This window comes from Alosa alosa, chromosome 4, assembly GCF_017589495.1.
Source record: "Alosa alosa isolate M-15738 ecotype Scorff River chromosome 4, AALO_Geno_1.1, whole genome shotgun sequence".
NCBI lineage: Eukaryota > Metazoa > Chordata > Actinopteri > Clupeiformes > Clupeidae > Alosa > Alosa alosa.
In genome coordinates this window covers 9,214,832-9,357,199 of record NC_063192.1, presented here as the reverse complement: position 1 = coordinate 9,357,199, position 142,368 = coordinate 9,214,832, and the positions used below count along the sequence as shown (strand labels likewise).

Below are 142,368 nucleotides of genomic sequence, written 5' to 3'. Positions count from 1 at the left end.
TTAATGCTTAACTAATACTTAATGCTAAATTGTGTAGGCCTACCCTTATTGTTAAGTGTTATCAACATGTGGAACAGTAGAACCTGGAAGTTAAAAATCTGTTTGGCTACTCATATATTTTCTTGTGAAATGCTGATGCTTACCATTGTTATTATTCTTGGACAACTTCCTCAGGTTTCCTCCAACACCTTCCAGGTTCAAACCCAAAATACCACAACATTGAGAGGTCAGGCAACAGGCATGGTGAGTCCACTTCCCTGTTGCACTTGAATTAACCTGAATTAACACTGAGACAGTAAGAGTAGAGACTTTCTAATTAGGAGACACAGCACTCAAAAAATCCTCCATAGAAGGAATGGGTCACTGCTGGAGCGAGGTTGGTGTTGTGAAGCCTTGCGCTCGCGCAGTTCTGCCTGAAATAGATGCCTGATAAGTGCCCAAAATACGTTGCAATATGGCCGCTGAGTGGAGGGACTTTGGTAACAGTCAAACGTTTAGATACACCAACACACCAACATTGATGGGTTTTTCTTTAATCTGACTATTTTTACATTCTACAAACCTGGAGGTCATATCCTACAGAATAAAATAACAGATACGGTATTATATAGGAAGCGAGGACGAGGACGAGCAAGTTTACCTGTGCAAGTTCACCGAGCACAGGCGCCGACAAAGGCAAAAATGTGCCATTCCACCATATCTGTTATCACCGGCCATCGCAGAAAACGGCATCATGCCAAAAGGGGCAGAAATCGCATTAACCTCCAGCAACTTAAACAGTCCTCACCTACAGAAACCTCCTTCTCCATGGGCTTGTGGAACTGTCAATCCGCACTCAACAAAACGGACTTCATAGCTGGCTATGCCAACCACCTTTCTTTGGAACTCCATGCTCTCACTGAGACTTGGATCAAACCTGAGAACACTGCCACCCCGGCTGCACTCTCCACTAACCTTACACTATCCCACACCCCTCGCCCATCTGGACAAGGAGGTGGGACGGGCCTGCTGATCTCCAACAAATGGAAATTCACCCCGCTTACTGCCTTCAAACAAATATGTCTCATTCAATTCCATGCCATCACAGTGATCGCCCCAGCAAAACTCTCTACGTGCTGGTCATCTACCCGCCCTACAGGCCAACTAGGTGACTTTATGGACGAACTTGACACTCTGCTGTCCTCCATCCCTGAGCATGACTGCCCGCTTCTTGTTCTTGGCGATATGAACATCCACTTAGATGCCCCAGGCTCAGCGGACTTTTGGCCCTGATCCTCCTTTGACCTCAAACTGGTTCAAAGCCCACCCACTCACAAAGCTGGCAAAGAGCTTGACTTGATCTTCACTGAACTGCAGCACAGACACCCTCAAGATGACGCCTCCATCTTTTCTGACCACTTCTTCATCCAGTTCAACGCCAGCCTGACAGAACAGCCTCCGCCTCCTCAGCCGATGGTCACGCTCACCGCAACATCCGAACCTGTCTCCAACGACTTTTCCTCTGTGGTTGCCTCCGGTCTACCTCCACTCAACACCTTCTCCTCTCTGGAGGTTAATGAGGCCACAGACTCGCTTCTGCTCCACACTGAGCTTAGGTTCAGACGAGCTGTGCCCTCTTACCACAAGGCCAGCTCGATCCAAACACTCTCATCCATGGCTAAATTATACCCTCCAATCGCAGCGCACCAAGCTCAGAGCCGCAGAGAGGAAATGGCACAAATCCAAACTAACTGATGACCTCAAAAAACTACCAGACACTCCTGACCTCCTTCTCAGCCAGCATCACTGCTGCTAAGACGACTTTCTACAATAACAAAATCAACAGTGCTACAGACACTCGAAAACTCTTCTCAACCTTCAAATCGCTACTCAACCCTCAGCTGCCTCCTCCTCCATCCTGCCTTACTGCAGATACCCTCGCCTCATTTTTTACAAACAAAGTGGCGCAATCAGCAGTCAATTCTCTACATGCCCACTCAACGATCTGACTCAGATACCGTGACTCCTACAACCTCTAGGGACTGCTGGAACATCTTTTTCAGCATTCACGCCTCTCTCCGAGAGTGAAGTATCTAGACTCCTGACATGCAGCCGTCCTACCACATGCTCGCTGGACCCTATACCTACGAGCCTACTTCAGTCCATCAGCCCGACCATTGCACCGGCTATCACACATGTGATCAATGCCTCGCTAACCTCCGCACATTTCCAACAGCGTTCAAAATGGCCCGTGTAATCACCGTATATTTAAGAAAGCTTCTCTCAATCCTGCTCGAGAACTACCGCCCTGTCTCACTCCCTGCCTTTCCTATCCAAAGGCATTGAACGAGCAGTCTCCAAACAGGTCTCTGACTTCCTTTCACAGAACAACCTTCTGGATCCAAATCAGTCTGGGTTCAAAAGCCGCCACTCTAATTCTAAACGGCTCTGCTGTCTGTAACAGAAGCCTTAAAGAAGCCAGGACGACCGCCGGTCATCAGTACTCATTCTGCTTGACCTATCGGCTGCCTTTGACACGTTAATCACCGCGATCCTTCTCGCCTATACTTGCTAACATGGGAATCTCCGGTTCTGCTCTCTCCTGGTTTGAATCCTACCTCACAGGACGCGTTTAACGATGATGGCTTGGTCAGCCATCTGCACCTCACCATCTCACCACAGAGGTCCCCCAGGGCTCAGTGCTGGGCCCCTTCTCTTTGCTATCTACACCACCTCCTTGGGACAGATTATCCGTTCGCATGGCTTCTCATACCACTGCTATGCAGACGACACACAGCTCTATCTGTCCTTTCCACCTGATGACCCCTTGGTTTCAGCACGGATCTCGGATTGCCTCTCAGACATAGCTACATGGATGAAGGCACACCACCTCCAGCTGAACCTCTCAAAGACTGAACTGCTGGTCCTCCCAGCTAAACTTACCATACACCACGACATCAACATCAAATTTGACTCCCTGTCTGTTTCACCTACCAGGACTGCAAGAAATCTAGGAGTTGTTCGCGACAACCAACTAAACTTCTCAGATCATGTTGCCTCAGTCGCCCGGTCATGCCGTTTCGCACTCTACAACATACGGAAAATCAGGACTTACTTGACTCAAGATGCTACCCAACTTCTGGTTCAGGCAATAGTCATTTCACGACTCGACTACTGCAACGCCCTCCTGACAGGGCTCCCAGCCTGCGCAGTGAAACCACTTCAGATGATCCAGAACGCGGCGGCACGCCTGGTCTACAACCAACCCAAAAGGGCACATGTTACCGCGCTGCTCATCCAGCTACACTGGCTACCTGTACCTGGTGGCCCGCATCAAATTCAAGGCTCTAACACTTGCCCACAAAGTAGTCTCTGGTTCTGCTCCCACATACTTGAATGCCCTCATACAGACATACGCTACCTCCAGACCGCCAAGGCTCCTCAGACTAACGACGCCTAGCTCTACCACCAGTACGCTCAGGCTAATCCAAACTTTTCTCATCTGTTGTTCCTCGTTGGTGGAACACACTGCCAGTTCCTACAAGGGCAGGGACATCCCTCTCCATTTTCAAAAAACTCCTGAAGACCCAGCTCTTTAGAGAACATCTCCTCTCATAGCAACACTTACAACAAGTCTTGCTGATCCTAGCACTCACCAGCCGTCTTAAACTGACACGTAACTGTTAAAAACAGCACTCACTGATGCACTTATTTTTACTGTACTGTTTTTTTAAATTGTCCTAAAATTGTTGAGAATTGCTCTAAAACTTAAACTGTTTACCATGTTGTTAGTCGCTTTGGCTAAAAAAGCGTCAGCCAAATGTAATGTAATGTAATGTAATGTAATGTAATGGAAGCAGAAAGTATAAACAAATACAAATAAAAAACAAATATTTGATATTTGTTATAGACACTTCAAAACACTTGGAATGGTTTTACAACAGTCCTGAAAATAGTTGGAGTTACACTCTTTTTGACTGTTACTGTATCTTGAGGATTATCTGTCTCCAGTTGTGACGTGTCCTAAACTATCATGAGTATGGAGGGCTGTGGGTCTGGGGCCCAGTTGAGCCCTCTCGAGGTGTCATGGGTCAAATTTTAAAAAACACCAATAAGGGAGATACCTGCTGGGAAACCCTGGTGAAATGTTTACATAGGCTACTTTGTTGGTGTTTGGTGTATCATGTCAAAGCCTATGATTGGGCATACACACAGCAATGTAGCCTAGCCTAACTTATACAAACAAAGTGGGGGCAGCCTGTCACCCAAACAAAAACGATGTTTCACTGGGAATACTGAACGGAGGGGTGAGCTACTTTTTTTGGTGTGTTTCGTTTGTTCCGTGGTTAAAATATAATGTACGTTTTGGACAAAAGACATAAAAACATGACTTCCTGTCTGGGGGGTACATGGTTTAGTGACAAACCTGGGTAAGTTAACTCAGAGTAAGCGGTAAACCTCTTAATAGAAGTGCTGTATGGCTTCATTCTCCTAACAAAACAATAGGGCTCTTGTTGTAGGGGGTTTGCCACTTACTCTGAGTTAACTTACCCAGGTTTGTCACTAAACCACATACTTGGAATAACTCCTCGCCCCATGCAATTGCTGACTGCACCTTTAAGCTAGCTATTGTTAATTGGCTGCTGTTAAATAATTTGCTCATTTATATATCAGACCTTGTCTTATGAAATATATTTTTAGTCACATTATTGATATATTGAAGATCACATTAGATCACTTTAAACTCCCCAAACCTAAATTTTCTGTTCCCATCCCGTTCTTTTTCTCTTCATCCCTTTGTTGCCATCCTTTTCTCTTTCTCTCGCTCCCTTTCTCTGTTCTGTTCTCCTTCCTCTCTTTCTCTCCTCTACCCTTTCTCTCTGGCAAGCAGCAGTACTCTTCAAGTGGGCTCGGGCAAGCCTCTCTACCCAACAACACTACTTTAAAGCGGGTAAGTGCAAGAAAAGAAAAGTTAGGTTTAACACCCATGAAAGTAATTGAGTATTAGAGGAATAATATTGCAGCTGCACCCATACCATACAATGTGTAACTATCGCAAGTCATGAACATTGTGTGCAAATTGTTGTGATGACTCTGTGATGTCGCAGAGGGTACACATGCCATTTCCCATGTCACAGCAGTATTAAGTTGTCATCTCCCTTCTCATCAGGACAGCTAAGTGTGCTCAGAACAAGTTGAGGTGTTAAGCACAGCTGTAAGAACTTGGTAGCCTTGTGAACACTAGAGACAACTCGTGATACCATTTGGGTACTGATTCACTGTGAAGTACAATGATTGTAAGGATAACTTCCTGTTTACTTCCAGCCTCTCATGTGAATCACTACACCACCCCTTTGAGCTCAGCCTCAAAAAGGCAGTAGATTGCTTGGGCCAATATATGTCACTTTCACAATTCAACTAAGCTCTATAAAATGTAACTAGCCTATTATATATAGTTGCAGTTTCTCTATGGTACTGACTAATCCACCCTGCCCTAGAGGCTTGCTGTTTGTCTCCACCTGTAAAGCAAAGATTCTAGAACAGCTCTGTTCTAGAATCTTTGCTGTAAAGTATGGATACATCCAGCCCAACCTAATCTAATGAGGAGTCTATCCAGTGCTATTGGTTTAACTAGCCAATATCACACCCTCTCTCACACACTTATGATATGCATATGATATGTTATGAATAACACACCCTCTCTCACACACCTATGATTTGGCGTTGGGAATGGGCATGTGTTCAGACTGGAACTGAAATGGAACTGAACGGCAGACAGTCTGATAATTTCCTATATTCTATGTCATCGAGATAAAATCTGTCTCTCACTCCATTCCCCACAACAGTCACAAATCATAGCTGATAATAATGAAATATGCCAACTATATGATAAGAATCAATTTCATAAAAATGTGTGGGTGGCGAGAGGTAATTGTCCTTGGGTGTGGCAGGGCAGGTACAGGCATCTCTTGGGAGGGTACTGTTGTGAGAGTATGGGGGAGGGAAGCAAGGGAAACAAACACGGCTTCTTTAAAGCCAAATCTCAAAGGAATACTGACAGGGCAACTGGTTTTGTCTGAAATGAGAACATGCTCCGGGCAAATATATCAAGAGGTGTGACACCCACACACACACTTACATCTTTCTGTCAGGTTGTTTTTGTTTGAATTACAGCAGGTGTTATGTGTTTTTCCCAGCAGCAAATATGGAACTCCAGCACAATGAACAGGAGCGGCACAATGAGAGTAAGCCATAATGTTGTCCACCACCTAAACAACGCCCTCTATGCTACTAATGGCAGTATAGGCCTACATAGGAATGTCCACTGCCAGACATATGAACTAATGTTTTCTAAATATGTACACAAATACAAAATTTACTGTATATTTTATAATGGTGAAATCTTAATATGGGATATTGTATTAATATGGATTACTGTAATTAATGTGTCTTTCATTTACAGACTGGATTTTACAGATCCATTAGCACCACTGATCGCTACATTGCAGACCACATTGACAGAGTAAGATATTATTACCATCCTTAAATAGGTCCTAATCTATTTGCCAAATATGACATATATTTATAAATATATATACAAATATATGATACAAATTGTTCAAGCTTTCAAGAAGTATTCCTTCTTTAACTATGACTTTGAGAAGGTTTAGGGTTGTTTTTCTGCTGTTTTTGACACCTGGAAGATACCCAGGAAACTGTGGTTAACAGGGGTTAGGTGGGAAACCAGTTCCTTCATGTTATGCTGTTGTGCTGACATGAAAATATTTAAATGCACCACTTGTAAAGAGACTAAAAGCTGAGTAATAATTAAATGCCTGAAGCACACACTTTAAAAAAAATATTGTCTCAGCACTGTAACATTATCTCTACATGGTAAGTTAGTACCAGACCTGACACCAAAGTAACAAAACAGCACTCCCTACAGTTCCAAAGTGACATAGCACCTTTTACGGAGCCCGGGAGAGCTCACTTTAAGTGATATTTTTTCTGGTCGTGATAATTTGTGAGCACGTTTTCCTTTAATTAAGCCCTCGAATTAATAAAACGTGAGCACGTTTTCCTTTAATTGAGCCCTCGAATTAATACAACGTGACCCCGTTGTAGGCCTAAATTGAGCTCTCGAAATATGTATTTCGTGCTCACATTTAGTAATTCCTGACATTTTCTCACTGCTCGCTGTGCTGTGGTGGCAACTTCATGTTACCTTGACATGGACTAGGCCTACAGCTGTCTGTAACAGTTCATATTGGTAATGTGATGATAACCGTAAGCAGCTAATTAAAGACTTTAGGTGGTCATGTTTTATAGCGGACTTCTACTCTTTGTAGCAGGGGCACTGTGGTGTCAACCGCCAGCTATGGAGACCCATAATGGGGAAATTCTACTACAAAGGCTACTCGCGGGCTCTGTTGTAGCCTAATGACCGGTTTCCACTATCTCCTGGATTGTTGACTTAACTGTGAGGTCTAGAAGTCAATCGAAGCACATCACAGCGACAAGCTCCCAAACAATTACAACACGTAGACCTACTGTTGGTACAAATAGGCTACTGCGTATTAGTAGTATCGCCTAATACCCACCCAATACAATAAGGTTCCCTCTAGCGCCCGATGGGTCTCACCATATAACCCACGCGCACACCAATGATGCACACAACGAGGTAAGCTTTGATACGGACTATGAAACGGGAGACATAAACAGTGTCGTTCACGATGCTCAGCTTCTCAGGCTATGTAGCCCAGCTCACACCGTTCGCGATAAACACCACAGCTCTGCATACACTTGACCTCAACAAACACTCAAAACTTCGCCAAACATTCAGCTGGACGATGTTGGCAAGGGGCCTGTACAAACACACACAATCATCTGCTCTCCCACCTACAGCCTACCTAACGGGGCTATAACCAGGTGCACTGCAATCAATGAGATTCCCTCTACGTCACTACAAGCGACACACCTCCCGACGTCATTCCCGGGATACCCCTTGACACCACACCATGTTTTTGTGCACACAATTGAATTTCTTCGAGCCCACGTTTTAATTATTCGTGGGTGCGTTTTAGTAGATCGAGATCTCGAATATACTATAACGTGCTCATGTTTACATGTGTCAAGACAATATTGAGTGCACGTTTTACAAATTGTGGCCACGTTTAAGTAGATCGTGCTCACAATGTTCTATAACCATGTTCACAAATTGTGCTCGTTTTAATAAATCGTGCCCTCGTTTTTAAATAAATCGTTTTTCGTTTTAGTAAATAGTGCACTTTCGTTTAATAAATTGTGCCCTCGTTTTACTATGCTTAAAATGAGAGCTCAATTTAGTAAAATGAGCTCACACTATAGTAAAACGAGAGCACAATATAGTAAATTGTGCACACGATTTAGTAAACCGAAGCACAATTTAGTAAAACGAAATGTCACGATTTAGTAAAACGAGTGCACAATATAGTTAAACGAGGGCACAATTTAGTTAAACAAGAGCACAATTTAGTAAAACGAGCGCACAATGTAGTAAAACGAGCGCACATTCTCTCAACATGCAAAACATTTTGCGATGACCCCTCTAGGGCTCCGTAACCTTTAGTTATTCGTTCTGGAAAAAAAAAATGCTTTCAATGGGGAAGTGGCACTCTACCACCATCTACTGATAAAATTGACACACTGATTTTTCACCTAGTAAGTAGATCAGTTCACCCTGGATAAATAAAGTCTTCCATTTAATCATTTGTTATCTAGAAACATTAATGTATATATTGAATACTGAATAGTATAATGAAACAAGATGTTTAGTGGTAGGCCTACAGTGTATGTATTTTTTGTGTGTGACATATTCACATATAGGCCTACCAGCAGATACAAGTTTTCTGGATGTCATTTTGCTTAAATAACTAGATGTTAGTAGTTAAAGCAACATACCCCCCCCCCCACACACACACACACACACACACACACACACACACACATACAACATACCTGTTAATGTCAATTCTTGATGCTATTTTATATAATAGTATCAACGTTACAAAGCATCTTATTGTTCAGGTGACATGGGATTATTTTGGATACTAGTCTTCTTAAACTTGAGGTTTATGAATTATACACCAATCAAATATCACAAAGCCTTTAAAAAGTGGACATCACTGGCAATGATAGTGACATGACTGTGCTTTCACAACATGGATCAAAGAATAGACTAAGTGTGAGTGAATGACAGCATACTCTTCTATTTTTAATGTTTTTAGAGACTCTACGAGATCGGCGAGGAGCAGGTGGATCACCCAGGATGCTCCCTGCAAGTGTTTGCCTACGAGGGGGATGGGAGCAGGTGCCAGTCGCTGGATGAGCTTTCGTTTGACGAGTGGGAGGAAGGCACAGATTTCCTCCAAAACCTGGGGCCTAGCTTTAAAACCCTTGGTGGGATATGCAAAAAGCACATGCAAGAGAAAAACATGGAACACTGAGAAAGATGGACATTGGAGTTTTCCTTCTTCACCTGAAGGTGGTGATGTGGGGAGGGAATATTCTGGGAGTACAGAAATGGAAAGTCAGAAACCTGCTCTAATTTTTGTTAAGCTTTTTGTACTATGCATTTTGATGCCTGATTCAGGCAACGATGAAGTGGAGACTTTGGATTTGCTGTTGCCGGAATGTTCAACCCCCTGTGGGGGCACAATAGAGACAATACAATAGTCACATAGCTCCACTGGACTGCAACTACACACCTTGGTAACTTGTCCTTGCGAAATTCCGCTGCATAGTTTTCAAAAGTTTTTTGGCTACACCCAAATGTTTTTGCAAGACACACCTCTCTGTAGAGTGACATGTCTGAACAAACACACCTTTCTTTCATCCTTCTAAATGTTGTTTCTTACATGGAAGGTAACTTGTGCTCTCTGACTGCTGGTATGCTTTGCTCATTTAATTCTGTGTATAAAGGTGTAAATGTTTTTGTTACATAAAACATAACATAAAACAAAACACAACACAACACAACACAAAGTAGAAAAAAGAAGAAAAAGAGAAAAATCTTCTAGATTTAACAGCTATGATGTACATTGAATAGTAAATAAGGATACTTTTCAACACTCTTGTATAGTCTCTGAAGCTTGCATCTTTGTTTTCTTACTTGGATAAATGTACATAGAAAATGCAATACATTGACTTAAAGAAAGACACAAGCTGCATATAATAAAGAACAATGCAACAAACCTCCACTATTATGTAAAACTGCAAACTGGAAGCTTTAAAAGTTTTTTCGTTTTACATTTTGAGACAAGCTAAAGAACTTATGAAAGTTGCAGATGACACTCTTTGCCATTATGTCCCTATTCATTCATACAGAACAAAAATAGTGTACAGCATGTTTGGAACTCATTTTCATATCTTTACAGTGTGCTAGCTGGGTGGTAGGGCAGAGGTAGTGGATGATTTATTAAATATTATTTTAAAATGGGTGATTACTCAAAACTGTCATGTTGTTATTACATTTCATCATGAATGTTACAGGGCAATTCCACGTAAAACTGTCCATCTCCATCCTTCCTATGAAAACAATGGGTGCAGTGTGGAAGAACAGGTTTAGCAGTGGAGAGAAAGGGCCGAGGAGTGATTGTTGTTACTGACAACAGAATCGCAAACTGGAATTCAGCAACCCATGAGCTACAGAGGGAGAGAGAGATAGAGAGATCTGTATATAATTTGTTTAATCCATGTCTTAGAAACAACTTAAAAAACGTACAATTTCAGGCTACCCTGAACTGCCATCTTTGATTGTGTACCTTTAATGGGAGAGGCAACACTGCATGAATAACCACATAGATAAAGAGGCCTGCTGGAACCTGGAGAGAGATCAGAGAGAGAGAGAGAAGAGGGCAGGGAGATTTTGAGAAAAAAGACAAGGAAGCAGCTGACAACAAGCAGCAAACTTCAAACTTGGAACTTCTTTAATCAAATCAGTTGAATTAAATTTCAATTTTCAATTAAAAACTACAAACTCTGCTAAAAGGTTACAAAGCACATTGATTCATCATGCCCCTTTTATATCAGTTAACTTAAAGGTATGTCAAAGTCTGTGCACATGGCTGTAAGTGTACAAACATTCATTCCAAATTATACGCCAAATTGTCAATCATAGTCATCAATATTTATTCACATTTCATTGTTTGCTTGTCATGTTGTATGATGTAGGCTTGCTGCAAGGGAGAGCGAAGGAAAAGGGCAAGCTCTCTGCAGTACTGAATGCCTCCATATTTTAATCAAAGGAACATGAGAGATGTCCATTTGTTGGCCGGGAGTTGAACTTCTGCTGCTGATGATGATTAATGCCGTCCCGTAACCAGGACAACCACATGTGCAGCTCATCAGCTCATTCTGTAATGGGATTTACTAGCCAGAAGACATTGAGGAGACCACTCTGGATTTCAGCAAGTGGTTGCTACCACAATGAAGTGAGGTGGATGGAACAGATTTGTTTGGAGCCAAGCTTGTAGTCTTGTATTAACAGTACCCTCAAGTTCCATTTAATTGGAAGTAATTTCCTCCATTTTCTTTTTGTTTTTAGTGTTTCCTCATGTGAACCCTCGCAAGTCTTCACGCCAACATACTCTATTTTCATTCAACCAAGTTATCTGATTTCTGTACTTCTTGAGAAGTCTGATAAGACTGATAAGCACTGCTTAGCAACTTTTAGCAAGTTATGAGAATGCAGAGCAACCGTTTTGAGAGTTTTGTGTTTGTTCAGAGCAGGAATTTGCAGATGATGAGTAAGGATGAGTAAGTTCTAATAGGCAACATCATTTCCTTTTTGTAAGCCACGCAAACAAATTTTATCATGTGACAGAATTTTAAGGGAATCATTCCTTACATGTGGAAAGGTAGCATCTGTAAGATTTTTAAGTTTTAAGTTTAAGTCTTCATAACAGTGTCATGCCACTCTTATGTCGATACTGTAAAGTAAAGTGTAACCAAAAATGTTATAGACCTAAATTCTCAGTTGAATGTTGCCGTTTGTTACTGTTTGTAGAAATTAAATTATCGTTTTAACCCTTTCGTGCCCGTGCCGAACATTCCATTTTTGGTGCTGGATGACCTCCTTACAAAAAAAAAACTTATTTCTTGAGTATAATACATACCATCAATGGGATATACATACCATTGTAATCAGAAGGGTCAGTTCTATCAAATGATGTAAAATACATATGGTAATGTTGATCTAGTAATGAACAGTCTTCGAAAATCCTCTCCAAATGTATACCGAAATTCGTTAAAATTGAATTTCATTCGCATAAAAATGAATTTTCATCATATTTCTATACGAGATAGAGAAAAATATAGAGTGTATGACATGTTCAGCAAGTTGTGGGCTATTTAACAAAAAAGACTGAATTGGAATATCATTAACCTTTCAAAAGTTATGATCAATTAAGTGATAAGTGTAAAAAAATGCAGTAAACGGGATTTAGAATGTTGACAGAATTCACATTCTCTTTCTCACCAAAAACATAAAAGTATGCATAAAAACTAATAATGAAGTCAGACACAATGGTTTAGATTTATTTGGTCCATCAGAATAAACCATTTATTTGTATATAAGCAAATGCTACAGTCAACAATAATGATATATAAAAAGAAAAACATGTACCTTACCAGTAATACAGGAAGTAAGTATACTGTATATTTATTGAAGATCAATTCTGAATAGAGACATAGAATACATTTGATTCAACAACTTCCTTATATAAATTAGTGTAATATGAAAATGATATACATCTATAAAATGTATTACTTATGAAAAGCTAGGAATACAATGAACTTCAACATCACTCAAAAATCAATGTGTCTAAACATTTGAAAGTGGATAACATAGAACAAGCCTGTTGAGAATAAACACATACACACATATACACACAAACTCACACACACACACACACACACAGAGGAGGATAGGGAAAGGTGGGGTGGGGAACCTGAAGGTTAAACACAGAAGACCTATGACTCATAACTAAATGCATCCCCTTCTGTAGAATGCCAAATCTGACAGCAATTTTGTTTACCAAAAAGCAGTCACCTACCGCTAAACCCAGGCCATACAAGCTACTTTAGTGTTATTATGTATTGTTTTTATAACAAAGTCAACAATTTTTTCTTTGGCTCCTGCTGTACAGGAATATGTACTTGATGAAAAGACGACAGAGTAGTAGTTGGAGCAGCTGAAGGGCGAGGCTGAAATTTTGACGGAAATGCCTGCCAGCTGTTGTGATAGATTTTCACCAAAGTCTTTCTGGCTGTAGCTACCAAACCTAGGTTCAACACCAGATTCTGCATTGCCAAACTTGAAATAATAAGAAACTACTGAAACAGCAATGTCAATGGAGAAAAAGTGTACACAATATGTATTTCTCATTTGGTCAACGCTCCCCTGATCCCTTCAGAGACTTGGTTCCCCAGTAGCAATGGATATTAGGGAGGGAAGTGAAGTCCCATGTCAATGATCAATCCCAGAAAACTGTGAAACTCTTCTGGGGTCTCTTAGATCCCATGCCCCTGCACTGTGTGTTTGCATCGACGGCCTACTAAGCACAACCTCCCACCCGTTCGGTTGGTAAAACCACAAATGCCTGGGACAACAACATAAAAATCAACATAACAAGTCTATTTCACAGTGTTTTAGTGGCAGTCTACACCACCCCACGCGCCACCTAAATCTTTACCTTCTTCCTCCATCCTCACATGGTCTTCAACATTGTGAGCGCAAGCTCATCAGCAGTCAGCTACCTCTTCAGGCCTGCAAGGAGGTCTGTGTAGGTCTTGTCATCCTCCATCTGAAACAACAGTAAAATCATACAAATGTAATACATTTATTAATTTAAAAATAAAATCACAAAACTACAGATGTGTGTGTGTGTGTGCACATACATACACAAGAAGAGGTAGCCTAAACTATTGAAGCATTTTGAGTAACTCAAAAAATATTTAGAAAATGAAAAGTCATTTTATTACACATGGGTTTAGCTACCCTAAATCTGATTGCCTGGCTGGCATTAAGATAAAGACAGATTACATTTCACCTAGTAACTAACTGCTTAAATGCAATAATGACATTTCTGACATAATATGTGATTTATCATGTTTTCTATAAAACTACATATTGAGAAGAGTAGAATATCAAGTCATGCCATTTTAGAAAATGTTGAGACAAGCATGTCTGATGTTTGTCATTTAGAAGTTAAGCAAGGTAAAACAGTTCACTACAAACTGCCTGAGGTAACAACCTGAGGAGAGGCAATACGTTAATTAGCACTACATTTCTGACAGAATCCGTGATTTCACATCTTGTTTTCTACAACTACATATTGAGAGGAGTAAAAATATCGCTCAACCTATTTCATGTAAGAGAACATAACTTAGAAACGAAGCCCATTGATTTATTCAGCTTTGGTATGCTATACTGACTTGCCAATATAATGCTTACCCAACAAACAAATTGGTACTAGAAAAAAATTTCCTTACAGGTTATATACTAACAGGTTTTTAAATGAAACTGTCAAATGAAAATAACTGATATCAAAAGCAAACGAGAATACTGCAAGCAGTTCAGAGTATTGCAGCTAGCTAAAGTTACATGAAGATGCACTTAGCCCCCACTATGCCATAATGTTGACGCTGATGAGAAAGCATATTACTGTCAAATAACATGATTTTATGACTACAAATTAAGATTAACCATAACTAGAAACGATGTAAAATATATATTACCTCAGTTTATCCAGCTGTGTGGTTTCCAGTCGAGGTAAACTCCAACTAAGTGCAGGTGGCATCTGGCGGTCCATGTTAAAATGTATGACTGAAGTGAAAAGTTTTTTTCACGACTCATCTTCAAGTATCCAAAACATTTCGCGCCATAAACCCCTTAACCAATCATATCAAATTGAAGCTTATGTTGTCAGCATTACGGGGAAGATTTCAGAAATAAAATCAGTCATTGGACAGCTGAGATATTAGATGATTGGTCATCGTTAAAATTTTAACGAAATTAGAACGGTCGGGCTTGTAAGGGTTAAGAAAATAAAAATGTTTTACCTGAAATCTTTGTTTTGGACCAACTTACCACACACCTAGGCTCATCTTACCCCAGATATGGGGTAAGTTGTACCAGAAGAACAACTTTTTTGCAGAGAGCATATCTCTTTACCCTTATAAGTTATCAAAGAGTTGTTGGTTACAGAAGTTGTATACCACTTTGGATTTTTGTTTGGCGTGAAAGTTACAAAACAAAGTCTCTTTGACACATTAGAATAATGAAGAATGTAAAAAATGGCCCGTTCTCCCCTATAAATTGATAAGCAAGACATTGGGGCAAGGTTATGCAGGAAGTAAGTCTGTGTGCTTGAATACTGTCTTGTCTGAGCATGTACTTCATCCCCAAGTTCCCTGGAAGTAACTTTGACAATAGTGGTAACCACAGGTCTGCTGACGTCTTAATTCTGTTTAAGTGTGAACATTATGTCAGGACCTACAGGGACAAATCCATGAATTTGATTGTGCCTCTTTTTAATAAGGCCATGTAAATTAAATGAATTCACAGGATGCCTGAGAAATGTATACACCTTTTTGTTGCTTTTTATTTTACAGAACTGAAGTGCCAATGTTCATGAAGGATATCCAACTTAAGAATAGTCACTGTGAAATGTGACATTTACAAATGTTTTTATTTTGCTGCAATTAGGATTACTGTCATATTCCAAACAAAATCATTTATATCAATAATCCATAAGGATTAAATAGAGACACTACACCTTTGAACACCCTCACATTGGATTATATGGTTTCACCCTGTTATTACTGAAGTCTAAAACCACATGCAAAGCGTGTCCACCCACACACTGAGGGTATTGTATTTGCATATGCACTCCGGTATCACTGGAGTAGACTGCATGATGTCATTTTTGAGCGAGCCTTACATTAAAATAGGACAACCCACAAGAGTACAGTCCAGTGGCAGGTAGGCTGTCGTGGAGGAAGGAACCTTTAATGCACTTTGTTGCCCCGGTGTGACTTTCCTGGTCTCTATGGCCACAATGGGAGCTTGGACTATTAGCATGCTACTGATTCTGGTAAGTTTACACACACACTTCTATACTGAATGTCAATGTTAGGATCAAAACAGCATGGACCTTCAAAGACACTCTCTATTTTAGATCAAATACCTCTTGCTTTTTCTTTTTTTTTTTTTTAAAACGATATTTTTTATTCAAGAAAGGTAATACTGTACAGGATGCATATAAATAGAATATCTTGAATTGGTTTAACTTTACTTTGTCAATCAAATCCCACCCACAACAACCACTTACTGCCATTAAAATAATTGGAATTAAGGGATAATAATAATAATAATGAAAATAAGTACATAATAATAATAATAATAATAATAATAATAATAATAATAATACCAACAATAACTTTAACAGTATAAAAAAATAAATAAAAAAAAAAAATAAAGGGGCATTCCACACTCTTACATTTTACATGCCTTTAGCTACACATGGTTGAAAAACACATCAGGGCCCTATTGTCTTACGGGAGAGTATTGAGCTTATCAAAATACAAAATCAACGGGTCCCATATTTTGTGAAATTTACTAATTGATCCTCTGGTGAAGTACTTAATTTTTTCTAATTTCAAGAAAAACATTAGTTCACTGAGCCAGACAGACCCTTTAGGTGGATCAGGAGATTTCCACTGTAAAGCTATTCTTCTACGGGCTAACAAAGAGGCAAAAGCAAAAGCATTCTTCTTATCAGTGGGCAACAAGATCTCATTAATCAAGACTCCAAAGATGGCCATGTCTGCAGAGGGTTTCACTTTGGTATCAAAAGCATCGTTCAAAATGTTGCAAACATATGACCAAAAATCTCTTAGTTTAGAACAGGTCCAAACATATGTGACATATCTGCTGGTGTAGAATTGCAGCGCTCACACCTATCTTGAATGTCAGAATAAATTCTGGATAGTTTAGATTTTGTGAAAAACCTTGAACTGTATCAAGCTAAGGCGGGCACAGGATGAAGTGCCATTAACTCTAGCCTGAGCGCAGTCCCAGACTGCATCAGAGATTTCCCTCCCTAGTTCTTCAGCCCATTCGGTTTTAAGCCGCTCTAGTGACGTTTTCTGGAGAGAAGTTATTATATTTGAAATGTTTGAGATCAGTCTCTTGTGCTGAACCGGATTCCGCAAAATTTTCTCAAGTCCTGAGTCTGTTGGTAAAGCAGGAAATGATTAACTCTGGCTTTGAATAAAATGACGGACCTGAAAGTATCTAAATAAGTCTGACCACTGTAAATGAAATTTCTCAGAAAGATCAGTAAAAGTGGCAAAGACACCGTCTATATAAAAGTTGTAGCATATAGTTAGACCATTCCTACATACAGTGTGAAGGTATGGTCCATTCTGGATGCAGGAAATAGATGGTTGTCACAAATTGGGCTATACACAGAGAATTCTTTCAGCTTAAATTTTTTTCTGAATTGTGCCAATATTTTAAGAGTGGAAATTACCACAGGGCTAGATGAGAATTTGGATGGTGAGAATGGTAATTTTGCTGTAATTAAAACAGGGAGTGAAGTAGAAAAGCAAGAGTTTGTCTCAATTTTGCACCAATCCAGGTCTGGGGCCTGATACCAGTATGATACTTTTTGTATATTGGACGCCCAGTAATATTTTTCCATATTGGGAAGTGCTAGGCCACCCTGGTCTCTAGGTCTTTCCAAAAGTTCTCTACGGATTCTAGGATTTTTGCCAGCCCACAAAAATTAGGAGATTAATTTATTCAAAGACTGGAAGAAAGATTTAGACAAAAAGACTGGGAAACATTGAAATAGATACAAAAACCTAGGTAAGACGTTCATCTTTATACAATTAACTCTACCTACAAGAGATAAATAAAGGACAGACCATCGCTTTAAATCTGATTCCAATTTGAGTAAGAGAGGTTTGAAATTAATTTCATAAAGATCAGAGAACACACGGGTGATCTGTATCCCTAAGTATTTAAAGCCAGTCCTTGACATACGGAAAGGGAGCGTATTGTCTGATATATGAAGGGCTAGATTATTGACTGGAAAGCATTCGCTTTTGGAGAGGTTTAATTTGTAACCTGAGAACAGCCCAAAGTCATTTAAGATATTAATAATATTAGGAACGCATGACACTGGGTTTGAAATATAAAGAAGCAGTCATCTGCATATAAAGAAACTCTGTGCTCAGTTTCCAACCTATGAATTCCAAGGATGTTGGGGGCTGTTCTGAACTTAATTGACAGCGGCTCAATAGCTAGTGCAAATAACAAAGGGCTGAGGGGACAACCCTGACGTGTACCCCTTGACAGAGAGAACAGATGGGAAGATAATTTATTTGTAAGTACTGATGCTTTAGGAGCAGTATATAATAAGCGGATCCAAGAAATGAAATTTGAGCCAAAACCAAATTTCCCCAAGACAGCAAATAAATAACACCACTCAACTCTGTCAAATGCTTTTTCAGCATCCAGGGAAACAACAACCTCTGGTGTCTCCCTGGATGCCGGTGAGTGTATAACATTTAGGAGTTTGCGTATATTTGTGAAGGAGTGACGGCCTCTCATGAATCCAGATTGTTCCATTGAGATGATTTGGGATACTACACTATCCAATCTTGAGGAGAGAAGTTTAGCTAGAACCTTGACATCTGAATTTAGCAAGGATATAGGTCGGTAGGACCCACAATCAAGTGGGTCCTTGCCTGGCTTTAAAAGAAGTGAGATGGATGCCTCAGTCAAAGTCTGTGGTAAATGATTCTGATTAAAAGAGTGATTAAACATTTCAAGTAGGATGGGGGCAAGTTGAGAAGAGAACTTTTTGTAAAATTCCACAGGATAGCCGTCAAGTCCCGGTGATTTGCCACTTTGCATTTTCTGAATGGCATCAACAATCTCCTGCAGTTGTATGGGCTTATCAAGATTGTCTTTAGCAGCTGCATCTATGTTTGGTATGTCTATACTATCCAAGAAAGTGGTCATGTTTGAATTATCTTGTGGGGATGTAGACGTATATAGTTCTGAGTAGAATTCTTTAAAAGTATTATTAATTTCTACTGGATCTATGGTCAATGATTGTGAAGTATTGCGAATCTGTGAGATTAAACGAGAAGCGGATCTACATTTCAGATGAGACGGCCTGCATTCTCCCCATGTTCGTAATAATGACCTTTTGACCACAGATGATGTCTCTCAGTCCTTTCTGTTGATAATAAATCATATTCGGTTTTCAGTGCAATCCTCTCTTTATATAACTCTGGAGTAGGGGTGATGGAATATTGCCGGTCTATGCTTCTAATTGACGAAATGAGTTCTTGTTCCTTCTGCTTTCTCTCTTTATTGCGTGAAATAGTGTATGATATAATCTCTCCTCTTACAACTACTTTAAGCGTCTCCCATAAAGTGGATGGAGATATAGAGTCTGACTTATTAAATAGCATAAACTCATCTATTGCCTTAGATATGAGATTGCAAAAGTGACTATCTGTTAGTAGGGCTGTGTTCAATCTCCATGTGCTACGCTGTGTCAGGTTTTGAGCAAACAAAAGATCAAGAGACACTGGAGCATGATCTGACTCAACAATAGCACTGTATTCTGCCTTCTTTACAGCAGGAAGAAGTGTTTTGTCAATTAGGAAAAAGTCTATCCTACTATATGTTGAACGTTTGAAAAATAGGAGAATTCCTTTTTATGTGGATAGAGGAACCTCCACGGATCAACACTACCAGTCTGCTCTGCAAATTCACTAAGAGCTATAGACATCTTAGAGCGTACTAGTCTTTGGGTTGGAGCGATCTATGGCTGGGTCCATGACGGTGTTAAAATCACCTGCAAGAATTCGTTTATGTGAATTCAAATTCGGGATAAGAGAGATACGTTTATTTATGAAGCTGACATCATCCCAATTTGGGGCGTATATGCTTGCTAGTACTACTGGAGTGTTAAAGAGTGACCCTGATACTATTATAAATCGTCCTTGGGGATCTGAGATTGTCTGAGATGGAGTAAATAATATTTTTTTAAGATCGCCGCCCCCCCGTGCTCTAGTGTTAAAGTTAGAATGAAAACTCTGCCCCACCCAGTTCTTCTTAAGCCTGACTTGGTCTACTATTTTCAAATGTGTTTCCTGTAAAAATATTATTTCTGCATTTAATTTCTTTATGTGGGAAAATATTTTTGATCTCTTATTCGGCCCATTCATTCCTTTTACATTCCAAGTAATAAAATGAGTTGATGTTGCACCTACTTCAGCCCTGACATTAGTTATGTCATATGACATGTTCTGTTAAAAAGAAAAAGAAAAGAAGAAAGTGTGCCCCATAATATTTGCCAAAAACCTCCAAAAACATAAGCATCACATAAAACAAAATGAGATACCATTGGGCAGTATACAATCCCCATCCAGTACTAAATATACCATCAATTGCTTTGATGGGCCCCCTCCTAACCCTCAACACTCCTATGTCTGCCGCTAGAACAAGGGCAGACTGCAGGCTTCCTCCTAACTCTTGAACCTTCCGGTACATCCTATCCTACCGTAAACAGTGAAGAGCCTTGACCATTTAGCAATAACATTATGAAACAGAATAGCATAATACAAAGCTCTCAGATTATAACCTTAACCACAAAGTACAAAGTACACCACTATACACACACATGTATAGAGCTACACATATATAGCCGGAGAGGCCATTGCTGTTAGCTTATTAGCAATTGTGTTTCGTGTGGTCACCAAAGCTGTCTGTTTTTGCCTGGTAGAAGCCATTAGTTGCGTGTGGCCATATAACGCAATATAATTCTTATATAACTTCAGTCCTGAGATCTTAAAATTAAATTCGATAAAGTAACATGCAAGTTAGGTCGGAGCTCCTCACATGTGCTGCCTACTCCAACATGACCGAAACCGGAAGTCTACCTCTTGCTTTTTCACATCCTTGAATAAATGAAGTAAATGAAGGAATGAATATTGCTGAACCTATATAAATGTACACCTTGGTGATGGATGGGATTGAGAATGGATCAAATTGATTGTTTCATCAATGAAGTCCTAAGACATAATAACATAACATAAAAAAGGCGCACCTCACTGCAAAAACTGCCTCTTACTGTATCTGATCGCCCCTTAAGGGTGCACAAGTTGTGTGAAAAAGACCAAAGTCAATTTTTTTTTTTTTTTAAAGTGCTTTTTGTCAGTCTCAAAATTGTGTGTGATGGACCATTCAAAATGAAATAATGAAAAACAATACTATACTGATACTGCTGCAGAGGGTCCTTAGTGGCAGCACTGGGCAATTGTCTAGGGTATGTGAACAACAACCCAACATGGTTTAATATCTTTCATGCAGGGGCGGATTTAGCAATTTGGGGGCCCAAGGTGAACACAGCCAAGGGGCCCCTCCATATTCATTCTTTTAGTACAAAAATGCAGGAAGGGCCACCCCTAGTGCATCTGTCAATATATAACCTTGCACCAAATGAAGATGGAGAAGTAAATAAGAAATGAAGTTTCAGTTTAGTGTAGGTGGTCATAACATGGTTTAATATCTTTCATGTGATCTTTGCTCTTACTGACACTAGGCAGTAGTACTTACGGATTCTGCCACGTCAAGGGGTAAGATCCGACAGAAGCGAAACTGGATCATAGACTCCTTTGACATGGAGGAGGAGTACCCAGGTCCTTATCCCTACAAACTGGGGATGGTGAGGATAAGACAACTCTACACACAGACTGATCAGTGGTCCATGAATCTGAAGATTGTACATTATACTGCTTTTTCTTTACATGTGTGTTTGAGTTCAATTGTTTTGTATTTATTTCAGATACAGTTAGATGTTAAATACTTAGTTAACTTACACATCCATGGACAAGGTGTTGACCTAGATCCAAAGGATGTGCTTGAGATAGACCAGAGGGATGGCACCCTGTGGAGTAAACGGAAAGTGAACTTTGAGGAATACAAACTTCTCAAGGTGAATACTCACTATATGCATTTTCTTCACAGTGTGTGGTTGACTGATGCCATGAAGTAGCAGGCCATGTCTCATCAACATAGATCTTGCATTTTGCTGCTAAACTGGATAATTGTAGGCACTTTGTAGCACATCTCATCACTTAACTACTGAGGTGACTGTTCCAAGTTAAGTTCTGAACTAGAAATAAGTTGTGACCCTGATAAGTTAGAGGCAGATAACACTTAGAGGCAGCTGTGATCGATTTGTTGGAGGGTCTTGGACAGCTTCTCTTCTCTTTCCTTATACATCTCAATGTTTGTATTCCTTACATGTCGGAATTAAGCTTAATTTTGAAGCCAAAAACGTGTCAAATGGTGAAGTTGACACACGGCTTGGCATTGAGATACAAATCAAAGATGTGAACGATAATACTCCACAACTAGAAGGGGAATATAAAATCAGCCTGGATGAGTCAACGAAGCAAGGTTTGTTGTTATGGTAGTTTTGCTTTTATTGACCATAGATGATATGTGATTGATTTTCATAGAGTGTACTTGTTAAGACAGTTCTTTATATTATTCATATGAATTCTTAGGTATTTTACAAATATACCATAATATTAAACAGACTGACACATCGACAGGTAAAGACGTTATCACAGTGCGGGCAGATGACCTGGATGATTCAACAACTTCAAATGGAACCTTTGACTTAAGAATTGTGTCTGTTACCCCACAAGATCCTGACATTGATTTTGTCATAGCGCAAGAAGATACCATAGGAAAAATAACTTTCAAGGGATGCCTAAATTATGAGGTGGGTGTGACCAATGCTAAGTCTCTTCTTCTCTTTGCTGTTCAATCTCTTTTGTTGTTCATATTCCATAGCTGACAGAGAATATTACACAATATATTCACTTGGATTTACTGTGGAGAGACAGCTTGCAATAAACATGAGGGGGTTTTTTACTTTTGAGGACCATGTCTTAGCATTTCGTTCTAAACCCTTGTGGGGTGACTGTGAATTATAGATGGCATAGCTTATAGTTCTTGTACAACTCATATATTTGGCTTATGACATTTAGGAAAGGGTTTTTAATTTCATTTCTCCCCCCAGAAATACCAGAAGTATACTATCTTGGTTGAAGCAAAGGACAGGGGAGAAGTAGTTCAACTTTCCAGCACTGGCACTGTAACAGTCAATGTAAACGACCAAAACAACCAACCCCCTATCTTCACCGGTCAAACTGTAAGTTTGGACTAGCACCTATAATTACTTTAGCTCTGAGATGCGCTCACGATGCACCAAAAAATGTAATCTGTCTAAAGTGTAAAAACTTCAGTTACTTCAGTTTCTCACCTCACTGTTTTCAAATAGCTAAAGTAATCTCAGTCTTTGTCTGGTGTGGGCTTTTTGTAGGAAACACATGAATTTTGTTTATCACAGTATGAGTGAGGCTAACAGGATGCAATCTACTTTCTGGTAGAGAAGTGGCCAACATAAACCTTTTGCTTTTGCCGAACCTAAAAGGTTGTTGGCCTTCTCACAGTCAAGTAGCCTACTAGTCTGTGAGAAGTGATATGTTCTGCTGTCTCTTATAGGGCTCTGGCATAGTCAAAGAAGGAGAGAGTGGGATGACCATTCTACGAATTCAAGTCTCCGATGAAGACACTGAAGGCACGCCTGCCTGGAAGGCCAAGTACATGCTCCATGGAGACCCAGGTGGATATTTCAAGATCACGACTGATCCAGAAACGAATGAAGGAGTTTTGACAGTTGTTAAGGTACATATTTAGCTAAGATTAACAGTCAGCATTAGCTTTTTGAGTATGTATTGAGATTTCATGGTACTTGTAGATCTCTAAAACACACACATAGTGAGCACAACTCAGGTGTTGAATTAGAAAGGATATAAAGGTAATCGTGTAACTGGTTATATAAGAAGGGTTCATTTGAAACTATTTAAACTATTAATTAACTATTAAGAATGTAATGTGTATATTCTGTCAATTTGGGCAAAAGTGTCTCCCAAATACCACAAACATAAACATAAAACTAAACAGAAAACTAAACAGAAAATAATTCTAATGATAATAATATTATCATTATAATTAATAATAAATCATTATTTAATTTATATAATTGCAATCCAAAAGTTTTTTTAAGTTTACATGGCACCTTGCATTATGTTTACCTTGTGGAAAGTAAATTATATGGAGTATAAGTATGATGTTAGCCATCACAACATGAATTACTTCCTAGTCATGAATGACATGGAATTGTTGATTCAATAAAATAATAAAAATAAAATTGTAATAACATATCACAAAAAAACTTGCCTAAGGAAGTCTGATCTACTTAAATAGCTTAACGTTCTGTTTGTACTTCAGCCCTTAGACTATGAAGATGGTCAGCTGAGAAAACTGTCGGTCACCGTGGAGAATGAAGAGCCTTACTTTACCTGCCAAGTCAATGGTCGCCCTCAGCAGGGACTGTGGGATGTGGCATGGGTAGGAGGGGACTCTGATAACCTCCCTCCTGTAATCTCTCGGCCAATCACCATTACCGTTGAGGACACCAACGACCCTCCTTTCTTCCTTCCTGATGTCAAAAACATAAGGTTGATGGAGAACTCTCCTGTTGGAACGCCCCTGGAGAAATTTACTGCAGATGATCACGATGGGGTCTATGCCAGTAGTTTTGAGTAAGAGCGGGGAAAAAAGAGGGGGAAATTCAACAAATTATGTGGTATTGAATAAAGGATCAGTAAGCCAAATGTCACATTTTAAATGTAAAATGTAAAGAGTAATCTAGAACATGACAGCATCTAAATGATGAATTCTTTCCGATTCCGCTGTGAGCAACTCATGAATCTATAACATTACATGTCAATGTCAGTACTAACATTACTCTAACATGTCCTCTGTGTTGCTTGGCCTGCTTAACCCTTTAGCTCTAGTTTTGGTTTTTGGATGAATGGTTGTAGTTCAGTTACATCTACATGCCACAAAACTTTTGGCCTTTTAAAAACCCAAGGGTCTCTCTGCCCTAGCTCTCCCCTTCAGTCTGTTTGTCAACCTTTGTCTCTTCCTCAGATATCAAGTTGGGAAAGATCCAGCTGGTTGGGTTAAGGTGGATTCTAAGACAGGCCAAGTCAGCACGACAAAAGTCCTGGACAGAGAGTCACCCTATGTGAATGACAGTCTCTATACTGCAATCATATGGGCAGTGGACCATGGTAAGCATTTAGATGTGTGGCATTTCTGGATTAGTCATAAACCTGGGAATTTTGATTTTAAAGAAGGATACTAACAGAGTTGAGTGATAAACTGTATACCTGTATGCATAAGTACAAGGGAGAATTCCCTGAACATATGCTTCCATTCAAACTAATTTAATGCATTATTAATGTATTCACAGCACACTGGTTGAATGCCACCTTCTTGTAAAGTACATTTCTGTACCTGCATCTTGTTTTTGTACCTGCTGTGGTAGTGTGTGTGGGGGAGGGGGTTAAAAGATTTACATGAGGTGGGTTGTTTGCACAGCAGCTCAGATAGCTATCTACAAATACGGGCATTGCACTGCCCATATGCATTCATGCATGCACTCATCTCCTGTTCCTCCCAGCTTTACTGTTGTGTAATTTTTAACTAGTACATACGCTGCACTTTCTGAGCTGCTGCAACTGTTGACCTTTCATGACAAAATGTTTTAAAAAGACAAGCACATTTAACCATAACTGATTTAAATATAAGGAAATGCCTTTTTCTCTGTCTGTACTTGGCAGGGGAACCCCCTATGACTGGTACTGGAACGCTTAATATTCACCTGATTGATGAGAATGACAATGTGCCCGTCTTGAACGAGAATGCGCTGGCCATGTGTTTGTCCGATGAGCCCATCTCTGCTAGCATCACTGCTCAGGATCTGGACCTACGCCCTTACAGTGACCCCTTCCATTTTGAATTGCTCGGAGATGTCCACGGGAGGTGGAAACTTGACCCTAAATATGGTATGAATCCACATTATCCCAGGCCTTGCCCTATTTTTGTAGATAAGAAAAACAAATTCTAAATATGATTAAGGCAATGCATGAGCATCTGATATTCTCTTAAAAGTCAAAACAAATTTGCTTCACATAGTTGTGTACGGTTTTCTAAATTATTCTGAACAGGAACAAAAGTAAACCTGGTGAAGGACACGGCAGTTTACGCAGGTCACCACGAACTGACTTTGAAGATCTCCGACTCTCAAGGCCAACATTCCCTCCAAAATCTGTCTGTCACAGTGTGTGACTGCACAGAGTCACAGGATTGCATATCGCGGAGCAGATCCACTGAAATGGGTGGGAGTGCCATTGGCATTGTTATCCTCGGTCTGTTGCTCCTACTAGGTGAGGCCATGCAGAATTTTTTTTTTTTTCCCTAACATAGTCATTCTAGGTTTTTCATTCACTGACAGAGGTATTCAAACAGACATAAGTGAACGCACAGAAACTTGTAAGAAAGTAAACACAATACACAGTGTGACTGAAGTTCAGAGGGTTGTACCACAGAAGAGCAAATACATGTTCACTGTGTAGCGGTTAGCTATGCCTGCTTACTTAAACGATAATAATATAATAATTATTAATTATAATAAATAATAATTAATAAACTGGTGGTTTTTGGCATAGACTGATGGCACTTGAGAGGTTCTCTTTGTGTTTTGACGTGACGCGATGACGTGAGTCTGAGGTTAGGCCTGTCATTATATGAATGAAGTCTATGGCGAAGACAGTGTGGGCCGATGGTGGATGAGTTGCGGCGAGAGAGAAGTTGACTGAGAAGTAAAAAGCTGAACCTGGAAAGGTTGTGTGGATTCTATTATCACTCTAGTGGATTATTCTATACCCTGGGAGCGCTTTTGGACCCCGACACCCTTTTCTGAGAATTCAGCAGGAGTAGGAGTACATTGGAGCTATCTACGAACAAACAACACTGAATGCTGGGTTTGATCCAAACTTTTTCTGTTGCTGTGATCGGCTTCCCTAAGCCTGTTTGTAGCCTCCAAAAACCCTTTCACCTGCCCTCCACACCTACCACTTCCCTAATCCCATTTAAATTCTCACGTCTCACTTCTTTCACCTCTCTGACTGTGATAATAAAAGGTTGTAAGTCTCTGAATCGTATTTATCAACACAGAATTCATCTTCAGTGAGAATATGTTTTGATTGTGTCTGTTTGTCTGTCCGACTTTGTGTGTTTACAGCTTTGCTGTTGCTGGCAAGTCTAATCTCCTGTAAGTCAGAAAAAGTCTTCATCCAACCAGAGGAAAGTCCAGGATGGCATCTACTACCCTCCAATATTGAGACACCTGGAACTGATTGCAAGGTACAATAGAATGTGATAAGATCTTGGCATTTCTGCTGAAATGAGCTTCACTGTGATGAGATACATTTGTGTTTGTTCAGGTTCCTTACCCAGTCGACCAGGTTGATATCGGCAAAGCTGTGAATGTCAAATTGATCAACTCCACAAACCCTGTCATCGTAATGCAGGAGTCTGACATGAAGAGTGTAAGTGTGTGGAAGTTGACCAAATAGACACACAAAACATGCAATTCAGGGTTTCACAATAAACATTGACAAAGTACAGGATAGTCTTTCTGTAAACACCAGGGGCTCTAATTTGAAACTGCAATACGTCCCACAAACAGGCTTTTGCATTGCAAGAACCACACAGTGAGAACAAGCGGTGATACCAATTTAGCTCATTTATTGTCACGGTGCAGGGTGCAATCAAGCATACATGAGTTGATAAATAAGTGATAGAAATAAGTTTCACATTGATTATGGGGCTTTGAAAGACTTGGTTTAGAGAGAACACACTCATGTGAGTCTGGAGACACAGAGTGTTGTGCTGACCCATCTGTGTCCATGTAGGGTCGGCTGCATGGTATTAAATTAGCAAATGATTTTTCAGCCATGCCTAGTTAAAACACAATGCTCTGACATGTTTTAATTCCCGTGTCTGACCCTGTTGGTGAAGTACAGTTGGGCAAGCACACTTTTGCAGTTTTACAGAAGTGCAGTCTAGGTACATTAGCCTGCTAAATTAGCTTCATGTGCCAATATTGCCTACTGTGTTGCACGTTATACAAATCAGAGGCCCAGGTCTGAAGAGCCCTTTGCTCCAAGTTATTGAGGCATACATATTAATAAAGAACTTCACATAACTTTGATTTAAACCCATTTAAATCCAGAATGTCCCAGGGTTTTCACAGTATGCGAATGGAGTATCTCTCAATCAGCAGTCAACCCAAGAGATAGTAAGTCCAAACTGTCAATATGAAATTTATCCATTGATCCACTAATATCCACCAATATCCAGTACATCACCTTTTTTCCCCTCTCCAAAACAGGCTTCAAGTAAGAAATCATTCTGGGATATGGGATTTGGATATGAGGAAGTATGTTCACAAATGTTGAATGATATGAATGTGAATGAATGATGAATGAATCGAATGCAGTTTATCACACATATATTTTTTCCTCTCCAAAAACAGGCTTCAACCAGGAAATCATTCCGGGAATTTGGATATGCTGAAGTATGTTCACAAATATTGAATGATATGAATCTGAATGAATGATGAATGAATTGTTTTGCATATTGAATTGGTATGCCTGGATGTCCGTGTGTTGTAATTTAGGTTGTTGTTAAATAAAATGTGAACATTTATTGTAACTGAAAATGTATCATTTACTAATTTGCTAAATCATCAATAAGGGATCCATGATGAACAGAAAGTTTTCCCATCAAGAGTCGTCATCCATAAGACGGGATGTTTTAAATTCTCAACTCATCCAGGTAACAAACTCGCAAATGAACTCACAATCATATTGTTTATGATACATTAATTCCCCAGTATAAACCTCAAGCATTACCTTCTTAACTGAAGAGATCATTTCTGTTCAACTCGCTCATGCTACTTGTAGAATCTCATATTAGGTTTCCTTTTCTATGGACTGTAAATAAGTGAAATATAACTCTTTTTGATAGAAATTGAACAATTATTTTCTTTGACACTGTGTAATTCTATCTTGTTGTACTAACATGTAAACATCTAATGTGCTAAAAGGGGATTTTTTGCTGATATTACAAGATTCATTTTTGAATGTCTCATATTTGAAAAAATACTCTTTCTGATTATTAACTTAAAGGTGCTCTATGTGATGTTACGCGGTTTCTAAACTAAAACATTTTTTTGTCACATACTGCAAACATCACCTCACCATCCGCTAGCTGCCTGTGCCCTGAATACACTTTACACCTGGATCATAAAAGCATAACAAACAGTTCCAGCAAATCACCAACGAGATGGTGAGAGTTTGGAGAGTTTCAATTGCATGGGAGGGAGGTAGCCTGGAGATTCCAGACCCTAATCTGAAAGATTGGAGGGTCAGGCCATGAATAATGTAATGGCCCAACTCGAGAGGCGGCACCAAGCATGCATTTGAAAATCTCATCTCACTGAACGCAATTGGATAATACTATACAACCATTGTTTACTGACTGATTCTAGACTTCAACGCAATTGGATAACACTACGACTGTCATCTGCCTATAGGAGATACACCGATGTGATTGGTGCCCCACAATACAAGGGACATAAGTAATGAGCATCATTACTGATTGCCAGAGTGACTCGCTAAGCAATTTCAAATTGTGGTCCCGCAAGAACTCTGGATTTCCAGGGTAGGAGGGAGGGGGAGAGAGTAGCGAGCTAACATCAATAGAAGTGATGTTACCCAACATCGCTTAGAGCGCCTTTAAAAATTCTCCTCCAAGTCAGTGTTTCCCAAACTTTTTTTCTGGGGACCCACTTTTTAAAAATGACAGACCATCGCGACCTGCATTCACTTCAGAGCAAACAAATCATCCACCAATATTGTTTTAGGCCACAGGTTCTCAAACTTCTATGCCCCCCCCCTCCCCACTAGGTTTGGCCTACTACCACTACTATGACAGGGATTGGTGATGCATCTTCAGTTTCCCACAATCTCAATTACACATGAAACAATGTTAAATACTTTCAAAGCTGTAAAAAGTTTTGTACAAACACACCTCAGCTTTTTCTCATCCTGCTTTGAACACAGTTGTGTTGCATTTTGAGCATCATTATCGTGGTGTCAGGGTTGCAGTATGGAGAGCTGGACCGAGGCGCAGGGCAAGTCGAGAACGAGGCACACTTAAGCTTGAAACCCGGAATCTTTAATGCAAATGCACACTACAACCACAAAACAACATCAATGACCGACAGGGGACTGAGGGAGACAGAGGGTTTAAATACACAGGGGTTAAACAAGGCCAACAAGGCACAAGTGGACAAGAAACAAACAGACAGGTGAACACAGGGCTGGAAATCATAATTAAACTAGCAGACTAATAATGAGGAACAGGTGAGGGGCGGAGACACTGACAGGTGACAGGCAGGTAAACACAAAGCACATGGGGAACAAACAAAGGAGCACGGACAGGACCCTTCCACGTGGAAAGTTGGAAATGACTACCAAAAAAGATATGCCTGTCACAGTATGTTGTGACATGCTATGTTGTAAGAATGGAACAAGAGGCTTATTGTAGGCTAGCTTAGTTGAGTTCACAAGGTGGAAAACGAGAGGAAATAATAGCGTTTAAAATGTTTATTTAAATTGTAGCCTAATATAATGTGCTGTAGTGTGTTTTAAATCCGAAATATTAAGGAATGTGAGGAGGTTGCTATTAACTTTAAAGAGTGCATCTACAATTGAAAATATCTACAGCCTATGACGCAAATTGAATAGCCATGTCCGGTATACAGATGTCTGCTTTAGTTGACTAGATTTGAATCGGTGAAGCTGAAGAGATGGTGTCCGTTAATGTTTGTGCAAAAAGGCTGATTCATGTCCCTTGCATTTTGCAACTGCGAGGTCCATGGTAGGCGCCCCACAGAAATGTTTCATTTTGTGAGCGAGATGTCCACGCTGTCCCCTCTGTGACGCGTTCGCCCCCCAGTTTCAGAGCTATTCTAAATGCAAATTTGCACATAGGGCCGTGACTGTAGTTAACAAACTAGATCCTAATAGAAAACTGTTAGCTTTCCTGGCTAAATGGTATAAGTTAGGCCTATTACACAACATAAATTGTGCTGGCGACCCAAATAAAATCTCCTGCGACCCACCCATGGGTCGCGACCCAGTCTTTGGGAACCAATGCTCTAAGTAATTAATAGGTTTGTTTATATTTATTATTTTGTCAAATTTGGTCTAGTCTGTTACTTATTGTATTTTTTAAATTTATGCAGTATAAAGGAACCCTCTGAAAATGGCTACTGTATCACACCTGCTCTTACCTCTGCAGAGACTCGACATGTTGGAGACGTTTGAAAATGAACTGGGGGACTATGATCCCCATGTCTACGCATATGAAGGGGAGCCAGCATCAGACGCCCAGCTGGATGCCATCTCCATCCCCGGCAGTGAGGTTGACAGCAACCTACTCCAGAATCTGCACCCAAAATTCAGAACTTTGGCCAACATATGTAGACCAGATCTAATGGAGGGAATTTACAGTAATGGTACAGTGTAAAATGTGTGAATGTTCTCTTGATATACTATGGGTTTGGCTGATTAGCTGCTGCTTATGAACATTCAAAACTGATACAGAATGTGATGATGGAATGTGACGACAAACTGTGTCTGGCCAGTACAGGGTATTCTCTTGTGCTTTATGGAATAGCATTATATAGTCGCTTTGGCTAAAAAGCGTCAGCCAAATGTAATGTAATGTAATATGTGACAACAGGTAATCGAGGAAACATTCCAAGCCTTGAGGCAAGCACACACTGACAAACTTCAATTCAATGCCAAATGCAGTATCCCTATTTAGAACTTTGATTAATGCTGGGAAGGCAACATAATGTACTAAAAACATTAGTAACAAAAGAATTCTGTGTTTCCAATATTATTGATATATGACTGAGTCTTGCCCGGTCAATGCAATAATACTGTAGCGTCGGTGGATGTACATGTCTAACGTTGAATGAGTGTCTCCCAGAATGCAGTGCGAGTGAATGCTAGAATGTGTAATGTCGGTTATAATAGTTGTAGTTACGTTTACCATGTTGTGTATTTGTTAGCGTGTTAGTCTCTTTAGTTGTACCTCATGTGTTTATCCTCGTGTTGATGTGTGTGGTAAACCCTTATTGTGTGTTACATGTGCAGCTGAGACTACCCCTGTGTTGCCCTATGTAGTTATCCGTTTGTCTGATTGAGTATGAGTCTTCCTGTTCCAATAAATGGCCGTCCTGGCCAAAGATGATTCTTGTCCGAGGGTGAGATCACTTCAATACTATCAAATGATATATTATTATCTTTATGATAAATATAATATAATTCTAATTAAGATGATATAGGGTGATTTCTTCTGAATGCCTACTTTGTTATGAAAATACTACCCTTACAGGGAGGCTACACCAGACACGTAACCGAAGCATTCCGTTCGCGCAGCGTCTGCTGCAACAATTTCCTTCCCCTATAAATCAGTAGAGCTGGATACACCAGACGTGATAGCGGCACGAATGTTAAAAAAAAATTAGACCAGTCTTATAAAACTATTTTTACGCTCTGGGAACGGAGCACTTTATGGCCCCCTTCCACCAAACAACTTTGACAAGATTTGGGAAAGATTCTTGAAAGATTGGAGTCTTTTGAATAAAGCTGGAATGGGGGGCATTAGTTAAAAGACTACAATCTTTCAAGAATCTTTACCAAATCTTGCCAAAGTTTCTTGGTGTAAGGTGACCATTAGTTGCGTACCCAGTGTAGCCCGGGTGATATTGTAGGCTATAAACTGGCTCCTTCTAGGAACAGTGTTGCTTACAGTAGGTGTCTATGAAGGTTCATTTAGGCATCCAGGTTATAGTTATTTTAAAAAGTTTAATTTAACACTGGAGTTAAAGGAATAAAAGGTGCAAAAAGTTTTGGTGTTCATCCAAACATCATCAGTTGTAATCAATGCTACAGGAAGTAACGTTGGCATTTAAAGGGACACCAGGCAACGTTTTTGCGTTAATTACTCATCTTCGTAAGTCGGTATTTTGTTAAATGACTCATTGCAGGGCGAATGAAGACTCTCTCGCCCGCCCCTACTGCCTGTAGGAAGAATATCCCGCTTGCAAGTTCGGTGTATCGTACCCGCCGACCGAAGCAGGATCAGTTTACATCCTGCATACAGCACAGAGGCAGGCTAACGAAATGCTAGCGTTTGTTGCAAACGTGTGTATACTGGCAGAGCCAGCGAAGAAGCAGCGAAAACCCTTGACGGAAGATGCAAAGAAAAGGAAAAGAGCTTCAGACCGTGCGAGGGGGAGTTTCGTAGAGAAAAAGCTTGCCTGGTGTCCCTTTAACACACAAAAAATGTCAATTGAGGTCATGGCATGAAGTCACATTACTGCTTGAATGTAGATGTATGCTTGCCAGAGAAGATTGTGTTCCCAGCAACTTCAGATGCGCCTACACCTGCCTGTGAGGTGGAGTAAGTTGGTTTGTCTATAGCGCTGAGGAATTGTTTTTAATACAGCATTGTAAACTGGGGGTAAGTGATGTCTCAGACCTCCTCTCCTATTTAATGGGTAAACAAAACAGCTGCTCTGCAGATGGATGTCCCAGCACTGGCTGGGACAGAACTCGCCACTCTACACCCACCTACAAAAAGAACAACACAGTTTTCAAGACAAGTCAAACCAACTTTATTTATATAGAGCATTTCATACACAGAGGTCATTCAATATGCTTTACATAAACACAAGCAAACAGGAATAGCTAATAAAAGCATAGAAGGGCAATAGTCAAAGAAAAGTTTAAAAATTAAAGAATAATAAAAAAGAAAACATAAAACAGACAAGGTAATAGTACATAATTTAATTCAATTAAAATGTTTTAGTCACATACAATTATGCAGAGTATATATAGTGACAATAAGTGCATGAGGTGTTTCCAACATGCTTGTGCTCCTGCTACAGTCCTCATTCAGTATCCGGATAGCTTGGGGATAAAAACGTTTCCGCATTCTCTCGGTGTTGGCCGTCAGGCAAAGATAACATTTCCCAGAGCATAGGGCAGAGAAGAGGCAGTTGTTGGGGTAACTGGGATCTCTGGTGATTTTCTTTACTCTGTACTTTACCCTCCTGAAGTATTTTTTCCAGGTTAGGTATTTTCATGGTTTTTCTATTTTCTAGGTTGGGTAGTGCACTCCTGATGGTACGTTCAGCTGATCTCACTACTCGCTTTATGGTCTTGCTGAGTGCCGTTTCCATACCAAGCGGTTATATTCCCAGCAATAGTACTTTCAAAAGGTGGCTCTGTAAAAGTTCTTAAAGCAACACCAAATCATTTTTTGTACATTAAAATAATGTTTCCAAAATCGTTTCAGTGGTTCATCAACTCGTAACAGGGTGAACGGCAATTCTGCATTCGTGGCCCTCTATCGGCTATAACCGCACTATGTAAATTTGCAGATCGGGTATCGGATCTGTAGTTCGATGGAATATGACATAAGAAACTACAAATTTGACTTGCATCTGATGTCGCAATACATCGTGCTTCTATAAGTCATGCAAAATATTCTACCTTGTCTGTGGACATCGTTATTTGCAAAGCCGGTGCTGGATAAACAAATAGCGTGCGTGCGACAGAGGGAAAGTTCTTTGGTGTTGCTTTAATTTGCGGTCTACGTTATTGTCAGTGTTGGGGGTAACGCAACTACGCAAATCAAAACAGTGTCTTGTGTGATAATTGAGCCAGTAGAGAAATAACTGTTCAGAATTAATCTGTAGCCTTGGCTAGGCTTCTGCAGAAAACAACCCAGCTAGCACCGTTACATTGCCAGTACGTTGCTGCAATGTAACTGAATGACCCAAAATACATTGCCACAACGTCGTATCCAACGTTGCCACAACATGCAAAGTGAAAGGTGACAATTCGTAACTGCAACGTAACTCCCCAACGTTGCCAATCCGTATCTGCAACATCAGGTTACGTTGTAGCAACGTGGAATTGAAAGGTGCCATTTCGTAACCGTAACGTAAGTTACCGACGTCGCCAGTCCTTAACAACTTCAAGTGAAAGGTTTCATTACGTAACCGCAACGTAACTTGCCAATCCGTAACCGCAACAATAATAAAATTATAGTATGTGCTTTACATGACAACTACTCTTCTTACAGCACTTGTACATAGGCCAATTAATACCTGTAGGCACAGCAAATGCTTTGATCAGGTGATATTTCTGTTACTGTGGGAGAGAGACAACCTATGTAACATCATCAGATCACATCTTCATGGTTATCCATTTTGATATTAATTACATACAGTCTATGTATGAACTTATCTTATGTGTGTAGCTGATTTTCAACCATTCAGGCTTATGTCCTCCAACAAGATACACAATGGAATTGTCAGCTGGACTTTTATACTGGGTCAGAACTAGTAGTTTCACGTCCACGGTTTCTTTTTAAAAAAAATAAACTATTCAATTTATTGTTCAAAACATCAGTAAGAGTTGAGCCTAAGCTAAACTGTTTCAACCATATTGTTTCAAAATAACAATAATAGCCTATAAACGAGGCAACTGACTGGCAATGCATGCTGGGAAGCAAACCTCAACATGAAATAAGAGACACCTTAGGCTACATTAGTTCCCCCCTCATTATGAAGTACTTTTTAAAGTTTTTCACTGTTTTTCTCAGTTGCTAAAACACTAAAACTCATTGGCTGAAGAAGGTTCTCAGTTGCCTGAACTCATTTAGCTAATTGTTCAGTCTGTTGTCAATACCTTAAACCATTTCACATGGTAAAACACAATTTGCAGATCCCACTTACACATTCACATTCTCAAAACACATTCTGAACTCTAATGCACATGTCATCCATACTGGTAAACACAAGTGATGACAATTACAGTTTTTTTCAATTGCTAAAACACAATTTCTGAAACTTTGCTCCATTTTCTTAAAGCATTAAACATAAAACCCTATTTACAAGCACTATTTACAAAACCTCTGACTCCTCTTGCAAAATCAAACTTTCGCCTCAAAACAGGAAACATCAAGTAGAAACTAGAATGTAATGCCAGAGGAATTACAATAGTGGATGGAAAGCTGCTGGCTTAATGTTGGTGGGGAAATTCCTGAAAAAAAACATTATTAAAATCACTTAATCTTTGAGTTCATACAAACCCTCAAAAAGACCTTGTGTGTCAAGGCGTTCTTGAGATATAACACTGAAGGTGTTTTTTTTCACATTTGACCTTTGACCTCCAACATCAATTCACTTCATCTTTGAATCCATACAACTACTCATACCAAATTTCAGGCATGTATGTCAAGGCATTCTTAAGATATCGCACTTAGTGTTCATTGACTTGACCTTTGACCTCCAACATCAACTCACTTCATCTTTGAGTCCATACAAACACTTGTAGTTTTAGAGAGCACCAGATTGTATGCATTAGAAGCTGAGACAGTTTGATTCACAGGTGACACCTGTGCCAGTGTTTTAATTAGCCGGGGAACTACTCTGGGAGCTTACTTGGCTTAGCTGGCTTTAGGCCATTATGACATCACAGCCATTCAAGTCTATCACGGGAAAATGAGCTTTTACCATTTTAATCCCCTATTTCTCAAAAAGTATAAACTTTTAGGAAAATCTGAAAAAGTTACTCTGTTGTCCAACTCCAGACCTACAAAACGGTTATTTCAACATGTCTGTGCAATTTTGATTAGTTTTTAATTAATAGTTTAAAAAGTATAAAAGTTACAAAGCTGAAAAATACATAGCACACATGTCCTAAGTAAGACCTATGTAACATAGTTTGAATGAAGTTTCTACGTTAAACGGTTGAAGCTGCATTAAGTGTGTTAGAAGAAGAAAAATAATAATAACTAGAAAAACATTTCCTGAAGGAAATACAGTGCATGAAAATGCAAAAATATGATGTAAAATATCATACAGAGTAAAAACAAACTATATTGGTTGCTAGGTAGATGAGGTTTAATATAGTTGGAATGACTGAACAGTTAAATAAGTGGATAGTTTAAATGGTTAAATTATTTAGGTAGATAGTTGACGATAACTGACACTTGGAATGGCTCTAATGTTTGCTAGCAGTTATGCTGACTATATTAACAAAGATAATAATGCTAACCAAGTTACTATGCTAACTAGCATGCTAACAATGTTAAAATGCTAAGTATGCTAACCATGTGACTTAGCTAACTTAGTTAATCATTTTTAGCAGTTATGCTAACTATGCTAACTAGCATGCCAACTATGCTAACAATGTGACTTAGCTAACTTAGCTAACTAGCTACAGTGGGTAGGAGTCATAGTTGATGACAAGTAACAGTTACAATGGCTGAACAGTTAAAAAGTTTAGTAGTTTAAAGGGTTAAATTGTTTAACAGTAAAATATTATAGTGAGGACTTTTATTTTGAAACAGTTTTGGCAGAGGAAGCAGTTGAACAGGATGTGTAGTCTTAATAGGGCCAGTTTGTATGCTTAAAGTTCTGAGACTGGCAGTTGGTCCAGGTGGCCTGAACACCTGCCATAGGATTCTAATTGCCTTGGCTCTATTGTGATGTCATCAGCCCATGTTAAGTCTATGGGGACATTTTGAACAGTTTTTTTAATTAATAGTTTAAAAGTATAAAAGTTACAAAGCTGAAAAATACATAGCACCCATGTCCTAAGTAAGACCTATTTAACATAGTTTGAATGAAGTTTCTAATGCTAAACGGTTGAAGCTGCATTAAATGCGTTAGAAGAAGAACAAGAAGAAGCCTAGGAAGAACAGTACAGTGCATTTTCATGCACTGTAATAAGAAGCCTAGGAAGAATAACAGTACAGTGCATTTTCATGCACTGTAATAATAACTAGAAAACGCAATTTCCAGGGAATTACCAGTGCATGAAAATGCAAAAACATATGGTGTGAAATATATTGTTAAAACAGATGATGTGCTAATTGGCAACCAACATGATGAGGGTTTAATATAGTTCAAATGACTGAACTAGGTAGATGAGGTTTAATATAGTTGGAATGACTGAACTAGGTAGATGGGGCTTAATATAGTCTGAAATGACTGGAACAGTTAAATAGGTGGATAGTTTATATAGTTAAAATGATTTGCTTGGTAGATAAGGTTTAATATAGTTGGAATGATTGAACGGTTAAATAGGTGGATAATTTAAATAGTTAAATTATTTAGGTAGATAATTGACGATAACTAACAGTTGGAATGGCCCTAATGTTTGCTAGCAGTTATGCTACTATGTTATCAAAGAAAATAATGTTAACCAAGTTTTTTTGCTAAAAATGTTAATTAGCATGCTAACTATGCTAGCATGCTAACTATGTTACTTAGCTAACTTAGCTAATAATTTTTAACAGTTTTGCTAACTAGCATGCTAACACGCTAACTATGTTAACCATGTTACTTAGCTAACTTAGCTAATCATTTTTAGCAGTTTTGCTAAAAATGCTAACTACCATGCTAACACGCTAGCATTCTAACTATGCTAACCACATTACTTAGCTAACTTAGCTAATTATTTTTAGCAGTTTTGCTAAAAATGCTAACTAACATGCTAACATGCTAACTATGCTAACCACGTTACTTAGCTAACTTAGCTAATCATTTTTAGCAGTTTTGCTAAAAATGCTAACTAACATGCTAATATGCTACCATGCTAACCATGCTAACTAACTACAGTGGGTAGGAGTCATAGTTGATGACAAGTAACAGTTACAATGGCTGAACAGTTAGTAGTTTAAAGGGTTAAATTGTTTAACAGTAAAATATTATAGTGAGGACTTTTATTTTGAAACAGTTTTTGGCAGAGGAAGCAGTTGAACAGGATGTGTAGTCTTAATAGGGCCAGTTTGTATGCTTAAAGCCTGAGACTGGCAGTTGGTCCAGGTGGCCTGAACACCTGCCATAGGATTCTAATTGCTTAACGGCTCTATTGTGATGTCATCAGCCCATGTTAAGTCTATGGGGACATTTTGAACAGTTTTTAATTAATAGTTTAAAAGTATAAAAGTTACAAAGCTGAAAAAAATACATAGCACCCATGTCCTAAGTAAGACCTCACGAATATAGTTTGAATGAAGTTTCTACTGCTAAACGGTTGAAGCTGCATTAAACGCGATGGAAGAAGAAGAATAAGAAGAAGCCTAGGAAGAACAGTACAGTGCATTTTCATGCACTGTAATAACTAGAAAATGCAATTCCAGGGAATTACCATTGCATGTAAATGCAAAAAAGCTGCTGTGTATAACATTATATTACTTACAGTATGATTATTCAGATTACACAGTCTTTACAGTATTCTTTAAAACCACTTACTTGGTTAGATGTTAGCTTAGAGTATATGACAGTCAGTAAAAATAAATGGTCAATTCAATATTCAAAATCTCTTACAGAGCCAGCCTCGCAATTCATAGACTTTCACATTAAGCCGTTGGCTCAACAGCTTCCTTCCTTCATACAAGATACTACTCATGTGTTGAAGGTTTTAAGTGATTTGAATGTCCCAGACAACTGTTTTTTAGTCACGTTAGATGTGGAGTCTCTTTACACTAATATTGCTCATGACGATGGACTGAAAGCCCTACAGCATTTTCTGAAGAATAGGCCTACAGACTCTTTGCCTCCCTCTGAATTTATTATCCAGCTCACCGAATGGACATTAAAAAACAATGTTTTCCTTTTCCAAGACCTTTTGTACATTCAGGTTCGGGGTACAGCAATGGGTGCATGCTTTGCCCCTAACTATGCTAACCTGTTTTTAGGTTTATGGGAGAGGGATTTTGTCTATTCAAACGAATACAGTGACAAGATAAAATGGTGGGGGAGGTATATTGATGATATTTTTTTGATATGGGGTGGTTCTTATGAAGAACTGTTGCTGTTTTATGATCATCTGAACAACAATAACAGGAATGTAAAATTGTGTATGGAATATTCCAGAACTACTATCAATTTTTTAGATCTAACCATTTCTAGTGGTAATGATGGTAAGCTCCATACTACTGTATATCGTAAAACTACAGATAGGAACACCACGTTGAAAGCAGATAGCTTCCATCCAAATTGGCTTCAAAATAATATACCTTTTGGCCAGTTCCAACGCCTTAGACTAATTTGTGATACTGATAACTTAATATGAAGTGCAAGCAAAGATAATGTCTAACCGATTTTCACAAAGGCTACCACACAGAAACTATACAAAATGCCTATAGGAAAGCTCAGTCCATTCCTAGATCAGAGCTACTCCAGAAAAAAAAGGCGGTCCTCTGAAGAAAAAACCAGGCTTATTTTGTTACAAAATACAGCTCTTTAGCTAATCCTATAAAAAGGATAATACACTCAAACTGGAAACTCATCGAGAGTGACCAAGTACTCAGAGAAATGTTTTCTGCACCACCAATAATCAGCTTTAGGAGGGCTCCCACACTACGTGATAGGCTAGTACCAAGTCATCTCCCTGCTAAAAAGCAGGTTACTTGGCTTCATAGACAGTTAAAAGGTACCTACAGATGTGGATCTTGCAATCATTGTTCCAACATTAAAGAATGCAAACAATTCTGTGATTTCCAGACAAACAAGACGCATAATATAAAAACATTCATTAATTGCAATACTACGTTTGTGGTATATAGGCCATCATGCAAATGTGGATGCTTTTACATTGGTCGAACCAAGAGACGCCTTAAAGACAGAGTATGTGAGCACAAAAACACCATTAGAAAAGCTAATTCGGATTACCCTATGGCAAAACACTTCCAAAATTTGCACAACTGCAATCCAGAAGGCCTTATGGTAGAGGGTTTAGAAACTATTAAAAAGAACATTCGGGGTGGTGACCGATTAAAATTACTTTTACAAAGAGAAACATTCTACATATACAATCTACAGGCCACAGTTTACCCTGGGTTGAATGAAGAAATCGATTTCAGTCCTTTTTTTGTGATCATCTTTTTCTCTGTATATATTTGCTTAGGCTTAACTGGTAATAGTCTTTCTCTATACCTTGTACTCTCTCTGAGGCTTATATTTACTTATGTATAGCCACCTAGTGGATTATTTTTGTCTTTTTGTATGTGAACATTTATAGCCAGCCACCTAGTGGACTGTTCTGGCATGTTTCATGTGGTAATTCACCATATCACTCAGGTGTTTCCAATTAGCCTACAAAAGGGGAAATTGTTTGTCTGTGACGCACACCCTGAAGAAGGTAGCTTTGTGCTGCTGGCGTGGGTTGCTTCTCCTTATGTTTTTAAACTTTCTATGATGAATTAGCCAGTTAAATAAAGCTTTTATATTTTTGAAGAAGAGTGCCTTGGACCCCTTTTTTTTCTATTTACTAATGGTTACATGTTTGTAAGAATGTATGTTAGTATGTTGCTAGCAACATTGTCAGAGATGTATGGTTGACAGGTGTGCACAGACAGGCACACACGTAATGTCATACATGGTCATCACCACTGGTCTGGTCCCTAAAAGACAAAAGCAACAAGTTTAACAGTTATGCCAAAACAATACAAGGAATGTCTGCAATTGTCCTAACAGTAGCCTATTCATGGCTTTATCCTTTCCCTTTCCACAGGAGTATAATCAAGCACCAAATGCATTCATAATCTAGGTGCTTGATTGTATACACCTGTGGAAAGGGACCTGATGAAACCCATCAATAGACGAACTATGATAGCTTGATAGTGTTTACTTAGGCTACGTAAGAATCAGGAGCATAGAATGAAAACGTAGCCATGGCCTATTTGATACACAAACAAGCGGTAAACAACGTTACAAATTTGGTAAAAATAAAAACAGGAGTATATTTGTTAGCTTTAACTAAAATGTGAACGGTGGAAGCTATAACGTTATGACCATCAACAATGATTCACGTTATTCATGCCCTTCATGACACCCATGATGGGTTTCATCAGGTTCCTTCACACAGTATAATCAAGCACCAGTCTGCATTCATAATCTATTCTAGGTGCTTGATTCTATACACCCGTGTTTAGTGACCTGATGTCGAATAAAATCAGAGCCATAGTATCTGTAGGCCTACTTACTTCTCTGGTTTACGTTAACGTTCTAGTTAAAACGCTGCTGGTTAGTAGGCCTAATGAACAAATGTAACGTTAACGTTAGTGCATTAGGCCTCCGTTTGATTGTCGTTATCTATCGAAACCTACAGCTAACCGGTCACTGTAACGTTGACGACATATTAACGTTGATTAACAGTGGGTTTCCTTAATCAACGTAGCAAGGTGCTAACGTCCACTAGCCTATTTCACTAATGTTAAAACGTTAACGTTATAACGTTAGTGTAGTTTATATGTTTCATACATTCACACATGTATACACAAGTTATTGAGCCGTTTCCGCTCTACATCCTGAACTTCTTCCGTCGAATGCAATCCACTTCCGTTCTGGCGGGCTGGGTTTGTTTTGCTAGCTTGCTCCGTTGTGCCCGATCGGCACTGATATCGCTGTGACAAAGAGGATATAACCATTAGCTGCTACAACATGAAGAAAAGTGGTTCGGGAACCACGGTGCTGTAGTTGGTTGTAAAACCGGAGAAAGCACCTGAACGAGTGGTTAGATAGAGAGTGCTACGCACCACAAACCAGCTACGAAAGAGGCAATGTCCATGCGCCCATTGTTCACATTTTTCGCAAGCCTGATAGCTTACTTGGAATCAAGGACCTGGCTGAAGGCATTGAATGTAAAGAAACCACCACGCAATTTTTTGTTTGTTCCCATCACTTTGTGGACAAAAACCAACCAAGGATAATCCTTTTCCCAGAGTTGTGGTTGGGATACAATCGCGACTACCCAGCCAAAGAGGCGTCAACTCACCCAGCTTAACAACTGCCTCCCCCAGATAAAGAAATGCAGACTTGAATCTGAGGGTAAGTTCAGCAACTTTAGCTATGAAGCTGAAAATACTGTTAATTATGAAGAACATTGCTACCGGTATTTTGCTAAGGCAGTTGATTTTTTTTTGGAGATGGGACAAATAATGCACACGATATACATCATTAATTGTGTGTAATATGTGTGCGCAGCATGTCTTTACATCATAAATACAATGCAAGGTGGCAGGCTGTTGTGATGATGATTGTGTGTGTGTGTGTGTGCAGGGAGTGCAATGTTGTAGTACAAATTTTGTCATTGTGATTATTAGAGAGAGGACTATGTCTGCATTAATTTGGCTCCATCCATGTTTTCTGGTCCCCTTATTAGATGCTCCTGAAACCTGTCAGCCTGCCTGTGAGGCCGAGCCTGCTACACCAAAATTTTCGAGATGCCCAGACCCAATGGGAGGATCCGTCACATGTTGACCACACGCATTGTTCAACAACACCGTCCGCTAAAGTAGACAAGGCCACACAGTGCGCAGGCAGAAATGGGTCCTACTGTGACTAGCACCACGGTCATTGATGATGCTAGGTCCCGCTGTATACAGGAGTGCGATGGTTCAATTTTTCACCCTAGTGACGGTGTTGTTGCCTTTCAGTAAGCCATCAATTACCCTTCCTGTTGTTGACCAAATCCTAATGACCTTGATTAAGTTAAAACTAAACCTAATATTAGGAGATATTGCTCACCGCTTCAATGTGTCCACATCCATGGCAAGCATTGTGATTAGTCACTGGATTGACGTGATGGGTGAACAGTTCAAAGTCCTGATCCCATGGCTTCCAAAGAGACCATTCGTGCCACCATGCCCTTGTCGCTTCAGAGGAACTACCCTCAACCACCTGCATCATCGACTGTGCGAAAGTGCCATGCAGAGAGCCACAAACCATGACTCAAGGAGTGACACTTTCAGCCAATACAAATCACGCCCAACACTGTGAAATATCTCGTCGCTGCTGTGGCCCCTAATGGGCTTATCATGTTTATATCTGACGCCTATGCTGGCAGAAGCAGCGATAAGTTTATCACCATGGACAGTGGGTTTCTAGACTATCTGAGGGCTGGTGATGAGGTCATGGCGGACCGTGGGTTCACCATTCGAGACTTGCTTGATGAGAGAAGGGTCAGTTTGAACATCCCTGCATTCACCTACAGGCAATCAGTTGACAAATGAGGAGAGGCACACGCACAGGCTGAAGTAGTAGCCAATGTCCGCGATACACGCGGAAAGAGCAATCCAGAGACTGAAGGTCTTTTAAGATTTTATCCCAGACCGTTCCCATCAGCATGGCAATCAAACTGGACAACATCTTAACCATCTGTGCTGGCCTAGTTAACCTGAAGAGTCCACTGATTAGAGTGCCTCGTGAGGTTTAGAATCTTGCCTTATGTCCCAGTCTACCAACACCCAGCCATGTTGTTCATTAAATACAGATAAACACAATAAATACTGCATGCATTGTATTTTTTTTAATATTATATATGAATATTTTTATAGTGATGTAATTGTGTGGGCTTTGTATTTTACTTTTTAAATACCTGTTAGAATTAAACATATGATCTTTTCTTGTTGAAGCCATTTCTTTAGTTTCCTCAAAACAATTAATTAATCCAGTGTTATTTATGTACAGTATGAGCTTACTATGAATGATAAACTGTGTTAACAGAAATTGTAGCCCTCTAAGGAACATAAGGCCTATCATTCATGATCGTAGTTCAGTGCAATAATGAAGGAAATGAACTATTCTTGTCTTTGACACTGTGTAATTCCCTCTTGTTGTACTAACATGTAAACATCTAATTTGCTAAAAGGGCATTGTTTGCTGATAGTAGAGGATTCATTTTGAATGTATCTCATATTTGAAGAAATAATCTTTTTTATTATTAACTTAAAGGTGCTCTAAGCCTGTGCCCTGAATACACTGTAAAAAATGCGGTCTCTGTGGACAGCCCAGGCTCCAAAAATGGCAACAAAAACAACTTGGTCCAACCTAGACCATAAAAACATAACAAACTGTTAAAGCAAATCACTAACGACGAGATGCATGCTTAGTTTAAATGAGTTTCAACTGCATGGTAGGGAGGGTGAGGGAGGTTTATTGGTGTTTTAAGCCCCCAACGTTGTCTTCAAGGCAGTGCTGCCTGGAAGGTGCTAGGGTTAGGCATGGGTTAGGGTTAGGTGCCTTTAAGTCAACGGTGGCAGCGCTGCCTGGAAGACAACGTTGGGGGCTTAAAACACCATAGAGCGTGAGGGAGTGGCGAGCTAGCTCTGTTTTGTTTGAACGTCAATAGAAGTGACATTACCCAACATCACTTACTGTAGAGCGCCTTTAATAATTCTCTTCTAAGTAATTAATACATTTGTTTATGTTTATGTATGGTTGTTATTTTGTTAAATTTGGTCTAGTCTGTTACTTATATGGTATTTTTTAAATTTAGGATAAACAACTTTACTTTTAATTGTACAATCACATTGACCAGCAGCAAGTGGCAGGTTTCCTATTGTTCTCTATGGTTCGGCAGCAGAACGGTGGCAACGATGGGGTAATGCTAGCTTGAACAAGCTGAGCGTTGAACTTGGTTCAACTTTCAAAACGCAACGTGAGCGTCTTCAATTGTCAGTTAAGGCAAACCGTTTGTGTTACCATAGGAAAGAGATGGAACTCATTATGATCTAAGCTTAGGCTTGCCGCTACCGCTAAAGGAACCCTCTGAAAATGGCTACTGTATCACACATGCTTATACCTCTGCAGAGACTCGACATGTTGGAGACGTTTGAAAATTAACTGGGGGACTATGATCCCCATGACTACGCCTATGAAGGGGAGCCAGCATCAGACGCCCAGCTGGATGCCATCTCCATCCCCGGCAGTGAGGTTGACAGCAACCTACTCCAGAATCTGCACCCAAAATTCAGAACTTTGGCCAACATATGTACCAGATCTAATGGAGGGAATTCAATGGTACAGTGTAACATGAGAGTGAATATATTCTCTTGATCTAATAGTAGTGTTGGGAAAGTTCACTTTTTACATGAACTAGTTCAGTTCATAGTTCATAATTTCATTTTTTTTTAAACTAATTTCATAGTTCCAAAAATTAACTAGTTCATAGTTCTTTTTCCATATGTTTTGGGCTCCACTTTACTCAAAGGCAGCTGGTCTCCAACAATATACTGCACCACTAGTTTGTCCAGCTCAGCTGGGAGATGACAACGGAGCCGCTACTGTACACAGTTAATGGGATTTGGGTCGAGGATCTGTCTTGATTGTCTTTTGATTTTTTATTTACTTGCACATGAAAGGCTAGCCAGGTGCTTCAGTTCAATGTGCCAGGTTTCAGGTTTGCTGTGGATGTGATTTCAATTCTATTTTGAGGAAAAATGAAACTCGAGCACAAAAAAAATTGTAGTTGAGCAAACAGGAATCTATGTTGTGCTCCACAAATGTCTTTGCCTGTTTATATATGTGTGGGTTTAATGTGAGTGACACTGGTTGTTTTGTTTGGTTTGTATTTTTTGGGGCTGAAAACTGTGGAAGCCATTTTTACCTGGTTGCATTGTTGCCTATTTATTCAAAGCATTCTACTGGGTCATAGCGCTCTTTTAAACTGAAATCAATAAACTGACTACTTGGGGAATCCTACATCTCTTTATCCATTGTTTGGTTGAGTGGCCTGCTTTGGGAGAACCTCTTAGCACACAGGTGGGGAGTCATTCTGGGTTCTGGGGTCTCAGTAAGGCTAAACATTGGTACTAGTAGGGCGTTCTGCCACATACTGTATGATTTGTTGCTGTAAAACCAATCCGCACCCGTAGAATAGATTTGTATGTGTAGTACATAGTTGTAATATTGACAATTTCTTGTACAAATAATTTTTACAGATATACATACTTTCTACAGTTTCAAAATGTGATAAGCACATTATATACAGAACATACGTACAAGACATATAAGTCAATCTGGATTCCATACAGAAACACATTCCCATTGGATTTGGGCATGTGGGCTACACAAACATTTAACCAAGGACAATAAACTGTCTTATTCTTTTGTCTCAGTTTTTGAGCCATGTGTCAAGATAAATTTGAAAAATAACCCCTTAAATAGTGACTTCTGGCGAGTTTTATGGAAAGAAACATTAATCCTTTGAGACCTAGGCAGTGCAATTTGTCATTATAAGGGCCATATAGCCTACATCCTATATCTTGTTTGTTGTATTTTTCAGGATAGTCGGGGATTTATACCCATCTGTGAAAGTAATAATAATAACAAGTAATAATACTTGCATAGCCTATGTCTCTTATGTCAGCCTTTATATCAAGTGTGAGCAGGTGTAACTTAACTACTAACCCAGAATAAACTGGAAATGGAGCTTGTTCTATCAAAAATAAAGATTTTATTGACACATTTATTGCAGACATAATCAAATCAAACAAAATAAAAGAACTAAAGAAAATGGGTCTGTCCTACACCAGGGAGATGAAGTGGAGGTAAGCTGCCAAAAGGGGAGAAATCACATCACCAGTATCACAGCACACAACAATTCAGCCTACAGTAACACTTTAAGGACCACAACAGGCCAAGGTTATTCAAGTCACGCCACACATCACACGTAAGATAACTAGCCTACCATCAGATACCCCCTTTACTGTAAGCACAACACCCACTTAAAGAAGTAAAACAAAATGGTCCATGCACAAGGTTAGTAACAAACAAACGTTCTGATTGACCACAAGGTTTAAATATGGGAAAAACAGTGGTTGGCTCCTTCTATGATGAGACTTTTGTTCAAGGGTAGGGCAGTTTTCTTCTCTGGACACATGCAGGTGTCTGGAATCTTGTTTCTTGGCTGATGTGTCTAAGCACTCACTCCAAGTTGTAGATAGATAGATAGATAGGTAGATACTTTATTGATCCCCAAGGGGAAATTCAAGATTGTAGCCTAGTCCTCACCAAACATGAATCAACTCAAACAGCAAACAAATGCAGGCCTCAGCTGCTCTCAAAGCTCAGGTGTTTCAGACCAGGAAGAAAGACCCAGGTAAGCTCCTACCCCTCTATATAGACACTTCCTCCTCTGGGTCCTAGTGCTATACCTGTTACCTTCCCTGCCACACAAGGACAAATGATTTGTGTTTTTGCATTAGTGTCACAGGAAGCATGCCAGTAGAAATAACTTGAATGTAGAATGTACCTACTGGTAATCCTCCTCTGCATTTGTCACCTGAAATAACCTGTTCTTGCATATGTGCGGATGCCATGTATCCAAAAGCACAGCTGATCTGTGCATGCCAAGACCAACTTTTGATTCTTTGATAAGGACAGTCAATTCATTATTTTGGGTTGCTATTACATTTGAATTGCAGACCAAAGACCGTGTAGAAATGTGCTGTAATTTCAAAACCGGATTACTCGGGAACAGCTTATTGTACAGCAAAATGCTTCATCTGATCTGGCTATTTCACTTTCAACTTGACTGCACTCCTTGTGTTTGCGCATCAATAGGCATAAGGTTGCAGGATCACCTATTTTGGAATTTTAACCAGATACAACGAATGCTATTTTTTGATTGGATGTCAGGTGATCATTTATTCGGGTTATCATTTTATTTGATGTCAGGTGATCATTATTTATGAGCGGTGAGCTACTTCTGAACCATGCAAGAAATTCTCTTGTATGCCTGTGCCTCGTCCATTAATTATGTGGATACCTTGACATAGTCTGCAGTTTTTCTGCATGAGAGTGTGTGAACTTCTCGGTGTGTGAGCGTGTGAACTTGCTGAATTGCATGTGTCTCACGCCCATTTCGCAAGACTCGAGAACCCTGGTGGTTCTAAAGAACAGGAGTGGAAACTGTTATCCCCTTGAGGATATTCCTGGCAGCCCTTCCAAGAATGAAGATTGTCACCCTCAGACTTATCCTCATTCTGATGAGTAATCAAACAAATACCTTTTTTAAAGCATATTTTGGGGCTTTTTGCCTTTAGAGAGAGAGAGAGATTTGAACCTGAGTCCTCATGGGCACTTGGAACCGATGATATGGACACTTGTGCCGCAGCAACCCCAACGACTACATTTTTGTTTAAGTTATGAATGTGAAAGTCTAAAATATAGCATGACTGTCCTTATAATGATCATAAATGGTCAATGATTGAAATGCATTTTATGGAATATAACAATTTGATACAACTATAAAAGTAGCATTTAATACTGACAGGTTGTAGGGCTACTAGACATCAACCGAGGATGAGAATACCAACATGAAATAGAATCTGGACCCAAGTTCAAATCTCAAACCTGCCATTGTGAGTCCTTGTTGCTTTGGATGAAAGAATCTGCTAAATACCAGCCAACTTTAACTTTAAGTTCACACCACTGGCTGCCTTTTGAAGGCCAAACCTTTTTGAAAACCCGAGCCAGTTGTTACAGAGTACAACCACAGGTTTCTCACACACACACACACACACACACACACAAACGAAAGAAAATGAGTCGTGCTTGATTTCTGTCCCCTTATTTTACAGGGTGGTTGTAGTGAATACAAAACAACATAAGGCTGAAGAGTTAAATTCACAGTTCTGTAAAATGCAACAATTCATATGAGGACAGCTGTAAAATGAGAAAAAAAATCTTTAAAACATCAGCCCAGTTGGTCAAGATGATGAAGATTCAGGACATGATGATGAACATGAAGGCTATTACAATGGAATAGAATTGAGGTTATTTAAATGCAACAGTGAATATGTTCCATATATTAAATTAGTTCAATATGAATTTGTGACATGATCCTTTAATATTTGGCAATAAACAATGTGCCATTTAATTTCTATTATTTTTCTATGGTTTAAAAAATGGATTTAATACTCTTCTGGTTTACTTGCAATACATGCAATACATACTGTATGTGAATTTTATCATTCAGTAACACAAGGGTGGCAAAGAGGTGGAATCTCTTCACATACTTTTTTTGCTTTTGAAAACATTTGCATACATTTCCACAGCAGATCCGGATATACAGGGCTGCTATTGTGCACACACCTGGCTTTTGGTGCCTGCATATCTGTGTACAGATACCAAATAAAGCAACTACCTTAACAGCTGGATTCACACCTCATGCAAGCAATTTACCCTTAAAACGGCCAGAGTGTGAACATGGCAAGGAGGTGACTATTGGTCAGTAATCTAAGATTACAGAAACATGACTCTAAAGTCAAAATCTGCAAAAATGTTTGGTTAGCAAAACATACTGAGAGGCCACTAAACTTTTTTTTATCATATAATGCATAACAGATGAAGGGATAAAGCACTTAATCTTTTAAAAAAAATATTGTTGCAATCTCGGTGTGAATGGATAGGTGAATTTGCGAAACTTAAACAAAACTTAAAAAAAAAACTTTAAACTTTGTTATGGGATCAATACATAAATGATGTATGAATAAATCTATATCTTATTTATATACAGAGATACATTTGTTGTATGAACACTAACATGACTTATCTGATGGCAACGATACTAACAGAATGGAGTCATATTTACCATGCAGACTTAATGCAGCCTTTGACTGTGACAGACAATGAAGCTCACCTAACAGGAGTGTTGTGCTTCTCATGCACAAGGCATGCTCACCAATTAGAAGTGGCCCAACTTAAAAAGTGAAATTTGGCTTGAAGCTTGACTTTCAAAAATATCACAAATCAAATCACAATCACAATATCTGTCTGAAAAATATATATTTTCTCCAAATCGTGTAGCCTTAATTTGCACACAGTCTTCACACTTGACGTTATTTCATTATCCTACTTTTCATAAAACATTGCTCTGGAAACTTTAGGAATTACCCTCTTCTTATGAACTATGATGTGGTCAAGGGTCAGAGCGCTTTCTGAAATACCATCCCAGTCGTTTTATTGATGAAGGACATCATTTACCACTGAAGCTTGGTATTGGTCTATCTGGAGTGTGGATGATAACCTGTCTCTAGGAACCACTGGTATGCCTGCATGGCCTCGGTTGAAATATCCTGCTTAACCTGGAATCCCTTTTGTGGGTAGTCTCGGATTCGCTTAAGGACCCCTAAAAGAATAGGAAGAAAGAAAAAAGACATCAACAAAAGAGAATGGTGTACTGAGATCACTACTGACAAACTGTTCAGTATCTTAAACCATGTTGTCTTGATATACTGCCATCTGACTTTTCTGACTGACCTGTTACCAGTAGTCAATGGCCTACTACAGTAATTTTCATGTAATCACTAAAAATAGCTGTCATTAAGCTACTCTTAAAAAGAGACCTCAATAATTTAGCAAGTTCTTTACAACTCACAAACTTTTTGAACTCAGAACTTTTGATCCAACCAGAGATGATGCTGAGCACTTCTGTTTCGATTCCGTTACTGCCAGCACCACATTCATTAGAACTCCCATTGTCCGGGACGCATCAGGACGCATTAGTGTTCACACTACACAGGATAAGTGGTCACATGCGTCCATGCCTGACTATCTCGGCGAGTGGTTTGAGCGATTGGATCACAATGCAATGGCTATTTACACTTGTATTAAGAACTGACCTCTTGGGATCTAATCACCCAAGACTTATATAAAAACAAATGTAAATGGGGTAATTCATTACCATAGTTATGCAGGTGACACATAAACACATCAGGCTCTCTCATCAGATGACAACAGCTCAAGAAACACACTATTCTTCACATAGTAAAACTCTTATTGCAATGTTTTTCATTATTCTATTCTATGTAAGCAATTGTATTTGTCTTTATCTGTTTTCCCCTTTGTTTATGTAGAGTACCTTGGAGTACCTACCTACTGTATATGTATTAAAATCTGCTATATAAAACAAATTCCCTTGCCTTGCCCTGCCTATTGACACCTGCTGACAGGTCAAGTTCTAGTTTGTGTAAGTACCAAGCATGTAGCAGATGAGATCATGTTTGCTGCCCACACTGGCATTGGGATACGAAGCCATGTCTAAGCGGGGTGAAGTGACGATGGTGTGAGTGTGTCCCTCTGGTCCGGGCCACTGGCGGAGAAAGGTAGCCATGACTCTTCGCTCCATGAAAGGCTGCTGTACTAGAATCAGCTTACTGACTGGAGGAAGAGACAGGAAAAGCTGATGTAGACAAATCACACAGGAAATGAAAAAACTCTACATTCAATATCCACCCACACACTGCAGTGGCCAGCCTCAACTGACCGCATGATGTCTGCCTCCCTCTATGTGGGAACCATGGAGGTATTATATATAACTGGAGAGAGTGACTAAGTCCCGCCCTCCATACAAATGAATGGTGGAGGCTAGGCTAGGCTAGTAAATCCGGCCAATTCATAGTCAACGCCATCTTGAACACTGGGTTTCGGATCCAGCGCCAGTCGCCTCTGACCATGCGTCCTCCAGTAAGAGGGTGGCGATAATGCACATAAAGTCCTTGCCTCATAACAAGAAGAAAAAGTTGCTCGGGAACGCGCATGGAGTCCGAGTGGAGTCGCCCTGAAGCGCAACTTAATTTCATTGGGATAACACAGCGGCTCTAAGAGCGGTCTGCCTGCTGTCCTGCTGCAAAAATGCATTCGAACATGACTTGAAATATCCGTAGTCGAACTATAAATAAACGATTCGGTTTTTAGTGCCAAGTGTAGCGCATTTTTACAGTCTATGATTAGTTTGTTTTTTATTTTATTGTTTGCCATCTCATAGCGTTGGCCCATGACCAAATCAAGCCAATAATAGCCAGTAGCCACAATAATGACTGGAGCCAGAGCCCTCAATAGCCACCCTGTTTTGAAAATAATATTGAAGATATTCAATATTATGGAAGATAGTATTGAAGATAACGCACAGAACGGTCAGCCTGAGCGGACAGTTACGTCCCCAACTCATCTAAAATGTGGTGTCTTTACTTTGAGTTGTACACCGCAGATGGTAAAGTAACGGTTAAAGAGAATGTTGTCTGTAGACTCAGCAAAAAACAGTTTACTTACGCATCCACGACATCCAATCTTCGCGCTCACCTGTGGAGTTACCATCCAAATGAGGCAGCGGTGTCAAAGGCACAGTAGACGGCCAGAGCATCGCCAGGCGTCCAACATCGTATGATTGCATACTTTCCGTAAATCCTAAATTATGTCCAGGGTCTGCTATTTACTTAGGCTGCAAAGCACAGGTATTTATTTGAGGTAGGCTTATTCGAGGCAGACCTTTATTTCTTACATTGTACGTTATTGTAAGACATGCGTTTTGTTTGGAGCGGCATACCAGGCTATCAAACGCAGACGATTTTCGGTTTTGGTATGGGATTTAATTTACTTTTTGACTTTTATTATATAGGTAAATGTTGAGACTGATGGGCATTTAAATCTAGAGGGTATTTGATGATCACTGTACAGTTTCGTGTAGTTGAAAAAGTGTTGGAATTTCCAGCTGTTTATTGCGAGACAAGGCCTTTCCTTCATTAGCGAAGTAGCCTAAATTGATTTTTGTTTTTTTAATTATGCATGGTTTACTTTTTATTAAATTCGTAGGCTGGAATGCCTCGCGGCAATAATTGTGTGTTTAAATGTAGTAGCCTAGTGCTTCAGCCTCTGGCAAGCTCCAAAGGGGCGGGCTATAGGTTGAGAGCAACGTGTTGGAGACCCATGGTGTAACGAGACAAAGGTCTTTATGCCGCTGTTGTGTAATTTATTGTCTTTAATCATGTTTAGGCTATGTTTGTTCGGGACAAACAACAACGAAACAAGATCAATAGAATTTTCTTTATTTGTTTATTTGCCGAAGCTAATCTGCACGCTCTTGACCCCCTGGTGGGAACAGTGTACACTGTAAAAAATAACACTACATCTTACTGCAGTAACACAAGTATACTTTACTTACTATAGGCTGACCTAGTGTTCTTACTAGAGTAACATTAGTAATGTGCCGAACTTGCAACAATGGGGTCTAAAACTTGAGATACACGAGTAAGCTTCACAACTCAGACCTGAGTAAACTGAACTCACGCAGTGCACACGCGCACAGTTGCAGAGGGAGCATTCTGGATTCCACAGCCAACGGTCGGCAGTGTTACGGTGTGGCTGACTTTTGGGATGGGAGTGTAACAGCTTCACCAGTGACTTGCTCTGTCCGGTAAGTTTACAGTATGTATTAATGTGTCAAATGTTTACAGTATAGGTTGAACTAACAGCATTTGTGCAAAACTGTACATTCGTTTCATTAACAACTGGGGTAATGTTAAGTTCAACTTGCTAAGTGGCGATATATCGCTAGCTGCTAACAGTTTGCAGCTAACTGATAGCAGCTATGCGAGTTAACACCAAAGATCTTTGTTAACACTGCCTCAGACCATGTTGAGCAGAAAACAAATATTCTAGGTATTCAAGCCCTTTGATATTTTTTGTTATCGAAGTTATGAGGAAGTGGTGGCGCCTGGGGTCTAAAACTAGGCTGTATAAATTTGCCAATAGCAGTTGTCTTCATGAGCTCTCTTAATGAAGTTTAGTTCTAACGTTAGCCATTTCTCATGAGAAACGCTTTGCTAGCATGCTAAGTTGATTCAAAACGTGTAAAGATTAAACTGTGTATGGTTTACGTCGATATTCCTACTGTATTGATAAAACAATTAGGATAATTGGACTCATAACCTTACTGGACTGAGAAAGCCATGGTCTTTTATCTAAAATCTTTTCGTTGTGATTTAGCAAGAGGACTTAGGTTGCAGTGTGTGGAATTTGAACTAATGTGCAGTTATTGAGGTGCAAAATGGCATCATATAATTCCAACATATGATTGATATTTTAAATTCTATTGTGATAAATGTACTAGGCCTGAAGCAATAGAGAAAATTAAGTTGCCAAATCATAATATTTTTAGCTTAACAGTATTAATTAGGTCTCTGGAGAAATAATTTAAATTAACATTTAATGTGATAAACTTAATCAGCTGTTTTAGTTAAACATGGCCAATAGATGCATATTGATAATAATTTTGCCCTCTTTTCAGTTGGAAAACTGAAAATGCAGAGCAAATGAACTGGACATGTAAGTTGTGCTTGTTTGGATGTGAAGTCAGAGGTCAGTTGCTCAAACACTACTGATTGAAACATGGAGGTTACACCAGAATACGACCGAAAAAAAAAACTGCAGAGGGTGGTGAAAACTGGCCAACGATCACCGGTTCCTCACTCCCCTCCATCAAGGCCATCCAGGGCAAGTAATGCTTGGCGTGGCGCAGCATCATCAAAGACTGTTCTCACCTCAACCACAGACTGTTCACCCCACTCCCCTCTGGGAGGCGTTACAGGTCTCTCTGCACCCAAACCAGCAGGTTCAGAGGAAGCTCCTTCCCTGCGGCTGTCACCCTACTGAACTCTAGCTGTGCATCCCGGTGACAACCAACCAACTAAGCCCCCCGCCGATGCCTCCTTGCCTGTGCCTGTTGAGGTGTCCACCATGACCATGGAAACCTTGACGGGGACACCCACCCCAGCGGACAATTGCACTACCCTATCCCACCCATAGTGTTCTATTTATTTACAAATGTACATACTGTAATTACACATATAGCCATTCCATTTTCTACTGCTCTTCATACTATTCATCCTGCACATACACGTATTCTTCTTACTACTGTTATAATGTTACTGTTTCTGCACTACAGTACTGTTACCACACTGCACATAGCTGTATACTGTACATATATGTCTATATGGTTCATACCAAATATATCCATATTTATTCTGCTAATACACTGCACATATGTATACCTAATTTATATTACTCTAAACCACCTTCTGTAAACCAACTGTATACTACTGTTTACACCGCATATTTCCTATCCTGTCTATGCACCACCTGTCTTTGTATATCACATTGCATTTTTCTGCTTTTTTTGCACTTCTAGTTAGATGCAAACTGCATTTTGTTGTCTTTGTACTTGTACTCTGCAAAATGACAATAAAGTTATCTAATCTAATAGTGCCAACTATTTGTGTATATTCTGCAAGTAAACTTTACTATCCAACATAAAGTACCCTTTACAACTCAAAGTAAGGGTAACTCATTAAACTGTTAAATTAAAATTACTCGTAAATACAACTTTGTTTCAAGTAAGCTTTACTTGAGGGCATGAAGTAAACTTTACTAGTTGGAAGTAAGTAACCAGAACTTTAAAGTCTTAAGTAAGGATAACTTCTTCTAAGTAAGCATTACTTGTAGACATCAAGTAAACATAACTTGAAAGAGAAAAGTTTTGTTTACTTAACTTATTTAAGGCAACGAGTTTCCACCCTTTTTTCAAGTAACCATTACTTATTATTTTTTACAGTGTAAGCTAGTGTTATGATAGGTTAGGGTCACTTGGTAGGGTGAACACTGACTTACAGGCGGGGCTTGATGTCACTACCTGTGGCTAATTAGGTTAAATTGGACACCTGTCCTGAGTCCTGGGCAATTAGTTTTGCCGGCCTATGAGAAAGACTGGCGGCCTGTGCTTCCCCTCATGAGCATTTTGCCTGTTGTGAGTACGGCAAACTTGGACTGTTTTGTTCCCTTGGATTGTAAAACCACCACACACCAAAACTGAACTCAGCCACAGGAACCAAAGCTTGGGCTGTTCGTTATCTCGTTGAAAGAGAGCTATACCGGGTCAGCGTGAGCCACAGGTAAGTGACCTATCGCTGGAGCTCTGCCAAAGCTGACACTAACACACATTGCACCCACACAGGGTAGGTTCTACTTCCACGTCTTTACATCACGTAATGCCAGTGTGTAGGTTAGTTCCAGCTTTTCTTTTAGGTTACGGTGCGGTCCGAGGTCAGCTATAAACCTACCCTAGACCAGTGGTTCCCAACCTTTTTTCAGTGATGTACCCCCTGTGAAATATCTTTGTTCAGCCAAGTACCTCCTAACCAGCGCAAAGCATTTTTAGTTGAGAAAAAAAGACTTAAAACAGAGCACTGTGCCATCGGTGTCTAATTTAATAAACTTTGGAACTGATAAATATCAATATGTATGTATATATTTGTTTTTGTATGTATATGTTTTGGTTGCAGTTCCACCAGATTTCCACTGGGGGCGATCGCCATGAGTGCAGAATAAATGGGAGTCAATGAAGCTAGACGGCTAAATTTGTCTCTTTCACCTGATTGTCGTTGACAAATCTCAGATTTGATTGTAGTTTGTTTAACTTCAACATGGGTTATAGGTCCAAAGTTGAATGAACGAGTACTTATGTCCTTTTGTTTTCTTACAGGTTGGGTCGTTGTTGCCCATAACACGCTATATTGTGCTAATGAGTGACGTCATTGACACGTTTGAAAGGCTTTTAAGAACAATTAAGTGACTTTAAAAAATATAATACTCAACCAAGTGTTTTCTTTGCCTCCCCTTTCGAATACAATATTCAAATGACTTGGAAAAAAATTATATCCCGATTAAAAAGTGGATTTTGAGGGGTACAGCTCCATAGACCTCCATGCATTCTGCACTCGTGGACGAGCGCCCTCATGTGGAACCACAGAAGGAACTGCAACCAGTTCAGAAACCGGAAGTTTTCAGAGAGTGGCAGTTCTCCCCTTATAGAGCTGGTAAGTCCCGCCCTTTCCGCTATCCCCGCTGGACCTCTAGATTGACAAATCGTTAATGCAAGTGAATGTGAGAAAATAATTATTTTCTGGTCCCGTTTGAATTTTGCCATGAATGTGAACATATGTTGTCTGAATTTTTAATATAAATTTTCGTGTAAAGATTGCTACAATTGAGCGGGTAGAAGTTTGATGCGGTTAAACTTTGTGAGAGCACTTTGTGGACTACAACTTTCCGCTAGACGACAGCTAACTAGTTTCCCATAACAACCATCAGTTGGTCGAGATGTAGAGGATTATTAAGATCGACTTTGAACACAATGAACCATACAACTTTACAATCACACTGTATCATAGTGTTAATGTATTGAGTGAAGCTAGACATGTTTCGAATATTTTTGTTACCATGTGTTTATTCCTGCCGTTACAAAAACTAGCATCTCAGTTACTGTTAGCGATTAGAGCTAGCTCACGTCACAGGCGACATGTAGTCTTTCTCGTTATGTCTTTTCCACAACTGATAGCTGAAGAATCATATAATATACTGTCAAACTCGTAACATGAAAAATTATATTAAAAATTCAGACAACATATGTTCATTCATGGCACAATTCAAACGGGACCAGAAAATAATTACTTTCTCACATTCACTTGCATTGACGATTTTTCAATCTAGAGGTCCACTGGGGGTTTAGCGGATGGGCGGGACTTACCAGCTTTATTAGACATTCTCTGCTGATAGTCCCGCCCACAGCCAAAATGCGGTTAGGTGCCGGATGTAAGATTCCCATTCATTTGTCCCATTGACGTTTGGAAAAACTCCATATCTAAAGAGTTTTACAGCATGTCTTAGGCTAACCAGCAACGGCATAACTCATAAGCATACAACATATCATTTCGAGTGAAAAAACAAAGAGAAAATCCAAAAAAAGTCAAAGGTACAAGACTGTGTACATATTTTCATTTCCGAGCGAAGGAACTACTCATCCCATAAACCACCGCGCCTCACTGAATAATATAGGCAAAATCGGCGCGATTTATTTTGCCATTTCCAACCGGCGACAGCACGCGAACCCTTTCCTCCAAACAGTGATTTTTTTTTATATAGTGAATGTGCAGTTAATAGCAGTTATTTCAGGAGTAATCGTGTAAATAATAGTGTTTTGATATTGAATTTTATATTAATAATCGTGTATTTTATATCGTGTGTGTGTGAAAGCGGTTAGCGTTAACGGCAGTGCTTCGTAACGTTACCTGACTATGCTGTCATCACTGCTCAGTCGGGCTGATGCATGGACTGGTGCATGGTCTGCTCTTGGACCACCATATTCAGTTTATTAATTTGCCGTGAATTATTACACAAAATGTTCATTAAATGCACAAAGTATTCCTAGGTTAATGATTGATATGAATCATACAGTATGAAGGCTACAGTAGCCTAGCTAATGTTAACTAGGACTGCTAGCAGCATTAACGTTACCAACCTCCCTGCTTAACTCACAACAACCAGAGAATGTCTAATAGACGGGCTCTGCCACAACTTTGTAGGTCTTGTCCCTCATGCTGGCCCTTACAAAACCCACAAACTGACTCTGGGACACACAACAGTCAATAATATGACCTGATTTAAAGTGGCCTTCACCTCTTTGGACACTAACTAAAACATAATATATTTCATACTGTGTTGCAGCATGTAGGCTAATGTTAGCTGCATTATGTAATGACATACAATGTCGGAAATGCTAAAGGTTAGCTTGTCGGCTACCTGAATAGTTTAGTTTAAACCTGAGTGTTTAAACTAACATTTACAGTGGTCTATTTGATGGTGTATTGGCCCTGACTAAGTTCGTGTTATGTATAAACCCCAATCCTTGTTGATACAAGTACCAATATTTGTCAAGAAAGTTTTAAATCACATTAAGATTTTTGCCATAGGCAGTAAAAGACTCCGCCATCTTTGTCAATATTTTTCGCTGAGAAAGTTTCAAACTATGACCATAACGGCCTTTCCACCAATCAGAGGCATCACTGTGGGATTGTGGGCTTGTTCAGGATTGTGGGTAATGAAGTACTTATCCAAGAGACAGGTCAAGTTCTAGTTGCCCTTGCCCATCTGTTTTGACCAAGCTCTTTGGATTACGTTTTGGATTGTTCGCCCTGTCTTTGGATTTCCCTGTGTAACTGACCTTGGCTTGCTGTTGGCTACTCTTTGGATTGTGGACTTGTACCTTCGCTAAGTAAACAGAACCAAACTGCACTTGAGTCTGAGACTTTATTTATCATCACATTACATTAAGCAGACACTTTTTGACCAAAGTGACTTACATATGCTATATTACAAGGGATCACATTGTCCCCAGAGCAACTTGGGGTTAAGTGCCTTGCTCAAGGGCACAACGGTGGAAGCCAGGAATTGAACCGACAACTTTCAGGCTACTGCACGCTAGCCCAGCTCCTTAACCACTACACTACCACCGCCCACACAGGACATGCTTGACTGAATTCATGTCTTTAATTACCTTCTCTGGAAATAAATCTCAAACATGTCAAATGAATTTAGGGTGTGTTTTTGTGGACAAAGTACACAATTCCTTTACCTCAGTCAAAGTAGAGATACACCTTGTCAAATATTATTCCAATACAAATGAAAGTTGCTCAGTCAAAAATGTACTTGAGGTACTTAATGTATTGTCATGTAATGTTTAATTTATTAATACTACCACTGTGTTCCAATTTACGTACTTATGTACTTACAAACATTTTTTTTTTTGTTGAACAGTTATCTTTCATTGTTTCTGTTTCTTTAAATACATTTACATCAATAATTTAGCAGATGTGTTTATCCAAAGTGACTAATCTTAAAGGTGTGTTTTTGAACATTCTAACATAAGATTCAGTTCCGCAACAATTGAAGGTCCTAAAATTCTATGTTGAATTCAATGAACCCAGATATTTTTTAGAACTTTCATTTCCCAACATTCCCATCACACCAGTGTGACGGTACTGAACACTTAAGCTAGTATGATAGACAAAGAACCCCTCTGAGCAATGCTGCGCTGTTCCTGACTTGTTCTGGCATGTTCCTGTTTGATTTTGGGCGATTAGAGTGATTAATGAGAACATTAATCATCAGAAGGTGAAATGGATTATATTGCCTCAGAAAGTTGCTACATCATCACCTTTAGAGGACTTTGAGCAGCTGACAGCTGTGTCAACACTGAGTAGGCCTATTGAAAATAAGGGCAATGTTCTCAGGGCACCGGCAGCTAGCGGATTGTGAAATGTTTTAGCTTAGAAACCGCCTAACATCTCTTAGAGAACCTTTTAAATAGGCTATTATCACTCCAAGGTCGCCTTCAAGCAAATATTTGAGGTTTGAACAAGTTGTTGCCGCAAATTTGCAATAAGGTCATATTTTCACGATATGCAAATTAGGTTTCTGGCTAACAGCTGCAGTTAACTTTTGGCTATGTTGCAGCTATGTCATGTAATTTAGGTTTGTCATCAGAAGTTCACTGGAAGTTTGACTGGACGTGTGGTGGTAAATCACTGGCGAACACATTTGCCACTAGTGGCAAACTTCTTATTGTTGCCCGAACTTTGCTGGAAGTTTGCCTCTAGCGGCCAACATTAGCAAACTTCTTGCAACATCTTCTAGTGCAGTGTTTCTCAAAGTGTGGTCCGCAAGCTATCCCAAGTGGTCCGCGAGCAGACGTTGTAAAAAATAATATAGATGAGTTGTTTGCAATATTGAACCAACTTGTATGTAAATCCAAACAGTTCTGCAACACTGCCTATGTAAGCTATGCCAATTTAAATCATATGAATCCTCTGACACAATAAGCAAGGTGCAAAGACAATAAGCAAGGTGGTTCAGTGAGTAGGCCTATTGTGTCTATTAGCTAGGTGGTCCGTGAGGTTTTTTCTAATGGTTAAGTGGTCCTTGGTCTGCAAAAGTTTGAGAAACACTGTTCTAGTGAACTAATTTATTTCCCAAACAAACCAACAACAACCACAAGTTTGCTGCAAATCTGCCGCAAACATTTAATTTTTGGGTCTGGTATAGGGTTAATGTTATGAGTATTAAATCATGGGATATTTGACGGGAAAATATTAAAACGGAAAAACCGTTAAGTTACGGGAGGGACCGGAACAACAGTTAAAAAATGGGATGGTTGACAGCTATGCTTTGAGTAGAAACTGAGCTGGTTATCATATTGAGTCAGGTAAGGCCTATAGGTGAGTTTAGAGTTGTTTAGAGAATGTAGTACCAATTGTGTCTGCAGTAATGTAATTGAGACAATTACACTCCTCAGTGGTTGGTTTGAAGAGATGGGAGTCAGATTTCCAACCTTTTGATAACACAATGCATTACACTGTCCAAGAAGTAGCCTGCCAACTGCTGTACGTCGCTTTGGATCAATGTGTCTAGCAAATGAATAAACGTAACTGTAAATGTAATGCTATGTTCAAACGAGTCAACTGAGACTGTGATTACATCTAGCTGTTTTCTACTATTTTACTGACAAATAAGAGCTACCAGAGAACACCTTCTAGCACAAGTTTGCAGTCTAGGACACAATTTTTGTTAAGTTTTGAATGCATTGCTTCATTTTGCAGAAGATTTGTGCTTTTTTGCATGTTGTGTAAATTGTAAATTGTTTGTACAAGTTCTGGAAAAAATAAGACTGGTTTTGAAAAGGTGTTTTAAGGCGTTAAAAAAACTGTCCTACACTTCCCCCTAGTGGTCACCAGGTGATACAACTTCATCAGATAGAGCCGGATGTAAACTGAGCACTCAAGGACAGGTTATATTACCCGGGACATTGTTGTTCTGTAGGACCTGGTAGGAGAAGCGGATGTTCTGTCCGGTGTTGGTTGCTGCAGTCTCTAGTAGGATGCTGCTGCGGGGGACTCCCATTCCGCACGCGATATCGAGGAACACCTCCGCCTCTGGACGCGTCCACACGCCTGATGGACGCGCACAAACACACGAGATGTGTGAAAAGGAACAGTTACAAACTACAAAGGGATACAATGGATCTACTCTTGATAAATTAATGATTGATTTAAGTTGTTGAAGGCTTCTACCTATAATGATTTATAATAAAAAAACAGGTTTTTTTACAAAAACATGAAAAAATCAGAAAATGCAAAAATGCATGATTGTGTTGCACAAGAAAAGGTATATCCAGATATGATCCATAAAGCCACTATACTTAGCAGTTATATTTCACTACACACTATATTTATTAGACAAGTATTTCAAATTCTATTGCAAAATGTGATCACAGCATTAGTGTGTGTGTACAACACTTTGAAGGGAGGGGATAGGCATAACTAACTATATATATAAGTATATATATACTCTTTTGATCCCGTGAGGGAAATTTGGTCTGCATTTATCCCAATCCGTGAATTAGTGAAACACTCAGCACACAGTGAACACACAGTGAAGTGAAGCACACACTAATCCCGATGCAGTGAGCTGCCTGCTACAGCGGCGCTCGGGGAGCAATGAGGGGTTAGGTGCCTTGCTCAAGGGCACTTCAGCCGTTCCTACTGGTCGGGGTTCGAACCGGCAACCCTCTGGTTAGAAGTCCGAAGCCCTAACCAGTAGGCCAAGGCTGCCCTTACTATGGCAATCATTTTAGTGCCATATGCCTCAAATGTAAATATGCTAACAGGACTATTGTTACAGGTGGATCTCACCTGCAGTCTGGTTGCCGAGGTAACCGGTGAAGAGCAGCCATGGAGCAAACCCCTCAAGGAAGAGCTCAGCTGATCTCTCTGCCACTCTCGTATCGTGGCAGCCAAGTCCAATGATCACATCACTCTAAGATGGACAACAGTCACTGAAAGTTAGGGTGGTGGCCTTGTCCTTGTACCTGGTTGCAGAGTGCACTGCACTCATATCCTTATTCCCACTGTATGCTGGGGCCGAAGTCCAGCTGGCACTCATGAAACTGTTGTTTAATTTTGTAGTTACAGTCCATTCTAAGCAACGTCCTTGGTTTTGGATGCTTTTTCTATATTATTAAACTACATGCAAAGAAATATTCATACTCCTTAAAATCACTTTCAGTCACTTGTACTATACTCATTCTCACTCATCCTAACTCATGGAATACGGAAACATGACGTCACACTTTGGTACTCTATTATCTATACTGACAATAGAGTACCAAAGTGTTACGTCACATGTTCTACATAAACCAAATTAACAACGAGGAATACTAGGCCAGACCAAAGTTTTCTAGAAAAGGAATGTTTTTTCGCGTATGATAAGCAGTTTGCTTTTCCGATGATTGAAGCAATTATTGAGAATAGATCGTCTTTATTTTTTTTATTTAAAAACTGAAACTAATGTCATGCAAACCGCTGTCGCTCCTGAGTGCAATCATGTTCAGATCTGTCGATCTGTGATTTTCTCCTCTTGAAATGAATTTATTCTCATTTTCAAAGAAAGAACACAGTGAAGCAATAGAAAAACGCCATCTAGGTTTGGTTGTTTAGAACAGAAAATCTGGTTGCCTGGACAATGTGACATAATGGCTTTGGTGCTCTATTGAATATGCTTGTGTTGCGCTTTGAAAGTTGAACAAAGTTCAACGCTTAGCTTGTTCAACGCTAGCGCGTTGCAACTGTTCCTGTATCGAACCATAGAGAACAATAGGAAATCTGCCACTTACCGCTGGCCAGTGTGATCCCCGCTTAACTAATATATTCATCATTCAACTGTTCTTTGTTGGTCATTCTCTCAGTGCACTGAATTGCACTTTGCACTGAATTGAAAAAATAAACCGTTGCTTTGCATGCACTGGTATTTCCTTCAGGAAATGCATCTCTTTTGTACTGAAGTATTTTTTTTTATCTTGTAAGTGAAAAGAAAGGGTATATTAAAGGATAGTTTGTGCAGTCAGTGCACAAGGCACTTTTTTGTATTACTATTTTGGTGGTCCCTGCCATCTTAAGAGAAGAGAGTTCATAGAAGTAGATTAACAAACTCTCCTCCGTATGTACTGTAGCTATTGTCTCATTTGTTGTATGGACTTCTCCTGGCAAGATGTACACTTACAAAATGAAAATGACTTCCGTTTGTCTGTAGGGACCCGCTCCACAGCATCACAGATGTGTAATGCTATTTTGAACCTTGTCAGCCAGAGGCTTGAAATACCGATTTACTTTGGTGTATCAAGCTGGCCCCCAAGGCTATTGCTATGTTTTGTTGTAAATGCATATTATGGTCTTACTCAAAACTACTCCGATTAACATCAATTTGGTCACCAACAAAAGTGTACACTCGTTATCATCCAAAAATAGACCCTGGGTTGTTCAGAGACCAGAGTTGTCCTTTAAATACAATGATCACAGCCTTTCCTTGCCTTGAGGTAATCTAATATAATTTACTACATATACAGTAGGCATCCACCAACTGAAGAAAAAACATTTGGGAGTGACATATTTGACATTTCATCTGAGCAACCTTTTGGGAGAAGCATAAATGTAATCTCTAGGCTATTATGTGTATGAAGAGCAACCTATTTGATACAAGAACTGTGTTTTACAATATCGTTATTCTATTGATATGGTTCTGGTGTTGATCAACTTGATGGTCTCCTACAGACCGTCTACAGATGCTGTGATTATAAACAAACTGTAAATCTGTAAACATACTAACTATATAGGGTTAGGTGTTTGGTTTGGTTAAGGTCATGTTCAGTAATGAACTGAACTTGAATTTCAACAAATCATCTATAAAGTGCCTGTAGGCAGTCTATCCAAGTAAAGTGTCACCCAGGTGTTTCTGCTCTTCCATGGCACATCTCTGTAAATTCACCGTCATGGAAATAGAAAATATCGTATTATGTACCTTCTCCAAGGTCTGATTTAGACTGAGATAATCCCACAGAATTCTGGCTTTCCTGTCAATCTCATCATCCATTTCTCTTGCATGTTGATCTGCCAAGGAAAATGAGAAACAATAGGATTCAAATTACTCATTCTATGAAAAACACCATTAACTGTTAAGACAAAAAAAAATCTAGTGTCTACCCATTAAGTAAAAGCAGTGTTGCCCTTCCCTCTTTAAAAATGACACTGCAAAAAAGGCTGTGCTCCAGAAAAGTGCTTTGGAGTCCATACATTTGCAAGCAACTGCTGCTGCATTCAATACAATGTAAAAAGAAGAGCCCGAATCTCGCTAGGGGCACTTTTGTGCTGCAGTGCATTCAATTAAAGACAACACCATCCGGCACAGGAACTGCCGCCTCTCCCTGTGACGTCAGTTTCCTTTTCCTCTCTGTTCTTCCTCCTCTGGGAGAATGATGAAAAGGGGAACCCGTGACACAGCATCTCTGTGCCGGCCCTCGGATCACTCTCCTCTCTCCCATTCCCCCCTGTGTGGTGGCCAGTCAGCTACAAAGAACTTGTGACGTAAAGAATGAACAAGCATCCACCCTCCCCGGCCCCCACCCCACCCATTACTCTTTCACCTGCCCTTCGCTCCCTCTCGCTTACCGTCGGGGAACTGATGGTGGTCACTGCTCTGGACTTAGATCACTGGAAAATGAACAAAAGTATCCTTTAGGGGATGGCTAACTATATTAGCAGAACAGAGAAACTCTTCTCCAGTTGCACATCTCTTGACGTGATCTACTCAACGTCCACGACTGCTCCCTTGCTTTGGGATTGTTTGTTTTTTTGTTTGTTTGTTTACTTTGACAAGGTGAGAGCCCTCTGATGATTGTGCTGGCTGACCTGCCTGTAGCCCCTCCCCTTGTGTTGCTGACAGTCCAGTCAGCAACAACACAAAAACATGCCCCATTGCCCCGCTATGACCATAAACAGTCACAAACACCATGCTACCCTGCTGTGCTTTTGAAAAAAAAAAAAAAGAAAAACATGAACAATGGTGTAGAGAAACACCCTTCAGGGCATTATGTCTTCATGTTATTTTCAGCCCTTGAAATTACATCAGTTTTACAGCCTGAAAATCACATTTTCTGGGAAGCAATGTTTGGGCATTAATTAAAGTATTATTTATAGGCTGCCCAAAAGTTTTAGGGTGGAAGACAAACATGTTCTCAGTATGACTGAACCATTAAAAGTTTGTATGGAATTCTCATTGATTTTCTACAAGGCTCTAGATTTGGAAAAAAGTGCAAAAAGAGTGATCTTAAGGGTAGTATAAACTATATTTGATTAATGTTGTATATATGAGCTCTCTAAATATAATGGGCTTGAAGATTTTAAGGATTAGACACAGGGAGGTTGTGTTCTTCTGTAATTTTCTTAGGATGAAAATGGTATGTGGGGTAGCTAGTAGGCACATAAAAATCTACTGGTATGTGAAAGTAGCTCAGTGTATGGGCATTTAGTGTACAAAGTGCCGATGCTGTACCATAGATAGTCAAAATCATTGTTCTGACTCAGGGACAAGAATGAAAACCCATTGGTATACAATATAACCAAGTAAGTACATTTATGTATGAATGAAACAAGGTACATCATTGGCACTTTATACACAAAATTACTATAAATTGAGTTATTCCCACGTTGATGCTACCCCACACACCATTTTAGTCCTACGAAAATTACGAAAAAATGCAATCACACCATGTTTCATCCTTATTATCTTCATGTTCATTTGTTGCAGAGACCTCAAATATTGGCTCAACATTAATAAAGTATTGTATTGGCAGAGAAAATAATGATTGGTGTCATGTGGATACAGAAAATTAGTTTAGAAGACCCTCAATGTCAAGAGTTTTGCATTTTGTTACATATCTAGGGTCTTATATAAAACTAATGGGCATGCAGTGCAAACCTTTAACGGTCCAATCATACTGAGAACAATGTCTGTTTTCCACCTTACGAAGTTTGGGCAGGCTGGGAAAATACTTTTCAAGATATCAATGCCTAAACATGGCCTCCAATATAAGGCCTTTCTGAGAATGTAAAAATGGTATGATCAAGGGTGAAAAAATTATGAAAACATTGGAATTTAACAAAAATACTGTCTTAGTTTTGGGACCTAAATATTAGGGAGAAATCTGAGCAGCAACCATTTTCCTGGACTTGACACAGAATGACCCATTTCCCTTACCTACGAATGCTATTGCTCAACTGCTCCTCCTTTCCTTGTTTGTTAGTTTCTGTTGTATTTTCTGATTATACTGACCCTATTATCAGAAACACCTGTAATTATTTACATTAATTAAATGACCAATGACCATATAGGTAAGGTAGGTAGGGTGTATTATAAATGTCAGAAGAGACATACATTAAATGTGCATAACAACATCTATGACTTCACAAAGGTGTGGTGATATCAAAGCTACATTGTTTTTAAATGTCATAATTGATGAGTAAAGCTTCATTATCTGCAAATGAGAGGTGACAAGACCCACTGGTAAAACAACTGTGCATAAAATATATACATTTATTTGTTAAATATTTAATTATACAGCTTTCAGCCTCAAAACATCTCTAGTCCATACAAACAATAGAACAGTGCTGTAGTCCATGGCAAGTAACGACATTCATTTGTGGGAATAGACTGAAACCAGAGTGTCTACTGATGGATAGAAACATGCATTGCTTGCTCTATTTTTTTTGAAGTCATCTACCATCCATTTAACAGATAAACAGGAACTAATCAGGGCTCAGCACTGCTGTTGAGAAGCACAAGTGCCCACACACTCACAGATACAATGACCTTCAGTACAGCTCAGCCATTTAGCATGCCTCCACACAGTTCATCCATCACACCTGAGTGATGTACACTGATTGTAAGATTAGGAGTAACCACAGGTAGTGTGAGCTGTTCAGTTTATAGGGACCTCATGTTCACGTTTTGCCCATGTCTGTGCCTTGACCCAGCCCAGCTACCACGTAAGAGGCCGCTGCCCGCTGGAACCACTTCCTGTCTGCAGGTAGCCATCATACAGCTCTCGGAGGTGCAAGATCAGCTCCTCCGTGTTCTGGCCCGTCAGAGCCGACACAGGGATCACCCTTTGGGGGACCTGTGCCCTGAGGGCCTCCAGGTTCGTCTGTGCCTGGGGAAGGTCCAATTTGTTGGCCACAATGACCTGGGGTCGCTGGGAGAGGCCCGGTTCATACTGGTCCAGCTCAAAGCGCAGGTGCTCCAGCTGTGCCCAGGGCTCGGGCTCGGAGAGGTCCAGAACAAAGAGCAGGACACGACAGCGTTCGATGTGCCGCAGGAAGGACACGCCCAGGCCACGGTTCAGGTGAGCGCCATGGATCAAGCCTGGGATGTCTGCCACTGTGGCCAGAGCAGCAATCAGATGGGAGGGTTTGAGATGGGGGAGAAAGGATAACAATTACAAAGGAAACAAACTGAAGTAAACAAGACCGTTTTAACCAGCACAGACACATTCATTAGAACTGGAAGGTCATGTAAGCGGCCAACATGACTGTAAATTCAAAACACACCAGCCTTCTAAACAACAATGAGGACAAATGAGAACGATAATAATAGCCTTGCAACAAACTCCACAGAAGGATAGGTTTCCAAACCTCGACGTACAACGTGTGTGACGTACCTGCCACCTGTTCGTGGTCTCTGTACTGGACTATCCCTACGTGAGGGTTGAGTGTGGTGAAAGGGTAGGCTGCCACTGCTGGCTTGGCGTTGGAGATGGCCCTGAGCAGGGAGGACTTCCCAGCATTTGGAAACCCGACCTGAAGATCATACAGAGTTCCATTAAGACGAGCCCATGATGCCATCTAAAAATGCTTAAAGCTACTATCTAAGAAACACAAATGGATGCCCCATCAACAGCACACACCATCATCTCCACACACAAACCGGTTCAACTACTCATTGATAGCATATTGTGCAAAAAGCTGCACAGTTATTAGGGCACATTCTTAGGAAGTGCAATAGGCTTTCAAGTGTACATGGCAAAATCTCACTCTGAGAGGAGATTGACTTGGACTGCAATTGCCGTTTCAGACTCTCACCAGTCCAGCATGGGCCATGGTGCGCAGCTCCAGCTGCAAAACTCGTTCTTGACCCTGCTCCCCAGGTGTGGCAGTCATGGGCGCGCGGTTCTCATTGGACAGGAAGAAGCGGTTGCCCTTCCCCCCTGCCCCTCCATGAACCGCCACAAACTCCTGACCATGCGTTGACAGGTCAGCCACTATTTTCCCCATCTCTCTCACGATAGTACCAGCTGGCACCTACCCCACAAAGACCAAAATGTCACAAGTATGTCACAAAGGCCCTGCACATGTGATAACCAATGAAATCGATGGAATGTCTTATTAGAGCCTGGAGGACTCACTGGGATGTAAGTGGCTTTTCCATTGCGTCCGTAACAGTTTTTACTGCCTCCGGCTTCTCCATCCACACCTAAGTATACAGCCGATACTGTTGACAGGGACTTCACCTGTGTGTTTACTAGAAGATATTCAGGACACCACAGATCACTCAGCGGCACACAAAGATATGTTCATTTATATAATCTGTTCAGTGGCACATCCATTCCAAACAGCAACATGCCAACAGAAGTCATGCTATGGAGCTATGGTGGAATATCAGTCTCTAACAATAACAATGACCAGAGCATGTATCTAGACAAAAATGACAGCATTGAGAGAGCATTCACCTTTGAGGATGACACTCCCACCATCACCTCCGTTGCCTCCATCAGGTCCTCCCCACTCCTTCCTTGGTTCACTGTGGAATGCGCAAGCCCCTTTGCCCCCTGAACCAGCAACAAACCTCACTCTACGGTAATCCACAAAGTAGCGTGTCTGCAGGAGAGAAATTTACAATCAGCAAGCGTCAGCGTAATCAGCATCGGCCTTTTCAAAGATCTAACTAAATTCAAATCTACAAGAGAAACTAGGAACAGCATTGACAGTGTTAAGTTAATAGGTCATTCCATGTCAAATCACACAGGTCACCCTGTCCAAAAAATCACAGGTGTTTTTAGACCAAATCTATGCATAAATCTTAAATAGTATATCTGTATCACTAATGGTTCCAAAACTACAGCCCTTTGAAGTCATTTTAAGCATTGTGGTGAACAATCCTTTTTGTTCAACTTCCAACATTATTGTCTCTCTTGGTATTTCACACACATTAGTGAAACTATGTGAATAGAAGTACATTTTCCTGTTGAATTAAAAAATCCAATCAGATCAGACGTATCTTGTGTAATTTCCCCTCTGCAAAGTTTTGAAAATGGCTATACATTCATTATGTGAAAAGACCTCATCACCTTTGAGGGCTTCTCATTCAAAAAGTATGTGACACAAATTCATTAGATTTTAAGGATATCTAATGAATATCTAATCGATATGGATTATAAGGTCATGTCCATGCATTAACTTTGGTTGTTATCATTATCATATTGTCAGAGCATTCTTTTTTAATTGGGCTTGATTTTCAAAAAGCCTGTTTTCATCTTGTCATTTCACCACGTGGACAGTTAACAGGATTTTTTTTTACATTTTACCATATATCATTCTGTATGTGAGGATCATCTGTCTAAAATTTGGGCTTGCTGCTGAGTTTCTTTATTGAGATAAGGTTTTTGAAAAGTATTGTCTATAAATCCACTAAATATGTACTGGATCTGCAGTACCACTTTGCACCAAATGTGGTGCTCTTTTAATACAATGGAAGTCAATCTGGAAGTCTTTTTGAATGAGAAGCCCTCAAAGGTGATGATGTCTTTTCAAATAATGAATTTATAGCCATTTTCAGAGCTTTGCAGAGGGGAAAGTACACAAGATACATCTGATCCGATTGGATTTTTTTATTAAAACAGGAAAATGTTGGAAGTTGAACAAAAAGGAGTGTTAAAATGATGCTTAAAATGACTTGAAGTTTCAAAGGGCTGTCGTTTTGCAACGAGTTAGTTATACAGATATACTATTTAAGATCTATGCATAGATTTGGTCTACAAACACCTGTGAGTTCTTTCAGATTTTTTCAGAGAGGGTCACCTGCCAAATTGTGCTGAAATTGCGTGATTTCACACGGAATGACCCTAATGCTACAGCGGTAATGATAGAAAGTTGCGTAGATGAGGCTTGTTGGTAACTTATAGATTGTACATATCAGTGAGGCTGTAATCGTAATGTACTTTGAGAGGGACATGCCAATATAAAGACATAAAACGCTACAATAGCCTATTACTCAGCACTGTCCAAAATAATGACTTTCTGTCCGATGTAATCACAAACTAAACTTAACAATAACAATTCTATAGGCCTACGTGACTAACCAACAGCCCATATCAGAGGAAGCAAAGACATTAGTGTGGCAAAATCTTGTCAAACTGTTGTGAAACAGTTTTTTTGTTCCTAGGAATTCTAACTAACCTACAGACTCACATTTACAGTTTTCCTTGGGTGTTGCCATTTCTGAGTAAAACCTGCACAAAATCTGATAGGTGGGTTTATTCACGGATGATGTCCATCCCATGTCAATAAATGTTTTCGTGCATCAGTTCATTAGATCAGAAATGGGTAGTTCTCCTGAACAAACTTTTTTACTGATAATATTTCTAATGTTTTCACTCTGGTGCATTTAATTCAGAGTAGACTAAGAGAGAGTGAGAGTAGTCTACATGATGATGCCAATTGGGCAGGGATATAGAAGGAGCAAGGAGGAAATAAAGAGGAAGCAAAATAGGCATAGAGCATCACCTGGCCATGCTTCACTTTAAACATGCACCTTTCAGGGTTTTCTTCATTCTTCTTCATCCAAACATACTACGGTTCTATAAACAAAACAGATTACTGAACCAAAACCATATGAATGAGTGGCAATAGCTTTGGCAGTTAATTCTATGGAGCAACGGAACAAAACTATAACTTTTTGGGCCTCCTGACCGGTGGTTATGTCTGGAGGATGAAGAATGAAGAATAGGCCTACCCTGAAAGGTGCATGTTTAAAGTGAAGCATGGCCATGTGATGCTCTAGGCCTATTTTGCTTTCTCTGGTACTGATAATCAGCTGCATATAAAGGGGTAGGTGCAGTCATTCAGATATTAGGAAATCCTTGGAGAAAACATACTGTCCATAGAAACCATTAGAATTGTAAAGTGAGTAAGATGAGTATTGTCCACTAGAAATGGACTGATATTTCTCAGGAATGCTACCACAGCTGATGTCTGACTACCCATAATCTTAGCACTGGATTTTAACAATGAAAAGTGTCCTTTTATCAGTGCAAAATACACTTTTTGTGAAGGGTAACAAGGCTATGTAATACTAAAAAGATAAACATATTACTCCACATGTTCACTATGGCTACAGCCTTGGATATCAGTTAGGTCTTTGAGTAGCCTGCCACATTACCGTGTGTAAAAATAGACTGACAAAGCAACAACATTGATATAACCTCGAACAGTAACTCACCAGCTTTTTCTCAGATATGTCGGTCTTTATCTGAATCCTACGGGTTTTTCCACACAATCCGCAAGTTGTGGAAAATGGTTTCTTGGACAGTGGGTGCCAGAAAGACGTTTGGTTGCCCCACGATCCAGGCCAACCACAGGTCCGCCTGACTTGCCTGGTCCATTGTAAAATATGTTTTACTTGAACCAGGATAACTCTATTTGTTAGCATTACCAATACACTCCAATATCGTTTATACAAATACAACAAAATGTGAACCCGGTGTGTTAACGTTACTAGCAAACGACAGCTAATGCTAGCTAGCTATCAAATGTCACAACCTTGAGAGATTATTGGGTGAATCTTAAACTGTCGTATGATGTTGAATTAAGAACCTGGTGCTAATAATATAAGAACGTTTCAAAATGTGGGGGAACCCAAAAAGATAAAAGCAACATGTGCCATTGCAAAATAGTAGGCTAAATATGACTCAGATAATGTTATGTGGCAGACATTGTACACATTACGGCGGCTGGAGAGGATTAAACATAACGGCGAATGCGCCATGTAGCCTTCTTGGTGATAGGTAAACCAAAGTTTCAACAGCATTAGCGCCATCGAATGGTATGGAGTGTGTACGCCTATGGTTGAGATAACTACCACACCACAGCAAACACAGGCTAAAACTAACTTGTCTTCCCCTCAACTGAACAAATATTAGGCTGACAGTTCACAACTTCACATATTGGCCAGACATGAAAAGGTAAGCTTTGCTTTATTATTTTCAATATTAAACAGTACCAAAAAGAATACTATATATTACAAGCGATGCACAATGATTTAAATTTATGACAATAACAGAAGTAACGCTCTTATTTGGTTAGTGATAATCTCTCGCACACTAGGCTACACATTGGGGATGAAAGTCTGATACACATAAAATGAGACATCCAAATCACAGTATTCCTAGGCCTAAAAAAATAACACACATGCACATACACAAAGTGATGTGGTTGCGAGGTTATGGTGTCCTTCGATTGTCATGGATCATCGGTTGTGTTACAAAAGTAGCTGTTTAACAGCCAGATACTTCAACTCTATGTAAGCTTCATTTGCAACTTCAAGAGGATATGGGTTGTGCTGTCCCCTTAGGGATGGAATAATAGTCTTACTGCCTGGTGAATTTAGTATAGTGTTGTATCTTCATACATACAGGTAAACTTATAACAAACAGTTGTTTTACAGTTAAAACGATAAAAAATGAATATAAAAATAAGGCAAACATATCAGCTGTACTTTTGAACAAAACCTCTGATTCCACACACACTGCCAACAGACCCCACACAGGATCAAAGTTAATCACCCATTTTGTCAAGATGTGAAGGCAAATAAAAAGTTAAGCACATTAATAGAGGCTACACTCTCACTCAAAGAAATGCACACATGTGCACACTCACACATACACTGAAATTTATATTCACCACTGCTCAAGGTCTAGGTTTAAGACAAGCTATGAATAATAGCATTATAGAGCCTTTGGCCATTAGTCAATACATTATTTGAAAACATGAATAGGCCTGCCTTTGAATTATTATTTTTTTTTTGTTGATAATATGTAACCACATCACTTTTAGATTATTTGTGTAGGCTATCACTTAGGCTACAAATGGCTTAATTGTTGGTCACAGTTGATAGATATTCCTGAACCATCACTTCAAGTTTCCATGTATGAATCATGTCCTCTCATTACACATATCATGCACAATTGTCATATTAAACCATTATGCTTCAGATGTGCCTTGTGTCTGTGTATATGGTATATTTCACAGTGAATATATGGAGTACAAAAATGTAAAATAAGGTAAAATAAATTCAAATGAAACAAACAGCATATATGCTCCTGTGTTTATAGTCTATAGGGTTTTGACCAGTGTGCACATTTAGGCATATCACAGACTGGTGTTACTCCGTTGGATCCCAAATCACCAATCTGTGATTTCAGCAAATATAAATATACTGTATATATATGTAACACATTTACAAAATAAGCCAAGACATTCATTTTAAAAAACAAATACATATAAATAAATAAATAAATAAATAAATAAATAAAGAAATAAATCTATCATTTTAAAAAGTGTCACTAAACTAAAATATTCTTAACATATTCTTAACATATGTTCACATAATGCATAAACCTGTCATGCATATGTACCTACTGTCATGTTCTACTGACTACTAAAAGTCACAAGTAAGAGTTAAGCAAAGATACCAGGATATATATGGATAAGACATGGGCATTGGGGTGAGAAGAGAAAATAGAACTGATGGTCATGGAAAATATGAAAAACTCTATTATTGACTTTACTTTGAAAGTTGTTGCATCTATTACTTTGTGTCATTAAAATAAAAGCAAACTAAAGACACAAAAGACAACAATTGAAAGGATTGATGTAGGCAAATTACATGCAAATATAAATATACTAAAATAACAAAACATTTTACCTTCTTAAGCCATCATTTACTCTGGGATAGCAACAGTCAAACGGCAAAAAGCACCAGCATAACAAACTCAACAATAGGTTAGCGTCAGGAATTTATCAGGTACAGAAATTATTTTATATGGTCACATGATTTGCTCACCTCTTATGTGACCAGATTCTTATATGAATTATAATTGAGGACTGATCATGTTTTAGACCTACTTTGTTTAGCTAGATGAAATGAACACCCATGTATTGAAAAGAAAGGACACATTTTGAACAAATGTAAGACAGATAAAGTGAAAATAAGTGACAATTGAGAGAGAAAGCAAATGGCAGTAAACAAACAAACAAAAAAATATGGCAACAGGCTAGATATATGTACGCCTACCAAAACACAGGCAGTTACTTGTTTTTTTATCTTGTTTCAAAAAATAACTAAAAAAAAAAGTTATCGGCAAAAAAAAATTATTTTCCTCCTGCTCCCCACTGCCAAGAGGTAGCCTTTGGTCTGGAAGTATCAACTTATTGCTGATAGTTCCCATACTGCCCCTGGGGAATAAGTTTATAAAGACATAGTCAGTGAGAAATGTATCCAAATTCTCTAAGTATAACACTAACATAATACAATACAACACGGTATCACAATACAACACACTTTATTGCTATGCTGTATAGAGGAAGTAATAATTGTAGGCTACATCTATACATCATGATCACATAACATGCACAGTTATCCTTGTGTTGCAGTTTGAAAATACATAATTTGACATGTTTGCCTTTCATTATACTTTAATGCACTACAAAGGAGAGGACATGTTCCCTAATGACCCAGATACCTGCTCATAGGCATACGGCCTCTGTGGCTGGGCACCGGGGGTGCCCTGTGAGGAGCGATAGGAGTACTGCTGCCCCTGCCCCTGTTGATATTGGGAGTACTGGGACGATGTTCCCTGCCCGGGACCTGAAATTGACAAGTCAGCAGCATTGGTGATTCTGTTTTGTTTGTTACTGTTTTAACCAGAGTGGGCAACAATTTTCTTCAGAGGGCCATACAACTTCGATAGAGTAAGCCGCGGGCCACACATTTGACGACTGATTGAAAGACAAAACGCACATTGTGCTGTTAAGTGATGCTACATTACAGTAGGCCTACACCTAGTTTATTGTAAGTCCATCCAAAGGCCTAAAAAGTTGTTACATGCTTTATGGCGTAGATTACATTTTGCTTATATAGCAATCAACTCAAAATGCAGCACCAACTTGTAGCCTATTTACCCTGCATCTTGTCATATGTCTTAGTTATGTAGCCTGTATCACAGGTATTTCTATCATTTGGGAATAGTAGTGAGGAAAAGTTTATTTAGCACAATTTCAAATGTACACAGCGCCCTCTGTTGGATCAGTAGGCTACATTTGGGTCACACTTGCATACAGAGCACAGTGGCACCGGCAAGGTGCTGTGGGTCAGAGTAGGGTCAAGTAGTTTGCCGTACACAGTAGCCATAAAATACTTTGCCATAAATTGCCCATGTGTGGATGAAACAAACTGTTTGTTGAAAAAAATGCTTCATTTACAAAGAATCTTGAGATGAAATGAACCAATACTGCATCTACTTAAGCACTACTTTACAACCTCAAAAATGGCCCATAAATTATTTAAATAATTGAAAGGCTTAAAACAAATAAAATTGAATAGCAGATATATCTATATTTCACAGGCCAAGTTACATTTTACGGTCCAGTTACTCAAGGATATATTATTTTATGTTGTAACATGTTACGATACTACCAGAGACCACCAAGCAGGCCTTACCATAGGCCTGAGGCTGCCCACTGTATCCCTGCTGTGAAGAGTACTGCTGCTGGCTAAAGGGCTGCTGCTGGCCTGATCCTTGTTGGTACTGGCTCTGCTGCTGGCTAAACTGGGAATTTCCTGTGAGAATCATGACAAACACCACAGCAGGCACACACAGACAGTACAGACTCAAAGACTTGCGTTGACTTTCTGAAGTTACTCACACAATTTTGACCAATATTGCACAGATCCATGTTTTCTTATCACAAATATAGTGGATTTAAACAGTTCACATTTATCTGACCTTCTATTAATGTGCTTATTGACATTAGAAATACGCTCACCAAGCTATAAAGCAAGTTTTGGTATGTATTCTCAAAATATGAGTATTGAGTTGAGGGGTATGGCATACAGTATATAATGCATGTATGTGAGCATCAGAACCTACCGCCTTCGTAGTAATGTTGTGAAGACTCGTCAAAAGAACGTTCATAGCCCTGCTCACCATAGGAGGACTGCTGATAGGAGTACTCTCCGTGACCTGCAAGGCCAAGAAAGCATATGCCAAAAAAAAAAAAAAGAAACAAAAAAATATCCAGCTAGTCACGGCAAACCTGTTCCAAAATGGTATATTTGTTTCCTGTCTGTGTTTTCGCATTTATGTAAAGACTGGGGGGAGGATATTTCAATACATCAATACAAGATGCCAACAACGGACAAAAATACAATGCACCTAAACACACTGATACAAACACTTGACAAAACTACGCTCATCAAACAGTGTGGAAACAAATGAGGGGAAAGGATCTGAAATTTCCGCACACCATTGGATTGACTTATAAAGGGCTGACACACTGTGACTGGAGCTGCTCTGAGACCGATCTCGCCATCAAGCCTTGCCAAAAAAATGAACAGCTGAAAAAAATAAAAGAATGTGAAAATGATGTGTGGTTTGTTGAGATTTTTGGGCTGTCACTGAGCAAGAAATGAGGAGGCTATGAAAAGGTCAAAGACATGAAAGCTGGTAAAAAAAGAAATTGAAAGTGACAATAGTACGAGGACTGTAGATAATGAACATAAGAAGTGGATAAGATTGATGACTGAATGCACTGTAGGTGCACGTGTGTGCGTGCATGTATGTGTGTTTGAATGTGCGGTGCATGTGGAGGGAATGGTTTTCTGCATGATTACCATCAGGGTAATACTGCTGGTTAATGGGCTCGCTGGAGCTTTGACCATGCCCATACTGCTCCCCGTAGAACTCGTCTTGTCCCGTGTACTGCGGGGCAGATCCTGAAAGACAGGCGACACCAGGGTTGGTTAATCAGCTGGTCAATCAATGTCCCATTGCAAATTTGATTGGTCGAGGGGTTGCACTTGGATGGACTGCGGAAGAGATGCTGCTTTCGTTTCACTTTTCTGTGGGGGTGAAGCTGGTTGATGGTTGGCAAGTTGATTTTTTCCCTTTTCTGTGGGAGTGCAGCTGGTTGGTTTTCTCAACCAGGAAAATCAGACTGTGGTTTATGGCATGTTCTGTGCCTTTTATGGTTTGAAATTGGAATAGAAGGTGCTATCAGGTGATCACAACTGGGAAAAGAGTCTTGTGTCTTTTTGGTCCTGTAAACGAAGTGAGCTTCAGTTGTTGGTTCTAATTCATGTCCATGAGTTCAGGTTTGCATATCAATGGAGAATGTAGTCACAGGGAAATGTATGGAAAAACAATAATTCCCATTGAGAGGTGCCAGCCAGCCTTCAGAGAATCAATCATTTTTCAAATTTAATTGAAATATAAAAAAATGGATATGGAATGTGCAATGAAAAGTGATTTAGAAATTAAATGAAGGTACGTGTGCAACGTAACAATGGAAATAAAGAAATACAAAAAGCAAACATTCTACAATCTTTGTGTGTTTGTGGTGTGCAGAAACCCCAGACATCAATACTGTTCAGAAATATTCAAATAACAATAAACTAGTAAACAAACATCTTGGACTTGCATCTGTCCCTTCTTGCCAACAACTGGAAAACCTGAGACAGTATTAATGGCATATAGCCCAGCCCACACATCATGTCCTTCTGGTTGGAGGACCTGGCAGTCTCATCAGTGAGGTGACACACAGTTAAGCTGAAACAGCTGAGCTGACTCCAAACAAATATGAACTCTTCAAACCAGCATGGTTAGGCCCAGATCAGATCAGAGCTTCACAATAGCTACAGCTATAGCTATGAGCAGTATGAGCTTTTGTAATAGCCCTCATCCATACCCATGTGGCTAAGTGAACGCAAGGCTGCCATTTTAGAAAAAAAAGTATAAATGCTTTATGAATGCTGATAAGCCAGCATTAAGCAGATAACCAGCTGCTCACTAACAATGAAGAAAGAAGAATGCCGAAATTAAAATATATTTTCACAACTTGATTTGGTATTAAAAATGAATGTTACAGGTGACTACCCAATGATGGGGGAAGTTTCTATAGGCCTACGTAATGACTGAAGCCACCTTCATCAGAAAGTCAGCCTCTCTGACAGTACCTTGCTCTGCAATCATCAATGAATAACTGATAAAAAAGTCACTGATATGCTTGTTAATTAATCTGGCATACACAGCACATTATATAATCAGTGCATATTGAGGTTAAAGGGAGGGGCTTTGTACTGAAGTCTAAAGAAAGCCATTTATTTTTAACTTGTGCTAATTTCCAACAGGATTACATACTCATGCTTTTACAGCATTGGGCAGTTATGCTGTGCCAACCAGTCCTTACAAGGGAGGTGTCAGTATCAGTCACTGAAGAAGCCATAGTGCAGGAATATGTGGCAAAAGATTCTGTCAGATAATAATTCTACAGTCCAAATGTAGTATAGAGTAAGAAGACTGTAGAGAGTAGAAAGTCAGAAGCAGGCAGCTCTGAGACATTCTCTTACTGACTGTTGTGTACACAGTGAGCAAGATATCCTCATTCACCACACTGCCAAAGGGTGAATAACTTTTGGCAAAATGGTTCTTAAGAAGAACCTGACATTGGTTCAGGCCAGTGGTGGAGAGCCAACTGGTGGTGTGAGATTATTAAAACAACAAGAACATACCTCTTCTCACTCACTTTGTAAAGTGACCTTGAGTCTGAGAAAGGCACTATATAAATAAAACATATTATTATTATTTATTATCCACAACTACTTGATTAAATAATCTGCTGATGTTTTTTTAATAAGGTGAAGACATGAAGTCTCTTCAGCCTTCCCTCTCACATAAAAACAAAAGCCATGACTCATCTCATTCAGACCATGCAAATACAAGCAGCAGAATGTAATATCCAATGTCCACTGTAATTAGAATATTTGTTCAGTATTAGCCATTGCAATCCATGTCTTAATTACCATCATCAAATACCATACTGTGTAAAAATGACATGAACAAGATATACACACCAATCCATTAGCAAAGCTACATATTCCTTTTGATTTTTGGCTACATTGTCTGTCACATTCTTTAATTTCACTACCAACATGTTGGGTTCCATATTTCGGTAGAAGCTACCATGCATCCTACCCAATGTGACCTGTTTGAAGATGCGTGTTTTAATAATGCAATGTCCAACGAGAAAGTACCTGCTTCATCCATTGGTATCTATGTGAACAGCCTTATCTGCGACCCTCACTGTCCATGCAGGGCCACATTGGAGCCTATTTCAGGTTTGTGCTGACCCAGCAGCAGCCGGGTGATTTATACAAACTGGGCATGAAAGTGACAGCCACCATAAATCTTCTCCCCTCTTAAATCCACACAGGTCATGTGACTGTCTGGTCTGGTCTGTCTCAGGCACTCTACATCAAACCAGTGTGTGGCTGAGACACTCCATCACTATGACGATCTCCAACGACATCACCCTTACCCCTGTCTAACTGATGAACACTAAACAGGCGCATCCTCCTATAGCTTACAGCTACACATTCATGCTACAAGAAAACCTCCCCTGTAGCTCACGTAGGTACATTCAGAGATCTCAAGAATTACCACTATAGTTTACTAATGGACAGATTGAACAGAGTATCTTCCATAAAACATCGTCTACAATCATCCAGATTACATATCCATAAAATGTCATGTATTATGTCTCAGGCAGAACCAAGCAGCTCACTGCACTCACTTCACTCCAAGACTACAGTGTAAAGATCCCTTCACTTACCTTGTTGTGATGAGCGGTAACTTCCCATGGGCCTCTGTGCCATCATACTGTTGCCTTGGTTACCCTGTCCCAGCATGCCTATAGATTGTTGCCCTTGGTAGTGCTGACTACCTCCCTGAGCTGAGGAGTAATGAGGTCCACCGCTTTGTTGGTGCATCATCGAGACTGGACATGTTGTTGGGGCATATAACAGTTATCAAAACGAACAAAACCACTGAAGTATTTCAAAACAAGCACAGAGATGTCTCAGCTGGAAAGAAAGGAAGAATAGTTTTGATCAAAAGACAAGCCAGTAGCTAACATAGACAAAAAAAGGCAAGGCTGAAAGGGTCATCATGGCAACTCAAAAGAAGCTGGGGATGGGGTCAGTGTATCGACAGAGATAATTACACATTAACAACTGGGGAAAAGAGGGTTGCAAGTCAGGGAGGGTTCAAAGGTCAGATGAGCCTTTCAGAGGGCACTGGTACCAAGCTAGACTACAGAGGAGCGAGGGATTTCCAGTTTGATGAACTGAATGTGTTTGTGTTTTCATGGGTTTATAATTTTCATGACCTGAGGGCAAAACATGAGTAAGGCACATTGGGTTGTCCTGTAGGCCTGGGACAAATAATCTAGAGATCTTTTTGGGGAAAAGGAAGCAAACAGCTGGTTTGCAGTCTTAATGACAGGTTCTTGTTTCATTCACTGTGTTATGCACTGTATCCTGAGTTACTGTACACCCTGTGCAGTTAAACCTTGCGATAATGAAAATCCATCACTGCTCAACTGTTCTCCCTACACTCTTAAAATGAATGTGTTGAAAACAACACACAACAACACATCTCTGTGTCCAGATAGGGACAACACAGTTAGTGTTGTTTCCTTTTTTTATTTGTTACACAAAATGTGTTGAAAATTACCAACTTTGCATTGAAATACAACACAACTTGCAATGTTTTTTAACACATCTCTGTGTCCAGATAGGGACAACACCCCCAATTCAGCCTTGTACCTCAACGAGTTTCCTTTTTTGTTGTGCCGTGTTGAGTGACAATTCGCCTCTCATCACCCAACCATACTCCATCCCTGCTGTAACCTTCAATGATGCTCATGTCCACCTATCCCTCTTCTCCTGCTCCCCCTCACTCTCAATCCACCGGTCCTGTTCGCCACCTGCTTGCCTGGCTCACCTTGATTGGACTGCATGTTGAGGTTGCTGCGGGAAGCTGAGGACACGTAGCCCTGGCCCTGATGCTGCATGGCCTGGGAGGAGGGCACAGGGTGGCTGTACCCGGAGGCCAAGCTATGATGGCCGCTGGCCGGCAGGCTCATGGACGTGCTGGAGGGCAGAGGCGTCTGACTGGGCTGTTGCTGCTGCTGCATGGGGGCGTGGCTGGGGCCTGACAACACACACTCACAGTCAGCAGGCCGTTTCGGACGAAACAGTGTGGTGGGCAGGACTTGTGTCTACGCAACACATTCAGTTCATCAGTACACAAGCATACAGATTGAGAGAGGGAGGGAGGGGAGACAAGTGACAAGAGAGTATGATAGAGGAAGAGATGGTGAAAGTCCAAGTGGGAAAGTGATGAAAATGGCTTTTAGTTATTGTCAAAACTAGGCAAGTAAGGCTGACAGACAGGAAAATGAATGCTGTTTAACAAAAAGAGATCAACAGAGACAGAGAGAGAGAGAGAGAGAGAGAGAAAGAGAGAGATGGACAGGCAGCAGGACTGAGCAGCCAAAAAGTGAGATAACCGAAGACGGAGGCAAAGCACTTGCAGGTTGGAAAGGATCGATAGTAGCAGACTAGTGCAGTGACATAGTGAGTGACAAGCAGACAGATAAACAGACAGACATGTACAAAGGCCAGGCTAGCCTCACCATTGCTCATCCCACTCTGCATCATTGAGGTAGGGGGAAGACCAGAGGCCATGTTTTCATTTAGATTCGCCTGAGAGTGAAGAGACTGCCCACCGCCACTCTGTCCCATTCCACCTGGGCCCATGTTCATGTTAGGGTTAGGAGGCTGGAAGAGGGAATGAAGACTAGTTGGTGGTTTGGATGAGTATGAGAAGAGGGAGCTATAAAAAGAGCTGTAAAGAGCCCTGCAATTGAAGACTTTGAAATAGCCTCTGTGAAATAATGTGCTTTCAAAATGAGAGCAATTTTCAAAACTGGATCGTTTCTACTCCGCATCAAAAAATAAAAGGCAAATAAAATAAAAGACAAACCAACAGAGGACATACCGCAGGTAAAAGGGTCTGCATGTTCTGATTGGAGTCCGCTATTGTTGCCAAATACACCAAATTTCTGTGCAAAATCTGCTGATATCTGTGGGGATACAAATGAAATCAGTCACTAAATAAAAACTAAGCTATACCACTAATTATGTACTCCATGTCTTCAATACATACTGAGTGCATTCTGCAGTTTTGCCTTTGCTTTGATAGTCCATTATACACTGGATAAGGTGGTGATTTTCATCCAGCATCTAAGGAGAAATAAGTGCATCTGGTTATTTCGAGACATGTTTTGCTCACTGAAATGTTAGTTGAATGAAATAGTGACATTTTGTCATAAATATTTCGAGGGAAAAAAAATCCTCATTCGCTTCTCTGGATGTAGGTCAGTTTTTATAGGTTATGTCCCACCACAGCCTCCCTGAGTTTGACAATAGTGACAGGGAAACAATCAAATGTCAGGCGTGTTCATATCGTGTTTATCGCAAATATATGCTGTTCGTTTTAGTGAGCAAGAAAACCGGACAAAAATGCCACCTTTCATCCCATCTAAAAACACTTGGATAATTCGTAGACTATGTGTGAAGTAAAGTATATCTTTAATTCCCGCCCCTCCAAAGATGAACAATAGTCTCATTAGTCATTTAATCTTCTCTAACCATACACCTTCATATTAGCACTCAATGATACCGTTGTGGTCCATATGTGCATACACCTATAAAACACATTATTGGGTTTACTGACGAGAAGGAGAAATTGTTTATGTTCTTAAAAAAAATTCACAAAATTCGAGTAAGTTTTTCCTGTGATGGTGACAATACACATTCTGTACAGATAGTTGCCATCCTGCATTAAATTAAATGTTACCTCGGTGACTTTTTCTCAGAATACATCTAGTTCCCGACGATGCTGTAGCCTTCTCGGCTATCAGCCAATGTGCTATACTATTTGTACATCAAATTTTCTTCTGTTTAAACCGGTCATGGACCGTTAATTAGGGATATCTGCGAATTATTGTCAAATCTATGTAGCACATTACGCACGGATAAATCCCGTTGCTTTGTGTGTTTGCCATCGCAGACGGGTTTTCACTACTTTCCCACCATAAGAGCAGCAGACTAGCAGCACTAAGAGACAGCCAAAAGAAATCCATATCCATTATAAGAAGATATGCCTTACCTTTTGAATCGTTTGTTGAGTCACCTCCCCTTTGCCTCTCGGGCGCGTCGAAGAGAAAGCGACTGACATTGTTATCTTCAAAAACAAAAGCGCTTCTTTTAATTGTAATATTTATTATCGTTCAATCCAGTGTTACATACTAAGGTGAACGTGAAAATAGGGGTGTAATAACCTTTAGATACATACGATGTAAGCCATTTATTCCATCAAACCATACATGCTGGAAAGGAAAGCAACGATGCCCATGCCATTCACTCTGTAAATGATAATTCAGTACTCAATCAAATGATGCTGATCAGGTGGTTTATGTCCAGCCAGTCTATACAAATACCTCTGCTCGTCTTTTGGTATAACCCAGTGAGTGACCCGCTACTTTCCCATGGTGGATTGGAAGCAAGTGAGGACGACGTCCGTTGATTCTCAACAGTCGCTACGCACTTTTCTCAAAGCAAACGGCGGTCTATTACTATATATTTTTACGGTCTGTTCTCTCAGCGCAATAAATCACGTGTTGAATTTACATTTGCGCACACAATGAGGCGCAGAGAGAATGCATTGGTTCCCTGTCGTCATTTTAGTTTCGCTTTTCATTTGAAAATTCACATTTAGTTCCGGACATCACACCCAAAGTTATTTTGTTTTAAAGAACAACAATGAGCTACGATCGAGCTATTACAGTTTTTTCCCCAGACGGACATTTGTTTCAGGTGGAATATGCGCAAGAAGCCGTCAAAAAAGGTTCTACAGTAGTAAGTAAAAAGAAAGAGCCTTTTTCCAATTCACTAAGTGAAAGTACCAACATGTTAATTTTGTTAAAATATTAATCTTTTTTAAAAACACATCATATTAACAGGTTGGTGTACGTGGTAAGACCACTGTTGTGGTTGGAGTGGAGAAAAAGTCAGTCGCCAAACTTCAGGATGACAGAACCGTGCGTAAAATATGCGTATTGGACGATAACGTCTTCATGGCCTTTGCAGGTAGACTTTACCCTTGGCTTTTTCAACCTTTGTATATCATAGCCTACAGCTAAATTAACACTCAATACTCTTGTTTTGGATACCATAATTACTGTCACTTTTAAACAGAGTACTTTAAACTCAGGAACGCTACCAAACAATTGCCAAACGAACAGTCAGGCTACAGGACAGACTTGCTTTTCTCTCTGACCGATAGGCCTAACAGCGGACGCCAGGATTGTTATCAACAGGGCAAGGGTGGAATGCCAGAGTCACAGACTGACAGTGGAGGATCCTGTGACAGTAGAATACATCACCCGCTTCATATGTAACCTGAAGCAGGTGTGCAGGCCTACCTTGGGATTCCTATGGCATATTCGGAAAGTATTCACAGCGCTTTACTTTTTCCACATTTTGTTATGTTTTAGACTCATCTTAAAATGGATTCAATTATTTTTTTCCCATCAATCTACACACAATAACAATACTCACACAACAGTCCATCTTTACGTTTCTCTTATCCTCTCAAAGGAACTCTGGATCTCATTCATAGTGACCATTGGGTCCTTGGTTACCTGTCTGACCAAGGCCCTTCATCCCGTATTACTCAGTTTGGCTGAGCGACCAGATCTAGGAAGACTGTTTGTTGTTCCAAACTTTTCCATTTAAGAATGATGGAGGCTACTGTGCTCTTTGGCACTTTCAATGCTGCAGAATTTTTCTTTTATCCTTCCCCAGATCTGTGTCTTAAAGCTGCAGTTGGCAAGATTGTTTTGATCATATTCACTGAAACTGACACTATGCTCTGACAGAACAACATAAATCAGCCGGTTTTAGAAAAAAAACTGCACTTCTACCTCCACCTAGAGCCTGTTATTTGTTTTGCAAAAATCCACAGCTCCCGGTTCTTCTGGTCCAATCAGAGCAGGGCTGTGTGAGATCTGACTGTCAATCACAGTCTGGTGTGCACTGATGAGCAAACTCGATGAGAGGGTGCTCGGTGGTGGTGGGGGAGGGGCATGAGAGGCTAAGTCCCCTCAACCTGTCTTGGCTTGGTTTTCACTCTGACATACACCATCAACTGCGAGACTTTATATAAAGAGATGCGTCTTTCCTAATAATGTCCAGTGAATTAATTTAGGCACAGGTGGACTCCAATCAAGTTGTAGAAGCATCTCAATTCTCAACAGAGCTCAATTACAAGAGTCATATCAAAGGGTCTGAATACTTATGTAAATGGAATATTTCAGTCTTTCATTTTTTATAAATTTACAAAACACAACACCTGTTTTTTGTGGAGTGTTGGAGTATTGTGTGTAGATTGATGAGAAATGAATTGAATCCATTTTAAGAGGAGTCTGAAACATAAATGTGGAAAAAGTGAAACACTGTGAATACTTTACATATGCACTGTATGATGGAAGTTATGGGCTAAGAGGTTGCTATACATTTCTGTTCAACATGGTTAAACACAGTTTGAAACATAAAACCATAAATATTTAAAATATAACACCATGTGAGTTTGTGCCCCATGTATCTTGTTTAACCCAGTTTCTCTCTTCAGCGTTACACTCAGAGCAATGGACGAAGACCCTTCGGGATCTCATCCTTGATTGCAGGTTTTGACTTTGATGGGACACCACACCTTTATCAAACTGATCCATCAGGAACCTACCACGCCTGGAAGGTACACACACAGAATTTAGGATGAACAAACATTCAGAGGCTTGTGTAAGAGTCATGCATGGTTGGACGAACATGTTCAGTCATGGACTTTCAAAAGTATCAAAATAATTTAAAAGCAGAGTGGGGCAAGAGGACTTGTAGTTGCTAGTTTTAACAGGATTACTTTTCCAGGCAAATGCTATTGGTAGATCAGCAAAAACTATACGCGAGTTCCTGGAGAAGAACTACAAAGAGGAACATGTACAATCTGATGAAGGAGCTATAAAACTAGCCATCAAAGCACTGCTTGAGGTGAGTGACATTGGAAGTGCCAATGGCTTTTGATTATGCAAGAGCGAAAAGATATATATAAAAAAATATATATAAAAAAAAAAAATAGGCTATATATATATAGATATATATATATATATATATATATATATATATATATATATATATAGATATATATATATGCAGCACGCCAATATCCTGTGCTGTTGATCATTTCTAGGTTGTGCAGTCTGGAGGGAAGAACATTGAACTCGCAGTTATGAGGCAAAATGAGCCAATGAAGGTTTGTGGATTGCACTATACAGTTAGAGAATTATTTTAAGAGTGCCCATTTCTCCAAAATCCCTGACCACACACACACACACACACACTCTACATACAAGAATGTTGATGAAAGCCAAACCTGCTCATCTGATCTTCCAAAGGAAAGACTACATTAGGTTTTTCTTGGACAGTGCCCTGAAATAACTTGTGCATTCAAAATGTGTCCCCAGATTTTGGACCCTGAAGAGATAGAACGCCACGTCTTGGCTTTGGAGAAGGAAAAAGAAGAGACGGAGAAGAAAAAGAAACCATGAGGACACTACCTCTTACCTAGCCAGTGACAACTAGATCTATATTCATATCAAAATGTGCACTTGACATTTCCACAAATTAAATAAACTTCTACATACCAAAAGGTCTTAGTCACATTTTTTGCACAGCTAGGTTAATGAACAGCAGCTCATAGAACTAGAAGAAATCAAGTCAGGTATGGACATTTCGTATATTTATTTAATAATATGCAACAGCAAGAATCTCCCCACAAATAAGTTACTTATTCCAAAACAGGTAAAAAAGAAAACAAACATTTATAAAGGACAGTATGGGGGATCTCAACTTTATAGATACAATTAATTGGTATTTAGCTGTACATTACATAATTTACAATGCCATAAACAAACAGTTTGAGTTTCGCTCAAATAGCAGAACATCACATGCAAATTGTCAGGGAGACAAACTAGTTTATGGGCAGACAATACAGAAGTTAAACCATGAATGAAGGGCAAACAATATGTAATGACAAAATTAAACCAAAATGGCTCCAAAATATCTACCAAAGTAGAAATCTACCTCTAGCCCATTTTGTTCATGTATTGTTCTGCCAATGGCACTTCTGATATTTTAAAGAAAAAAAAAACAAATTGCATAACAGAAAAAGTATTTATACAGTTCAATTAATAAAAAAAAAAAACACAACTTTTCCCCAGGGGACCTGCAAAAACAAAGTATAAAAAGGAATCCATGTTTGTGCAAAATAGTCCCTAATCATATTTTTTTAAGTTCCAGACATTCAACTTGTATTATTGAAAACCTAATTGAAAAAGAAAATAAATAAAATATACGGAGTTGAACATCTGATGCTAGGACTCAGAAAATGAGCTCACCATATCAAATTCGGCCACTGCCCACAAGTCGCTGCATACCCCCCCTTCCTCTCTGTCCACGATAACCACCACGCATCCCGCGACCTCGGAGGTAGCGACCTGGCACTCCAAAGGTCTCTACATTCCGCTTCCTCTCTTCTGCCCACGTGGTGCGTCTAAATGACCAAAATAAGATGCAGGGCAGGAATTTGTTTAAACTTCAGTCTGTTCTTTCAAGTCAATGACAAATTGACTTGTTTCTCATGATCTAAAGTTATTTCATCTTGACAGGTTTACATAAAGGTGTTGGGCTGTGTTCCAGAAATACATTTTATTACCCAGTAGGCCTACCCTAATTTTAGCATACATATCAATGGGTCAATTTAAACCCAAAATAATGTTAACATACCTCGATTTCATCTCTGAGGAGATATTGTCAAAGAAGCATTTGGCCTTGTTGTAGTAACAGTTAGGTCCAAGAGGATCCTCCTCCACAGTCCCTTCACCAATTTTGATTTCAGCCTCTTCCACTTCCAGCTTGTCCTCTTCACCATTATTCTTCACTTCTGTCAAGTCAAAAAGTGAACATTTAAGGCAGTGGTCCCCAAACTACGGCCCGCCACCTTATTTTGGGTGGCCCCCCAAAACATGTCTGTGGTATATAGCATCTGGCCCACACGGGACATCCGTAATTCCCCTGTTCATTCTCTATGGCGAGTCTGAACACACATGTAATACTATTTTTGTCCACTGGTGGTTGTTTTGGCGCTGTTTTGCGTTTGCCATCAAAACGGAATGAACCTACCTGCAAACAATGTAAGAGGCCTATGCTGACTGCATCAGTGCTCAAAGTATTCTAAAATTTTATCAATTAATTGTTAATAACTAACTTCTATTCAAGTCATATTTCTGGGACTTTCTGGGATAATTATTTCTATTTAGCCTACTCTTCAAATGTTCATACAAATTCACAAAGTTCTCATCAGGTGAATGAAAGTTAGAATGGTGGTCATTTCAGATGTTTTTGCCAGCACTTCATAAAACTCCCCTAGTTTGAGAACTTTAAATTATTTGTAGGATATTGCTTGTTCACAACTTGACAAGAGTTCACACATTTTAAATAAAATATACTTTTGGGACTCCCTGCTAATACTTTTGGGAAGTCTTTTTATTAGCATCATTTCATTTGAGCTACATTTTACATGGCATGATGACAATATAAACACAGCTAACAGTCCATTACATGTAATCATTGGCTTCTGCAATATTGCAGTAGCCAATGATGTAATGGAATATTCAACTAAGGTAGACTGATGTTCACACTAAGCTATTTATGGTAACTGATATACTCTCTGGCCCTCTCTTAGAGCCAAGCATGGAGTCTCTGGCCCTCTGGTCCCAGGCATGGAGTCTCTAGCCCCCTCTTAGAGCCAGGCATAGTGAGCTGGCCCTCGGAAGAAAGAGTTTGGGGACCACTGATTTAAGGCAACTGTATGAGTGATTCATGCATCTCAGCATTTCTAAAACTGTTTCAAGTTGTGCAGAGTCTGTGTAAAGTCAAACAAACCTTTAACGTTCAGCTTTTCTTGGATCTCCTTTTCAATGTCTTCTTTATTGAATTGTGCATTGGCAGTTTCAAAATCAAAGTCGGACTCAAATTGGAGGGTCGTTGGTTTGGAGCTAGAAGCGCTCATCTTGCCTCTGCCACGGTTCCTCGATCTGCGGGGTCCTGTTACAATTTTAGAGCCATGACAAAAATTGAGAACAAATATAAGAAAAAAATACTCATTAAACCCATCAACCCAACCCAGGGTTAAGAGACAGGCCGACAAACACCTTGACGTCTCCTTTGTGGTGGCCGATTCTCATCATTTGCCTGCCTTGGTGCTTGTGCTGGACTGCGCTGTGCAGCAGAGACATCTGTGGAAAGAAGGAGCACAAAATCAAAACTGTGCTGTAAATATTTTCAATTACAAAAAAGCTAAAAGTACCAGTACTGCACGTAAGCAAACTGCACCATGTCAAAACGAGACGCATCGTGACATGAATGGCAGGACTGGACCAAGAGCAGACGAAATTCACTCACTGCCTTGCCCCGAGGACCTCTGGGTTTGAGGGCTTCCTTGTCCACTCCGCACAGGTCTACCTCCATCTCGTCGCTGAGGTTGTGACCCCAAAACACCCTTTTTCTGAGCAGTTTTCTGTGCCGCTACTGTCTGGACAGCCTGTTCGACCATTGGGCCCCTTCTGACTGGAAAGCCATGAGTCCCTGCACCTGTTGATGAAAACGAAACACACACAAGGTTGGTCCACTTTATAATACACAGGAGATGCTAGGTTGGTCCACTTTATAATAAACCCCAGTTGCTGTATTAAACAAGTGTTTAACTGACCCTCATACACTTACCCAAACCCATTGCCGCAGCATAGTGCTGATTTAACAGGGAGCTTGCAGCAAGCTGGCTGTACGAGGGCATCATGCCTCTGTACGGCGAATATGGTGCCGGAGAAGAGTAAGCCCCTGAAGCGCTGCCAATGGATGACTATGAAAGAGAAAGTTTGAAAGGATCTTTGCATCAGCTCACTCAACAAAAGATGTGAGAAATTAGAGCCACTAATGGCCAATGATTAAAGATGTTTGAGGCCTGTCCAGAGGCATGCCATGTGGGTGGGTGTGTGCCATGCTGTTGTGTGTCAAAGAAGTGGACCCAGCAACATTTTGATCCTTTTACAAACCTGAACTATGGCAGGGTCTTGTGGTAAACTATGGTGCAGTTTTGGAGGCTCACAGACAGTTATGTCTTTTATGTCACTGCCTCTGAAAATGATGTATTCATAGATTTCATCTCTTGGAGGTGCAGGTCTATCTGTTGGCCTTCCTTCGGTCCCAAATGACCTAACTGAAAATAAGCAAATAGGCAGGAAGGATTTCAGGGCACAAAATGTCCACAATATACAATCCAAACATACCCAACATAAGCTACAACAAGCTGTTGAACACTAACTGGCTACCGTCAAAAACAAAATAGTAGATAGCCTAATCCGACACATTTTTAAAAGTCTACGGCTGAACAACTCACCTTTTGCCAATGCCACAGTTGAATTTTCGGTATCAATCGTGTATAGCGTGCCCTCATACCGTATCTGGGCCTTTGATATGAGGCTGATTTTACTACCGATATAAGGAGTGCCCGTGCTCATGGTTATTCAGTCGTCTACTTGCTAGGCCTATATTAGAATGGTGCTGAACAGAAAAAGTTTAGTGAAAAGCTTGTAATGTCTGTATCGTAACAAAAACTACATCTTCAGGCTACACAGAACCACGCTGACACATGATTCCCTAAACTGCGAAGAATTTATAGGAACCTCGTCAGATCAGGTTTGACACGCCTGCTCATCAGATTGCACCTGTGGCAGATTAGAAAAATGGGTCTTGGGAATCCTTTTTCCCGTATGCTCTCTTGCAGTCTCCCCCCCCATGTTTCATCTTTAATCATTATTCCCAAACGGAGTACCTAGTCTATGAAATTGCCGTTATTTTTACCTAATTATTTAGAACCATATATGTCTGCCCCAGAAGACAATTATGGCAGTTTTTTGCTCAAACTTCGCTCTAACTTTTATTGCCTTCACATGTTTAGACGCTATGCCAAGTGATAGACGACTACTGGGGGTAGGCTATTTAAATAGGTCGTCGCGTCAACTGTTACAGTGTATTGTCCTGCGCGTGACATTGTTTCAGATGCAACATAAAATCAAATTTGTAACATCAGATAAACTGCACGTACGCCTGTGGGAGGGCACAAAAAAAAGTCTAATTCGATGGAGGCGTCAACCGCCGGTGAGTTCTTGCTCCGGCTGACAGTTGCGCCTCCCATGCATGTACTTGGATGGCTGCAGTCGCACGAATGGCGCCCTCGTTCGCAGTTAGCAGTCAGTTGCTGCCTGACCACGGAAGGGAAGGAACAACGCAGCCATCTTGAGGACAAGTCTAAACATCGAAAAGACAATATATATTCTTTCTGGCGGCATATGCTTCGCCTAAACACGAACAATATGCATAAACGACTAGTGTTGTTCCAGTAGAACGCGGTTCTGCTCGAATGTAGTGCCTCAATTCAGTTTAGTCCCCTTATCTATCGAGCAGTTGATGGCACTGAAATGCATTCAGAATGCAATGTTCAGCCATTTGTCCCACTCTTTAAATCTAGCCATAACCAATCACAGTAGCCCGGAATCTCTGTGTCAGTGACGATTTACCCAATCGGCGCATGCGTCTTACGAGCGAGCGTAGCTGAGTAAAGATGGCGGCGGGCTCCGATTTGCTGGATGATGTTTTCTTCAACACGGAGGTGGACGAGAAAGTAGTTAGCGATATAGTTGGGTCTTTAGAGTCTGAGCTTACTGGATCAGGTCACGGAAACTCAGCGGTCAGGGTTCAAGGTGTTGGAAACCACATCAATAACTCGTCTGGGAGTGCTAATTCCAGTGTCCAGGACAACAAAATGGGACTTGCACAAGAGCTTGTAAAAGCAGGTAAGGTACAGTAGCTGGATAGCTAATTTTGGTCACGTTGTTTTGCTGTTTTCGTTTCTCAGTAACAGACGTGAAAAACTAAAGCTTATGATGCAATCGATTACTTTCAGCTTTGATGTGTTCACATATAATGTTTATTTCTGCTTTTAAAGGCGCCGGAGTGCCAGGGGGTGTCATTAATAATACGAGGTCCCAGGGTTCAACTATGGATGCAGCAGTGGGGACCACATCAGCGGCTGGGTCGGGTACGCAAGTGGAGATTAACCAAGGCAAAGCAGGGGCTGGCAACGCTGTTCTTACGGCCATTCCTAACCATGGAGCTGGCTGTGGACAAAAAGGGACGTCTGGCATGCCAACTTTGAATGGAAGTAACGTGGTGATAAACTCTCACTGTTCAGGAAGTGTTCCCGCTACCCCAGGGACAACAGCGAGCTCAATCAACAGTGTCAGCAGCACCGTCCCTGCTGTCACAGTTGTCAACAACGGACCTGGCTCCGTGGTGAAAGGGCAAACAATAGTTTTACCTACTTCTTCTAGCACTGTAATTCAGACATCTTTAATGAACACACAGAATGCGGTCACTTCGACTGTGATTTCTTCTCAAACTTCATGTTTAACCACCGGACCCACCGTCACACTAGTGAGGCCGCCTATGCAATCGCCCGGACCGGTTACCACGCAAAATGGGAGTAATAACTCAGTTTTGACTGCAAACGTCAATGTTGCGCACTTGGCACTCTCGAATACTTCAACACCTGTTAGTTCTGTCCCTCAGATCAACAAGTCGGAGTCACCGAAAACTATTATTCAAACGACGACTCAGACCGGGTCTCCCACTGTTGTTGCGAGTCCAGGAAACCTGACTCTAGGACAGACGATGCAAAGCACACTGCAGCCCGGTACAACTGGAACTGTTTCTGGAGTTGGAAAAAGCCCAATTTTGCAAAATGTGACGAGAACTTCTGTTCCGACCACTATCACTGCCAGTCCAGGTGGTATACGTGCGATTGCCCCTCAAGTGCTGGCTCCTAGGTTACCAAATACTCAGCAGAGTCAGCCAAACATCCAGAATATCCAGCTTCCTCCAGGTAATCACTCACAAATCACATTAACATTGATTTACTTATAATTATTAAGTTATAAGAATCTAAACTCTGACCATCAACACTTGTTTTAACGGTGACATTTTATGTAACACGGTTGCAGTAGCGCACTTACTTTATGCTGCATGCACGCCCGCCCGCCCGCAGTTAGACATAACCTTAAACAACCTCCGAAAGTAGTTAAAGTAGATGTAAGTTTTTCGTGACAACATTGCCAAAGCAAGGGCATCGCTTTGGCCATAGCAATTTGCATCAGAAACGTTTTACACCTTGTTCCCGCTAAATCTGACAGGTCACTGTAGAAGCAAACATGAAAGGGAATCTTCCCCCTTCACTGTTATGTAATTCATGTATGTGCATGGTTAGTAGAGTTGGAGAGCATTGATTACAGGTTAACAGTATTTTTAAAATAAGTTGTTAATCGATGGCCCTGGTTCGGAGGTAACACAATTTCTAAGCAACATTCTGTTAACACCATGGGCTCATGCCACATGCACTTACCTGGGTCCAACTTAATACTGTGTAATGAGAAACGTGGAAGCTGCTTGTCATGTCTATTTGTGAGATGGTGCCAGAGCATTGACATTCTTAGATGCTATGTATTCCAAGTTTGTAAGTTAGAATGCTGCCTGACCAGTAAAGTTGTCACTTACACATCTAAACTGAATGTTTTGTCTTAAAACCAGTTGTATCAGGTGATCAGTTTAATGTGCTAATTGTCTTTGTACATTTGCTGTTTATGTGTCCTTTTAGTGATTAGACCCAATCACTTTGTTTTTGGCTTGGTCTGTTTCACTCATCTGAAGGGTTGCTTTGAATATGAGCTGTTATTTTAAACATTCTCGAGCACGCAAGCACTCATTGGTTTCTTCATAATGTCTAAGTGTGCTTGGCCTGTGGACCTTAGTGACATTGTCCTCTGTGATATGGCTTTACTTTATCTGCCTTTCCCCACAGTGCTCTGAGAGGCCCCCTGTCTTCAGTAGTGGCTGTGATTACAGCCACACTGATTGTCTTAGTCAGTCAGTGCTTTAGTGCAGTGATGAGTCAGTTGTGTGCTTTGGAGTCTAGGGCCCCTGCTGTGGAATACAAACGGAATAATTACATGTATCTCACTGACCAGGTTAGCAGGGCGACTGCAAGCCTACAGGGAGGGACCAGATTAAGGGAGATTACTTTGATCATATCCACATAGTCTACCAAAAAAAGTAATAAAAAACTTGGTTAGTTAATTTGTAAAGAAAAACAACAGACCTTTTTTAAATGAATCTTAATGTTTGAGGTAAATGATGAGTAATGTATGAGGTACTTCCTGGGGCTTTTAATCTGATGTATGGGAAGAGTAATCTTTACAACCCCTCACCTTGTTTGACGTGTGTCTGTGTGCGTGTGTACGTGCGCGTGGGTGTGTGCATGTCTGTGGACATGCAGGTATGGTTCTGGTGCGCAGTGAGAGTGGACAGTTACTGATGATCCATCAGCACATGTTGGCACAGATGCAGGCTCAGTCCCAGGGTGCCATGGCAACACGACCTGCCACTCCCACGAGCTCTCCACCTGTTCAGATCACCTCTGTGCAGGTAAGATGAGGATTGCCAAGACCACACACCTACCCTCGTTTTTGTTTCTTACTGTCCAATTCTACTGGAAAATCGCTCAACAACAACAGCAACTTTTATATAGCGCTTTATCAAGGCACCCGAAGCACTTTATAGTGAAGGGGGAACCTCACACTAACCACAAACGATGTGTAACACCAGCCTGGGTGATGCACGGCAACCATAATGCTCCAGAACACTCACCACACACCAGCTTGAGGTGGAGAATGAGGGAATGAATGAATAAGCAGGTTACACAGGGGGATGATTAGGGGGCCTGATTGAATGAACCAGGTTGGGAATTTAGACCAGGACCCCGGGGAACCCCCTACTGTTTGCAATAAGTGCCATGGGATCTTTAATAACGGCAGTGAGTCAGGATCTCGGTTTATTGTCTCATCCTTTGGATAAATACCCATCATTGCCATTAATCAATTTGTGTTTGTAAGTGCATATAGTCTCCATTTTGCTCTGATGATGGCCAAGATGTTGGCATGTTTGTTATTGACTTGGCCAAAGATAAACATGTGAAATGGAGATGAGTCCAGGTTTATTGATGTTGTCTGTGCAAACTCATTACCTTTGTGTATTTTAGGTTTAGCACCACACACAAAGACTGGGAAGGTGCATGCTCTCAAACAAATAGCTTCTCTATTAGGGTTTCTGTGTCTTCCTGTTATGGTAGTGTTTTTGGCTTACTCTGTTTCCTTCATACAGTCACCCATGTTCACTCTCTTATGTTTGCCTCTCTCCCTCTGTCCCTCCCAGGCCCCCGGCACTCCCATCATCGCTCGCCCAGTGACCCCCACGACCATCATCAAACAAGGCTCCCCAGCTCAGACCACTGTGCAGGCCACCACCGCACTCCAGAGACCTCCAGTCCTGCAGGTAAGTCCCACACGGCTGTGTGCTTGTTGGGCTGGACAGGTCAACAGCAGAGATGGCACACAGTGTTTAGTCCATTACCAGTGCTCAGAGTGGCTGGATACGTGCTGACGTTAACAAAACAAAACAAAACAAAAAAAACATGCAATATATGACAGCTAACTTGCGGCATAACCAACCTTAATCCTTCAGAACATCATGTTGGGTACGGGCACTGCCCCCACTGTCGGAACGCCACCCCCAGTGCAGCCTGGGAAGGCGGCGGCTCAGAAGGTAGTGGCGCCCAGAGTCCTCGCTGCTACGACTACGGTGAGAGAGAGGGCGATGTGATGCGCTGTCTGTGCCCAAACTGTTGTTTTTGGTGTAAGGGTTCTAATCTTGGGCATTAGCAACCGGGTGTACTAGCCTTGATCGTTTACTGGTTAAAATATGTCCCATCGTGTTTCGATGCCTGTGTTAGTGACTGAGTGGGAGGAGCGGTTTAAGTCAGAGTTTTCTCTCGGCTGGCTTCTCTGCTTTGTTTCCTATCAGTGGCTCCGCAAGGTTTTCAGAATGGTGTTGGACTGATGTCTGTAAAGACTGTCCACTTTGCTTGTTGATAACTGTGTTTACCAATGCAGATGCATGGCACGGGCTCTGTAATGGTTCTTGTGTTGCTCTCTTGTATTGAAATGCGTGCCCTAACCAAGCTTACTGTCACATTGAACATCGCCACCTGTTAACTCTTAGAATGCTTTCATTGAACAGCAGTTGACCTGGCTTCCCTTTTTTGACCTGTCTTGATGTCCCGTGTCTCTGTGTTTCTGTCCGCGCCTTCCTCTTTCTTCCCCCTTTTTCTGCTTCTCAGGAAACCCTGGAGAATGTGAAGAAGTGTAAGAACTTCCTGTCCACACTCATCAAGCTGGCGTCAAGCGGGAAGCAGTCTTCGGAGACGGCTGCCAACGTGAAGGAGCTGGTCAAGAGCCTCTTGGTACGTCCTGCTTTACGTCTCCTGCTGGCTCTGCTGCTCGTGCAGATGGTAGCCGTGGGAACAAGCCAAACAGCACCACATGATGTGAACCTCCAGCACCAGGATCTAACTGAGGGTACTGATTGGCTGCCTTGCTGTGTCTTGTGTCCCCCACAGGAGGGTAAGATTGAAGCGGAGGACTTCACCAGTCGACTGTACCGGGAGCTGAACTCCTCCCCTCAGCCCTACCTCGTGCCTTTCCTCAAGGTAAGCTGGAGTGGACAGCACCCTTTGCATTGCCCAATTTTGCAGTGTCCTCTGTCCTTTTCCATTCTCTGAACACTGCTGACCTCTGTTTTATTACTCCAGCTGTAATCTAGCATACAAATGTTTTAGAAGCGTTGCATGTATGTATGTTTGTATGTGTGTGTGTGTGTGTGTGTGTGTGTGTGTGTGTATGTATGTGTGTGGAGCCAGAATCTTTATTGCTCTGCTAAATGTGTGTGCACACACACAATTTGAATTTGGCTCTGGCCAATGTTGTCATTGCAGTGATCTAGAGGCTATGTAAAGACAAACAAATGTGAATAAAGTGCCATGTGATATTTGTTATGTGAACGTATAAGAATTGGAATGTGATGTCTGAGGATCTATGCATTACAGTATTTGTCTATGTCATGTCATTTGTTCTTGTTTGGATATTGAGAGAACTTCAAGGACAATAGCTGTTAGGAGGCTTTCCCAAGTAAATCAATAAGCTCAAATGAACTGTCTGTTTTAGTGGAGGGGGGAGTGTGATGTGGTCGCGGATTCAGCACAAAAGCCTCTAATGGAGTGTTTAGTCAACTGTCCTAACTGCACTTCCAACCCCCTCTACCACAATACACACAGACGTTTAAGCTGTCTCCCTACTCCACCCCACCTCTCTCTGTCCTCCCTCTTCTGCAGAGGAGTCTCCCAGCCTTGCGTCAGATGACCCCGGACTCGGCCGCCTTCATCCAGCAGAGCCAGCTTCAGCAGCAGCAGCCGCAACAGCAGTCGCAAGGCCAGCTGGCCGCCCAGCCCACCTCCACTGCCCTCACCGCCGTGGTGCTGGGTGGCTCGGCCGCCACCCAGCGTGCCGCCATCCAGCCCGCCCCGGCTGCCCACATAAAGACTGCCGCTGGCACCGTTGCCATCACCACCACCCCGTCGCCGCATCATCCGGTCATCAGCTTGGCTCAGACGGGCCAGAACAAGACCAACCTGGTGAGAACACACATACACACACATGCATGATTCTGAAGGAGCTGAAAAGGGAAAAGTTCACAGTGGCACAGAAATGATGGGTCTGGTCATCCCCTAGCCTGCGGTGTCAAGTGAATGGAGTATTAAAAAGTTTTAGCATCAATTTTAAACTTTTTTTGTGTTCGGTTGTCATACAAGAGAATCAGCTATTTTTTTGTATAATTAACTGTTCAGGTTAATCCAACTACAGAAAGCAGGAAGGAATTCAGTGTGTGTTTTGTGTGTGTGTGTGTGTGTGTGTGTGTGTGATCCTACAGCAACCCCAACAGCAGGGTACCCTGCGGCCCCAGGTGACCATCGCTCAGACCTCCATGGTGACCCTCAGGGGCCAGCCGCACAACCGCATGTTCACTCCCCAGACGGTCGTCAAACAGCTCTCTGCAGGTAATAGTACAACTCTCAGCCTCAGGCAAAGTGTGTGTGTGTCTCATGTTTGTCTCTGTTTGTATGTATCCAATTATTTGTGGTTATTTCCTGTGCTAGAGATGCACCAATATGGAATTTTAGGGCCGATAACCAATATTTATCAGTTTGTTGTGGCTGATACCGATACGATAACCGATAATATTACTCTTGAAATAAAATTGTGAAAAAATAATTGGGGACAGCATTTAAGAAGCATTGTTTAATTGCAGTAATTTTACCTACCACCATAACTCATAATAGACCTCAATGGTACAGCAGTCAACAAAATAGCAGAAGCCTAGACCTATGTGTGGTTCCTGTCCTTTAAGTAAACGTGACGTCAGTGAATTGTGAGTGAGTGGCCAGCGACCAGTGTGTGAATCGTTTTCATATCTATGAAGTAAACGCTCAACGCAGATAAACGGCTAGAAGCTGGGGACCAAATCAGAGTTTGTGAGGGAAACTTATGTATAGTTTCAACGGCGGGTAATTGTATAAATCTGCAACTCCTCGGATTGTAGCCCATCTTGTGTCTGTCTGTAGGCCTACTCTTTTGTGCACAACCTGCTGCAGCAGAAGTGAAAGGGGTTAGCCCCGAAGGTCAATAACTTATAATGACCAGTCTGGAACTGTAGCAGGAATGGTGAACATATTTCTCGGTATTATTACAAAACCCAAGCGAACAAAATGCAAATATAATACTAAAATACAATTTAGAACTACTTATTTACTGACTCGTCCCACCAAGAGTTTGTTTATTTGTTATCCCAACTAGCGTGGTAAAGTGCAGACACAAAAAGAAAATTCTCTCTGGGTAGGCTGAGCTCCGCTCTGCTTAGGTTAAACCGTATCATTCACGAGAGGATTTTGGGCTGCACAGATTCAACGCAGATAGTGTACATCCACACAGCTGACATTATTTTGAAGAAGAAGTAGCTAACCAAGCTCAAGTAGCGTGTAGCCAGACGGGCCTTACGTAGTTGGGAAATTAGGGCTTTAAAAGATATTGGCCGAAATTCTGTTATCAGAACAATAATGTGAGCACATCTGAAGACATCTTTGTCTAAAGGCATTTCAGAATTCTGCCGCACTTTTCAATGTCATCGTTTTCTCAGAGCTGTTTGATGCTAAGACAACTTTTTAATTGCTCTCCGTTTTGTAGTCATGTGACTATTTCATTTACTGTGAGGCCTCTGAGATGGATGCAGAAAATGTCCTTTGACTCTGTGTCTCCTCACAACAATAGCATGTCCTCAGCTCCAACCAGCATACATACAATACATCACCCTGAATGGCTGTGTTTCATTGTGAGCACTGACTGTATCTTGCAACATAGTATTTTCTTTGTCTGCTGTTCTCACCTATTAGAACAAGGAGACCGTAGTAATTGGATCAGCGTTGCCTCCAATCTGTCACTGGTTCAAGGGCTCATGAAACAATGTTGCAATGTTGCACTGGGGAAACGCTGCCCTCTGTTGGTCAGTGCTGGGTAGTGGTGGTGATGGGATCATCATGCTCTCTGGCAATGAGTAATACTTAAATCATGTTTGCTCACTTTCCAGCTTTGTTTCCTCTGTGGTTGTTTCATACGGCATTACATCTCTCTCTCTCTCTCTCTCTCCCTCTCCTCTCCCTCTCCCTCTCCCTCTCCCTCTCCCTCTCCTCTCCCTCTCCTCTCCCTCTCTCTCTCTCTCTCTCTCTCTCTCTCTCTCTCTCTCTCTCTCCTCTCTCTCTCTCAGGCTCTTTGATTAGGCCTGGTCTTGCCCCTGGAGCTAAAGTGGTGTCCATATCGGGCCAACACACTCTGGCCTCAGCTGCCCAGAAAAACAAACAGAAGGAGGCAGGTGGAGGTTCCTTCAGGTCAGTGAAGCACAATCATAACCCTCTGGGCTCCCTCGTTTGGACGTTTTAAAATGCTTTTTTTCGCATGTGCTCACCTCCAGTCCCATCAAATATATGTTTCAAATATTAACATGATATTCATTTTAAGTAGATGAGTTGATGCACCTGTTGCTAGCTGCTAATGTGTATACCAATGACTATATTCAATCATTGGTTGATACATTGATTAAACAGTGAGGTCTGACTGAAATACCACACAAGACACTGGTCACTGTTGTTGTTTCATCACTGAGTGAGCGTTAAGAGTCAAAAAACAGTTGAAGTTTAGAGTCACTTTGTAGTTTGCAAGTTTGGTTTGGTTTTTTAAGTGTGTTTTTCAACTATTATGTGCTGATACCCCTGATACTGTGTCAGCACATTAAATCTGGACATGTGTCATGAGTGCTTCCATATCTTCTTCATTGTTGCCTCCTCTTTTTGGAATACAACATGTGGTAATCTGCCTCGCATAGTCAGATGGCATGTTACTTCTGAAAACAATTTTAGTGAAATGTGGATTAATCTAGCCTGGGAATACCCATACGAATTTTTGGCAAATTTGGGATTTGCTCTGCAGGTCCATCTGGCCAAGAGGCCATTGAAGCCCATTTCCAATGACCCTAAAACACGGGCACGCAAATACAATCAATAATCCGTCGTGGACATTTCTTTGAGTAAGTGGTTTTAGAAGAGATCCCGCACACTGTCCATTCCCGCATGCAAATATTTATTAGAATAAAACAAAGTTTCGGTCTCAGACCTTCATCAGGAATTTACACTGTCCATTCCGCATGAAAATATTTATTAGAATAAAACACAAAGTTTCGGTCACAGACCTTCATCAGGAATTTACCTGATGAGGGTCTGTGACCGAAACGTGTTATATTCTAATAAATATTTGCATGCGGAATGTGTGCGGGATCTCTTCTAAAACCACTGATCTACGACCTATGGTCATCTCTGACGCGCCTATCCCCAAAAAAGAGGTGTGCAAAAGCTTTGCCACTTTTTGGAATTGACTAAGCAACTGCATTTAAAACCTTCGTTTACAAGATTGCTACACTTCTGAAACAATTTGGTAAGAGTTTAATGCGCCAATTTAAGTTTAGTTTCACTGCTAGTTCATAAGTCAATGAACCTTTTCCAGACCCACTCAATTGAGAAGGGTCTGGTGTTAACAGGGCTAGGATTAATCAGGAATCAGTGGGAAATGTCAACAGTAAGATTGGGATGCTTGTAGTCTACAGTTGCCTCCAAAGAGTGTGTGTGAACGAGGGCCTTTACAATATGTGGCGTGTTTGCGACTGACACAAGCCAATTTACACTTTGTCACTGAATCCTGCATCATGCTGTAGAATGTGAAATAGGCTTCAATGTTGATCGGCTACTGTGGGAAATTTCTTACCTATGAAAAAACAAAAAGATACCCGCACACTGTTCTTTAAGCTCCCAGAGAGGTTTAATAAGCTACAACGTTTCGACCAGAGGTCTTCGTCAGGTTTTCTTACTATAGCACAAGGACTTAAACACCTTCTCTGTGTATGTCTGAAATTTAACCATGCTTGTCCTCCCTGCAGAGATGATGACGACATTAACGATGTGGCCTCCATGGCCGGGGTGAATCTGTCGGAAGAGAGCGCCCGCATCCTGGCCACCAACTCTGAGCTTGTGGGGGCGGTGACCCGCTCCTGTAAGGACGAGGCCTTTCTCTTCACGGAGTCGCTCCGACGGAAGATGCTGGAAATCGGTGAGGCTCGGTCATAATGCAACTCTGAGGGGTTGCACTGTTGCACTTCTAAGAGTTGTTTTTGTGAAGAGGGTCCTGCAGTAATGTTTAGATAAACTAGATTGACAAAAGTATTGGGGCACCCACTACATCATCGAATTCATGTTTAGCATTCAGACCCACTGTCACAGATGTATAAAATCAAGCACCTAGTCATGTAGTCTGCATTAACAAACATTTGTGAAAGAATGGGTTGTTCTGAAGACCTCAATGAGTTCATACATGGCATTGTCATAAGGTAGCCTGGAGGACCAGACCCAATCTGAAAGATTAAGGGTTCCTGATTCCAGACTTCGACGCAATTGGATAACACTACGCCTGTCATCTGTTTAGCTCGCTTCTCATCAGATGCACAGATATGATTGGTTCCCCGCGATGCAAGGGGCAAAAGTTACGTGCATCATTACTTGTTGCCAGAGTTTCTCGCTGAGCAAATGCTTCTGCGAGAACTCTGGATTCCCAGGGTAGTCATAAGGTGCACAAACCAAGGTTCACGAAGACATGGATTAGTGAGTTTGGTGTGGAGCAACTTGACTTGCCCGGTCAGAGCCCTAACCTCAACCCCACTGAACACCTTTGGGATGAACGGAAATTACAAGCCAGGCCTTCTCGTCTTGCATAAGTGTCTGATCTCACAAATGCTCTTATGGATGAATGGGCAAAAAATCCCACAGACACACTTCAGAAATCTAGTGGAAAGCCTTACCCTAAAGAGTGGAAGCTGTTGTAGCTATCATGGATTTCTAGATTTATTTCTATTCATGGGTTTCATCAGGTCCCTTTCACAGGTGTATAAAATCAAGCACCTAGATTATGAATGCAGACTGCATGGTGCTTGATTAATACACGTGTGTTAAGAGACCTGATGAAATCCATGAACATATTTAGGATGGGATGCCCTCAAACTTCTTGTAGTCTAATGGCCAGGTGCCCCAATGCTTTGTCCATATAATGTGTAGTATGCCCTTTCTGATAGACTGTGATTAAAACATGTTCTTCTCCTGTAAGACTGCCTCTCTTCTGGGTTCTTTTGTTCTCATAGAACATGACATGCAGTCAGTAGATGGGCAGTACCAGGTATAGGCCTGTCATAATAATGGCATTATTAACTTATAAACTTATCATGTGATATTCAGACATGAACTTGATCTTACCTTGATGTTATCCATTGTGTTTAGATCTATCAGGGTTTCTGCAGGGCCTTAAAAAGTCTTAAATACATTAACATATCACACACTAGGTCTTAAATACAGGTAGATCTTAATTATGCTTAATTATGTTGTTTCTCTCTATAGTTCAGATACAGTATAGCACAAAATAATAACATTATATTAAGATATATGTGGTGGAACTGATAAGTGATACAAACTGTAGCTTGTCTAAAAGTCCAGAGAACAAATTTATTTACTTTGCTAATAATTCTGGGCATGATATCAGTCATAATAGTTGTAAAATGGTCCTAAAAAGTCTTAAATTTAACTTGTTGAAACCTGCAGCAACCCTGATGTATGCTTGTTAACATGAGAATGAATATTGCAAGCATTGTTGTCTCTCTGTTTGTCCTCTTGTAACATCCATTTGTGCCAATTTGTATTTGAACACAAGTGTTTTTTCTGTTACGGCACACCCTATGCATGTCTCTCTCTGGGCTCTATGCAGGGCGGAAGTATGGCATCTCAGAGCTGGGCCCGGATGTCATCAACTTTGTGTCTCACGCCACCCAGCAGCGGCTGCAGAACCTTCTAGAGAAAGTGTCCGAGGTTGCCCAGCAGAAAAATATCTCTTATAAGGTGAGCCACAGGAACACTTAATGCTGTTGCTAAAATGTGAAAGATTAAAGAGAATCCTTAGAGAGTAACCTAAGGGTTATTCAATTTCTCTCACACACTCACTCTTACACACACTCACCCTCGCTAACTTCTCTCCACCCACCTCTCCCTTTCTCCCTCTCTTTCTTTCTCTCTTTCTCTATCTCTCTCATTCATTCACTCCCTCACTAAGCCTTTCTCCCTCTCTTTCTTTCTCTCTTTCTCTATCTCTCTCATTCATTCACTCCCTCACTAATCCTTTCTCCCTCTTTCTTTCTCTCTTTCTCTATCTCTCATTCATTCACTCCCTCACTAAGCCTTTCTCCCTCTCTTTCTTTCTCTCTTTCTCTATCTCTCTCATTCATTCACTCCCTCACTAATCCTTTCTCCCTCTCTTTCTTTCTCTCTTTCTCTATCTCTCATTCATTCACTCCCTCACTAAGCCTTTCTCCCTCTCTTTCTTTCTCTCTTTCTCTATCTCTCTCATTCATTCACTCCCTCACTAAGCCTTTCTCCCTCTCTTTCTTTCTCTCTTTCTCTATCTCTCTCATTCATTCACTCCCTCACTAAGCCTTTCTCCCTCTCTTTCTCCCTCTCTTTCTCCCTCTCTTTCTCCCTCTCTTTCTCCCTCTCTTTCTCCCTCTCTTTCTCCCTCTCTCTCTCTATCTCTCATTCATTCACTCCCTCACTAAGCCTTTCTCCCTCTCTTTCTTTCTCTCTTTCTCTATCTCTCTCATTCATTCACTCCCTCACTAATCCTTTCTCCCTCTCTTTTCTTTCTCTCTATCTCTCTCATTCATTCACTCCCTCACTAAGCCTTTCTCCCTCTCTTTCTTTCTCTCTTTCTCTATCTCTCATTCATTCACTCCCTCACTAAGCCTTTCTCCCTCTCTTTCTTTCTCTCTTTCTCTATCTCTCTCATTCATTCACTCCCTCACTAAGCCTTTCTCCCTCTCTTTCTCCTCTCTTTCTCCCTCTCTTTCTCCCTCTCTTTCTCCCTCTCTTTCTCCCTCTCTTTCTCCCTCTCTTTCTCCCTCTCTTTCTCTATCTCTCTCATTCATTCACTCCCTCACTAAGCCTTTCTCCCTCTCTTTCTCCCTCTCTTTCTCCCTCTCTTTCTCCCTCTCTTTCTCCCTCTCTTTCTTTCTCTCTCTCTATCTCTCATTCATTCACTCCCTCACTAAGCCTTTCTCCCTCTCTTTCTTTCTCTCTTTCTCTATCTCTCTCATTCACTCCCTCACTAAGCCTTTCTCCCTCTCTTTCTTTCTCTCTTTCTCTATCTCTCTCATTCACTCACTCCCTCACTAAGCCTTTCTCACTTCTCCTTTCTCTGTGTGGCCTTAGGAGGAGGAGCGGCATGACCAGGTCAGTGACGTCCGAACGCAGCTCAAGTTCTTTGAGCAGCTGGATCAGATGGAGAAGCAGCGGAAGGAGGAGCAGGAGAGGGAGATCCTCATGAAGGCTGCCAAGGTAAAGGGCCTTGGTCATACACTCAACTAGTTTCCACATGGCATTTATATGAGTCAACAATTTTAACTTGACTCGACTCATGAAGGCTGCCAAGGTAAAGGGCCTCACTTCCCCCTCTTTCATTCTGTGTTAATTATTCTATGTTGTGTCTTTTTTAAGTCTTTTTAATCATCCTATTTTATGTACTTTACTTTTAACTTTTATTTATGCTTTTGTTTATGTAAAGCACATTGAATTACCCATGTGTATTATATGCGCTATATAAATAAACTTCCATTGCCTTGGCTTTAGCCATACAATAAGTCAACACTTTTAAAAATCCCTATCTAGTATCCTAAAAATGGAAGTTTACCATTCCTTGGTCAAATAAATGCCACCTAGTGGTTAAAAAGAGAAATAATTTTTTCAGATAAGTAGGAATGACTCTCTACTCTTCTCATTCCTACAGTCGCGGTCACGTCAAGAGGACCCAGAACAGCTCCGGCTCAAACAGAAGGCCAAAGAGGTAGGAGGATGTCTGGGTCTTATCCAGCTTCAGTCTGTCATCGCAGTTGATCATCATGGACAATTCATGGACTAAGGAATGTTCTGGCTTCTTGCAGATGAATCTAATTCCAGTGCTATTTAGTGACACCGATGTGTCTACGTTTAGCCATTTTCCACCGACAGAGAACTGGCTCCGTTCCCGTTCGCGAACCAACATTTGAAACGTTCGGAGCATTTCGACCAAACAAAAGCCGGTTCAGAACGTGGCACCTTGGTTCGGAGCTTGAACCAGAAAATAGTTGTTTTTTCCTGCGAACCGGAGTGGCCGTGTCATTGTGGCAATCAGAGGGGAGAAGGCTAAAAGCATGAGTTTTCCGTCCATATCAACTGTTGCCATGAGTAAACAAAACAAGTCAACTAGCCATAGACTAAATGTTGACTAACATTTTAAACAGTTAAATTCTATTGTTTTAACTGTTCATTCTCCCATTTATGCATCTCATTAAATTTGTTCTTTTGCATGCAACACTCATTGTTGATGACTCATCCTTGGCTCAGTTCAAAACTGGTGGAACGGTTTCTCTGTCGGTCGAAATACGCCCCTTGTGAACTCCATGGTGTAGGAGTAACCTTGGGGGCCATGGCTTGGTTTTGATGTGTAGTGCTGAGTGTCTTCTCTGTTTTCTTGCGACTCAGATGCAGCAGCAGGAGTTGGCTCAGATGAGGCAGAGAGATGCGAACCTGACTGCCTTAGCCGCCATTGGGCCTCGAAAGAAACGGAAAGTAGAGTCCCCTGCCAGTGGAGCAGGAGCAGAGGTTTGTTTGATTCTCTCTCTCTCTCTCTCTGTCTGTCTGTCTGTCTGTCTGTCTGTGTCTGTCTTTAGCGCTTTCTTTCTGTCTCTCTTTTTGTCTGTCTGTCTCTCTATCTCTCTCTCTTTCTCTTTCTCTCTCTTCAAGCCTTAGCAGAGGTTTAGTGGTTTGTGTACTGGATGTCTTCTCACAGTGTCATTCCTCCATCGTCTGCAGGGTTCGGGGTCCGGCTCGGCGGCGTCGGGAACATCGGGGGCCAGTGGCTCGAGGCAGTTCACCCGCCAGCGGATCATCCGGGTCAACCTCAGGGACCTGCTGTTCTGCCTGGAGAACGAGCGCGAGACCAGCCACTCACATCTCCTCTATAAGGCCTTTCTCAAATAGCACCATCTGTTTTCCCCCACGGACCCCAGTCACTACCACCACCACCACAGCCCCAGCCTCGGTTTTTACTCACCTACATCAGGTCCCAGGCCCACCCACCCTTATCTCTTGTCATGCCCCATTCAGGAATCTAAAAGGGGACCTGGGTCTCCCCTCACTGAAAAACAGAATGAGAGAGAGGGGGGTAGAAAACCCAGAAACCCATACCCCCACTCCTCAAGGCAAAAAAGAGAGCTCACTTAAAAAAGGTTAAGCAGTTGGGTCCTCACCTTTTAAGTGCAGTTGACATCACCTCTGTTCCCTACACCCCTCTTCCTACAATAATTTTTTTGTTTAAGCTCACATTGTTGGGTTTTTTAATTTGAGTTTTATTTGAAGTTTTATTTAATTTAATTTAATTTAATTTAATTTTATTTGAAGTAGAGTGCTTCCTGAGAAGTCTCCATCTGATGTACACCTTGGCGGAGCTCCCTGTATGTCTGCTAACCTGCTTCCTCACTCAACAGCCCAGCCTTGAGTAGACTGAGGGTTACAAAACCTCCAGCAAACAGGCAAGCCTGGCACGGGGAATCTGCAGGATGTCCTACTGCTTCTTAACTTCTGATGGATTAACACCTTTTTTAAAAAAAAAGAAAACAAAAGTAGAAAAAGAGAAACAAATGGATAAACAAAAAAGGACGTCAATTTTTTTTTTTTTTTTTTTTTTTTTTTTTTTTTTTTTTTAAGTCGTCGACATGAGTCTATTCACAAAGAGTAAGCGCCTTTTGTTGGACAGGCTAGTACATGAAAATTGAAGAGACTTCACTCCTCATGTCAAACTCACTCGTTTTATAATCCTACTAATCTTGTTCAGAGTCACGGTGAGGCGAGCTAAGGGACAGTTTTTATATTCAGCCCTTTTTCTACGACATTTCAGAGCCGACAGATTCTTTTAACTGGAAATGTTTTGTCTTTTTTTAAACTAAGTTGCCTTCTTGCCAAAATAAGCCATATAATTATTATTCTGTATCTTTTCTCTGAAGGCTGAGCAATTAAGCAATTTTCTTTCTTTCTTTCTTTCTTTCTTTCTTTCTTTCTTTCTTTCTCTCTCCTCCCTGTCTTTCTCTTTTCTCATCTCTCATTTCCATCTGATGTAGCATCAGTCTGATTACTCATCCACAACACAATTTTCCAGTTTGTTCTCACATTTTGCGTTGGTCTCTGATTTGGCAAGTTTATTTAATCGTCTGTTTTGTGTGATGTTTAACCTTTTTGTTGCTAATTCAGTTGTAATGATTATTTATATGTTGGTGCATTTTTGGTTTTGTTTGGAGATTATATATAAATATATATTCACATACACATGCGAAAGTATACCTAATGTATATATGTAATCACCACAACTCCTCAAGTTCCCATTGCATGGGGCAGGATGGCTCTAGTCCACTGTGTGAACGTTTAAAAAAAAAAATAAGCAGAAGATGAATGAAATGTGGAAGACAAGCCCTAAGATTATTTTAATACACAATAAGAAATGTTGTTAAATCATGAACTTTTCTGACTGCACTGTCCCTGGATGGAGATTGACTGCCTCTTTCGGTCAGGCTGTGTCTTTTCAAAACTTTGGCAACAGAAGAGAACGAAACACCCCCACCGCACATACACCCCACCCCACATCCATGATCATGGACTGCATCCTCTATGGATCAGATTTTGCAAATCAGACTATTTAATTGCCAGAGGGGGAGGGGGGTGGGGCTGTTTGTACCTATTTTTTTAGCGCACATACTAACTGGTTCCTTATATATTTTCACAGGTTATATTGTATGAAACGTTGTCTATGGATAAAGCTTTTATGATTTGTACATACTTCAGTTAGTTTTTCATACTGTCCGTGATGAGGTGATTCTTCATGAACAGAACTGATTCTTGCTCACTGTCAGACTCCTGTCAATTAGTCAGTATTGTCTTATTTTTCGAGATGATCACCTTGGTAACTGTTACGACCCCCAGCCTCCCTTTCAGAAAGAAGACAAACAGTGAGATGATGGCCTAAAGTATGTGTATTGATATCTTGTAAATTTTGCACAGCCACTTGTTAATATGTAAATATTTTACTTAAAAAAGGTTTTTAATTGCTATTATTTTATAGAGGATTGAAAGAGAATGGTCTCCTTCATTAAAACAAACAAAAAAAATGTCTGCATGAGTGTGATTGTCAACTTCAATTTAGAAGAACTTACTGAATATCTACTTTCTCAGCCAGACTGAGATTGATTTATCTGAATCAAACGATATTTAACAACAAATTAACTTTTTCTAAAACGCCTTTCTAGTGTGATTAGATGCCTCACAGATGCTGTGCAATGCATGGTAATACTTGAAATGATGTGGTCTATTTTCGTCTTTTTTTGAGGAAACAAAACCACATACCTGAACTTGTATTCTATTTTTGTATGTGCCATTACAATTCTACAAATGTTTTCTTTGGCAGCAGTTCATATTCCAAAACTGAATTTGATTGCCCAAAACTCTAGATTTTGAGGGATGCCTGATTCTAAAGCCCTAATGTATAAGAATTTCACCAAAAAATGCCATAACATGCTTCCTGTTAGGGCTGTCAAAATTAACGCTTTAATTGCAGCGATTAATTTTGAAATGCATAACTACAAAATATAATGCAATTAACCCAATGTGTTTACCTATTTCCTTTGTGGTGGGCTGATGCCATATGTATGTGAGGAGCTTGTAGGTGAAAAGTTTCATTTTATCAGTGATCAGTGCTGCCGCTACCACCACAGCATTATGCAGGAGGGAGGGACCAACATTTAGCCAATAAATAGTACTGCAAACTGCTTTTCACTCTTGTTAGAGAACGTTTACAATGTTAAAATGCACAAACAGCATGTTGCATAAAGATGATACTTTTCGGGTCCTCTCCATTAAGATCCAACTTGAACATATGCTACATTTAATTGAGAACACGTCTGAGCGTGCTCAAGAGAGGGAGAGAAAACGAGTGGCAGGTTCCAGTTGGCTTGTCATTGATGATAAATGATATCTCCTTTTTAATATAAGACATTTATAAAAGGAAATCCTGAATGCAACAAATACTAGGTTAGAGGAGATTGCGGATTTATCCGGTTCCCACTACTCACCAGTTAAACTGAGAGCCAAGGCACTTTGACATAGGCTGCACTCACTCACTGTGATTTGGAAAATGGACAAGAACATGAAGAGTTATCTTTGCCTTTGTGTAATGGAACTGGTGAGTCTTTTTTCAATTTGTTTGCCGATTAACGCATTCCACTCAGCTAGCTAGGCAAACAGAACATGTCTAGCTTCATGTCATTACATGTTTCTATTTTCAAAGGAATGAAAGCTGTTTACCAACTATCATGCTTATCAAGGTGAATATTGTGCTATAGGCTACATGTGGCACAAACAGGCTAGCCTATTTGCTCGAGCTGATGGACAGAATGGGTTTGAAGTGACAGTGCATCATTTACAAATCTCATTTGTTAAACAGCATCAAATAAGAGGCATTTCTTAAGAAATGAAGAGCTTCAATTAACACCTAGATCTCCTTACATGATTAAAGATGTCAGCTTTGGTTTCTTTTTTAGGCGAACTTCAGAGGTCTAAAAGTGTTTTACTTTTACCTTTGTGGTTACTAATTCTTTTTGTGATTTATGTTGTGTTTAACATAAGCTTTAGTCTTTAGGGAAAAATATCATGATTAATCTAGATTAATTCATTTCAAAATATGATATTAATGAGTTATTTTTTTTAATCGTTTGACAGTGCTACTTCCTGTATATTCTTATAGGCCTATTTGTCAAATTAGATAGACCATGTTTAAACACCTACCTGATGTACTAACAATGACCACGAGGGTGCAGTGTTGTACCTTGGAAAGTGCTACTCATAAGTGTAACAAAGTGTGGTGCATGTTAATGCCCACAGTATGCCCTAGGTCTGATTTGTGTCCCTCTTTGGCATCATGTAAAGATATTAACTTGCTTTCTAACAATTGTGTGATTGAAATGGTGTGTCACCTCTATTGTCACTTATTGTGTTACTTCAGTCATTTGGGAAAGGTCAAGGTGTAGTTACAGTGCATGAAAATGCACTGTACTGTACACAGTTAATGCAGCTTTAACCGCTTAACGTAGAAACTTCATTCAAACTTTGTTACGTAGGTACCTGTGACATCTGGGCTTTGTATTTTTCATCTTTGTAACTTTTATACTTTTTAAACTATTAATTAAAAACTACTCAAAATTTCCCCATAGACTTAACATTGGGCTGATGACGTCACAATCGGGCCGGTAAGCAATTAGAATCCTAGGCCAGGTGGCCAGGCCACCTGCACCAACTGTCAGCTTCTCAGGCTTTAAGCCTACAATCTCATGGTTCCACTGCTTCCTCTGTCCACAACTGTTTCAAAATAAGTCCTGAGCACAATAATTCACTGTTAAACAATTTAACCATTTAAACTATCCACCTATTTAACTGTTCAGCCATTCCAACTATATTAAACCACCACCTACCTAGCAACCAGCATAGCAACCAACTCAAGTACCCTAGCAACAGCCTAGCAACCACCATAACTACTCTAGCAACAGCCTAGCAACCACCTCTATTATTCTAGCAACAGCCTAGCAACCATGTCAAATATCCTAGCAACAGCCTAGCAACCACTTCCACAGTTACAACCTAGCAACCAATGAGTTTAACCCAGCAACCAGCATAGCAACCACCACAACTAACCTAGCAACCACCTCAAGTACCCTAGCAACAGGATAGAAACACCCTAGCAACTACCCTAGCAACCATAGTTTACCCTAGCAACAACCTACCAACCACCACAATGTCAACCTAGCAACCACCATAGCAACATACAGGATTACCCTAGCAACCAGCATAGAAACCACTTAATTTGGCATAACAACCATCATATGTACCCTAGACACACTACTGTAATTATATCTGAATTATTTTTTTTTACTCCATATGATATTTACATCATATTTTTTGCATTTTCATGCACTGGTAATTCCTTAGGAATTGCATTTCTAGTTTATCTTGCTCTTTCAGATTACATTTGAATGCTTTTAGCGCCATTCTTTAATCTGATAACTGTCATTTTAGTAGCACAAGGCTACAGGCTTAATAGGGAAGGTGAATGAAGATGCTACAAAGATAATGATGATACTACTACTAAAATGTTTTTTTACCTTAGCTTTGTTGAATAAAGAGAGTTTGGTGCATGGCTATAAAGCTACTGTGATTTATAGACCTCTGAAGTTCACCTACAAAAAAGATACAATCTTTCCCCATATAAGGAGATCTGGTATCTTTTTTTTCTGGAAAAATAGCATGGGGATTTTGAATTATTGCACCTGTTAAACTCTCGAGGAGATGAAGAAATCAGAAATGCAGACTTTTTGCTCTACGCACTTTTGTCCTCTGCCTTCTAGTGGATACCTTTAGTATGTTAAGACGGCAAACTTTGTTTTTTGCTACCCCAGAGCTAATGTGCAATGCAACTTGCCAGCTTCTATTAACACTTCTTATATGATCAAAGATGGTAGCTTTGGTTCTTTTTTGTCGGCGAGCTTCAGAGGTCTATCACACATGTTACATTATGACAACCAATCAGCATAATGCTCAGTTAATTATTCATGTGGGTGTCAGATAACGGCAAGGGGGTTGATAAAAATGGGCTGTTTTATTCCCCCAGATTAATACAGTTTTTCACAATTGCTAAAACACTAAACTCATTCTCTAAACCAAATTTGCCTGAAGACATTTCTTGAATCAATCCCCCTTTTGGCAAAACCTTAAACAGTTTTTACATATAAAACACAATTTGCAGATCTTATAGACTCTTCTTCCAAAGATTTTTTGCACATTCTCATGCAATAAGACACATTTTGCATTGTGATGCAAATGCAGGTTGTAGCTGCAATGTACTTCTCATTTACAGTACTGAAATGCCTGTATTTTCCAGCATACAGTTTTTCACAATTGCTAAAACAATTTTTGAAACCTCAGTTTTCTCGAAACACAGTAAACACAAACACCGTTTTTAGATGCAAAATGCATTTAATGTATTGTAAACAATGACAATTTCTCATGGAGCTATATGAGCTGCCCTGAATACACTGTTTTCCATTTTTTGACGTAGTGTCCAATGACTGCCCAGAAGTGTTTTCATTTTGACTGCTTTGTGAGATGAACTGAAGACAGTGTTTGGTTTTGAGGCGATTGTTTAGTTTTGCAGAGGTTGGCAAAGGTTTTGGGTATGTAGTTTAAAATTTGGGATTTTTGCTTATAGTTTTGAGAAAAGGGTGGCAGGTTTCAAAAAAATGTGTTTTGTTAAAAACTGTAATAGGGTGGAAATGGGATTGTAAAATAGCACCTGAGCCAGTTTTTTGACAGAAAGTTGCACACATTCTATAGTATGTAAACATCAGGAAACAAGGTCAAATACTTTGTTCATCCATTCTTTAAGAGCGGTGTCATATTTCTGTGTGCTGTGTGTGTTGTTGGCTTAGATGTTCCCTTTGACATCATGAAAAGAACAAGGAATCACATCATTGAATATGACTGTTGCAATGGATTAACAATCACAGCATAAGGTCAGTAACATTTCATTTGTTTTTTTATCATTGATTTTATTTTTCAAACTGATTGGAAGTGCTAATTGGAAGTGCTGATTCCAGTAGGTCAACATGTGATCAGTGCCCCTACTGCCCCCCTTTCACTTCACACTGATTCCCTGAGAACCCTGAAGGGAAAATGGATCACAAAAGGCCTTAATACATATCCCCCCACACAATACCAAAGCATCTCAAAGGAGCTTTCACCTGGGCAACATGCTTAACAGTTCTCCAATGAATTGACTGCTGAGATCCAGTAAATCAGATACATGTAAGTCTCTTTTTTTAGACCCACATAATAGGAAAACAATGGGTGTAACCTACAGATCAGTGTTTTCAATTTTGTGAGTGTGAGATTAGTTTTGATTACAAACTAAACAATTGAAGCCCGGCCATTAAAACATTCACAGGATTGGCCTGGAAACAAAGTATGATAGCTTCCAGAAGTTATATCTAGATAGGCATGCAAAAGAAACATTTTAAACACGGCGCATATTATTCTGTAGTATTTAAAGAATATGCAGGATAGGTCCTGAATCAACAAACTGCACAACAACATACAAATAAAATATAGATACAAATAACAAAGACTGACTACAATATGTAACGTTGACTAAAGTGAAAGTGAAAGTTTTATCCAAAATGGCACAGATTCGCAACGGCGGGTTGAGTAACCCAGGCCAACCAATTGTTAGATGGTGACGTTACTACTCAACGATCACACATGCTTATACAAACGTTTACAACATATACAAACCTGGATGACAGATACATTTGTATCCTCCAATCTGGTCAAGACATGTTGCGCCGTTTTGGCAGGGATTGGATGCACACTCGTTAATTTCTAACTCACAGCGTGAGCCTGCGTAACTAACTGGGCACCGACAGGAGAAGGACCCAACAGTGTTGATGCAGCGCCCTCCATGCTCACATAGGTTATGGCCTGGAAGTTCAAATAAATACAAATTAAAGAACATACTTACATGTTCAAACACATAATCAGTGTCTCTTACCTAATGAGCACTCATCAACGTCCACACGGCAGTCACGACCCACATATCCTGTAGGACAGGTGCAGATGAATTTCCCAGTTACTGGGTTTGTGTCGCAATTGCTACCTTGTGCACATGGATTGGTTATGCAGGCATCATCTAATTGACACAACAGACCTATAAAGACAGAATACATATCCGTAAATCACTCAACGGTTAACAATGCTGTAAAATGATAATTTATCAAACAAGTATCGATAATTATCAAACAATACAATTATTTCACGACCAGGATGTAACATCATGTTTACTGAACATCTCAAAGCAGCTGGACTTTTTGCATCAGATTAAACTCTTTTAAGACGGATAGAATCAGGGGAATCTGTGAATCAAGCAAGTTCATGCTGCTGCTATCAACAGTTGTCTTGGCTCCAGTGGCAATGTCCACACACATACTGTACACACAAAAGTTCTCACCAGTGCGCCCTAGTGGACATTCACAGAAGAATGAATCAACTCTGTCCCTGCAAGTTGCTCCCTGGAAACAAGCTGCATTTACGCACTCATCAATGTTCTCGCTGCAGTCCTCTCCAGTCCAGCCACTCGCACATTTGCAGAACTTGACTGGGAACAAAGTATAATAGTTTCCATTAGCTGCACATAAAATGGCCTTTTCCACAGATTGTTCTTTCAGTCGAAGGGTACCTATGTCGAATTCAAACCCAGTGTGTGTGTTACCTGATCCGTCCTCCCGTAATTTTAGACACGTTCCCCCATTGTGACATATGTGCTGACCACAAACAACATCCTCACACTGCGGACCAACAAAGCCTTAGAGAGAGAGAGAGACAGAGAGAGAGAGAGAGAGAGAGAGAGATAGCTTCCATTCACTGAAAACATCACAGAGCTGTAATTAACAGGTTACAGCTTCATATAAATAGGCATGCAGAATCTAGGAAGAAACATTTTAAACATGGCACATGTTATTCTGTAGTATTTAAAGAATATCCAATATAGGGCTTGAGTCATCAAACTACACACCAACTTTCTTCTACATACCAACAATCTACATTTCATTACTTTGCAGCCATGCAATAATGTTTGACAGAACTACATGGCTTTTTACTCTTAGTTTCCTCTCCGACATGTCTAAATATGGGAGAAAGACCAAATTACTAAAGTTGACTAAAGTGAAAGTGAAAGTTTTATCCAAAATGACACAGATTCGCAATGGTGGGTTGAGTAACTCAGGCCAACCAACTGTCAGATGGTGACGTTATGGCTGCTCCACCTAGGGTGACCATTTCCATAACACCAAAAAGCAGGACATTATGTGGCATATCAATAAATTACTATGGTGTACATAGGACTCTGGTATACTCTCATTTACAATACAATTTCTTTGTGGTTTAACTATTTCGGACAGGTCGAAATCGCACTGTTCTTATACTCTAGAAGCTACTGTTCTCACCCAATTTGACCCACCATCAAATGCTTGACCGCTTTGGAAAGCTGAGACACAGTAGTTTCAGTAGAGACCATCAGAATAACTGTGATGGACTGACACAGGGCTGCAGAGACTAGAATAGTTTTTCCTTCCTGCCAGATTGCAAGCATCTCTGAGCTGACCACCTAGCACCAGGTCTTGTGAAGCTTTGTGCAAAAGTAAATCAAAATAGAATGAAAAATGAGTACTTTAGACCAGTGTTTCTCAAACTTTTTCAGACCAATGACCACTTAACCAATTCAACAAAAACTCACGGACCACTTAGTTAAAAAAAAAAAGAGTAGACCTGTACACAATAGGCCTACTCAGTGTAGGGAGGGTTACTTTCAAAACGTATTCCATTACAAAATACAGAATACATGCCCAAAAATGTAATCTGTAATGTATTCCGTTACGTTACTCAATCTGAGTAATGTATTCTGAATACTTAGATTACTTCCGCATTGAATTGCATTTTATAAGTGTAGGAATGCGGCCATCAAATCCTGCTTAGGCCTACTAAACAGGCCTATTCTGGTGTGTTCTTCTGTTCCAAGTGTTAGACCCACATAGGAGAATGTAAAGTCAACTAAGCTACCTGATACAACGTTAAAATAGCAAGGTGACCACTAAAACTACAGCAGGCAACTAGGCTAATTAAAACAAACAAAATAAATAGGCTACTTTAAGGGCGTAGCCAAAAATTATAATTAAGGTGTGCCTGTGAGATTTTTCGGTGGCATCAACCCAGTACAAGTGAGGGGCGCATGTGACAGGTGGAACGCAAATGACCTGTAAATGTAAACATGGGCTACTGTAGCCTATATCAGTGCTCTCAAAATGAGCGTGATCGGCGTAATAATGACAATCAAAAACCGCACGTTAAAATATACTAGGGCTAGTCGCAAGAATAATTCTTCAGAGGCTGAACCATATAATTCATTTTAAAACGTAAATGTAGATCTAATTAGAAAAAATAATAATCCATAAAGCTATTTTAAGTTAGAATAAAAAACGTAGAATGCAGTGCCTATTTTAGAGATTGGTTTTATTGTAGGTCTGAACTAGGCTTTGTAGCCTAGGTCTGAACTAGGCTTTTGCTTTGAACAGACATCAGGAACCACGATCAGTGAGTAACAGGAGTTACCTCCACTTACTTTACTCCTAATTTGCTGTGCAAACAGTCATTTCAGGGTCTCCGATGACGCGTCCATAATGCGCGCTGGCTGCGTTTTGAGGCTAGTGCAAGACGGCGGGGCTTGGATTTAAACATGTAAACAATTTCATCAGATTGCTTTCAGGAGCTTCTGGGAAATGGAGTTGCTTTAATTTATTTAGAGAGTGAACAAACTTATGAAACAGAGAAGTATCATCAAGTAATCCATTGATTTCAACAATCTAACTGTATTCTAAATACCAACTATTTAACTTGTAACTGTATCGGAATACAGTTACTCATAATTTGTATTCTGAATACGTAATGCCGGTACATGTATTCCGTTACTCCCCAACACTGGGCCTACTAAACCACCTGCTTTTTGCCTTTTTACGCTTTGCTTATTGTGTCAGAGGATTCATATGATTTAAACTGACATAGCTTACTATAACTATTTGGATTAATAGGATTTAATTTGGATTTGGTTCAACATTGCAAACAACTCATCTATATGATATTTTACCACGTCTGTTCGTGGACCACTTGGGATAGCATGCTGACCACCAGTGGTCCCCGGACCACACTTTGAGAAACACTGCTTTAGTTAGACCATTATTTACCAAAGTATGCTCATGCATTTTGTAAAATTCCCTATGGAAACTCCCCATAGGACTTTTGGTTACCCAAAATGCATACTGACAATAAAAGCCTTACTGTGTAGGAACCTCTCTAGAAGCATAATCTTGGTCTCAAATGAAAGGTAACACTGAGGTTTCTTGTAGACTATTTGGATTATATGTCAGGTGTTCTGATATAGAATGACTACACAAAATATGGAATAATTACACAAAATCTCTATTTTTGCATTTACTTTGTTGGTTCAATGGTTGTGTATAAGATACACTATACATCTGCACAACTAATATTGGATAAAACATCATGAAGATTCAATTTCTAAGGATTCTTTTGAATATTTCAGTACAAAATATGTTGCATCTACACTGTGTTGCAGCTACACTGCAGCCAGAGGTCAGGGTAGCACCAAAAGCGGAGGAGGGGGAGGAGGGCAGCAGGGATTAAATTTGACATATGATCAATCTGACAATGTAAAGCACTATACAGACTGTACATAAAAAATGGTAATTTTTTGATTCCCAAAAGTCCAAGCTTTCACATGGTGTATAATATTACTATGCTAGCTACATAGCAATATGGTGCATACAATTGATTTTGAATGTTGAAGGGGGGGAGGTCCGTTACAGTTAAACTGTCCGTTACAGTTTAAAGATGATGTTTGTGTTGCTGAATAGGAAAAAATATTAATGAAATGTCAAAAAGTGTTTGTTCACAGTATTTGTATTTATTCAATTCCTTAAAGTGTGTGTGTGTATAAAGTGTATGTACTCTTTTGATCCCATGAGGGAAATTCAGTCTCTGCATTTATCCCAATCCGTGAATTAGTGAAACACACTTAGCACACAGTGAACACACAGAGAGGTGAAGCACACAGTAGCCTAATCCCGACGCAGTGAGCTGCCTGCTACAGCGGCCCTCAGGGAACAGTGAGGGGCTTGGTGCCTTGCTCAAGGGCACTTCAGCCGTTCCTACTGGTCGGAAGCGCTAACCAGTAGGCTAACGGTACCGATCCACTTGCACGACACTTCATTTTGTCGTGTCGCATTCCACTCTAGTCCTATGGGTGACGTCAAGCGACTTTAACGCGCCCGCAAAGCATTCCGGGAAGGCAGCGCTGCATTTGAAAATACGACTCTCCAATAAAAGGACGAGGTTGTAGGTCCTTTGTTCTACCACAACGGTGCCTGTGAAACTTTGGTTCTGCTTACAAGACAAATAATGTTTTAACGATCTCTTCCACGACCACCTAGTAGTCCATAAAACAAACGTAACTAGGATTTGGATGAATATATTGACTGTTGGTGTTTCTGGTAAGGATTTGAGATTGCATTGAGTAGTTTAAATAAAACAAGATTTCCAAATGGCTTGCATAGTTTGTTTAGGCTATTAATGTGTTGTATACTGTTAAGTACATGCCTAAAAGTGTGGTCCATTTGTGGAAAAACACTTAAGATACGTTAAAACGAACAGAGTATGATCTGGTAACTGACATTTTAAACAAAACGCCCACACACGACTGAACGTGGGGAGGCAGCGCGACATCTATGCGACACGACAAAACGAAGTGTCGTGCAAGTGGATCGGTACCGTTAACTTTCTGTCATTGAAGATGGAATTAGGGCTGGTACGGTAAGGATGTTTTCTTAGCAAAAAATTACCGCGGTTTTGCGGTATACCCCCAAAAAAAAAAAAAAAAAAAAAAAAAAATTGGATTGGAATTGGATTATGCATTTTGTGCCAACATCAGCCATCACAGCCAATTAAACTTTAGACAGCCGCAGCAACTTCAAAGACCACTGGACCAAATGCTTCAGACATGACAGAAATAAGCAGTTTATCAACAAGGCTATCACGATTTTAGAACTGTTACATTCATGACGCTTATGCTAGTGTTACAACGTTAGGCTACCGCACGTTTTAATGGCTGTGTCAGGTTGTAACAAAGGTAGGTCCTAGGCTAGCCAGCCTAGACCTACATGTCGCTGTTAAGTTAAATTCTTTACATATTTTACTTATATATTATACTTTAAATTCTAGAACATATTTTTTAAATTCTTTCATGAACTAAACATGTAGGCTATGACTCCTTTCTGGCCAAATTTCACAGCTTTCGCGTTTAACAGCTTTATGTAAATCGAGTTTGAACGGAGAGAATGGAAAAGTGGTACGATTCTGCCAGTTCTCCCCTACTCTTGCTTAGTAGGCCTAGGCTAAACCAATGGAATGTTGGAACATCGCGCTCCCCAACACAAACGCGATAGGTCGGGTTTGCTTCATATTTTGATGATAAGTGTTGAAGTTTTGTTTTGAAAACGGAGGGTTAGCCTACTTAACGTAACTGTGGTTCTCTGAGTATCAATGTCATAAGATAGTTCAACACATTACACATCATGACATTACATAGGCCTACTACGTGCACACATGTGCAGGCCAATTATAGGTTTCGACTTCAAGTAGCCTAGGCTAGCCACCTGCAGACGTCTAAACTGACTGCATAACAGAATATCTCTGAGATTCTGCTACGTTTTCAACCCGGAATTTGAGATTTTTTTTATTTTTTTGCGGTGATGATGGTGACGAGCTCAGACCCGCGGTATGGGGTGACGTGACCGCGGTATTGCGGTAATTCGGTTACCTTCCCAGCCCTAGCCACAATACATGACGTAGCAGCACATAGAACCTTGTTTACGTTTTTAACCAATGATATCTGCACATATATTTATCTGACACTGCTCTTAATCAATTTGTTAGACTAGATATGTTACTGCATTGGACGTTGTGCTGTGTCCCAGCAAAGATTCTAGAACTCCGCTCTTCAAGCCTGTGTGGTGGAAAAACTATCCACTTTCCCGAACCTCCAATCCAACTAGCACTCTGATGTCAAAGACCCGAAGGAGAACACCAAGACGAGAGAAGCTGAAGACTGTTGATCCTTTATTCACCGTATTGCAGTGATAATACAATCCAAACAGCGTCAGGACTGGACCGTCAGGCAATAGAGTGATGAGTGGCAGCTGCTACCCCGATGAGATCTGATCTGAATGTGCCTGAGCTCTCTCTTTTATGCTCTCAGGGGCCTGGGAGGCGTTCCTATCCCCAGGAACGTCATCAGGCCCCTTCTAGCCAATCAGAACGTTTTGGGACCTGAGATATTGGTGGAAACTCCTCCTCATATAAACATTAAAAAATGTGTGTTGCTATGCAGAATCCATGTGTCCAGGTTCTATGTGTAATCTGTTGCCAGGCAGGTTACGTTTTGATTTGGTTCTATGTGTCACTTCAACTTTGGTTTCTCTTCCTCTCTGGAAGGTCCCTGCCTTTCCTCTTTTGCTAGCCCCTTCCATTTCTGCCCTTCTGGTAAGCACCTTTCTCTCCCAGGCCCTGTCTTGTTTACTTCCACTCTTAGCCTCTGACAGTCCAGTCTCATGACTTCCAGTAAATGTTGTCTTCCTCAATAGACCAGTACACACACAAGTATTATTATTATCATGTCCAGACATGTCTAGATGAAATTACCACACCTGTCTCAAAAAGCAGGACAAATACGCGTTCTGCTTGATGTTGCGCAGGACGCAGGACAGGGCATTGAAAATCAGGACAGTCCCTCCTAAAGCAGGACGTCTGGCCACCCTAGCTCCACTACACATGTACAAACATATAGGCTACAACATATACAAACCTGGATGACAGATACATTTGTATCCTCCAATCTGGTCAAGACATGTTGCGCCGTTTTGGCAGGGATTGGATGCACACTTGTTAATTTCTAACTCACAGCGTGAGCCTGCGTAACCAACTGGGCACCGACAGGAGAAGGACCCAACAGTGTTGATGCAGCGCCCTCCATGCTCACATGGGTTATGGCCTGGAAGTTCAAATAAATACAAATTAAAGAACATACTTACATGTTCAAACACATAATCAGTGTCTCTTACCTAATGAGCACTCATCAACGTCCACACTGCAGTCACGACCCACATATCCTGTAGGACAGGTGCAGATGAATTTCCCAGTTACTGGGTTTGTGTCGCAATTGCTACCTTGTGGACATGGATTGGTTATGCAGGCATCGTCTAAATGACACAACAGACCTATAAAAACATAACACAGAAACTAGCATAGCATTCAACACTTGGACATTTTCAATCATTTAATAGTATGTTATTTCTGAGAATACCCTCCAAATTAATGACAAACCCCTCTTTCTTCTTACATTTACTCCCCGCCTAAAAAACACTTTAATGAATTAATGAATAGACTTCATTAATTGCCCCTGTTATTTGTTTATGATTTGTTTGATTTTAATGTTGTCAAAGACTGTTTTGTCCTCACCAGTGCGTCCATACGGACAAACACAGCTGAACGAGTCAACTCTGTCAATGCAAGTTGCTCCCTGTGAACAAGCTGCATTTAGGCAATCATCAATGTTCTCGCTGCAGTCCTCTCCAGTCCAGCCACGCGCACATTCGCAGTGACTCCCTGTGTCTGTTCTTAAGCACTTTCCCCCATTTTTGCACCAGCCAAAGGAAAAGCAGTCCTTCTCTGTGCAGTACTGACCTAGAATCAAAGACGAGTGCTTTAGCATTGTCAGTTTGCAACATGAAGAGGGGAACCGAATCTACCCCACAATCGCTCTTCAAACAGTGTCGCAGCTGTTCTTACTTTATCTTCAGCCACTGAATGGTGAAAAGTGCAAGTGAAAAAGACAACAACAAACATTAAGATATTTTGGGGGATTGCAGCACAGTACAGGCAAATCATTTATGGCCAGGTTTATGTACTATGTCTCGTGTCTACCTAGTGACACTTTGGACTGCCCTGTCTGTCTTGTGAATGTGTTACCTGTCCACTGTTTTCCACATTGACAAGAGGAACCATTTAGAGTTATTAAACGGATAGTTCCGGTCCTTAATTATGATTGGTTAAATCACATTTGATGCCGTTGCATTTTTTCCCGATATAGCACAGCTGAGACCGCATTTCGTTCTATATTAATGCGCTTAGAATGCATAATGGTTAAAATTCAAAGTTGCTGAGCAACAATGCAGATAAGAATCTATTAGCGGTGGAACTATTTTATGGGGACTCCGCGGAAGAATGGACATATGTAGATGAAATAGCTGTTAAATTTCATGATTATTTGTTTATTTTTTATCAATTTCTAATGTCCTATGTGTGGTAGCTCGTCTTGTCTTGTCTTAGCTGAATTACTGAAGCTAAGCAGGTGTGGGCCTGGTTAGTACTTGGATGGGAGACCTCCTTGGAAAACTAGGTTGCTGCTGGAAGTGGTGTTGGTGGGTGGCCAGTAGGTGGCACTCTTCCCTCTGGCCAAAAAAAGATTGATCCCAATGCCCCAGTGCCGTGACGGGGACACTGCACTTTAGGAGATGCCCCCCTTCGGATGAGACGTTAAACCGAGGTCCTGACTCACTGTGGTCATTAAAGATCCCATGGCACTTATCGCAAAGAGTAGGGGGTTCCCCGGTGTCCTGGCTAAATTTTCAATCTGGCCCCCTAATCATCCCCCACTGTAATTGGCTCGTTCACTCCCTCACTCTCCACCTCAAGCTGGTGTGTGGTGAGCATTCTGGCGCATAATGGCTGCCGTGCATCACCCAGGTGGGTGCTACACATTGGTGGTGGTTACTAGTGAGGTCCCCCCATCCATGTGACGCGCTTTGAGTATCGAGAAAAGCGCTATATAAATGTAAATGTAATGTGTTGTTGTAGCTGTTTTCTAAAAGCAATAAGCCGCGAGAGGCCGTTCTATATCGTGAATATAGCACAGCTGAGGGTTGTTTAACGGCAAGCTGCTCGCTTCGTGCCTAACAACACCCCTCAGCTGTGCTATATTCACAATATAGAAGAACGGCCTCTAGGTGCTCATTGCTTAATTTTTACACACGTTCCTCCATTATGTCACATGTGCTGACCACAATCAACATCCTCACACTGCGGACCAGCAGAGAGAGAGAGAGAGAGCGCTTCCATTCACTGAAAACATCACAGAGCTGTAATTAACAGGTTACAGATTTTATCTAAATAGGCATGCAGGATCTAGGAAGAAACATTTTAAACATGGCGCAAATGTTATTCTTTAGTATTTAAAGAATATTCAATATAGGGCTTGAGTCATCAAACTATAGCCTGGAAAATCCAGACCCTGATTATCTAGAAAGATTAAGGGTCTGGCCACGAACAATGTAATGTCCCAACTCGAGGGGCGGCACCAAGCAGGCATTTGAAAATCTCACTGCACGCAATTGGATAACACTAGACCAGTGTTTCTCAAAGTGTGGTCCGGGGACCACTGGTGGTCCGCAAGCTATACCAAGTGGTCCGCGGGCAGACGTGGTAAAATATAATATAGATGAGTTGTTTGCAATATTGAACCAACTTGTATGTAAATCCAAACAGTTCTGCAACACTGTGTAAGCTACGCCAGTTTAAATCATATGAGTCCTCTGACACAATAAGCAAGGTGCCAAGATAATAAGCAAGGTTGTTCAGTGAGTATGTCTATTGTGTAATATACTGTTGAAGTAGGTCTACTGTTTTTTTTATTTTTTAGCTAGGTGGTCTGTGAAGTTTCTATTTATTGGTTAAGTGGTCCTTGGTCTGAAAAAGTTTGAGAAACAGTGCACTAGACCAATGTTTACTCTGAATGATTCCGGACTTCGACGCAATTGGATAACACTACGATCAATGTTTCCAACGTTGCAGCGCTGTCGTCATCAGTTTAGCTTGCCTCTGGCCCGCCTATATCAGATACGACTTGATTGGTTCCACGGGATGCCAGGGGAAAAAGTAACTACTGATTTGCAACGGCGCGCTGAGGAATCTAACCCAGGCCAACCAATTGTTAGATGGTAACGTTACTGCTGTTCCACCACACATGATTATACAAATGTATACAACATATACAAACCTGGATGACAGATACATTTGTATTCTCCAATCTGGTCAAGACATGTTGCGCCGTTTTGGCAGGGATTGGATGCACACTCGTTAATTTCTAACTCACAGCGTGAGCCTGCGTAACCAACTGGGCACCGACAGGAGAAGGATCCAACAGTGTTGATGCAGCGCCCTCCATGCTCACATGGGTTACCTAATGAGCACTCATCAACGTCCACACTGCAGTCACGACCCAGATATCCTGTAGGACAGGTGCAGATGAATTTCCCAGTTACTGGGTTTGTGTCGCAATTGCTACCTTGTGGACATGGATTGGTTATGCAGACATCGTCTAAATGACACAACAGACCTATAAAAACATAACACAGAAACTAGCATAGCATTCAACACTTGGACATTTTCAATCATTTAATAGCATGTTATTTCATGCAACCACTATAGCAACCACTTCCACAGTTACAACCTAGCAACCAATATAGCAACCAATAAGTTTAACCTAGCAACCAGTATAGCAACCACCACAACTAACCTAGCAATAGCCTAGCAACCACCTGAAGTACCATAGCAACAGCCAAGCAACCATGTCAAATACCCTAGCAATAGCCTAGCAACCACTTCCACAGTTACAACCTAGCAACCAATATAGCAACCAATGAGTTTAACCCAGCAACCAGCATAGCAACCACCACAACTAACCTAGCAACAACCTAGCAATCACATCAAGTACCCTAGCAACAGCATAGCAACCACCACAACTAACTTAGCAACATCCTAGCAACCACTTTTATGATGACAACCTAGCAACCAACATGATTACCTTAGCAACCAGCACAGCAACCACCATAACTACCCTAGCAACACCCTAGCAACCATAGTTTACCCTAGCAACAACCTACCAACCACCACAATGTCAACCTAGAAACCACCATAGCAACATACAGGATTACCCTAGCAACCAGCATAGAAACCACTTAATTTGGCATATCAACCATCATATGTACCCTAGACACAGTACTGTAATTATATCTGAATTATTTGTTTTTACTCCGTATGATATTTACATCATATTTTTTGAATTTTCATGCACTGGTAATTCCTTGGGAATTGCATTTCTAGTTTATCTTGCTCTTTCAGATTACATTTGAATGCTTTTAGCGCCATTCTTTAATCTGATAACTCATTTTAGTAGCAGAAGGCTACAGGCTTAATAGGGAAGGTGAATGAAGATGCTACAAAGATAATGATGATACTACTACTAAAATGTTTTTTTACCTTAGCTTTGTTGAATAAAGAGAGTTTGGTGCATGGCTATAAAGCTACTGTGATTTATAGACCTCTGAAGTTCACCTACAAAAAAGATACAATCTTTCCCCATATAAGGAGATCTGGTATCTTGAGATTTTTTTTCTCTGGAAAAATAACATGGGGATTTTGAATTATTGCACCTGTTAAACTCTCGCGGAGATGAAGAAATCAGAAATGCAGACTTTTTGCTCTACACACTTTTGTCCTCTGCCTTCTAGTGTATACCTTCGGTACGTTAAGACGGCAAACTTTGTTTTTTGCTACCCCAGAGCTAATGTGCAATGCAACTTGCCAGCTTCTATTAACACTTCTTATATGATCAAAGATGGTAGCTTTGGTTCTTTTTGTCGGCGAACTTCAGAGGTCTATCACACACGTTACATTATGACAACCAATCAGCATAAAGCTCAGTTAATTATTCATGTGGGTGTCAGATAATGGCAAGGGGGTTGATAAAAATGGGCTGTTTTATTCCCCCAGCCTGATACAGTTTTTCACAATTGCTAAAACACTAAACTCATTCTCTAAACCAAATTTGCCTGAAGACATTTCTTGAATCAATCCCCCTTTTGGCAAACCCTTAAACAGTTTTTTACATATAAAACACAATTTGCAGATCTTATAGACTCTTCTTCCAAATATTTTTTGCACATTCTCATGCAATAAGACACATTTTGCATTGTGATGCAAATGCAGGTTGTAGCTGCAATGTACTTCTCATTTACAGTACTGAAATGCCTGTATTTTCCAGCATACAGTTTTTCACAATTGCTAAAACAATTTTTGAAACCTCAGTTTTCTCGAAACACAGTAAACACAAACACCGGTTCTCAATACTTTTAATTTATGTTTACTGGATTTACAGTAAATTAGAGTTATGAAATCTATTTGCTTTGTTGTGTTTTGTTTTTTAGATGCAAAATGCATTTAATGTATTGTAAACAATGACAATTTATCATGGAGCTATATGAGCTGACCTGAATACTGTTTTCCATTTTTTGACGTAGTGTCCAATGACTGCCCAGAAGTGTTTTCATTTTGACTGCTTTGTGAGATGAACTGAAGACAGTGTTTGGTTTTGAGCACTGTTTTGAGGCGATTGTTTAGTTTTGCAGAGGTTGGCAAAGGTTTTGGGTATGTAGTTTAAAATTTGAGATTTTTGTTTATAGTTTTGAGAAAAGGGTGGCAGGTTTCAAAAAAATGTGTTTTGTTAAAAACTGTAATAGGGTGGAAATGGGATTGTAAAATAGCACCTGAGCCAGTTTTTTGACAGAAAGTTGCACACATTCTATAGTATGTAAACATCAGGAAACAAGGTCAAATACTTTGTTCATCCATTCTTTAAGAGCGGTGTCATATTTCTGTGTGCTGTGTGTGTTGTTGGCTTAGATGTTCCCTTTGACATCATGAAAAGAACAAGGAATCACATCATTGAATATGACTGTTGCAATGGATTAACAATCACAGCATAAGGTCAGTAACATTTCATTTGTTTTTTTTATCATTGATTTTATTTTTCAAACTGATTGGAAGTGCTAATTGGAAGTGCTGATTCCAGCAGGTCAACATGTGATCAGTGCCCCTACTGCCCCCCTTTCACTTCACACTGATTCCCTGAGAACCCTGAAGGGAAAATGGATCACAAAAGGCCTTAATACATATCCCCCCACACAATACCAAAGCATCTCAAAGGAGCTTTCACCTGGGCAACATGCTTAACAGTTCTCCAATGAATTGACTGCTGAGATCCAGTAAATCAGATACATGTAAGTCTCTTTTTTTAGACCCACATAATAGGAAAACAATGGGTGTAACCTACAGATCAGTGTTTTCAATTTTGTGAATGTGAGATTAGTTTTGATTACAAACTAAACAATTGAAGCCCGGCCATTAAAACATTCACAGGATTGGCCTGGAAACAAAGTATGATAGCTTCCAGAAGTTATATCTAGATAGGCATGCAAAAGAAACATTTTAAACACGGCGCATATTATTCTGTAGTATTTAAAGAATATGCAGTATAGGTCCTGAATCAACAAACTGCACAACAACATACAAATAAAATATAGATACAAATAACAAAGACTGACTACAATATGTAACGTTGACTAAAGTGAAAGTGAAAGTTTTATCCAAAATGGCACAGATTCGCAACGGCGGGTTGAGTAACCCAGGCCAACCAATCGTATACAACATATACAAACCTTGATGACAGATACATATGTATCCTCCAATCTGGTCAAGGCATGTTGCACCGTTTTGGCAGGGATTGGATGCACACTCGTTAATTTCTAACTCACAGCGTGAGCCTGCGTAACCAACTGGGCACCGACAGGAGAAGGACCCAACAGTGTTGATGCAGCGCCCTCCATGCTCACATGGGTGCCCTGGAAGTTCAAATAAATACAAATTAAAGAACATACTTACATGTTCAAACACATAATCAGTGTCTCTTACCTAATGAGCACTCATCAACGTCCACACTGCAGTCACGACCCACATATCCTGTAGGACAGGTGCAGATGAATTTCCCAGTTACTGGGTTTGTGTCGCAATTGCTACCTTGTGGACATGGATTGGTTATGCAGGCATCGTCTAATTGACACAACAGACCTATAAAAACATAACACAGAAACTAGCATAGCATTCAACACTTGGACATTTTCAATTATTTAATAGTATGTTATTTCTGAGAATACCCTCCAAATTAATGACAAACCCCTCTTTCTTCTTACATTTACTCCCCGCCTAAAAAACATTTTAATGAATTAATGAATAGACTTCATTAATTGCCCCTGTTATTTGTTTATGACTTGTTTGTTTTTAATGTTGTCAAAGACTGTTTTTTTATTGGATAAAACTCTTTACATCGACATGCAGTTCTTTCTGAATTTATCAAGCGAGCTCCAATAATGTCCGCACACATACTTTACATGCATAAGTCCTCACCAGTGCGTCCATACGGACAAACACAGCTGAACGAGTCAACTCTGTCAATGCAAGTTGCTCCCTGTGAACAAGCTGCATTTACGCACTTATCAATGTTCTCGCTGCAGTCCTCTCCAGTCCAGCCAGGCGCACATTCGCAGTGACTCCCTGTGTCTGTTCTTACACACTTTCCCCCATTTTTGCACCAACCAAAGGAAAAGCAGTCCTTCTCTGTGCAGTACTGACCTAGAATCAAAGAGGAGTGCTTTAGCATTGTCAGTTTGCAACATGAAGAGAGAAACCGAATCTACCCCACAATCGCACTTCAAACAGTGTCGCAGCTGTTCTTACTTTATCTTCAGCCACTGAATGGTGAAAAGTGCAAGTGAAAAAGACAACAACAAACATTAAGATATTTTGGGGGATTGCAGCACAGTACAGGCAAATCATTTATGGCCAGGTTTATGTACTATGTCTCGTGTCTACCTAGTGACACTTTGGACTGCCCTGTCTGTTTTGTGAATGTGTTACCTGTCCACTGTTTTCCACATTGACAAGAGGAACCATTTAGAGTTTTTACACACGTTCCCCCATTATGACAAATGTGCTGACCACAGACAACATCCTCACACTGTGGACCAGCAAAGCCTGAGAGAGAGAGAGGACTAGGATAGAGATCAAACAATTCAACATTCTAATTACATGAACAAAAATGAGGTTGACTATCATAGCCTATAAATATGCAGCATTACCTGATTTGCAGATACATTTGTATCGTCCAATCAAATTAAGGCAGGATGCATTGTTTTTGCAGGGGTTTGATTCACACTTATTCACCTCCAGTTCACAATGTAAGCCCATATAACCCAGCAGGCACTGGCAGCTGTAGGAGCCCAAAGTGTTGATGCAGCGCCCACTGTGCTTGCAAGGGTTGGAGCCTGAAACACACATCACACTCCTAGCTGACCTACGCACTGCTAAAATGAACAATAAATGGTCAATTCAAATCGGTAATCACAAACCTTCCTACAGTGCCTATTAAAAAGTACCCCCTTGGATATTTCCACGTTTACTGCTTTTATAAATGGAATCTTGATCAATTTAATTTTAACCTTTTTTACAATTATTTACAAATGTCCCCTCTTTAATTTCAAAGTGAAAGCAGATTTCTACAAAGTAAGGTTAGTTAATTGAAAATATATAATGCAAAATAAGTGATTTTACCGACTGTGAATGAATGAATGAATGAATGAATGAATGAAACAAGCGTAGACAGGCGATCTGCTAAAATTGTAATATGCGACAGGATTGCAAGAGACAGCAAAGATACCCATGAAACTCCAACATGACGCATCACATGTGTACATTAATATGTGGAAACCTGGGACAAAGTACCGCAGCAGGAATCAAAATGGCAATGTATCTTTCATACATGTGTAAATTCATGTGCACTTCAATTATGTTATAGAAATAAGCCAAAAACAGTGTGTCGTGGACCACATCGTCACTCTCACACCAGGTTATTTTTTCTTGTTCACCTGCTGAGCACTCATTGATGTCCTGGTCACATGCACTGCCTTGGTATCCTTGAGGGCAAGCGCAGGAGCTCTTAGAACCCGCAGGAGCTTCAACACAGATTTGACCCTCTGAACACGTTTTAAGCACACAGTCATCTGAGGGCAGCTCTGGTGTGGAAAGACATTTACATAAATAATATGAAGCACGTCACCATTGGCAAAATCTAACCTGATGGCCGAAAGGTTGAAAGGAACACATCTTCTGAGGCAGTAGTAAATCAAGCTGTACTCGTGTTCATACAGTATTTAGCTCATATGGCTTAGTCAGTTAGGTAGTAGGGTGTATTTTTTATAATATTGAGTAGGATTATACATCTGTTCAGGTCAAAGGAACATCATTTTGCATGGTACACTGACACACTCTGTCTACACAAACACATATACATGTAATCAATTAACAGTAAAACATAAAAACAGTGCTTTTATAGCATGCTATTGTTACCTGTGCAACAGGTGGATTGGAGGTATATGATGAGGGAAAAAAGTAAGAATGTTTTTGATTTGAGTCGCCTGGTCATGGTGATCACTTTCTCCATCTAAATATGCCAAAATAGACTGAACACAAAGAATGACACAACATAAAAAAAAGTATTGTGTGAATGGAGCAACCCTCTCATCCTCTGTGTCTGTGTAGGCATAGCCTATCTATTTACTCTTTGAATTTAAAACCTTGAGGAGCACATTCTTTATTTTGGGAAGGTTGCCGATTTGTATTTAATTAGTTCAGATTTGCTGCACAATGCGAAAATGTTGCTGTGGTGCTACTTGGCTGCAGAGGGAGATCAGTTCTCCCTAGACAGCTGGAGTCATCCATTTAGCATGGTCAGATAGTCCACTGAGGATTAATTTACTGACCACAGGGCTCTTGGACTTTGATTGTTTGAAGTTTACACTGCATGCCCTCTTTACCTGCATGTCTGGGGACTGCCGATGTTGAGTTGTATTTTCAGTTTACCAAATGGGTGAGGTAATCTACTTCATCAGCAGTTGTGTATTGTTCTGTAGAGTTTTGTAAAGCTCTGCATATTATTGCAAAAGTCTCCATTCGCTGTGCAGTGTGTGACAATGATAACTGATTTAGGCAAAAACAGAGGAAATACATTCATTTACCGACATGATTTCGGTAAATGAATTTAATTTACCGAAATCATTTTAATGAGCTTGTAGATGATATCTTCAAACAAGCTTTACATTGCTTTTCAGCTTTGCGTAACATTTGAATTATGTTGATATTACAGTACAGTTGATCATTATGAAAGACATGTTGCTTGGTGCATACATACATAGTGTTTAATTCTAATGTTGTGCCTTTCATTCGGGTCTGCTTTAAAGACTAGATGTCTTTCTGCAATTGAATATCAAAAAGAATAAAGGGAACCTGGCTCACTGAAATTTAGCTGCTAATGGAAGGAAATATCTGCATCTTACCTTTCCTAGGAGAAAATTGGCAGCCAGTAGCCGTCCTCTCCGCTAACTGATATTTTTGCCTCTCTTTGAAAAAAAATAAAATAGGCCAAGGGCATTCAACTGATCAAAACAAACACACATAACTGCCAGGAAATGATGAGCCACTTTGTTTAAGTTTTCAGGGTTAAACAAATGTACAGATGAATAGATAACGAAAGGTAAAGTTTAAAGGAGGTCTTTGCTACAGTCACTGACAAAAGTATTGGCACCCCTTTAGAAATGTTGGTTTTTAAGCAAAATACACACACTTTTGGAGTTATTTTGAGAAAACAAACAAACCACAATAGCTCAACATAACTGAAACAAGAATTTGTTTCCCCAAATTCAACACAAAATATCACCAAAATGGAGCGGGAAGTGACAAACTGACACGGTCAAAAGTCTTGGCACTCTTCACAAAAAGTGTCTTTTGCACTGATAAAAGCACACTTTTCATTGTTTCTACATTTAGAAGTAACAGTTAAGTTCATCAAATCAAAATAATCAAGTCTAGACCTATTAGGCTAGAAAAGGACTACAGAGATATGCAACCGCCACATGATTATAGTTATAGATCCTTGTATACAATATCATCAGTACATCTTATCTATTTCTTGAAAAGTACTGCAAATGAGTCAACATAACATAAAGACGGCATAATCTCTGAAGTGTCAGTTCCAGGGCAGGATAAATTCTGTCACACAGAATTCTTCACCTCTGACCAACGATGATGGGGTTAAATATGCTGCTCAGGGCCACAATGGTGGCAGCACCTCATAGGAATGAACTCAGCTCTCTGCTATTCCACTTCAGAGGCCAGGTCACTGACCACTAGACCACAACCACCACTAGACCACAACCTAATATGTTCTCTATCTAGTCTGACCAGCCCATTCAGTTGACAAGCTCAGACCATTTGCTGAGCTCTCTTTTTGAGTATTTTAGAGGACTCTAAAGCACAAAGATATGCTCCGCAGTGAAAAATGACTGTATACTAAACTACCTCATGTCTAATCCATGGACACACCATAAAACCAAATAGATATATAGACAGACATAAGTTTATGGCTAATAAATAACAGTATTCTTGCTTGGCATAGGGAGCACCACAGAAAACATCAGGATGGATGCCTCTCCCTAAGTCTTGCTGCAACCTCTGTCAGCCTCTCTCCTAATTGAACAAATTAGCCACAAACAGCTGTTACCTGTTAAAATGACCTGCTTTCATTTCATTGCCTTGGACAAGGGGTCTGATAGCATCTGCACACAGCAGCTGTCAGCCTCTCTGATTAGCTTACCGATTCCTGCTTTCAATATATTACGACAAACATAATTACCCGGACATCTCATTTTATGGATTCTACAAATCGCTGGGTGCAGCAACCATGCCAAGTGGCTATCAATTACAAGTGCAGTCTCCCTGAGAAAGAATGGTGGATCTGCCTCTTTTGTGAGCACATCCTCATAGTCAATTACATCAAAATACACACATTCTACAGAGAACTTTCAATTATTATGACAGTCACAATAACACCGCAATGCGTTTGAATAACGCACATCTGGATATAAGAAGTAAGAATAAAACAGAGAGATTTGCATGCACCAGATCCTCGAGTGTATAGCCTGTTTGGTGTTGCAGCAGCAAATAGTCCTCTCCAGATGCCGTCATGCTATTAGACAGAGGACATAATGTGCAATGAATGATCACGGCCATTACCTGCCCACTCAGTGGAATGAAGCGAGTCGTGCATACATTCCAAACCGCTCTCCGAAAGGAGGCTCAGTTGTAAGTGATGCGAGAGGCATGTGCTGATATCCAGCCATCATTTTCAGCAGATTCTGAGAGACAGAAATTGGCAGGGAAAACATTTATGTCAATTGTTACAGACCAACTTTACTACTTTCTGTAATGCCATTCAAAATCTTCAGAATTAACTACAATTCTTCGTTCCAACAAGCTCATTTTCCACACCATAAATGACCAGAGACCTTAACAACCCTTAGTAGACCTGTTCCAAGACATCGAAGACACAACATACATGTCATATGTACATGTAAGTAATTAACTGGTACACTTAATAGGTTTATTCCACTGTATCAAAGAGTAACAAGGTTGCAGCAGCACAGCTGTTACATGTACACTGAAGACAATGAGGCCTTGACTGGAGCTAAGAATGGTTTGTATATCAAATCTATCATGACCAGATTTACCCCATCCAGCAGGTCTCAGGTCAGCTCTTTGCCTTTGATGAAAATTTAGGCAAATTGGCAAAGTTTTGTAAAAGCACTCAGTATTACAATGTAACAACTATATGTAGGTACCCACAAATACATAATGCAAGTACAATGATAGTACCTGATACTATATGTTGTTACACAGGTTGTACCACTGTGCCTAATTAGGTAGGTACACTGTAACAGCGACACATTAAAATAAAGTGTTACCAAAAGGTCTTCATAAGTCTTTCCAAATGAGCCCCTGTTGATCATCCCACACCAGTTTAACTCCAGCCCTGGGCTCATAGCTGATGACTTTTATTAGTACGGCTTGCGTAGACACCTCTGCACTCTAGGGGATGATGCATTGTGTTTGAAGCTGTGCTGGCAAATTGAGATTGCTAGAACTAGAACTGTGTACAGATTTGGATATTACCGTGTGTGCTCCGTAGTAGCTTGGTTGTAATATGTTACATGTGAAAATCCTGTATTCTCGAATATCCAAGACAAATATACATGTATCTTAAGGGAGACAGTAAAGATCAACTTCACTTAATGTGGCTTCAGATGTATGCTGTCTGTATGGCTATTTTTCCCCTCTTGTTATCATTATAACTTAGTCTGGCCCAACACATGGAGTGGTTAGCTGTACACATGGACAGAGTAGAGTTGGCAACATGTGTGTCAGTGTGCTTCCTTTTCCTGGTGAATGTCTCTCAGCTTTACAGCCAGCCAGGGGTGCGTTTCCCAAAACCATAGTTGCTAACCTGTTAGCAACTTAGTTGTTTTGCAGTGGGAAATTGCGTTGCAACCAACAAAGTTGCTAACTTAGTTAGAAACTATGGTTTTGGGAAACAAGGCCCAGTATAGTGGAGTGGAACCCCCACTACCTGATATATTTTACAATTCCGTTCAATTCAAAACACTTTGAATTGCCTGAGGGGCAATTTTCACAGTCATGTAGAGTAGTATAAACTAAAGACATGGCACACAGAGAAAATAATTCTATAAGTTCTATAAGTGTGCTTGTAAGCAATAGTACATACACCACTTAGCAAAACAATGTTCTCTCTGCCCTATCTGCTCTACTGCTACTGTCAGTTTGCTCACTTTCTCTCTCTCTCTCTCTCTCCCTTTCTATTTGCTCACATTTTCTGCCTATCTATCTGTCTGTCTGTCTCCTCTCTCACTCCCCCCTTCTCTCTCTCTCTCTGTCTCTCTCACACACACACACACACACACACACACACACACACACACACACACACACACACACACACACACATTCTCCTACATGCATACTAGTGTTAATTTTGTCACCTATTTTTAATTTAGTCTTAGTCTTAGTCTTGTGACGAAATGTCCTTTTTAGTCTTTGTCATATTTAGTCATTCAAATATAATTTTTGTTAGTCAAGTTTTAGTCGACTAAAAGTCTCATCAATTTAGTCTAGTTTTAGTCAAAAGAAAACTAAAGCTATCTTAGTCTTAGTCAGTTTTAGTCAAAACATTTTAGTCTTTTTTTATAACAAATTATTTCTGATTACCATTTAAGTCAAATAGTGTTTCACACATCTCAATTTTCGAACAATATTGTGTGTCCACAGGGCTACTCGACTGTTATAATTACTCATTCTGATTTTTTTTGTCAGTCAGTACATGCACAGGTAAGTCGAGCTACAGTTATGGACCCTTTCAAGAGAGTTCCATTATCAGCATCATAGTTGGCCCCACAAGACTTCCTTTTTAACATTCCATATGTTATCTTAATGCAAAGGAAGTAGATTGGGGCCCAAATAGAACATTCAAGCATTGTTTTTGTTTACCTTGTTGAAAGGGTCTATAGTTCGGCTGGGATTTGGCCATAGACAGTAAAAGATTTGACTGGACCACTGTCATGATCTTCATAGACCAGTGTTTCAGTGTCCATAAAGCTATCCCAAGTGGTCCACGAGCAGACGTGGTAAAATATAATATAGATGAGTTGTTTGCAATATTGTTTTAGTTTTTATTTCAAGCAAAACATTTTAGTCTCGTCTTTTTTCGTCAACAATAATGCATCTTAAGATAGTCTTAGTCAGTGTTTCAGGACATTAGTGCAGTCTCGTCATCGTCTCGTCTTAGTCATGGAAAAAAAGGTTGTTGACTAACATTTTTCCTCTCGTCTCGTCTGACGAAATTAACACTAATGCATGCTATGTATTAATTGCTTTTACAGTGATGGCTGTTTTCCTCAATTTCTTAACTTTTTCTCACAGTCATAAATGCTGATTGGTTCAATTGGATTTTAATATATTTTTTTCTCTTTATATAAATCTCTCCCTTTCAGTAACTTTATGCTCATAGGTATTCTGGCCTGAAAGGATCCCTTTGAAAGTTGGTTTATGTCCACCCCTTATTAGATCACCCAAAAAAAAAAAAAAAAAAAAAAAGAAAAGGAAGAAAACCTGAGAGAATGAGAAAATGGAGAGCTAGAAAATGTCTGATTAGATTTTGTCCAAGGAGAGAGCCCGTAAAGTCTCTCTGATGCTGACCTCTCGGCTGGCGAATGCAGTTATGTAGCCTTTACCTTCGCTTCCTCTGGAAACACGATTGGAAAAACAATAATCTCAAATTAGCTCTGATTTTTCTCTTATCATACTGGATGTGACAGCTCCATTGAGGATTGTTAGATGTTGTTCTCTATTTTAAAAAATGATTTCCAAAGATTGTATCCAGGCTTCTGAGATTTCAAACATGCTGCCCGTCCGTCTCAGGGGGAAAAAATATTTGAACCTTTTCTAGAGTATGACTGGCAGTCTCTGATAATATGGAATTGACATACTGAAATGTCGTTGAAATGTAATGTGCTGTGATTAAAGTGAACGTGTCCATTCTATGGACCTCTGTTTAAAAAAAAAAAAAAAAAAAAACATTTCCTTCATTATCAGTATGTTTTGGTTACATTATCTATATTGTATGGGTGACTCAGAGGACACATATTTGGATTTGGCTGAGTGTGGTCACCAAGACTGCATGATATGGACCCAGGCCTTGGCTGCATATTTCCCATAATCAGTTTAGAATATATTGGACTTGGGCGACTATGAACAAGTGGATGAAACTGAATGAAATATGGGGCAATACCGGTACAGTGAGGAGTAATGGAGGAATGCCATTTGTCCTGCTGACTGTTTGAACTGGCTGCTCAGTCGTGGAATCAAGGCTTCGGGCATCGCTCTTGCCAGACTTTTGTTTGATAGAGGTAGTTTGAGATGAGTTCATGCCAGGGTCATGCGGCTCTTTGCATATAACCCACTGCACATTCAAATCAATCTGGCCATATGTGAGACAATAAAATCAATAGCAACAATTGCTTTGCCTTATGATGTTAGCGATGCTAACCCCCTCCTTGCAAATAGAACCTCTCATACAAGAACACAGCGCTAAATCCCCCCCTTCTCCTCCAAACCCCCACATGCACCTCCTCATCTGTATTTTCTCCATCTCCTCAGGGAATATGCGCCGTGCTCAGCTATCTCCAGCCATATATCAGGGAGGGAAGCCATTATGAGTGGCTATTTTCTGCCCTCTCTCGGCCCACTCCCGGCCCCCTCCCTGCCGGCCATTACAATTGAATTCATCTCCACGCTGGGGGACTGCATGGGAGACGAGGAGAGGGGATGAAGCTGGAGGAAGCCCAAAGGGCACTTTCATGCTGCTCGCCATCACAAATTCCACCAAGTCAATATGAACACTTTTGCACACACACACTCCTCCCTAACTTCTTCCTTACTTTCTTTTTTTCTTTTTCTCGTTCTTTTTCGCTCTTTTCCTGATCTCTCTACCTACCTTCCTCTACTCCACAATCACTCTGAAGAAACTCAGAGAGTGGCTCTGAAATTATTAAACTTTTGATATGTAGACCTGACAAAATGTTTTGCTCTATAATTGCTGCTGGATCACTGTTTAGTTAAGAGCCTCCTCAAATGTGTGGGGATACAACCGATCAATAAATGCTTGAGTGCTGCTTAAGTACAATAAAAAACAAGCAAAAAGTAGATTTGCAAAGTACAATTTATGAATAATGTTTACCAGTCATACACAAATGTCAAAAGAAGGGCATGGCTGCTAACGAGGTCTGTGAAATAAACTGCTCTGTGTAGTATTGGAAAATATGTGGAAATACTGAGAGGATAATCAAGTCATTTATTGTAAAATGCTCTTTAGCTCTCTGTCACATTATTAGCCTTGAAACTGGACTCACCGTTAGAGCTGCTTGGGTAAGTAATTTGAGGTAATAATGATGTGTTTGGGGCCTTCTCTTATTATCGAGCACATAACATTTGTCAGGCTTAATGTGTGATCTCTCCACAGATGCACTTCCAATCCAGCAGGAAAACAACATTTTAGAAGAGTGAACCATAAACTCATCTTCTTTTGAACTCAGCACTGAACACTGTACGTGCGTGTGTGCGTGCATGCGTGCGTGTGTGGAGAGGCGGGAGAAAGACTATGTATCTGAGTGTGTCTATAATGAAAAAGACCTCACCTGTTTGGACCCATTTGAACTCACGTTATCATGAGTTCTTGTGACACATACTGTACATAAGTTTCAAACATTTCTTTTTTAGCTATCTGACTGGATCCTCCTCTTATCTCCTGACCAGTGGTGTGAACCCCATAGAGCGCATGTCTCCCGTATGCTGGACTCCTCTCTGCCTCACCTGACAAGGGCGACTTCCATGCTGTATGGGTATGGAACTTATCTTGACTTCCTATTCTATTCCTAAGATATCAGTGTTTATGAATCCACAGCAGGATGATAGGGAATCATTTTCATCTTAATATGTTGGCCTGGTGGTGTTGAAATAGAGTAAAGCTCCCTTTTATACAAAACTCTAAATTCTTTATAGATGAATGACAATTTGTTGTCTTTCCACTCACAGCAGGCATGCTTTCTTAGAGCAAGAAAGCACTATTATGTGGACAACTACTGAGAGAGAGATGAATGCAAACTATTATGATGAAAAATAAATGGGTGAGATGATATACTCAGGTGGCTCGGCGTTGTTTGATCTGATGTCTCGCCTCGCCTCGCCTTCATCTCTCTAAACAATGACAGTCTGACGTTGTGGTAGTTTATCATGTCCGGTTCAGTTACACACACACACACACACACACACACACACACACACACACACACACACACCGCCCTATGTGCTTGTGCGTGTGTGAGGAAATTGTGGTCATGGTCAACTAGAGTTTTCATTAGGAAAAGACAAGCCTTAGGATGTGGTGGCGTTAAACACCACACTGGTGTCTCATAATCAACTTGTAGAACAACATGACAAGAAATATCGGTTCATGTGCCAATGTCACATTTTCATAAATGTGAGATATATTTCTGATAAGGAAGGGTTTGTTACACCTGCAATATAGTGAACATACTATATTAAAATGATGTAAATTCTAGATTCTAGAAATCCTTTGGATGTTTTTTTTTCCATTTTTATTGGATGTGTGGTCTCAGCGACATGTGCCCGATGTTTGTGTCCAATGTTTGTCCATGAAGATAAGCAATGTTAATGAGGGGAGATATGCAATATCACACATTTCATCCCATACCATAGAAAATGTGAGAAAAATGGCTCTGTCACTGATGAATACATGAGTGGTGTATAAATGGGTGCATTCGTGTGTTTGTGTGTGTGTGTATGACATTAGGCTTATGTTTCAAACTTGATGACTGTTATGGATTTTGTGTCTCTGTAGAATAATTCATCCAACACCTTATTGATTCATCATAATTAAAGAAAGCAGACCATGTGTTTCATGGAAAAAAAGGTTTAAATAATTGAGGAGAGAGTGCATTGTTGGTCCTGCTTCAGTGGTTACAGAAAGTCACCGTATCCCTTGCTCAAAGGGCAGACAGATGTTTTGATTGACTAATGATTTGTTTGTGTAGACAGACCTGGCAGACAGTCTTTAAAATCAATGCGCCAGATGATGCCTTTTTTATTGAAAACGGATGGAACATTGTCTGCCAGGTCATGAGGCAGGTACGTGCCGCTTGGAGATAATGTGAGGGAGATCTAGGCTCTCACAGGGTCATGTTCTCCATATCCAACCGTGTTTTACCTGGTTGAGTCGTTTGCTTTGATCTTCTGCCATTCTCTATTGTTTTTTTGGTCACATATCATTTCCTTAAGACTTTCTGACCTAATAGTAAGTCTGAATCACTATTTGCTCATGTGGATTTTTTGAAATACTCAGAGCTTACCCCCCACCCCCACCCTTGACACTGGTCTTCATTTTCTAAATATAAATGCATTAAGCATTAAGGGTGATCAACCCATTACATTTTAAAACTACAAATGAACATGGTGTACATGGTGTGTGTGAAAGTCTATTTTCATTCAAGACTTATAGGTTATCTGGCCTCCTAGACAGTCTGGGCACTATCAGAGACCAGGAGGCAG

General features: G+C 40.3%; 9 protein-coding genes and 1 pseudogene across 30 annotated transcripts in view; 5 read left to right on the top strand and 5 right to left on the bottom strand.

Annotated features, from left to right (window-relative positions):
- The window catches only part of cdh26.1 (cadherin 26, tandem duplicate 1), a 24,866-nt gene extending 14,655 nt beyond the window's left edge, over positions 1-10,211 (top strand). Inside the window, exons 15-19 of one of the 2 annotated variants that reach the window (XM_048242201.1) lie at positions 175-243; positions 4,871-4,930; positions 6,180-6,224; positions 6,443-6,502; positions 9,246-10,211. In XM_048242201.1, coding sequence (XP_048098158.1) covers positions 175-243; positions 4,871-4,930; positions 6,180-6,224; positions 6,443-6,502; positions 9,246-9,464 — 453 coding nt within the window. In that variant the 3' untranslated portion in view covers positions 9,465-10,211. Of the gene's footprint in view, positions 1-174; positions 244-4,870; positions 4,931-6,176; positions 6,225-6,442; positions 6,503-9,245 lie in introns of both variants that reach the window. The other variant, XM_048242200.1, reaches the window with a different exon arrangement.
- A 5,802-nt stretch (positions 10,212-16,013) lies between these two features.
- LOC125292776 (cadherin-like protein 26) lies at positions 16,014-32,133 on the top strand. Of its 2 annotated transcripts, XM_048240187.1 has the most exons (18): positions 16,014-16,115; positions 21,651-21,773; positions 21,894-22,043; positions 22,369-22,510; positions 22,669-22,841; positions 23,142-23,273; positions 23,627-23,809; positions 24,416-24,729; positions 25,121-25,263; positions 25,816-26,040; positions 26,203-26,421; positions 27,279-27,400; positions 27,481-27,585; positions 28,272-28,337; positions 28,431-28,478; positions 28,575-28,616; positions 28,796-28,876; positions 31,409-32,133. In XM_048240187.1, exons 1-18 carry the CDS (start codon positions 16,071-16,073, stop codon positions 31,634-31,636), a joined length of 2,541 nt encoding a protein of 846 aa, XP_048096144.1. In that variant the 5' UTR covers positions 16,014-16,070; the 3' UTR covers positions 31,637-32,133. The 2 variants fall into 2 exon arrangements, with proteins under 2 accessions (XP_048096144.1, XP_048096146.1); XM_048240189.1 differs by lacking the exons at positions 28,272-28,337; positions 28,431-28,478.
- Positions 32,134-43,598: 11,465 nt separating this feature from the next.
- Positions 43,599-44,537, top strand: LOC125292977 (annotated as a pseudogene).
- A 5,007-nt stretch (positions 44,538-49,544) lies between these two features.
- Positions 49,545-67,860, bottom strand: LOC125293821 (uncharacterized protein SCO4629-like). Of its 3 annotated transcripts, XM_048241956.1 has the most exons (7): positions 67,746-67,860; positions 66,158-66,199; positions 65,511-65,599; positions 63,350-63,473; positions 62,456-62,608; positions 51,969-52,151; positions 49,545-51,120 (listed from the first exon to the last, which is right to left on the bottom strand). In XM_048241956.1, exons 3-7 carry the CDS (start codon positions 65,580-65,582, stop codon positions 50,996-50,998), a joined length of 657 nt encoding a protein of 218 aa, XP_048097913.1. In that variant the 5' UTR covers positions 65,583-65,599; positions 66,158-66,199; positions 67,746-67,860; the 3' UTR covers positions 49,545-50,995. The 3 variants fall into 3 exon arrangements, with proteins under 3 accessions (XP_048097913.1, XP_048097912.1, XP_048097911.1); XM_048241955.1 differs by lacking the exon at positions 66,158-66,199; XM_048241954.1 differs by lacking the exons at positions 66,158-66,199; positions 67,746-67,860 and adding an exon at positions 65,693-65,719.
- Positions 67,861-68,052: 192 nt separating this feature from the next.
- mtg2 (mitochondrial ribosome-associated GTPase 2) lies at positions 68,053-73,561 on the bottom strand. The gene is made up of 6 exons (XM_048241953.1): positions 73,041-73,561; positions 70,273-70,420; positions 69,949-70,064; positions 69,626-69,844; positions 69,205-69,343; positions 68,053-68,924 (listed from the first exon to the last, which is right to left on the bottom strand). The coding sequence occupies exons 1-6, from the start codon at positions 73,248-73,250 to the stop codon at positions 68,527-68,529; spliced, it is 1,230 nt and encodes a 409-aa protein (XP_048097910.1). The 5' UTR covers positions 73,251-73,561; the 3' UTR covers positions 68,053-68,526.
- A 214-nt stretch (positions 73,562-73,775) lies between these two features.
- On the bottom strand, positions 73,776-85,353 carry LOC125293394 (calcium-responsive transactivator-like). 8 transcript variants are annotated; one of them, XM_048241273.1, is made up of 13 exons: positions 85,223-85,322; positions 85,064-85,147; positions 84,892-84,966; positions 83,887-83,963; positions 83,719-83,803; positions 83,354-83,498; positions 82,660-82,869; positions 81,488-81,652; positions 78,492-78,593; positions 77,749-77,841; positions 77,319-77,438; positions 76,342-76,466; positions 73,776-76,054 (listed from the first exon to the last, which is right to left on the bottom strand). In XM_048241273.1, exons 2-13 carry the CDS (start codon positions 85,073-85,075, stop codon positions 76,028-76,030), a joined length of 1,236 nt encoding a protein of 411 aa, XP_048097230.1. In that variant the 5' UTR covers positions 85,076-85,147; positions 85,223-85,322; the 3' UTR covers positions 73,776-76,027. The 8 variants fall into 8 exon arrangements, with proteins under 8 accessions (XP_048097230.1, XP_048097229.1, XP_048097231.1 ...); XM_048241272.1 differs by having other exon boundaries at positions 85,078-85,147; positions 85,223-85,318; XM_048241274.1 differs by lacking the exon at positions 85,064-85,147 and having other exon boundaries at positions 85,223-85,353.
- A 102-nt stretch (positions 85,354-85,455) lies between these two features.
- LOC125293396 (proteasome subunit alpha type-7-B-like) lies at positions 85,456-88,485 on the top strand. Its single transcript, XM_048241278.1, has 7 exons — positions 85,456-85,640; positions 85,745-85,871; positions 86,068-86,192; positions 87,415-87,537; positions 87,708-87,827; positions 88,027-88,089; positions 88,301-88,485. The coding sequence occupies exons 1-7, from the start codon at positions 85,545-85,547 to the stop codon at positions 88,382-88,384; spliced, it is 738 nt and encodes a 245-aa protein (XP_048097235.1). The 5' UTR covers positions 85,456-85,544; the 3' UTR covers positions 88,385-88,485.
- Positions 88,486-88,567: 82 nt separating this feature from the next.
- On the bottom strand, positions 88,568-92,818 carry lsm14b (LSM family member 14B). Of its 2 annotated transcripts, XM_048241105.1 has the most exons (9): positions 92,293-92,818; positions 91,949-92,112; positions 91,620-91,755; positions 91,299-91,487; positions 91,049-91,132; positions 90,780-90,941; positions 89,622-89,778; positions 89,234-89,388; positions 88,568-89,061 (listed from the first exon to the last, which is right to left on the bottom strand). In XM_048241105.1, the coding sequence occupies exons 1-8, from the start codon at positions 92,411-92,413 to the stop codon at positions 89,238-89,240; spliced, it is 1,164 nt and encodes a 387-aa protein (XP_048097062.1). In that variant the 5' UTR covers positions 92,414-92,818; the 3' UTR covers positions 88,568-89,061; positions 89,234-89,237. The 2 variants fall into 2 exon arrangements, with proteins under 2 accessions (XP_048097062.1, XP_048097061.1); XM_048241104.1 differs by having other exon boundaries at positions 88,568-89,388.
- A 432-nt stretch (positions 92,819-93,250) lies between these two features.
- Positions 93,251-108,810, top strand: LOC125293268 (transcription initiation factor TFIID subunit 4-like). 2 transcript variants are annotated; one of them, XM_048241102.1, is made up of 16 exons: positions 93,253-93,748; positions 93,901-94,836; positions 96,283-96,431; positions 97,218-97,337; positions 97,527-97,643; positions 98,182-98,304; positions 98,461-98,550; positions 99,232-99,531; positions 99,828-99,954; positions 101,715-101,835; positions 103,434-103,603; positions 105,302-105,432; positions 106,795-106,920; positions 107,369-107,425; positions 108,103-108,222; positions 108,433-108,810. In XM_048241102.1, exons 1-16 carry the CDS (start codon positions 93,517-93,519, stop codon positions 108,598-108,600), a joined length of 3,087 nt encoding a protein of 1,028 aa, XP_048097059.1. In that variant the 5' UTR covers positions 93,253-93,516; the 3' UTR covers positions 108,601-108,810. The 2 variants fall into 2 exon arrangements, with proteins under 2 accessions (XP_048097060.1, XP_048097059.1); XM_048241103.1 differs by lacking the exons at positions 107,369-107,425; positions 108,103-108,222; positions 108,433-108,810 and adding an exon at positions 104,685-104,719 and having other exon boundaries at positions 93,251-93,748.
- Positions 108,811-115,270: 6,460 nt separating this feature from the next.
- Positions 115,271-134,419, bottom strand: LOC125293911 (neurogenic locus notch homolog protein 1-like). 9 transcript variants are annotated; one of them, XM_048242140.1, is made up of 17 exons: positions 133,674-134,415; positions 132,688-132,800; positions 132,207-132,353; positions 131,421-131,606; positions 131,200-131,316; positions 130,690-130,914; positions 130,198-130,353; positions 129,945-130,127; positions 126,446-126,676; positions 123,850-124,074; positions 123,453-123,608; positions 123,197-123,382; positions 116,978-117,070; positions 116,717-116,863; positions 116,261-116,416; positions 116,005-116,190; positions 115,271-115,375 (listed from the first exon to the last, which is right to left on the bottom strand). In XM_048242140.1, the coding sequence occupies exons 2-17, from the start codon at positions 132,779-132,781 to the stop codon at positions 115,335-115,337; spliced, it is 2,529 nt and encodes an 842-aa protein (XP_048098097.1). In that variant the 5' UTR covers positions 132,782-132,800; positions 133,674-134,415; the 3' UTR covers positions 115,271-115,334. The 9 variants fall into 9 exon arrangements, with proteins under 9 accessions (XP_048098097.1, XP_048098101.1, XP_048098099.1 ...); XM_048242144.1 differs by lacking the exon at positions 123,850-124,074 and having other exon boundaries at positions 123,453-123,500; XM_048242142.1 differs by lacking the exon at positions 130,198-130,353.
- Between the last annotated feature and the right edge of the window lie 7,949 nt (positions 134,420-142,368).

What these genes read in the sequence shown, in the direction of transcription:
- LOC125293396 (XM_048241278.1), top strand. Translation starts at nt 85,545, where the DNA reads ATGAGCTACGATCGAGCTATTACAGTTTTTTCCCCAGACGGACATTTG. An exon ending in GAACCTACCACGCCTGGAAG is followed by an intron (nt 87,538 to 87,707) that starts GTACACACACAG and finishes TTACTTTTCCAG; the next exon opens with GCAAATGCTATTGGTAGATC. An exon ending in GGCAAAATGAGCCAATGAAG is followed by an intron (nt 88,090 to 88,300) that starts GTTTGTGGATTG and finishes ATGTGTCCCCAG; the next exon opens with ATTTTGGACCCTGAAGAGAT.
- mtg2 (XM_048241953.1), bottom strand. Translation starts at nt 73,250, where the DNA reads ATGCTAACAAATAGAGTTATCCTGGTTCAAGTAAAACATATTTTACAA. An exon ending in ACATATCTGAGAAAAAGCTG is followed by an intron (nt 70,421 to 73,040) that starts GTGAGTTACTGT and finishes TCTCTCCTGCAG; the next exon opens with ACACGCTACTTTGTGGATTA. An exon ending in TGGGAGTGTCATCCTCAAAG is followed by an intron (nt 70,065 to 70,272) that starts GTGAATGCTCTC and finishes AATATCTTCTAG; the next exon opens with TAAACACACAGGTGAAGTCC.
- LOC125292776 (XM_048240187.1), top strand. Translation starts at nt 16,071, where the DNA reads ATGGCCACAATGGGAGCTTGGACTATTAGCATGCTACTGATTCTG. An exon ending in AGGAATACAAACTTCTCAAG is followed by an intron (nt 22,044 to 22,368) that starts GTGAATACTCAC and finishes GTCGGAATTAAG; the next exon opens with CTTAATTTTGAAGCCAAAAA. An exon ending in GAAACTTGACCCTAAATATG is followed by an intron (nt 26,041 to 26,202) that starts GTATGAATCCAC and finishes TATTCTGAACAG; the next exon opens with GAACAAAAGTAAACCTGGTG.
- LOC125293268 (XM_048241102.1), top strand. Translation starts at nt 93,517, where the DNA reads ATGGCGGCGGGCTCCGATTTGCTGGATGATGTTTTCTTCAACACGGAG. An exon ending in ACAAGAGCTTGTAAAAGCAG is followed by an intron (nt 93,749 to 93,900) that starts GTAAGGTACAGT and finishes CTGCTTTTAAAG; the next exon opens with GCGCCGGAGTGCCAGGGGGT. An exon ending in AGAAAAATATCTCTTATAAG is followed by an intron (nt 105,433 to 106,794) that starts GTGAGCCACAGG and finishes GTGTGGCCTTAG; the next exon opens with GAGGAGGAGCGGCATGACCA.
- LOC125293821 (XM_048241954.1), bottom strand. An exon ending in CCTCGGCAACCAGACTGCAG is followed by an intron (nt 62,609 to 63,349) that starts GTGAGATCCACC and finishes CGCGTCCATCAG; the next exon opens with GCGTGTGGACGCGTCCAGAG. An exon ending in TCTCATCTGCTACATGCTTG is followed by an intron (nt 51,121 to 51,968) that starts GTACTTACACAA and finishes CTATTCTTTTAG; the next exon opens with GGGTCCTTAAGCGAATCCGA.
- lsm14b (XM_048241104.1), bottom strand. Translation starts at nt 92,413, where the DNA reads ATGAGCACGGGCACTCCTTATATCGGTAGTAAAATCAGCCTCATATCA. An exon ending in AGAAAAGCTGAACGTTAAAG is followed by an intron (nt 89,779 to 90,779) that starts GTTTGTTTGACT and finishes TTGACTTGACAG; the next exon opens with AAGTGAAGAATAATGGTGAA. An exon ending in TCCTCAGAGATGAAATCGAG is followed by an intron (nt 89,389 to 89,621) that starts GTATGTTAACAT and finishes TTGGTCATTTAG; the next exon opens with ACGCACCACGTGGGCAGAAG.
- LOC125293394 (XM_048241273.1), bottom strand. An exon ending in TGCAGACCCTTTTACCTGCG is followed by an intron (nt 83,499 to 83,718) that starts GTATGTCCTCTG and finishes TCCCTCTTCCAG; the next exon opens with CCTCCTAACCCTAACATGAA. An exon ending in GGCCGTATGCCTATGAGCAG is followed by an intron (nt 76,055 to 76,341) that starts GTATCTGGGTCA and finishes CTTATTCCCCAG; the next exon opens with GGGCAGTATGGGAACTATCA.
- LOC125293911 (XM_048242140.1), bottom strand. Translation starts at nt 132,781, where the DNA reads ATGGAGAAAGTGATCACCATGACCAGGCGACTCAAATCAAAAACATTC. An exon ending in ATGTGGAAAACAGTGGACAG is followed by an intron (nt 130,915 to 131,199) that starts GTAACACATTCA and finishes CTTTGATTCTAG; the next exon opens with GTCAGTACTGCACAGAGAAG. An exon ending in CAAATGTATCTGTCATCCAG is followed by an intron (nt 117,071 to 123,196) that starts GTTTGTATATGT and finishes TCTCTCTCTAAG; the next exon opens with GCTTTGTTGGTCCGCAGTGT.